The sequence below is a fragment of the Hyla sarda genome, chromosome 7 (genome assembly GCF_029499605.1).
Source record: "Hyla sarda isolate aHylSar1 chromosome 7, aHylSar1.hap1, whole genome shotgun sequence".
In the NCBI taxonomy this organism is placed as follows: domain Eukaryota; kingdom Metazoa; phylum Chordata; class Amphibia; order Anura; family Hylidae; genus Hyla; species Hyla sarda.
The window spans coordinates 96772718-96916896 of NC_079195.1; the positions used below are offsets into that span (position 1 = coordinate 96772718).

At 43.0% G+C, this 144179-nt stretch overlaps 1 protein-coding gene across 7 annotated transcripts; it reads left to right on the top strand.

Moving 5' to 3' along the window:
* Positions 1-20475: 20475 nt before the first annotated feature.
* FAS (Fas cell surface death receptor) lies at positions 20476-99994 on the top strand. 7 transcript variants are annotated; one of them, XM_056530101.1, is made up of 11 exons: positions 20476-20796; positions 55448-55577; positions 71591-71725; positions 76424-76547; positions 78772-78824; positions 80976-81032; positions 82762-82787; positions 89038-89079; positions 94511-94552; positions 94967-94994; positions 96634-99993. In XM_056530101.1, the coding sequence occupies exons 2-11, from the start codon at positions 55490-55492 to the stop codon at positions 96927-96929; spliced, it is 891 nt and encodes a 296-aa protein (XP_056386076.1). In that variant the 5' UTR covers positions 20476-20796; positions 55448-55489; the 3' UTR covers positions 96930-99993. The 7 variants fall into 7 exon arrangements, with proteins under 7 accessions (XP_056386076.1, XP_056386075.1, XP_056386078.1 ...); XM_056530100.1 differs by having other exon boundaries at positions 20476-20777; XM_056530103.1 differs by having other exon boundaries at positions 20476-20728.
* The last annotated feature ends 44185 nt before the right edge of the window (positions 99995-144179 follow it).

Genomic DNA, 144179 nt, shown 5'->3' on the forward strand with positions numbered 1-144179 from the left:
GAGTCGGGACTTTGCTGCAGCCGGTGATTGGCTGAGCGCAGTATGATTCATCCGACCACTGGGAACCAGGAAGTGGATTGCGGCGGAGGTTTACCGGAGGCTCCGGGGGAGCGGAGGAAGGTATGTACATCTTTATTTTTTTTTTTTACTGCCGGCACTATGGGGGACAATTTTGATCATATAGTACATACACACATCATTCATACAACATACATACAGTACATAAACATACATCATACATGCAGTATATACACACATCATTCATACATGCAGTATATACACACATCATTCATACATCATGCATGCAGTATACACACATCATTCATACATCATACATACAGTACATACACACACATCATTCATACATACAGTACATACACACACATCATTCATACATATCATACATATGTGGTGTCCCGGTACCGTACCTTGTACCATACCTTGTGTGCTAAGTCCCCAAAGTCAGAGTTCCTGCGTACCGGTAGGATCCTCCTAGTAGGATAACCTCTTGTCACCTCTTCCTTCTTTAATTTTATGTTGTTTGATATGTATAATTTGTATATAATATATTTATGTATAGAACTTTCAGGACCTTAGGTCACATGACTAATTAATAAATCTATGGTTAGGTTAAGCTTAAGGACCTTCCATGTCACGTGAGTGGGTCACATGATGTACCACAATGCTTTGTTAAGGGACTGACAGTTGGTGGAACCAATAAGCTATGAGCCTGCCCCCTTGCCATATAAGAGCACGGTTACCCAGTCATCACTCTCTTCCGGACTATCAGAGAGAGAGGAGTTCCATGTATACCTGCAAGACAGATCTAGGCCTGAAGCCTGCTAACTTCAGCCAAATACAAAACCGTGAGTTCAACTAAACTCAATCCTAAATCTACGTGACTACTGAACCTAAAACCAAACCCTAAATTAATTGGAACAGCGTAAAGCAAGCCTCAGAGGTTATTTCCCTACAAGTTCCCAACCAGCTGTGAGGAACTTAAAGTCCGGTCATCTGTAAAGACTGTTACTACTGTTAACATGCATGAGAAATTGCAGTAAAGTTATTTTCCAGTTTACTAAACCTGTTGTTGTGGACAATCCTTTATTCCTCCCTATCGTTCCTGGGACTGGTGGCAGTAGGAAATATATATAGAGGAAGAACCCGCACCCCGGCGTCACGACAGTTAAGGGTTAATCAAACACCCTTTCATCACTGCACAGCTACACCCTACCTACCCTACATCCCCACAAGCTCACCACACATAGAGTACATACACACACACATCATACACACAGTACATACACACACATCATTCATACACCATACACACACACACACACACATCATATATACAGTACATACACATCATACATCTAGTACATACACACACATCATGCATACAAACGCTGCCTCCGTACCCCAAATTCTATGATCACCTCATGAACAAGCAGATACCATTATATAGGATGGCTGAACGTGTGCACAAATACCCCCCTGGACCACAAATTCAATAACTGCCCCTGACCCCCCCCCCCCCCCGGACCACAGATTCAATAACTGCCTGCACCCCCCACCCCCGGACCACAGGGTGCTGGCAGCAACAAGCCTCCCCTTCAGGCCCAGGACCTCGGGCTTTGTCTGAGGGCCCGACCTGCTGCAGTAGTATATTGTAGTGGCAGGGGCCCAGTCACAATGGCAACCTCTGCGACTTCCATAGCTACGCCACTGCCTAGGACTAAATCAGGGGAAAATGCTCATCTGTAAAATACATTAGTCGCCTAACATGTTTCATCACTGAACGTGACATTTTCAGGGGCTAGGGGCAATGACATTGATAAGCATTTAGTCCTGGACACACACTGCAGGTGTACTTAGGATACAGTCAACACACAGTGTATGCTAAAAATAGTGTGAATTCAGGTAGAAAACAGACATGGCGCACATCTACAATCTTGTATAATGATCTGATTGCTTCTCAGCATAATATCAAAAACTAACAGGTTGTTAGTATACATTTTTGATCAAAAAGTGCAAGCCCACTCGCCACGTCAAGGCCACCTATTCAGAGTGGGTCCCTAACGTCCCTAGCATAAAATGGCGTAGCACTGGGCGGCGACCACCACCGCCGCGACACCAGCGTCCACGGGGGGGGGGGGGGGGGGGGGAACGACCCACTGGCAGAGCGGCCCCAATGCCACTCAAACCAGTCTATGGGCCGCACCCGCCCGCAGACACAGCGCCACGGCAGCGGCGGACGCCGCCCAGCACTACACCAGTATGAACAAGGTGTAATGGCTCACTTACCATGCTCTCCCAGTCAGACTGGGAGGCTACTAGGAATGAAATGGCCCTTATGTAGCTAATTACTACCTATATAGGGTTGGGCTGAGGGGGTGGGGAAGAGTGCAGCACATGTTCAAACAAAAAAAAAACGGGAAGATAGAAATCACAGTGTGAATTCAGGTAGAAAACAGACATGGCGCACATCTACAATCTTGTATAATGATCTGATTGCTTCTCAGCATAATATCAAAAACTAACAGGTTGTTAGTATACATTTTTGATCAAAAAGTACAAGCCCACTCGCCACGTCAAGGCCACCTATTTAGAGTGGGTCCCTAACGTCCCTAGCATAAAATGGCGCAGCACCGAGCGGCGACCACCACCGCCGCGACACCAGCGTCCACGGGGGAAATGACCCAATGCCACTCAAACCAGTCTATGGGCCGCACCTGCCCGCAGACACGGTGCCACGGCAGCAACGGACCCCGCACAGCACCACACCAGTGTGAACAAGGTGTAATGGCTCACTTATCATGCTCTCCCAGTTTTTTTTTTTTGTTTGAACATGTGCTGCACTCTTCCCCACCCCCTCAGCCCAACCCTATATAGGTAGTAATTAGCTACATAAGGGCCATTTCATTCCTAGTAGCCTCCCAGTCTGACTGGGAGAGCATGATAAGTGAGCCATTAGACCTTATTCACACTGGTGTGGTGCTGGGCGGCGTCCGTCGCTGCCGTGGCGCTGTGTCTGCGGGGAGGTGCGGCCCATAGACTGGTTTGAGTGGCATTGGGGCCGCTCTGCCAGTTGGTCGTTCCCCCCCCCCCCCCCCCCCCCCCCCCCCGTGGACGCTGGTGTTGCGGCGGTGGTCGCCGCCCAGCGCTACGCCATTTTATGCTAGGGACGTTAGGGACCCACTCTGAATAGGTGGCCTTGACGTGGCGAGTGGGCTTGCACTTTTTGATCAAAAATGTATACTAACAACCTGTTAGTTTTTGAAATTATGCTGAGAAGCAATTAGATCATTGTGCAAGATATGTGTGCCATGTCTGTTTTCTACCTGAATTCATTTTATGCTAAAAATAGAATCAATGGTCTAATAGAAAACAGTAGTGTAGGGGTGCTGGGCTTTTAACTTCTTTAGTTTCATTGAAACATAAGATTATAAGCTATGTGTTACATTATTTTCAGCAAAGGGGTGAGCGGATAACATTCTGTTTTGTGACATAATTGCTTGCCGTGCATAAATTGAAGTTCCCTTACGTCCTAACCAGCAGCACAAGTGGGGTGTTCTGCCCCTGTGAAGCTGGCAGGACGGTGGAATTTTTAATTCCGCCCAAGCAATTTAAATTAATTAGCCCCCCCATAAAAGGCCTCCTCCCCTAGGCCATCTCGCTTTTTTTCTGTCCTGTGCAAGGACAGCAGGACGGTGCAGGCTCCTTTGGAGCCTGCCTGGATGTCTCCCCTGTATTGGGGAGATACTTTTGGGGCGCAGTACCTTTTTCAACTGCCCCCTGTTTTTTTCTCTTTATATTATCTGGGCCTCCGGCCTGGTTTATCTTAAAACTATTTGTTTTGACTATTTTTATTGCTACAAGGATCCGGTGATCCCTCATAGCATTAGGGATGCCGCTGCGGGTTTTTTTCTTACCCGCCTGGCGTCCCACGTGTCCCGGCGCACGCTCGCCTCCATTACACTGTGCGAGCCGTGGACCGGAAGTACGTCATCTGACGACTTCCGGTCCCGGCCTCACTTTCTTCAGCGCTTTGCGCTGCCTTTTAAGTTTTATACTTAGGTGAAAATTCAGGCGTGAGCCCTTTCCTAGTTAGGGAAGGGCTCAGTGGATAATTTTTATTAAAATTCCCTTCCGGGTGTTTCAGCCTATTGCAGGCTGGTCTTCTCTGAAGGGGGCGGGGCTTCCGGGCCCTTTCCCATATAAAAACAGCTGAGACCTTCATTCAGTCTCTGCTGCCATCATAGCTAGTCCTATTTACAAGCCTAGCATTAGTGGTTAGAGCTCCTATCTGCATTATAGGTATCTCTCCCTCTCTATTTGGCGTTAGGGCGATAATAATTTTGTTTATTATCCCTAACTTATTTTCTTTCTTTCCAGAGTCATGTCTACTCCTTCCTCTAGTGACCCACACTCTGGTGGTCGTAAGGCTAGCGCCAAAAAACGCCATCTAGCTTGCGCCAATTGCGGCACTCCGCTTCCGGACGCTTACGAATATAACAGGTGTCCCGGTTGCCGTCCACCCCCTAATCCAGCTGAACCTACTGTCCAGGACATGTTCATCTGGATGAAGGAGTTTATGGGAAATTCCATATCTGAAATTAAGAGTGCTCTTGTTCCCAAAAGAGCTAGAACTGAATCCACTCCTCCTTCTGTGGCGGAAGAATCCGTTATGTCGATCGATGTATTGGACCAGAGGTCATCTGTACAGTCTGAACAGCCTGTTGAGGTGAAGATGTGTCCGCCTCTTTTCCCTGCGGAAAAGACGCAGAGATTACTTAGGTCCATCCGGTCAAGGGACCAGGATGTTGACCAAGGGGAAGCCTCTGCATCCACCTCTAGAGAACCTTGGGTTTTCAAGGTGAATGATGCACGCAAAAAGATGATGAAGGCTGAGTGGAAGCACCCAGATAAACCTGCGCTTGTCACTCGTACCTTCAAATTGATGTACCCTCTCTCGGACGCGGAATCTGATTCCTGGATGCCACCTCCTAAGGTTGATATGGCAGTAAATAAACTGTCCAAGAGAGTCTTGGTTCCCGCGGATGATGGAAGCAACCTCCAGGACCCGCTTGATAGGAAGGTGGATTCCCTTCTCAGACGCACATATTCAGCAGCATCAGCGTCTGCCTCTGTGGCTATTGCCTCGGGAGAAGTGTCTGACTTCGTGAAGGAGCGTGTGGAGCGCATACAGACTGAGATTGACAACAATGTCCCCAGGGAAGACATCTTGGACAGCTTCAAGACACTCCTCCTTGGTATAGACTTCCTCTGCGAGGCCTCCCAGCAACACCTTAAGCTAGCTGCCAAGTCCATGGCACTCGCTTCTGCTAGCAGACGTCCCTTGTGGTTACGCCCTTGGGTAGCGGACAACACCTCCAAGTTTAACTTGTGTGGGATGCCTTTCGAGCCTACTTGGCTATTTGGTTCTGAGCTGGATCGCATAATGGAAGGTTATGCTGACAAAAAAGGCAGGTGCCTTCCTGTTCAGGCCTTTCGGGGTAAAGGTAGAGCAAGAGGGGGGAAGTCCCAGGGCCCTCCTAGATCCCAGAGACGTCAGTCCTTTCAAAAACGTGGTGGAGGTCGCGGCCGCGGTAAAGACCTGAAGGCCGAGCTATGACTCTCCTCTGACATCCACCAACGTTTTCCCTCTCCCTTCCCCTCAAGTGTTTGTTGCAGAGAATCTATCTGCCCATCCTCCTCCAGTAGGAGGACGTTTAAGTTTATTCCTTACAACCTGGATGCAAGAAATCCAGGATCCCTGGGTTCTGAAGGTTATTCAGTCGGGGTACAGGATAGAATTTACCTCCCCTCCCCCAAGGAAGTTTGTCTTAACAAAGTTACTTCCTCAGCCAAAACAGGCTGTCATAGAAACCTCAGTTCTCCAATACTTGGGAAAGCAAGCTTTGGAAGAAGTTCCCCCAGATCAAAGAGGATCTGGCGTCTACTCCCCGATATTTTTGGTTCCCAAACCAAATGGCGACTGGCGCATGATAATAGACCTGCGCTACCTAAACCGATTTATAAGGAAAAGGCGGTTCAGAATGGAAACCATTCGCTCGGTGGTCAGTATCCTGAACCCGCAAGATCTCATGGTCACTATAGACTTGAAGGATGCATACCTTCATGTCCCTATATTTCCTGCCCACAGGAAGTTCTTAAGAATCGCCGTCACCATAAAGGGTATGGTAAGGCATTTCCAATTTGCTGTTCTACCGTTCGGCATTACCTCCGCTCCCCACACCTTCACAAAGGTGGTGGCTCCAGTTGTCTCTGCTCTAAGACTAAAAGGCCTAGAGATTGTTCCTTATCTAGACGACTGGCTTTTAAAAGCCGCGACTCTAGACATTCTTCAAGCTCATCTTCAACTGACCCTGGATTTTCTTCAACACCTAGGGTGGCTCATAAATTGGGAAAAATCCGAGATCATCCCATCTACCTCAAGAAGGTTTCTGGGGTTTGTCCTAGACTCCTCTCGGATGACGCTATCTCTCACCCCAGAAAGGAGAGAGCGCATCATAAGAGCCGCAGAGTTTTTGTCGGTACCACGCAGAGTGCCCATCAGAACTCTAATGAAGATGTTGGGCCACATGTCAGCGTCTGCAGAAGCAGTCCCCTGGGCCCTGTGGCACCTCCGACCTCTCCAAGATCAGGTCTTGACTGCCTGGAATCGCAACCCCAGTGGGTTGGACAAAAAATGCACCCTGTCGTCCGAAGTCCGTGCCTCTCTCAGGTGGTGGACGAACCTGACAGATGGGAAGTCCTTGATTCAACCTCTGTGGATCACTCTGACCACGGACGCCTCCCTTCTAGGGTGGGGAGCCCATCTGGATGACCATCCGGTTCAGGGTACCTGGACCCCTCAGGAAAGGTTACTCTCATCCAACATGAGAGAACTGAGAGCAGTTCGTCTTGCGCTCCTCCACTTTGCTCCCCATATCTTAGGGAAAGCAATAAGAGTCCGGTCAGACAACACCACTGTAGTGGCTTATATCAACAGACAGGGTGGCACAAAGTCCCAAGTGCTCCTCAGGGAGACCGGACTTATTCTATCATGGGCAGAGCTCAACCTATCCCACCTTGTTGCAGTCCACATCAAGGGGGATCTCAACGTAGTGGCAGATCGTCTAAGTCGCGGGCTTGCAGTCCAGGGAGAATGGTCTCTCAACGAGAAGATCTTCAGGAGGATAACCCTGAAGTGGGGTACACCAGAAATAGACCTCATGGCAACCCGGCTGAATGCCAAAGTGAGCAAGTTTTGTTCCCTTTACAAGGAGGACAATCCGGTGGCGATAGACGCTCTGTCCATCGCATGGAGGTTCAGGCTGGCCTACATATTCCCTCCACTTTCCATGATACCCAGGGTATTGATGAAAGTCAGGCAAGACCAGACCTCAGTGATTGCCATCATCCCATTCTGGCCGAAGAGGTCTTGGTTCACCCAACTCATGAGGATGAGTCAGGGGTGTTATTGGAGGCTTCCCCACGTGCAGAACCTTGTGTCTCACAACACAGGCTCCTGCCTAGATCTGAGGAGACTCAATCTGACAGCCTGGAGATTGACAGGACCCTACTAAGGAGTGGGCTTCCTGCGGAGGTCTTGAGAACTATTGCACACTCGAGAGCAGAGTCTACAAACAAGGTTTACTCCAGGATAAAGAAGATTTTCCTTCAATGGTGTGCAACGAAAGAGGTAGTTACCTCAGATCCTCCTCTTTCTGCAATACTGCGTTTTCTCCAGGATGGCCTTGACAAGGGTCTTAGCCCATCCACCTTAAAGGTTCAGGTCGCAGCACTCTCTGCCTTCCTAGGCAGGTCTCTATCACAAGAATCCCTGGTTAGAAGATTCCTCAAAGGGGCTGAAAGACTTAAACCTACAGTTCTCAGACCTATTCCCAGTTGGGATTTAACCACTGTTCTCAGGGGGTTATGCGCTCCCCCCTTTGAACCTCTGGAAGAAGTAGACTTTAGGTATTTATCCCTTAAAGTCACTTTTTTATTGGCCATAACCTCAGCCAAGAGAGTGGGTGAGCTTCAGGCCATTTCGGCTTTCGAGCCTTACACTGTTTTTCTACAGGACAGAGTCCTGTTGAGGTTTTTACCTACCTTCCTTCCTAAGGTTCCAACTTTCTCCAATACCAACCAGGTCATTTCTCTTCCAGTTCTACTGCCTAATCCATCCTCTCCTGAAGAAGCGGTTGACCACACTCTGGACATCTCTAGAGCTCTCAGAGTCTATATCTCAAGAACTGGAGAATTCAGGAAGTCGGAACACCTCCTTGTCTCTTTTTCTGGAAAGAACAAGGGCTTGAAAGCCTCTAAACCTACCCTAAGTAGGTGGATTAAGGAGGCAATCCGAGAGACCTTCATAGTACAGGAGCTAACTCCTCCTGCCTTTGTCACTGCCCATTCCACTAGGGCAGTCTCTACTTCCTTTGCTGAGAAAAGGTCTGTTCCTCTGGAACAGATTTGTGCTGCTGCTTCCTGGAGCACCCACAATACTTTTTTGAGTCATTACAGGGTTAATGCCAAACGATCGGAAGAGTTGGCCTTTGGGCAGTCAATCCTAAGTGCCACTCTGCCGTAGTCCCTCCCTATTTGTGTTGTTACTCGCTAAGTCCCCACTTGTGCTGCTGGTTAGGACGTAAGGGAAGCGTTAATTTTTAACGTAAATTTGTTTTCCCTTAGTCCTAACAGCAGCACACAAATTTCCCGCCCTAAACTTTTTTGTTACTTGTTATTAAGCGAGATGGCCTAGGGGAGGAGGCCTTTTATGGGGGGGCTAATTAATTTAAATTGCTTGGGCGGAATTAAAAATTCCACCGTCCTGCCAGCTTCACAGGGGCAGAACACCCCACTTGTGCTGCTGTTAGGACTAAGGGAAAACAAATTTACGTTAAAAATTAACGCTTATATCTGCCCTTTGCTTGGGTCATTTTTTTGAGATTTGTCTTAAAAGGGTACTCCCGTGGAAACCTTTTTTTTTTTTTTTTTTTTTTTTTTTATCAACTGGTGCCAGAAAGTTAAACAGATTTGTAAATTACTTCTATTAAAAATGTTTAAACCTTCCAGTACTTATTAGCTGCTGAACACTACAGAGGAAATTGTTTTCTTTTTGAAATACAGAACCCTCTGCTGACATCATGACCACAGTGCTCTCCATTTTGCTTAGGGCCCCCAAATTCCTTCAAACGGCCCTGATCATGACCACAATGCTGACATCTCTGTCCCTTTTAGAAACTGTCCAGAGCAGGAGAAAATCCCCATAGCAAACATATGCTGCTCTGGACAGTTCCTAAAATGGACAGAGATGTCAGCATTGTGGTCATGATCAGGGCCGTTTGAAGGAATTTGGGGGCCCTAAGCAAAATGGACATGGAGGCCCCCCCCCCCTTTGATGTTCACGCACGTCACGCTCTAGGGCCGGCGTCAGGACATAGTAACGCCGGCCCTTGAATTCTGGGAGCGCAACGTGAGCGAACGTTGATGCGATGCACATTAGGTGCAGCAGTGTTCCCACCACATTAGGAGCAGCATAGTTCTCCCCACATTAGGTTGGCAGTGTTCCCCACATTAGGCAGGCAGTGTTCCCCCTTAGTAGGCAGGCAGTGTTCCCCTCACATTAGGCAGGCAGTGTTCCCCCCACATTAGGTGCAGCAGTGTTCCCTACCCATACCCCCTGGTGGGGGTATGACTGCTGAGACCCCCACCGATCACCTCGGTTGAAGTGGTTCTCCAGCTGTTGGAAAGCTAAAACTCCCATCATGTCTGGAGAGCCTCTGGCAATGGGAGTTGAAGTTTTGTAACAGCTGGAGAGACACAGATTGGACAGTTTTACCCATAATCACTGCAGAACTTACAAGTGACTACAGCTCTGATGGGACAGTCAGGAGAATACACAATGATATTAGTGACCTGAGTGACGTCTTCTGCCTTGAGTGATATCTTCTCTGTTATCTTTTCTTCTTCATCTGGTCCAGAGACCAGGTCTTCCTCCAGCTCCATGTTCTCTGCAGAGTCTGACATCCAGACATCATTGGCTCCTCACTGTCAGCAGATCCTCATCCTCTGAATGAAGACAGTAATCATTATATCCTTGCCAGAAAGTGCACCCTAAATAAATTACTGCCCCACACTGTACCCTGAATACTGCTATACACTGTACCCACTAAAAATAATACTGCCCCACACTGTACCCTGAATAGAATACTGCTCCACACTGTACCCTGAATACAATACTGCTGTACACTGTACCCACTAAACATAATACTGCCAAACACTGTACCCTGAATATAATACTGCCACACACTGTACCCTGAATATAATACTGCCACACACTGTACCCCTGAATACAATACTGCCATACACTGTACCCACTAAATATAATCCTGCCATACACTGTACCCACTAAATATAATCCTGCCACACACTGTACCCTGAACATAATACTGCTATACACTGTACCCTGAATATAATACTGCCACACACTGTACCCCTGAATACAATACTGCCATACACTGTACCCAATAAATATAATCCTGCCACACACTGTACCCTGAATATAATACTGCCACACACTGTACCAACTAAAATTAATACTGCCACACACTGTACCAACTAAATATAATACTGCCCCACACTGTACCCTGAACATAATACTGCTATACACTGTACCCTGAATATAATACTGCCACACACTGTACCCCTGAATACAATACTGCCATACACTGCACCCACTAAATATAATCCTGCCATACACTGTACCCACTAAATATAATCCTGCCACACACTGTACCCTGAACATAATACTGCCACACACTGTACCAACTAAAATTAATACTGCCACACACTGTATCCTGAATATAATACTGCCACACACTGTACCAACTAAATATAATACTGCCACACACTGTACCCTGACTATAATACTGCCCCACAATGTACCCTGAATATAATACTGCCCCACACTGTACCCTGAATATAATACTGCCCCACATTGTACCCTGAATATAATACTATAATACTGCCACACACTGTACCCTGAATATAATACTGCCCCACACTGTACCCAAAATAAAATACTGCCCCACACTGTACCCTGAATATAATACTGCCATACACTGTACCCTGAATAAAATACTGCTATAACCAGGGGTGGGGGTGCACCTCTCATCACCCCCATAACACCCCTCCCTGCATCTCTTATCACCCCCATAACACCCCCTGCACCTCTCATGACCCCCATAACACCACCCCTGCACCTCTCATCACCCCCATAACACCCCCCCTGCACCTGTCATCACCCTTATAACACCCCCCCTGCACCTCTTATCACCCCCCTCCCCCCCCCCCCCCCCGGGCCAGTATACTTACCCTGCCGCAGATCGTTGCAGCGGCGTGAGTCTTCTGCTGCTCCTGTCACTGCATGAGGAGGATGCTGGAGGTTCGCGTAGGGACGTAAGCAAGGACAGGTCAGGTGATCGGAGTGGACGTGCGTGCCTGCGCGGGGCACGTGACGTCTCTACTCCCATCAGCCCCTGACCTGTCCGGTGCCGGCCCTGCGCTTTGTTTCTTAAGGGGCCCGCGCCCTACAAAGGTAATTTAATTGAAATGAGCGGGCCCCCCGAAGTGCCCCGTCGCTACTGGATGTGCACCGGCTCTGCTCGGGGCCCCCAGCCAGCTCTGGGCCCCAAGCAATTGCTTGGTTTGCCGGTCCGGTAGCGATGGGCCTGGTCATGATGTCAGCAGAGAGCTCTGTGTTCCAAAAAGAAAACCATTTCCTCTGTAGCATACAGACCCTAAAAAGTAATTGAAAGATTAAGACTTTTTTAATAGAAGTAATTTACAAATATGTTTAACTTTCTAGCACCAGTTGATTTAAAAAAAAAAAAGTTTTCCATTGGAGTACCCCTTTAAGGTGTTATAGCACACACATCCTGAGGACAGGTGTGGTGCTGTTTCTGGGGAAAAAATTGCTCTGTTTTTGTATTCTTGGATGACCACTTTAAATCCTTGAAGCGAGTTAGCGGCATGTGTATCGTAGGAAATAGGGCGCCCTTTAGCCTTTCAAGTGAATCCAGTCAAGTGCAGTAAATTTAGCAGAATTTCCGAGCTAAATTTTTCCAGTGGATTCTACTTAGAACTTCTGTTGTGTGAAGATAGTTGGTGTGAGATACACTGTACTTTCTTAGTGAGAGAAAGAGAAGAATAACCTAAACCAAGTACCTGCAACTATGCTGCTGCAGGCAGATCTGTTGTAAGAACATGTACGTAGACAACTAATCACAGCCTACAAACCAGTTATTATAGTAATCTTATACAAATTAGCATAGTATATAAGACTGAAAAAAGGTGTCCATCAACTCAATTCAGTCTGTTATCCTGTAGTGTTGATTCCGAGAAGAAAAAAACCCATGAGGTATTAAGTTCCCTTATCTTATTTAAAAAAAATCCTTCCTGACTCTAAATCTGGCAATTAAAGGGGGTCATCCAGGAATAGAAAAAAACAGAGCAAATTTCTTTCAAAAACTTCTCCATGTCTGTCTCCATGGTGGGTGTGGTTTTACAACTTGTCTCCATTCACTTCAATGGAACTGAGCTGCGGAACAACACCCAACCTGGAGACAGACTGGGAGCAGTTTTTTAAATAACATAGTTTTTCTATTCCTGGATAACCCCTTAAGGACTTAGGACGTACCTGTACCTCCTAAGCCCGCACCCGATGTTAAAAACGGGGTCACGCTGTGACCCCGCATCACACCGGGTCGGTCCCGGCTGCTAATCATAGCCGGGACCCTGGGCTAACAGCGCGCGACATCGATCGTTGTGCCACGCGCTGTTAACCCTTCAGACGCGGCGATCAAAGTTGACCGCCGCATCTGAAAGTGAAAGTAAATGCTTCCCGGCAGCTCAGTCGGGCTGATTGGGACATCGCGATGTTCCGATCAGCTGGGACGCAGGTGGAGGTCTCCTTACCTGTGTCCGCGGCGTCCGATCGGGGCTTGATTGCTCCAAGCCTGAACTACAGGCTTGAGCAATCGAGCCCCTATCTCGCTTATCCATGCAGAGCTATGGCTCTGCAGGGATCAGCATAGGAGATCAGTGTGTGCAGTGTTATAGCTCCCTATGGGAGCTATAGCACTACAAAAAAAAAAGTGAAAAAAAAAAGTTAACAAAGGTCATTTAAAGGGGTTGTGCGCTGCCCTAATTTTCGGAGCTCCGCTCACAGCGTGTGGAAGTTCATTACTCCGAATGCTGTGTGCGGGCTTCCGTGTTCGCAGCCGACGGGGGTGACGTCACTCCCGGCCCCTCGCGACGTCTCGCCCGCCCCCTCGTGACGTCACGCCCGGCGCCCGCGAACACGGAAGCCTGCACACAGTATTCGGAGTAATAAACTTCCGGATGCTGTGAGCGGAGCTCCGAAAATTAGGGCAGCGCACAACCCCTTTAACCCCTTCCCTAATAAAAGTTCAAATCCACCCCTTTTCCCATAAAAAAAAAAAACTGTGTAAATAAACATATGTGGTATCGCTGCGTGCGTAAATGTCCGAACTATAAAAATATATCATTAATTAAACCGCATGGTCAATGGCGTACACGCAAAAAAATTCCAAAGTCCAAAATAATGTATTTTTGGTCGCTTTTCATATAATGAAAAAATGAATAAAAAGCGATCAAAAAGTCTGATCAATACAAAAATTGTACCGCTAAAAACGTCAGATCACGGCACAAAAAATGAGCCCTCATACCGACCCATACGCAGAAAAATAAAAAAGATGACAATTTTAAACGTATACATTTCCGTGCATGTAGTTATGATTTTTTCCAGAAGTACGACAAAATCAAACCGATATAAGTAGGGTATCATTTTAATTGTATGGACCTACAGAATAATGATAAGGTGTAATTTTTACTGAAAAATTTACTGCATAGAAACGGAAGCCCCCAAAAGTTACAAAATGGCATTTTTTGTTCAATTTCGTGGCACAATGATATTTTTTTTCCGTTTTGCCGTCAATTTTTGGGTAAAATGACTGATGTCACTGCAAAGTAGAATAAGTGGCGCAAAAAATAAGCCATCATATGGAATTTTAGGTGCAAAATTGAAAGGGTATGATTTTTAAAAGGTGAGGAGGAAAAAACGAAAGTGCAAAAACCGAAAACCCTTCAGTCCTTAAGGGGTTAAAATAAATCCTTGCATTCATTACCCTTCTCCAGAATCTTTTTACTATAGCTTGTTGTATTACATTTAGATGCCACTGTCACTTTAAAAAACTTGAGACATGCTCACAGCTTCAATCATTTAAAAAAAAGCCACAATGGCTATGAGGTGGAAGAAGTACTATGCACTTATCTCCCTGTCTTGCTACACAAGACGACTCTAAAGTCTCTGAAACCTGTCTTGTGCAATATGCAGAGAGACAGGGAGCGAAGTGCTTCTCCTTCCTATTTCTGGCGATCAGTGGAGGTCTGAACACCCAGACCTGATCGATCAAAACTTTTGACATGTCTCTTTGGCATGTCCAAAAGGTGTTTATTTTTTTTTTTTTAAGGGACATTGACAATTAAAAAAAAAAAAGTAATCTTGCGCACTTTATGTAGCAGACTCCATTGACTATTGCTTTTACAGCTAAGAATCTCCATCTTTCTATGTTGGTGTAGAAACCTTCTGGGTTTAAATACAATCTTGCATAACATTTTGTTCCGAATGCAGGGTGTTGGCTATGGGGGGTGTAACATCACGGCCACGCCCCTTGTGACATATGGGAGGGGCGTGGCAGCTGGCACACCCTCTCCCATAGACTTGCATTGAGGGGGCATGGTGTGGCAGTGATGTCAAGACCCCTGAGGCCCCCACCCAGCGTTTGGAACAAAATGTTACGAATGCTGGGCCTGTGGAGTACCCCTTTAAAACCTTTTTGCCCAAGCCTCTGACTTATCCAGATCGGTTTGTAGCAGTGTCTTGTTCTCTTTTTATGTTAGAGAGGAAATAAGCAATAAGCAATTAGCAATGTATAGATTTGCAATAATTGAATTGAATCAGAAAATGTTTTGTTATATGTAAGATGGGACTATACAAATACTAAAGGGGTGTCATAGGCTTTATGGTTTTTATTTATTTTTTAATGTTTTTCTGGAATATCTCAGTCAGACAGAGCACTTATTCTTAGGATCATGCACATTTGCAGTATTCATCCCCATGATTTTTCTTTTAGACATAAATATGCTAGCTGATTGGTTAGCCATAATAGAATCTGTCTGGCTATTAGTACAAATGACCAAATGAACACTGTGTTTTGAGAATGACATCTAGTGGTAGTATCGTTGAATATACTGTTACTGGAACACTAAGCATGCAATATAACAAATGAATATGTGAAGGTGTTGATAATATAAAAGCAAACATGAAATGTGTACAGTTTTGCAAAAAACTAAAATGTATATGTCAAACACATCAAATTGAAAGGTCCCTAAGGTTTCATTATAATCCCAGCCCCGATTTTTTTTCTCCCAATGTTATTATAATTATTATTACGTTTTGCAGACTCCATAGAGAACTTGTGGTCACTGTTTGTGGTTATGTATTCTTAATTTGAAAGCATCATTTTACTATAAGAACTGTTAACATATGAAATATGTTCTTACAAAATGTGGTAATGGCTAAAATTGTGCACACATTTAAGGCTGGGTTCACACCACGTTTTTTCAAATACGGTTACTGTATACGGTTTTCCGCTAAAAAACGTATGGCAAAAACCGTATGCAACCTTATACAACCGTATGACTCCAAATTAAAATGTAGACGGTTTTTCCCCGTACGGTTCTATCCGTTTGCATCAGTTTTTGCCAACGGTTTTGCCATTTTGTTGGAATTAGTTTTCCAGCAATTTAATAAAGTTACTATTGTTCTATTGAAATTCCAATCTGCGCATGTGTCAACTCCAAAAACGGATTAGAAAAACCGTGTGCAACCGTATTCTGAAATTCTGTGTACGGTTCTCATAGACAACAATGTTAAAAGAACTGCATACGGTTCGCATACGGTTTTCCAACCAGAGGCAAAAACGTGGTCGACAGCGTTTTTGCCTACGGTTGAAAAATCGGCAAAACCGTATCAGAGGCAAAACCGATGCAACCGTACACAACATTTGGAATGCGGTTTATAATGCATTCTCTATACATACGGTTTCTGATACGGTCATATAAGTTTTTTTTGCGGAAAACCGTATACGGTTACCATATTTGAAAAACGTGGTGTGAACCCAGCCTAAGCAAGGTTTTGCAATCTTCCGTTCAGGATATATACACACATACTTTTATACTAATGTTTCTCAAAGAAGGCAAAACGAATCAGGCACTGCAGCACTGCCGACAATTCTGTGTGGGGGGTAAATGCACGTAGGCTGTGTGAGACAAATAATATACAGGTTACTTCTCTTAATGTGACATGTTGATGGAGGGATCTGTCTGATTACCAGTAAGAGGTCAGGAATTATTCTGCTATATGATAAATTGGTCTATGCCAGGTGGTTTTGGCCTCTCTCTCGCTCCTCTAAGATTTGAAAGTATAAAAACTTTTGTTTAAATGGGCACTGTCAAATTCAAAAGCTTTTAATATGTTGTACATCTTAGCAAAACATTAAAGGGGTACTCAAAACATTTTGTTTTCATATCAACTGGCTACAGAAAGTTAAACAGATTTGTATATTACTTCTATTAAAAAAATCGTAATCCAGAGTAGGAGCAAATCCCCATAGCAAACCTCTTCTGCTCTGGACAGTTCCTGACATGGCGAGATGTGGCAGCAGAGAGCACTGTGGTCAAAAATCTCCCTGCCCGAACGGAATGACCGTCTGAAGAATATACTACAGGAATGGTGAGTGCAAGCCTATCTTCTACATTTCCATGATTCAGTATCCTTACACCCCCTTAGTAATGATTTAATTGAAGATACCGGTCGCTGCCCTGCTTTCACACCCTTCTAATTACCTGACACGTGTGTCGCTGGATGATAGTGCTCTCTGGTTTTCTTCTTTCAGCAAATACCATGTGATTTATCACATAACGCTATCTACGACTTCCACCAGGGATCCCAATTTGCCGTCAGGTGCGTACACAGGATCTAATTGGTTACCTGGTACATATATACCGTGCTAGATCACCTTTACTTCACTCCTTGACAAAGCCCCTAGCGAAACACGTTGGAGTAACGGAGCAGAGCTTTGGAGTCCTGCCTGGTATGTATTTTTGCGAGTATCGCTGCTGCTATCTTTTTGCACTCTATCACTTTTTTGTAATGTTCCATTGATTGTAGCTTTTGCATATACGCACTTTATTGGTTAGATCCCTAAGTGTGAGTTTGGCACATCTTTTAGGCGTTTTTTGGCCTGAGTTATTTGTCACATTTTTTGGATTGTAATCCTTATCTCCCCCGCCCGTTTTTTTGAAGCAGATATATTTATATCGGCATTTTTTGGACTCCCTTCCTGCCTCTTATAGATTTAGTTCATATACTAATTTATATATATATATATATATATATATATATATATATATATACACACACATACTTTTATACTAATGTTTCTCAAAGAAGGCAAAACGAATCAGGCACTGCAGCACTGCCGACAATTCTGTGTGGGGGGTAAATGCACGTAGGCTGTGTGAGACAACCGCATATAGTCCCTTGGGGGTGCACACTTAAATGAAACAAAGTCCTCCAAATGTAAGAGAAAAGTGAAATAAGCAGCACTCACCCTGCGATGACTTGTGCAAACAGGAACAGTTCTTTTATTCCAAATAGCGGTGTAACAGGGAGAAGAAGATCATACAGCAGGGAGAACAAAGACCGTGTCCATGGTCAGACGCGGGGGCACACCTGTAAACAGCAACTAGTTTCGCGTCATACTGACGCTTCGTCCGGCTGCAGGTGTACGGCTCCTCTAAGCAGGTAAGTCTCTTATATACACACCGTCCCACAATACATTGTACAGAAACGTGAGACAAAATAAAACAATAACAAAAATAGAATGTGCATATTTAAAAACACTTAGAAAAAGCATAAGCGATACTCATAAGAAGCAAGAAAAATCATTTCAAGAGGACCAACGGCATTCAACTTCAGTATCCACAGCGTCTCTCGCTGTAGTAGATACCGATGCCTGTCCTCACCTACGGGGGCGGGGCCTACTCGCTCCAGGCCGGCAAACCTCAAACCATCAGGGCTACCTCCATGGATTTCAGCCATATGCGAGATAAACCTGGGTGAGCCCTTGCCCGACCTGAGCGAGTAGAGATGTTCCCTAAAACGTGTGCATAATGCCCGTTTTGTCTTTCCTACGTAGAAAAACCTACAAGGGCAAATAAGGCAATAAACCACATAGGTGGACTAACATCCCCAAGTGTGAGTTTGGCACATCTTTTAGGAGTTTTTTTGGCCTGAGTTATTTGTCACATTTTTTGGATTGTAATCCTTATCTCCCCGCCCCTGTTTTTTTGCAGCAGATCTATTTATCTTGGCATTTTTTGGACTCCCTTCCTGCCTCTTATAGCTTTAGTTTATATACTAATTTTTATATATATATATATATATATATATATATATATATACGCACACATACTTTTATACTAATTTTTAACTTTATGTAACACTCATGTTTCTGAAGACAGGAACCCCGGTGGATGTGGATCCGCTAGACCTGTGAAGCAGATGACTCGGACCGTACCAGGGAGCAGAGTCTAAGGTGCCGCTGGTTTTCACCAGAGCCCGCCGCAAAGTGGGATGGACTTGCTGTTGCAGGCGGCACCCAGGTCGCTACCCCTGGCACGGCTCAACCACACAGGTGGCTGAGGAGATGCGAGGCACAGGAGGGATAAGACAACTCATAGTCTGGATAGCAGAAGCTCAGGGCAGGCAGCACAGTAGCATAGTCAGGATATAGCAGGAGATCAGTAGGCAGGCGGCAGAGGAGCAAGGTCAAGTCACAAGAGCAAGAGATCTGATACACGGCAAGGCAATACAGAGGAATGCTTACTCAAAGGCACATGGCAACAAAGATCCGGCTGGGGAGTGAGGAGTGAGGAGGGTGGAAGAATTTATAAATGAGCCACAGGTGAATTACACTAATGAGCGTACTGGCCCTTTAAATCTTAAAGCTTCAGCGCGCGTGCACCCTTGGGGACAGGGACACACGCGCCGGAGCAGAGAGGCAGATTTGGACGCAGGAGAAACACCCAGAGAGTGACAGACTGGGGCTCGCATGCGGGCGCGTCCCGCGATGCGAGTCCCAGCCCCGTCGGCAGCAGAAGGTAAGGGGACCATGCGCTCATGGCCAGCGTGTGGCCTGAGCGCATAACGTAACACTATATTCATAATTTAATCTGTCCTTGTGTGTGCTATATCTTATGATGAATTGATTCAATAAAAATTATATATTTCTTACGAATTTTACTTATTTATTTTGACCCTAGTTTGGGGGTTATACTGTATGTATGCGCATGTAGTGCGCTTATAGGTGTATATTGTTGGTTTTCTTAACCCCTTTCTTTTATATATTTATTTTTTGAGCTGATTGAGGGTAGGTTATATTGGTTCCTTTGACTGTTTAGTATGTAGCTACTGTATTAACAATGATATAAACTAATAATGTGTGCACAGGGGGCTGCCATTACAGTAGCATCTGTGTAGGACATAACTTTTCAGCACTTACACAAATGCTTTACGGCAGGCACAGGGCATAGGAAGATTAAAGGGGTACTCCCGTGGAAAACTTTTTTTTTTTTTTTATCAATTGGTGCTAGAAAGTTAAACAGATTTGTAAATTACTTCTATTTAAAAAAAAAATCTTAATCCTTCCAGTAATTTGTATCGGCTTTTCTTTTTTGATCTCTCTTCTGTCACGACCACAGTGCTCTCTGCTGACCTCTGCTGTCCATTTTAGGAACTGTGCAAAGCAGGAGAAAATCCCCATAGCAAACATATACTGCTCTGGATAGTTCCTATAATGGACAGCAGAGTGCACTGTGGTGGTGACCTAAAAGAAATCCAAAAAGAAAAGCATTTCCTCTGTAGTATACAGCCCCTAAAAATTACTGGAAGGATTAAGATTTTTTATAGAAGTAATTTACAAATCTGTTTAACTTTCTGGCACCAGTTGATTTAAAAAAAATAATAATAATAATTTCCACAGGAGTACCCCTTTAAGACAGAGAGTGTCTAGTAGCTTTCCTTTAGTCCCCTGCAGGCTCTGTACGGCGGATGTGCAGGGGAAAGAAAAACTAGGGGGAGCTGGTGGCCATTTTACTGAGGTCCAGAAGCCACCACTGTGAGCACAGAGACTTCCAGACACAGAGCAGCAGAGGAAGGCTCAGGACTCGCCTCATTGCTGCAGCTACGGGACCTGTGAGAGAGAGGCCGGTGTGAGGTGAGATTTCCGAACCCATGCAAAAACCGTTCATGGGTTCGGAAATCTCACCTCACACCGGGAGCAGCAGGGTGGGGAGACTAGAAACAGCCCCGGGCAGTTTTCTAAGACCAAGAGAGTGGGGGGACTTGAAACAGATGCAGGCTGTAAAACTGGAATGGACCAAGAGAGAGGGGAGTCTGGAGGAGAAGTAGAGCTGGACTGACAGTGATGGAAGAATCTGTACCCGCATACACACTCAGCTCTGCTGGGTTTAGGTTGTACATATCCAGCTTTTTTTTTTGCAGGTAAAGGATCTTCACTGGTGGTGAGGGCTGCCTACAGTCAGGTGATGGGGTGAGCTGACAGCTGGGAGGTCAGTGTATGTGGCCTCTGTGTATGTTGGGGGGGAGGTCAGTGTATGTGGCCTCTGTGTATGTTGGGGGGGGAGGTCAGTGTATGTGGCCTCTGTGTATGTTGGGGGGGAGGTCAGTGTATGTGGCCTCTGTGTATGTTGGGGGGGGAGGTCAGTGTATGTGGCCTCTGTGTATGTTGGGGGGGAGGTCAGTGTATGTGGCCTCTGTGTATGTTGGGGGGGAGGTCAGTGTATGTGGCCTCTGTGTATGTTGGGGGGAGGTCAGTGTATGTGGCCTCTGTGTATGTTGGGGGGAGGTCAGTGTATGTGGCCTCTGTGTATGTTGGGGGGAGGTCAGTGTATGTGGCCTCTGTGTATGTTGGGGGGGAGGTCAGTGTATGTGGCCTCTGTGTATGTTGGGGGGGAGGTCAGTGTATGTGGCCTCTGTGTATGTTGGGGGGGAGGTCAGTGTATGTGGCCTCTGTGTATGTTGGGGGGGAGGTCAGTGTATGTGGCCTCTGTGTATGTTGGGGGGAGGTCAGTGTATGTGGCCTCTGTGTATGTTGGGGGGGAGGTCAGTGTATGTGGCCTCTGTGTATGTTGGGGGGGAGGTCAGTGTATGTGGCCTCTGTGTATGTTGGGGGGGAGGTCAGTGTATGTGGCCTCTGTGTATGTTGGGGGGGAGGTCAGTGTATGTGGCCTCTGTGTATGTTGGGGGGGAGGTCAGTGTATGTGGCCTCTGTGTATGTTGGGGGGGAGGTCAGTGTATGTGGCCTCTGTGTATGTTGGGGGGAGGTCAGTGTATGTGGCCTCTGTGTATGTTGGGGGGAGGTCAGTGTATGTGGCCTCTGTGTATGTTGGGGGGAGGTCAGTGTATGTGGCCTCTGTGTATGTGGGGGGGAGGTCAGTGTATGTGGCCTCTGTGTATGTGGGGGGAGGTCAGTGTATGTGGCCTCTGTGTATGTTGGGGGGGAGGTCAGTGTATGTGGCCTCTGTGTATGTTGGGGGGGAGGTCAGTGTATGTGGCCTCTGTGTATGTTGGGGGGGAGGTCAGTGTATGTGGCCTCTGTGTATGTTGGGGGGGAGGTCAGTGTATGTGGCCTCTGTGTATGTTGGGGGGGAGGTCAGTGTATGTGGCCTCTGTGTATGTTGGGGGGGAGGTCAGTGTATGTGGCCTCTGTGTATGTTGGGGGGGAGGTCAGTGTATGTGGCCTCTGTGTATGTTGGGGGGGAGGTCAGTGTATGTGGCCTCTGTGTATGTTGGGGGGGAGGTCAGTGTATGTGGCCTCTGTGTATGTTGGGGGGGAGGTCAGTGTATGTGGCCTCTGTGTATGTTGGGGGGGAGGTCAGTGTATGTGGCCTCTGTGTATGTTGGGGGGGAGGTCAGTGTATGTGGCCTCTGTGTATGTTGGGGGGGAGGTCAGTGTATGTGGCCTCTGTGTATGTTGGGGGGGAGGTCAGTGTATGTGGCCTCTGTGTATGTTGGGGGGGAGGTCAGTGTATGTGGCCTCTGTGTATGTTGGGGGGGAGGTCAGTGTATGTGGCCTCTGTGTATGTTGGGGGGGAGGTCAGTGTATGTGGCCTCTGTGTATGTTGGGGGGGAGGTCAGTGTATGTGGCCTCTGTGTATGTTGGGGGGGAGGTCAGTGTATGTGGCCTCTGTGTATGTTGGGGGGGAGGTCAGTGTATGTGGCCTCTGTGTATGTTGGGGGGGAGGTCAGTGTATGTGGCCTCTGTGTATGTTGGGGGGGAGGTCAGTGTATGTGGCCTCTGTGTATGTTGGGGGGGAGGTCAGTGTATGTGGCCTCTGTGTATGTTGGGGGGGAGGTCAGTGTATGTGGCCTCTGTGTATGTTGGGGGGAGGTCAGTGTATGTGGCCTCTGTGTATGTTGGGGGGGAGGTCAGTGTATGTGGCCTCTGTGTATGTTGGGGGGGAGGTCAGTGTATGTGGCCTCTGTGTATGTTGGGGGGGAGATCAGTGTATGTGGCCTCTGTGTATGTTGGGGGGGAGGTCAGTGTATGTGGCCTCTGTGTATGTTGGGGGGGAGGTCAGTGTATGTGGCCTCTGCTGGGGTGGAGAGGTGAATCACGGGGAGTTGCAACACAGCTTTTCCCATGCTTTCCCAAGCCTGGGAAAGCTGTGTTTGACATTCAGTTTAATGACTTATGGTCCTGTAATGATTACAGGGTCTGACTGTCACACACAGCTTTCCCAGGCTTCTGAATGGCACATGATCTGTTCTATAACGTCTTATCCTCCAGTCACCTCCAAAGCTGTAATCACGATTCTGCTGTTCTATAGTCTTATCCTCCAGTAACCTGCAAAGCTGCAGACAGTATTCTAATGTTAAATCACATCTTATCCTCTAGTCACCTCCAAAGCTGTACTCATTGTTTTATTGTTATATAACTTCTTATCCTCAATTCACCTCCAAAGCTGCAGTTAGTATTCTATGGTTACATCACATCTTATCATCCAGTCACCTCCAGAGCTGTACTCACTTTTCTTTTATATAACTTCACATCCTCCAGTCACCTCCAAAGCTGTGCTCACTATTCTGCTGTTATATTACTACTTATTCTCCAGTCAACTCCAAAGCTGTACTCCCTATTCTGCTTTTATATTACTTCTTATCTTCTAGTCACTTCCAAAGCTGTACTTACTATTCTGCTGTTATATTACTACTTATCCTCCAGTCACCTCCAAAGCTGTACTTGTTGTTCTGCTGTTATATAATGGCTTATCCTCTAGTCACTTCAAGAGCTGCACTCTCTATTCTGCTTTTACATAATGTCTTAGGCTATGTTCACACATCTGAATTTCTGTGGCAGTGATTTCCGACATGGAACTTCCGTTTTCCGCATCCGGAGAAAGAACAAACGTGTTCTTTCTTTCTGCGGATTCCACACGATGGGCATAACTGTCTATGAGACGGCGCATTCCTGTGCAGTTTGCTGGACGTCTGTACAGAGATTCTCCGTGCGGACATTCCGTAGTGTGAACATATCCTTAGTCTGCAATGACCCAGCTCTGGAGGTGACATCCAGTAGTCTGTTCTTTACCACTCTTTAGACACCAACAAAATGGTGCACACAGTGGAACTGAAAAAACTACAAACCCCCTCCCCCTCTCCTTATGCACACAGACAAAAGAGGAAGGTAGACGAGTAAGACCAGGTTGGCTGCAGTCTATTCAAAAGTTGCTTGCCTTCCCCAGATTCCTTATGTTAGCTCCCTCTGCTGGTCAACAGTGGGAAATATGACAAGTTGTTTAATTTTTCATATTTTGTGACAAGTAAATAAAAAAAAAAATCCTAAATATTTTAAAAATGTGAAAGCATAATTAAACCTCTAAAAAAAAATTATAATAACAGTTGGTGACACATTCCCTTTAAGAGTTTAACCATGAGTGGATTAAGAATTAGTACTACCACTCTATAATCTTAAAATAACCCTAAATGTATATAGAGTATAAACATGCATATGGTTGGCATACAGTTTAGGAGTATTAAACCTTTATGAGCTAAAACCAATACTCATTTGTACACTCAAACACCACGTAGAGTATATGATTCTACCAAAAATATAACAATTTTTATTGTTTAAAATACAAAAACAACACTTAATAAAATATTACAGGCAGGAATTCCCACTAATTGTGGGGCGGCATTGCACAGACACAATTGGGTGATATGCATACAATACCTCATACACAACATGGAGATCACAAAAAACTACATTCAGTTTAAAGGGGTACTCTGCTGCTTCGCATTTGGAACAAACTGTTCCGAACGCTGGAGCCATCGCCGGGAGCTCGTGACGTCATAGCCCCACCCCCTCATGACATCACGTCCTCTCCCATAGACTTGCATTGAGGGGGCGGGGTGTGATGTCATGTGGGGCGGGGCTATGATGTCACGAGCTCCCGGCTTCAGTGGAACAGTTTTTTCCCTTCTTTACACTATATACATAAACTGTGGTGTGAATGCACCCTGAGAAATGAGTTGTTAGTCTGCCCCTAGAAACGAGAAGAAAAGTTGCAGACGAAGAGCTTGAATGAGAAGTCAATAGTGTGATGGTCTGACCATGTAACTTGTTTCACTTCCACTTTTGCAGCCCTGTGTGGTATACCTAATAAAGAACATGATCCTTTCTGTGAGTGGCTGAGACGACTGTGTGAAGTCTAGTTAATCTTTACTACTAAGTGGCTTTTTCTAAAGTGAGAGTTAGTCACTAACCCCTTAAGGACCCAGGGCGTACAGATACGCCCTGATGTCCTGGGACTTAAGGGCATACCTGTACGCCCGTGGGAATTCCAGTCCCCGCCGACATCATTCAGCAGCAACCCCCCCCCCCCCCATGTCGACGATTGCTGCAAATCGCCGATCTGAATTCAGATCAGCGATTTCCAGCAATTCCGGGTCAATCTGGTCCCCGGTGACCTGGAAAAAAGGGTGATAGTGCCGTCCGTGACGACGCTTGTTATCCCTTTAGCAGCAGGACATTACCGGCTGACGAATCAGGACTCCTGCTGTGGGGGTGTCCCTAACGGCACCCGCTCCGCCCCTATTCCAGAGGGCGAGAGCCGGGAGTCCTCACCTGGACCTGGGGCCCCTGATCCCTGGCATCGGCTGCGGGATTGGGGGCCCCAGGAGCAGAGGCAGCGGCGTCAGGCTGGATCCGGCAGAGCAGCAGCAGGAGGTAAGGCTGTGCCTCCTGCTATTGCCATGCAACAACAGAATGCACAACTACAACTCCCCGGCGTGCCCTTTGATAGTTTGTGCGTGCTGGGGGTTGTAGTTTTGCAACAGCTGAAGGCACACTGGTTGTGAAACACTGAGTTAATTAAACTCTGTGTTTTGCAACCAGTGTGCATCTAGCTGTTGCATAACTACAGCCCCCAGCATGCACGGACAGCCAAAAGGCGTGCCGGGAGTTGTAGTTTAGCAATAGCTGAAGGTTTGCACAACCCCACATCCCCCCCCCCCCAACATGGGCGGAGGCTTGCAGCTTACTCGCTGCAAGTTTGAGATGCATCATATTTTCCACTGCAGCTCAAACTCCCAGCGGGAAATTTGCTGTGAACCCTCGCTCATGTGAATGTACCCTAAAAATACTAAACTACACTACACCTACACAAAATAAAAAGTAAAACACCACATACACATATACCCCTGCACAATTACCTCCGCCCTCCAATAAAAATGAAAAACGTCTGGTACGGCACCGTTTCCAAAATGGAGCCACCAGCTTAGGGGTGTGGAAATAAAAAAAACTACTTGTCCAAGGGACTAAAGCGGAACACAATCTACTTGTCCTTCAAGAAAATCCACTTGTCCTGGTAGATAAAATAATTTCAACCAAAATAATCCGATCCACCCCCCTAGACCACCAGGGATGGATATAAGATCCTTTAGACACTGCTGTCAACTTTGACAGCGGTGATCTAATGGTTTCATAGCCGGCCACGGTGATCGCAGCATGTCAGGCTATTAGCGGCGGGAGAGCTGTAGCTAGCCAATGGTAATCTTATGTGCCGTGATCTGTAGTTTTTATCGGAACCATTTATGTTCAGATATAACTTTTTGATCACCTTTATAAAAAAAAAATTCTCATATAAAGGGACCAAAAATGAGCAATTCTGGACTATTTTTTACATTTACACCGTTCACCGTACGGTTTAATTAACATCATATTTCAATAGCCTGGACATTTCCACATGCAGAGATACCACTTATGTTTATTTTTGTACATTATTTTTATTTAAAGAAAATTGGAAACTTTTATTAGTAAAGGGGCTTATTCACATATATACGCACTTTTTAAAATATTTTAATCACTATTTTTCAGTCTTCATAGGGACTTATATATGGAGTCTTTTGATTGGAAAACACTGAACAACGCTGTGTTACTGGGGGCGTTCTGCTTCTCCAGTTTATGTGCTGCATTTTATTTACTCTAATTTATGTGTCAGAAAATGCTGGAAGTTGCATTTAGTTTTGGTTGTAAGGGGGGGGCTCTAAGCAGCACCCCCCGGCTACTGAAATCAGCCCCCTCCATACACCCTGAGTGCCTGTGTGAGGTGCAGACTTGCATCCCATGCAAGTCTGCATCCGCTCCTGCGCCTCACACTGGCATTAAAGAAAAATAAGGGGGAAGTCTGTCTGTCCCTGCTTGCCCGATACAGGGCTAAATCTATGAAAAATTCACCTGCCCAGTGCCTGGAACTACATGTCCCAGGCGTCGGGCGATAGGATTTCCACATCCCTGCAGCTGTTGTAAAACAACAACTCCCAGTATTGACGGATAGCCATTGACACAGCTGGAGGCACCCTGTTTGGGAAACACTGCCGTAGGGTAATTTTAGCATCTGGGTCCGTCCCTATGCAAATCCCTAATTTAGGCCTCAAATGCTCATGGCGCTCTCTCACTTCGGAGCCCTGTCATATTTCAAGGAAACAGTTTAGGGCCACATATGGGGTATCTCCGTACTCGGGAGACATTGCCTAACAAATTTTGGGGGCTTTTTATCCTTTTACCCCTTATGAAAAGGTAAAGTTGGGGTCTATTCCAGCATGTTGCTGTAAAAAATGTTTTTTTTTTTTACACTAATATGCTGGTGTTGCCCTATACTTTTCATTTTTACAAGAGGTAAAAGGGGGGGGAAAAAGAATTGTAACGCAAGTAATATGTGGACGTAAAATGCCCTGTGGACGCACAACAAGGCTCAGGAGTGAGAATGCACCATGTACATTTGAGGTGAATTGCACAGGGGTGACTGATCGTGATAGCGGTTCAGACATAAATGGAACCCATTTTGGAAACAACACCACTCACAGAACGTAACAAGGGGTATAGTGAGCCTTAACACCCCACAGGTGTTTGAAGAATTTGGACGTAAAAAGAAGTTGGACGTGAAAATTAAAAATTAAAAATTTTTCACTAAAATGCTGGTGTTATCCCAAATTTTTCATTTTCACAAGGGGTAATAGGAAAAAAGCCCCCCCATAATTTGTAACCCCATTTCTTCTGAGAATATAAATACCCCATGTGTGGACGTGAAGTGCTCTGCTAGCACACTACAGGCCTCAGAAGAGAAGGAGCGCCATTGGGCTTTTGGAGCGAGAATTTGTCTGGAATACAAGGCCATGTGCGTTTACAAAGCCCCCATGGTGCCAGAACAGTGACTGCCCCCCCCCCCCACATGTGACCCCATTTTGGAAACTACACCCCTCAAGTAATAAGGGGTGCAGTGAGCATTTAAACCCCATTTAATTTTTCATTTGCACAGCCCACTGTTCCAAAAGTCTGTAAAACTCCAGTGGGGTGTAAATGCTCACAGCACCCCTTATTCAATTCTGTGAAGGGTGTAGTTTCCGAAATGTAGGGTCACATGTGGGGGGGTCCACTGTTGAGGCACCATGGGGGCTTTGTAAACGCACATGGCCCCGACTTCAATTCCGAACAAATTCTCTCTCCAAAAGCCCAATGGCGCTCCTTCTCTTCAGAGCATTGTAGTTTGCCCGCAGAACTCTTTACATCCACATATGGGGTATTTCCATGCTCAGAAGAAATGGGGTTACAAATTTTGGGAGCATTTTCTCCTATTGTAAAAATGGTAAATTTGGGGGGAAAAAAGCATTTTAGTGGAAAAAAATATTTCATTTACACATCCGACTTAAATGTCGTCAAACACCTGTGAGGTGTTAGGGCTCAGTGTACCCCTTGTTACATGCCTTGAGGGGTGCAGTTTCCAAAATAGTATGCCATGCGTTTTTTTTCTTTTCTGGCACCATAGGGACTTCCTAAATGCAACATTATAGTTTTTATAATGGGGTCATTTATGGGGTATTTCTAATATGAAGGCCCCTCAAATCCACTTCAAAACTGAACTGGTCCCTGAAAAAATCAGAATTTTGAAAATTTTGTGAAAAATTTGAAAATTGCTGCTGAACTTTGAAGCCCTCTGATGTCTTCCAAAAGTAAAAACATGTCAGCTTTATGATGCAAACATAAAGTAGACATTTTGTATATGTGAATCAATATATACTTTATTTGGGATGTCCATTTTCCTTATAAGCAGAGAGTTTTAAAGTTAAAAAAAATGCAACATTTTCAAATTTTTCATCAAATTTTCAAATGAAGAAATGATTCAAGTATCAACAAATATTTACCACTAAAATAAAGTAAAATATGTCACGAAAAAAGTAAAACCATCCCAGAGTTATTAATGCTTGAAGGGGTACTCCGATGCTTAGACATCTTATCCCGTATCCCAAGGATAGGGGATAAGATGTCAGATCGCGGGGGTCCCGCTGCTGGGGACCCTCGGGATCTCGGCTGCAACACCCACCAGTACGGCTTCTGGCAACGCTGGAGGCTTCAGATCCCGACCACAATGGCGGAAGAGTGTGACGTCATGACTCCACCCCATGTGACGTGACGTCACGCTCTTCCGCCATTGTGGTCGGGATCCGAAGCCTCCAGCGTTTCCAGAAGCCGTACAGGTGGGTGCTGTAGCCGAAATCCTGGGGGTCCCCAGCAGTGAGACCCCCCGCGATCTGACAACTTTATCTCCTATTCTTTGGATACGGGATAAGATGTTTAAGTGCCGGAGGACCCCTTTAAAGTCAGGAGTGGTAAGATTTTCAAACACTGCTTAGGTCCTTAACCCCTTAACGACCACGGGCGTATGAAATCATATGCCCATTGAAATCATTCAGCAGGCATCCTGTGCCAATGCCCAGGGGCTGTTTGGGCATGCTGGGATTTGTAGTTTTGCAACAGCTGGAGGGCTACAGTTTGGAGATCACTGTGCAGTGATTTCTAAATTGTGGCCCTGTAGATCTTGCAAAACTACAACTCCTAGCATGCCCACACAGCAGTTTGCTGTCTGGGCATGCTGGGATTTGTAGTTTTGCAACATCTGTAGGGCCACAGTTTGGAGATCACTGTGCAGTGGTCTCTAAACTCTGGCCCTTCAGATCTTGCAAAACTACAACTCCCAGCATGCCCAAACAGAAAACAGCGGTCTGGGCATGCTGGGAGTTGTAGTTGCGTACCTCCAGCTGTTGCATAACTACATCTCCCAGCATGCCCTTCAGCGATCAGTAAATGATGGGAGTTGTAGTTTTGCAACAGCTGGACGCACTCTGGTTGGAAAATACTGAGTTAGGTAACAGAACCTAACTGAAGGTTTTCCAACCAGTGTGCCTCCAGCTGTTGCAAAACTACAACCCCCAGCGTGCACGGTCTGTCAGTGCATGCTGGGAGTTGTAGTTCTGCAACAGCTGGAGGCTTTCCTCCCCCCCCCCCCCCCATGTGAATGTACAGGGTACATTTACACAGGCGGGTTTACAGTGAGTTTCCTGCTTCAAGTTTGAGATGTGGCAAACTTTCCACTGCGACGCAAAATCCTTGCAGGAAACTCTCTGTAAACCCCTCCAGTGCGAATGCACCCTAAAAACACTACACTACACTAACACATAATAAAGGGTAAAACACTACATATACACCCCCTTACACTGCCCCCCCCCCCAATAAAAATGAAAACGTATCGGACAGCAGTGTTTCCAAAACATAGCCTCCAGCTGTTGCAAAACAACAACTCCCAGCATTTCCGGACAGCCACTGACTGTCCAGGCATGCTGGGAGTTTAGCAACAGCTGGTGGCACCCTGTTTGGGAATAACTGGCATAGAATACCCCTATGCAATCCCTAATTTAGTCATCACATGTGCATGGCTCTCATGGCTATCTCACTTGGGAGCCCTGTCGTATTTCAAGGAAACAGTTTAGGGCCACATATGGGGTATTTCCGTACTCAGGAGCAATTGCTGGTGTTGCCCCATACTTTTTAACACAAAAAAATACCCCCAAAATTTGTAACGCAATTTCTCCTGCGTACGGAAATATCCCATATGTGGACGTAAAATGCTCTACGGACGCACAACAAGGCTCAGGAGTGAGAGTGCATGATGTACAGTTTAGGACTAAATTGGTGATTTGCACAGGGGTGGCTGATTTTACAGCGGTTCTGACATAAACGCAAAATAATAAATACCCATGTGTGACGCCATTTTGGAAACTACACCACTCATGGAACTCAGACACCACATGTCCAAACATGGATCAAATATAAAAAATCAGTTCCAGGCACTTCACCATTGCTCATAGTAACGATATCTCCTCCCTTTGTCTTGTCATCCTTGAGACCATATCAGAAAATAAACCAAACTGTTTCCAACATTTAATTAATCGTGAGTCCTTTTGGATATTTACACTTTCTTCTTTATTGCCGCATGGTTTGAATGAGACTATAGAAAATGCTTGATCATTTTTTTCTTGCTATTTCTTTTTATTTCATTATTTTTTCCTATATCATTAGCATTTTTGTTCCATTCAATATATAGTTCTATTATTGTTTTTCTTAATAATTTTTGTTGCTATGGCCTCATGCCTTATTATATTTTCTGTAGCTTCGGCTACGTTATTTATATTTTCCATACATTTTTTTATATTTTTCATCTCACATGATATGCTTTATCTTTTTTGTATCAAACTTTTTCTATCTTCCCACTCCCAAGGGGTGTCTATGAATCATATGTGTATATATATATGGGATTAATATATATCACACAAACATTTTCTTCATCAACCAGCCGTTTTTGTGTATGTTATTCAAACTATATACATATCTTTCATAATTTTTTTTGTCAGTTGGTTTTCATTTACCTTTGGATCAGTTCATCAGGACCGACTATTTTATATTTTTTGTAAATATTTTTGTACTGTTCACATATATTATAATTTTGTATATTTTAAATGCAGTATACAGGGTCGTCCATGATTATATTTTTAGTGTTTGTGAATATTATAGATGTCTATAATCTTTTGTATGTTTTATTAAAAAAATATATTTATGCTCTTTCATTGGCCCACAGAGTTTCACTCCTCTGACGTGGCTATTTGTTGTTAATATAAATTACTTATGCTGAAGTTTCCACCCATGCCTGATGAAGCTGCTGAAGCGTTCAAACGCGTTGCATTCTGGGAAATAAACTACCCTTGCATTTATCCTACTTTGGCTGCTTGTGTCCTGCGCCACGTGGAACCGGTGTTCCTGTTGAAGCTATCCGCTTTCCTACTACAGTGTAAAATTGGCTGACATAGTTAATTTAACATGCGCTTCTTTGGCCATCATTTAGAAAAATAAAAAACAGACACACTTTTATTTTATTGTCTTCTCCCCTAATTACGAATGAAAAAGCCTGTGCCTAAAGATAAATATGTCTGTGAATTTTACATCTGTGTGAGGTGGTGACCACAGATAGTGAATAGACAGTGAGGGGAATTTATCATTGTCTATAGAGCTTTTATTGGTGTGTTTTTTGCGCATTTTTTGGCGCAAAATCTGATAGAATTCTTCATAACCATGTCTACGGTTAAGTTTACCATAGAGCACTTTCTACTGTAGAATTAAATTTATTAACTGCGTTTTTTGAATGCAAAAAAAGCACTTTTCTTGTGCAAATATACACCACCTCTGAGGACACGTACCAGTGTCTATTTTGGGACAGTTAGGACTACTACTCCCATCATGGACATACTCTGCCCATGATGGGAGTTATAGTCCAGGGGCTGAGGTGCAGATCTCACTCGTCATTCTCCAGAGACCCACTGCGATCCGCATTTATTAACTGTAAAAGCCAGCGGCACATGCGGCTACACTGCGTTGCCCGCCGGCTCCTGTATACAGCTGTCATAATCCATAATCCCCGCCGTTCCTATATACAGTGTCATAATTCATAATCCCTGCTGCCGGAACACAGGAGCTCTGATTGGTGAAAAGCTATCCACCAATCAGAGCTCCCGTCTCCCGGCGGGGATTATGAATTATAAGAACTGTGTATAGGAGCCGGCGGGCAGCGCAGTGTAGCCGCATGTGCCGCCGGCTTTTAAAGTTTAATAAATGCGGATCGCAGCGGATCTCCGGAGAATGATCTGCTGCGATCTGCCCCTCTGCCCTTAGACTACTACTCCTATCATGGGACGGAGTCTGTCCCATGATGGGAGTTGTAGTACCGCAGCGCTGCTGAGGGATCGCACTTGCACAGGACTTTTAGGACTACTACTCCCATCATGGACAAACTCTGCCCATGATGGGAGTTATACTCCGGGAGCTGAGGGGCAGATGGCAGCAGGTCATTCTCCAGAGACCCGCTGCAATCCGCATTTATTAAGTTAAGAAGGGGGCGGCACATGCGGCTACACTGCGCTGGCCACCGGCTCAAGGCTCCGCTGTAAATGTGGCACAGGGGCTGATAAGAGGGGAGGAATGATGTGGCATGGAAAAGAGGGGGGGGGGGCAAACTGAGGAGCAAGGGGAATAAAAGTTGGGGGGGATGATGAGGCATATAGTTCAGAGCTTCCAAGTAATTTATTTAACATAAAATTTTTTCCTCAAATTTTCCTGTGAAAATGAGGTTGCGTGTTATACGCCGATATGTATACAGTAGCTTGGAGCCGTCGGGCAGCGCAGTGGAGCCGCATGTGCTGCCAGCTTGTAAAGTTAATAAATGTGGATCACAGCGGAGAATGACCTGCTGTGACCCATTATGCAAAACGCATAATGAGAACAGAGTCAGGCCCGGACTGTGTAGCTCCGCCCCCTGATGACATCATCACTAGGAGCAGTAAAGGTGTCAGGGGTCTCAGGAGTGAGACCCCCTTTTGATCTGTCCCTCTGCCCTTGGACGACTACTCCCATCATGGGGCAGACTCTGTCCATGATAAGTTATAGTCCAGGGGCTTGGGCAGATCGAAAGGGGGGCTCACTCCTGCGAACTTTACTGCTCTGCCCCCTAGTGATGACATCAGTTGGGGGGTGGAGCTACACAGTCCAGACCTGACTATGTTCTCATTATGCGTTTTGCATAATAGGAACGGAGCCTTTCTGCCAGTGTGTTCCCAAACAGGGAGACTCCAGCTGTTGTTTAACTATAATAATAATTGGAGGCTCCCTGTTTAGGAACACACAGCATTATGCAAGGGGGAGTGCCAAAAATGTACTAACCTTTATTTTCTTTTCTTCTCATTTCAGATACGTGAATGCAGAGGACTACGTCAGATTCCGTGGATTGCAACGATCACTAGTGTTTTTCAAAAATTTCAATAAAAGAGTTAATTAAAGCTGTGGAGGAGTGTTTTTTTAAATAATTTTTTTTTCAATGTGTCGTGTTTTTTATAATAGAATAATTTTGGCTTAGTAGTGGAAGCTGTCTAATAGACAGAATCCATAACTAAGGTGGGGCTTAGCATTAGCCCCAAAAACAGCTAGCGCTAACCTCCAATTATTACCCCAGTACCAACAGGCCTGGAGCGTCAAATATTGCGCTCCTGGGCCTAAGCGGTAACAGGCTGGTGTTATTTAAGCTGGGGAGGGCCAGTAACAATAGTCCTTGCCCACCCTGGTAACGTCAGGCTGTTGCTGCTTGGTTGGTATCTGGCTGATACTGAAAATAAGGGGAACCCTTTGCGGTTTTAAATATATATATATATATATATATATATATATATATATATATATATAAAATTAAATAAAAAACGTGTGTGGTTCCTCCTATTTTCAGTATCAGCCAGATACCAACCAAGCAGCAACAGCCTGACATTACCAGGGTGGGCGAGGACCATTGTTACTGGCCCTCCCCAGCCTAAATAACGCCAGCCTGTTACTGCCTAGGCCCAGGAGCACCATATTTGAAGCTCCGGGCCTGTTGGTAGCGGCTCTTCCCGGCACCCCTGGGCACTGTTTTGGGGGCTAACGCTAAGCCCCGGCTTAGTAATGGATTCTGTCTATTAGACAGCTTCCACTACTAAGCCTAATAATCCAATTATAAAAAATGTTTTTATTTAAATAAACGCTCCCTGACAGCCTTCGTTAACCCTTTCATTGAAATTAACAAAACGCTGGTCATCGTCGCAATCCACTGAATCTGACATAGTCCTCCGCAATCACATATCTGAACTAAGAAGAAAATAAAAAATCACCCAAAAAAAAAAAGTGTATTACATTTTTTGCGCTCTCCCCTGGGGAGTGCACCCCTACTGCATTGTGTTCCTAAACAGGGAGCCTCCAATTGTTGACGTCTGCCTACTGTATCCTGTATATGCAGTCATCTATAGATGGCTGTATATACAGGATAGCGCACAAAGACTTAACCCAGAACTGCTCAGCAGAAACGTGGGTTAACTCTTTACTTGCTGGGCTCCTGTATAGTATACATGGGTACATTATACAGCCGGCGGAGGTAAGTAGTGATCCTATCCACACTATATATGCTATACATCACTCCTTACACTCTGTGGGCTTGGCGTTTGCACCCGGCCCATGGCGTGGTACCGGAAGGCAGTAAAAAAATGGCCACAGGGTACAAAAATTATTGTTTCCACACATCAGCAAAAACGCAAGAAAAACTGCCAAAACCCAGGAAAAAGCTGTGACAGTTTTTCTAGCGTTTTTGCTGGTGGACAAAAAACCTCAATGGAATCCGAGCCTTAAAGCAATAGAACAAAATCCCTGTGTCCCCTTTTCCTGTGAGGTGCAGCTCAGGTGTACAAATAGAACTGTGTGGAGATTTAGAACTTTGCACAAAATGTATCATGTGCCTTGCACAAGTGTGGTAAATTTGGTGCAATTTCTCCAAATTTAGACCAACCAAAACGATCTACAAAAACATCTACCTACACCAACATTGATAAATGTCCCCCAGTACGGTTATTATACAGCAAGTGGGGAACAATTGCCCACCTTCCCCTCTGTCTAACATTTTATTACTTCTTAGCCCTAACAATTTTAAGAAAGAACAAGACTCTTCTCTGAAAAGTTCTGTCAATGTCATTTACCATAAAGCTACCTAGAAAAACAATTACAAGAAGTCAGCAAGGGCCGTGACTCCTCCTTAAAGTTTGCTTACTTCATCGTAGCCCACATAGTTTCACTTTGCATAGGATCACATACAGCCATGAAGTTTGGGTGCGGAGCTGCTCTGCTGGTGAGTTTATTATTGAAGACTATAGTTTCTATTAACTTATTTCGGATCTAATGACAGAACCTATATCTGAACTTCAGGGAAAAGTGAGAAAAAAACTACAACACAACATTCTGTCCTGAGCGCACGTAGACTTCGAATAGGGAAAAACAAACACTAGTGCAGATCTGTGTCCCAAGGAACGGTTCACACTGACGTCTGTGGTGGCAGCTGATACCATAGAAACGTTTCTTCTTCTTTTTTTTTTTGGTGTAAAATTCCAGAGCTTACAAGTTAGTTTTGATATGGATCCAGAAAAGATAAAACTGCACTGTCATTCCTCCTTCCTCTTCTGCTTAGTTTTTCTTAACTTTCTTTTTATCACTGACACTATGGCTGTTGTGGAACTACACCTCCCAGCACACCCTGACAGCTATAATCTGTAATGGCATGTGGTTAAAAGTAACAGAACACTGGTTTATATAATAGGACACTACTAATATTTACTAAAAAACCAACCATTGTTTGTGAAAATGCATTTGAATGGCTTGTTTGATACATGTGAGGACTTGTCCTAAGCTATTGGTCTTTTATCAGAGTTACAGCTGGTTCCGTCCTTTCTGTAGTTCAGCATAGGCTGCAATCACACGCCCGTCTAGACCCGTCCCGTTCTTCTCCCGTCAAAAATAAAAACGGACTTTAACGGATGCGAACGGATGTTATCCATTTGTATCCGTTTGGATCCATTATTGTTCTCATCCATTTTCCATAGACTTCAATAATAAATTTACTGTATCCGTTTTTTCTTCAGTTTTTTTTTAACGGGAGAAAAAATACTGCATGCACCGTCTTTTCTCCTGTAAGAAAAAAACGGAAATGAGCGCAGACGGGTGCAGACAGATGTGAAAGGATTGTAAAAAAAATCCTTGGGACCTATAACACTGCAAAAAAAATGTAAAAAAAAGTGTTCATAAAGGTCATTTAACCCCTTCCCTAATAAAAGTTTGAATCACCCCCCTTTTCCCATAAAAAAAATAAAACAGTGTAAATAAAAATAAACATATGTGGTATCGCCGCGTGCGTAAATGTCCGAACTATAAAAATATATCATTAATTAAACCGCACAGTCAATGGCGTATGCGCAAAAAAATTCCAAAGTCCAAAAAAGCGTATTTTGGTCACTTTTTATACCATTAAAAAATGAATAAAAAGTGATCAAAAAGTCAGATCAAAACAAAAATCATACCAATAAAAACTTCAGATCACGGCGCAAAAAATGAGCCCTCATACCGCCCTGTAGGTGGAAAAATAAAAAAGTTATAGGGGTCAGAAGAGGACATTTTTAAACGTATACATTTTCCTGCATGTAGTTATGATTTTTCCAGAAGTACGACAAAATCAAACCTATATAAGTAGGGAATTATTTTAACCATATGGACCTACAGAATAATGATAAGGTGTCATTTTTACGGAAATATGCACTGCGTAGAAACGGAAGCCCCCAGCCTTACAAAATGGCGTTTTTTCTTCGATTTTGTCGCACAATGATTTTTTTTTTCCATTTCGTCGTGAATTTTTGGGTAAAATGACTGATGTCACTGCAAAGTAGAATTGGTGACGCAAAAAATAAGCCATAATATGGATTTTTAGGTGGAAAATTGAAAGGGTTATGATTTTTAAAGGTAAGGAGGAAAAAACGAAAGTGCAAAAACGGAAAAACCCTGAGTCCTTAAGGGGTTAAATACACTTCTGGCTTTGGCTCAAAACCCCCCCCCCCCCCTCCAAAAAAAGAAAAAAAACTGTGTGGAAACCTAACCTCAAGAATATAAGGGAAGACTAATTAGAAATATACTATGGAAAGTAAAAACTAATTAAACACAAATTATTGATAAATTAAGGGTTTTTTATGTGCAATATACAATGTAAAAGAATTCAGTGTGTAAAAGAATTCAGAAATGATGTGCACTAACCCTTGAGTATACCTACTTGTCTTTAAGATAGTGAGAAAATGACATAGTGTGGGTGTTTTCATGTTCAGTTGCACCCACTTCAGATCACGAGATACCAGACAGCGTAAAACAGTTACTCTAACTACTGTATGTAAATGCTATATATAATGGCCCTGAATTACTATTGGAAACCCAACCTGCTTTGTCGGGCTGTGCCCCAGATTCTGGAGCATTGTGCCAGAAATTCTGTCTGTGCCAGAATTTGCGCCAGAATTAAAAAACAAACCTGACCGTCTCTCTGTATTACTGAGAAAACCCGAAAAAGGGGTATGGAAAAGGGGGTGTTCGCCAAAAAGGGGCATGTCCCCGACATTTTGTGGTGGATTTGAGCCGAGGAAAACCACACAGATCAGAGCATGTGTAAAAAATGCAAAATGTAGGGGAAAAAAAATGCACTCTACTCTTAGTAAATCAGGGCCACTATGTTAGAAAATATAGGAAAGAAAGAAAAGGGTGGGGGTGATGTAGTTAAATATGTTAAAGGGTTAAATGATGTTCAGGTAGTTGATCCATTTCCAAATGTATACAGTTTTTTTTTATGTGGGCCTCAAAAGACAGTAGGGGGTGGGGGTGGTATTCATCATGGTCTGTGAAAATCGAGTTCTTTTTAGGATAGGGTCACATGTAGTATATACGCTGCGTACGTGATGCATAGGTGTATTTCAGTGCTAACAAAATGTATGGGTGTTTAATATTACTCCCATAGACTTTGCTAGCACTGAATTATGCCTATGCATCAAGAACGCATGCATCAAATACACATATGCATCAAATATGCAGCCTAGACGCTACATGTGACCCTACCCTTATCCCTGTTCTCCTGTCATTCTAACGTATACCACGAAATACACGTTGGATCAACATGTGAACATGTCCTTAGCAACTTAACATAAAAACAAGGGGGTACAATTTGAGTCTAGTTACAAGGAGATCAGAAGCAATGTCAGAAAATATTATTTTAATGATAGAGTAGTAGTAGAGGATTGGAACAAACTACCATCAGATATTCTTTAGAAAAAAAATAAAATACCATCAAAGATCTATAGTTTTAGGTTTCTATATGTATAGGTCGTTTTAGCTAAGATTATTATGACGCATACATTTTTTGTATTTTTTTTTTGTAGTTTGTAAACCTTAAATGGACACATACTGTGTGTGGCTGTTCACTGTATACGGTATTTAGAGATCCCTTTTCATCTGTGTCAGGCTAGGATTCCACATTTTTTTCCCCTGTGTTTTTTCCACAGGAAAAAAATGCCAGAAAGAACACCAGTGCAATTTCCTGTGTCTGACGTTTTTTCTGGTGTTTTTGCATTTGAGTGGAAATTGCATTTTTCAAAATTTGTTGGGTACCAAAAAAAAAAAAGGAAAAAAATGTATTTAAAATAAATTTTTCATAAAGTGTGTGTGTTTCACTTTTGTTTTCTCTATTTTTAACATTTTTTAGGTAACACTACTACTCCCAGCATGGAACAGACTGTTCCATGATGGGAGTAGTAGTACCTGTACTAATAGACATATTGCCCGATGCGATCATAGATAATATGGCAGAGATGTGGAGCGGCTCTATACGGCGCTCACATCTCTGAACTATACTCTGGGCAGGCCAGTGATGTGAATAGAAATTCACATCACTCATTCACATTTTCCGCCCAGAGTGGGGATTGGCCGGATGGTTGCAGCCAGGGAAATATGAATGAGTGATGTTCTATTCATATCACTGGCCGGCCGGAGTACAGAGCACAGATACGGAGCACAATAGAAAGCTGCTCCGCATCTCTGCAATAGACAGGACGATCGCAGCGGATGTCAGGAGTCATACCCGCTGTGATCTGTCCTTAACTGCAGGTACTACTAATCCCAACATGGAGCACACTCTGCTCCATGCTGGGAGCTGTAGTACCTGCATTAATAGACAGAGCGCAGTGAGTGTAACTTCTGACACCTGTTGCGATCTGTCTATTAATGCAAGTACTACAGTTCCCAGCATGGAACAGAGTGTGCTCCATCTTGGGAGTAGTAGTACCTGCAGTTAAAAAAAGATCATAACTGATGTCACTCCTGACACCCTCTGTGATCCTACTGTATAATGTATAGATGCGGGTGGCTGCTCTTCTATGGTCCCCTGCACTGAGGTATATATATATATATATATATACATCTATTCATATTTCCTGCAGAGAGTTGTGATTGACTTGAACTATCTGGCCAATCACAGCTCTCTACGGGAAATATGAATAGGTGTATATATACAGCAGTGCAGGGGACCATAGAAGAGCAGCCGGCCGCATCTATACATTATACAGGATGATCACAATGGACCCGGGGCGATCTGTCAATTAGTACAGGTACTGCTACTCCCATCATGGAACAGTGTGTTTCATGCTGGGAGTAGTAGTACTAAAAAATAAAAAACACACACAAACTACATTTTTATTATTGCCGGCTACATTTTTAGTGCCCTGCCCACCCACATAAATTGATCCCAGTTTAAAATTGTATAAAAATTTCGTTATAAAAAAGATAAATTTCATTAAATACAATTTTTCCATCACAACTGTATCTTTTTTATTATTATTTTTTTTTAATGGTACCCTACAAAATTTTATTAAAAATTTATCTCAATCACTTTTTTGGATCGTTAAAGTCCAAAAAAGAATAAAAACTGCCTGCAAAAATGCCAAAGTTAAAACCCACATGGCATTTTTCTTGGTGGTTTTTTACTCCCATAGACTTCTATGGGAGAAAAACGCCATAGGCTCAACATGCTGCGATTATGCAAAACCGCCAAGGAGCTGAAAAAGAGTGAAAAAAATGCCAAAAAGATTTTTTTTTTTTAAACCGCCAAACTGAAAAACGCAAAGTGGAAAAATAATTTAGCGTTTTTTCATTGATTTACAGCTAACATCTGGCCGCAGCGTTTTTTGCGGCAGAACTGGCGTTTTTCTTGGCACCCACCAGAAAAAAAAAAAAAACAAGTGGAATTCCAGCCTCATCCAGCATTTAAAAGCTAATGGAGATCTAAACCTCCTGACCGTTACCTGCTTATAGTCTAATTCACTTTTTGTTGGTTCTTAGAAGATGGCAATTATTAGTTTTTTGTATTTGTATTGGTGAATGAGCTTGTGTGCAAAATGATTGACATCTTTACCTGTTTTACCTGTTGTGGCAGGTTGAATTCCCTGTATTATGTGCATACTCCATTAATAAATGACATGGTCCCACCTTGACAGAAAGAATGATTAATATTCTCACTCTTTGATCAGATCTATTATTTGGGTCTCTCTAAGTGACTAGGGTAATAAAAACATAAATAAATAAAATAAAAATTGCAATGAATAAATATGTACTCACCTGCCATAATTCCATGCCTCTGCTGGTCAGCAGACAGTGCTCGCTTCCTTGTTGCCTCTACACACAAGGAAGTGGCCAGTGAAGAGATGACTCACTGGGGGGGGGGGGGGGGGGGGTTACATAGTTACATAGTTAGTACGGTCAAAAAAAGACATATGTCCATCAAGTTCAACCAGGGAATTAAGGGGTAGGGGTGTGGCGCGATATTGGGGAAGGGATGGGATTTTATATTTCTTCATAAGCATTAATGTTATTTTGTTCCATGAATGTATCTAATCCTGTTTTAAAGCTGTTAATTGTTCCTGCTGTGACCAGTTCCTGAGGTAGACCGTTCCATAAATTCACAGTCTTCACGGTAAAGAAGGCGTGTCGCCCCTTTAGACTAAATCTTTTCTTCTCCAGACGGAGGGAGTGCCCCCTCGTCCTTTGGGGGGGTTTAACCTGGAACAGTTTTTCTCCATATTTTTTGTATGGGCCATTAATATACTTATATACATTTATCTTGTCCCCCCTTAAACGTCTCTTCTCAAGACTAAACAATTGTAACTCCTTTAATCGCTCCTCATAGCTAAGATGTTCCATGCCCCATATTAGTTTAGTCGCGCGTCTCTGTACCCTTTTCAGCTCCACAGTGTCCCTTTTATGGACAGGTGCCCAAAACTGAACAGCATATTCCAGGTGAGGCCGTACCAATACTTTATAAAGGGGGAGTATTATGTCCCTGTCCCTTTAGTCCATGCCTCTTTTGATACATGACAATATCCTGCCGGCTTTGGAAGCAGCAGCCTGACATTGCATGCTATTCTGTAGTCTGTGATCTACAAGTACACCCAGATCCTTCTCTACCAGTGACTCTGCCAGTTTAATCCCCCCTAAGACATACGATGCATGCAGGTTATTAGTACCCAGATGCATAACTTTACATTTATCCACATTGAACCTCATTTGCCAAGTGGATGCCCAGACACTTAGTCTATCCAAGTCATCTTGTAACTTATGCACATCCTCTATAGACTGTACCGTGCTACAAAGCTTGGTGTCATCTGAAAAGATAGAAACAGAGCTGTTAATACCATCCTCTATATCATTGATAAATAAATTAAACAACAGCGGGCCCAGTACTGAACCTTGGGGTACACCACTAATAACCGGGGACCAATCAGAGTACGAATCATTGACCACCACTCTCTGGGTACGATCCATGAGCCAGTGTTCAATCCAGTTACAAACTAAAATTTCCAAACCCAAAGACCTTAACTTACCTGTCAGACGTCTATGAGGGACAGTATCAAACGCTTTAGCAAAATCCAGAAACACTATATCCACAGCCATTCCTCTGTCAAGGCTTCTACTAACCTCTTCATAAAAGCAAATTAGATTGGTTTGACAACTTCTATCCTTAGTAAACCCATGCTGGCTAGCACTTATAATACTATTATCCCCTATGTATTCCTGTATGTAATCCCTTATAAGTCCTTCAAACAATTTACCCACAACGCACGTTAAACTTACCGGTCTATAGTTTCCTGGGGAAGACCTAGAGCCCTTTTTGAAGATTGGCACCACATTCGCCTTGCGCCAGTCCCTTGGCACAATACCAGACACCAGAGAATCTCTAAATATCATGAACAGGGGTACAGATATTACTGAACTTACCTCTCTAAGAACTCTTGGGTGTAGTCCATCCGGCCCTGGGGATTTGCTTACATTTATATCACTTAACTTACCTTGTACCATCTCTACATTAAGCCAGTTCAGTACATTACATGATGTGTTACCAGCACTGACCTGGCCAATGTCAGCTCCTTTTTCCATAGTGTATACAGAACTAAAGAACCCATTCAGTAGCTCTGCTTTCTCTTTATCGCCTGTGACAACCTCCCCATTATCATTATTAAGGGGTCCTACATGCTATGTCCTTGGTTTTTTTGCATTTATATATCTAAAAAAATATTTAGGATTAGTTTTGCTTTCTTTGGCCACCTGTCTCTCGTTTTGAATTTTTGCTGTTTTTATTACATTTTTACAGATTTTATTAAGCTCTTTGTACTGTTTAAATGTTATCGCTGACCCATCAGATTTGTATTTTTTGAAGGCTATTTTTTTGTTGTCTATTGCTCTTTTAACATCATTTGTCAGCCATGTAGGATTTAGTTTTAATCGTTTATATTTGTTCCCCTTTGGTATATATTTAGATGTATAGTTATTTAGAGTTGATTTAAAGATGTCCCATTTACCTTCTGTATCCGTATTTGAGAACACCTCCCCCCAGTCTATGTCCTGTAGTGCATCCCTCAGCCCAGGGAAGTTTGCCTTTTTAAAGTTATATGTTTTTGCCTTCCCCGCCTGTCTTTGTTTTCTACATTTTAAGTCAAAAGTAACTATATTGTGGTCGCTATTACCAAGGTTTTCCCGCACAGTTACATTACCAACCAGCTCTGCGTTGTTGGAAATGATCAGATCCAACAAGGCATCACTTCTTGTTGGGTCCTCCACAAACTGGCCCATAAAATTATCCTGCAATAAATTTAGAAATTGTCGCCCCTTTGTAGTTTTAGTCAACCCCGGACCCTAATCTATATCTGGATAGTTAAAATCTCCCATTATTACCACTGTACCTGCCCGGGCGGCCCTCTCTATTTGTTTATGAAGCCGAACTTCTATCTCTTCAGTGATATTAGGGGGTCTGTAGATTACCCCAAATATTATTTTTTCAGTATTTCCCTCCTTTTGTAATTCTACCCACAGTGATTCCACCTCCTCAAAATCATCACACACTATGGCATCGTTCACACTGACTTTCATACCACTTCTTACATACAGACAGACTCCACCACCTTTTTCTGTTCATTCTATCCTTGCGAAACAATGTAAACCCCTGCAGATTGACAGCCCAGTCATGCGAGGAGTCCAGCCATGTCTCAGTGACCCCAACTATATCAATATGTTCCTCCAGTATCAAGGCCTCAAGCTCCCCCATTTTATTTGCTAGGCTTCTGGCATTTGTGAACATACACTTTACATTTCCATCCTTTATGTTATTGGGGTTAATGGGATTCAAGGGTGTAAGTTTTATTTTCCTATGAAGCCTATTCCTATTAACTATTCTAACCCCTCCCTCCGTTCCACCCCCAGGTACATTTATAATTCCCACCTCTCTATCTACACTATCTTCCCCCTCTTTGCTGTAGGTTCCCTCCCCCCAAGTCCCTAGTTTAAACACTCCTCCACCCTTCTAGCCATCTTCTCCCCAAGCAAAGCTGCACCCTCCCCATTGAGGTGCAGCCCGTCCCTACGGTAGAGCCGGTAACCGACAGCGAAGTCAGCCCAGTTCTCCATGAACCCAAACTCTTCCTTCCTACACCAGCTTCTGAGCCACTTGTTTACCTCCCTGATCTCCCGCTGCCTCTCTGGTGTGGCTCGTGATACTGGTAGTATTTCAGAAAATACTACCTTGGAGGTCCTTGCCTTAAGCTTGCGGCCTAAGTCCCTGAAATCATTTTTAAGGACACTCCACCTACCTCTTACTTTGTCATTGGTGCCAATATGTACCATGACTGCTGGGTCCTCTCCAGCCCCGCCCAGCAACCTGTCAACCCGATCCGCGATGTGCCGAACTCGTGCGCCAGGCAGACAACACACTGTTCGGCGATCCCGGTCTTTGTGACAGATTGCCCTGTCTGTCCCCCTAATTGTCTGTCCCCCTGGTTGTTTCACTGTTGCAGTCAGTAATTGCCTGAGTGGGCACTTCCTTGTGTCAAGAGAAAGCAAGGGAGTGGTGAGCAACAGGTGCCAAGCACTTTTGGAATGGCAGTAGTGTGGGATTGTGGTAGTATTGGTAGCCTGGCCACTAAACAATAGCTTTAAGGGGAACTATCAGCAAGTTATAGCATGCTAACCTGCTGATATAACACAAATCATGATGATACCTTTAACCCCTTAACGACAATGGACGTAAATGTACGTCATGGTGACGTGGCACTTAGCGCACCATGCCATACATTTACGCACCGCCATGATCACGAGCATCGGAGCGGTGCTCGCGTCATGCCTGGCAGGTCCCGGCTGCTATCAGTGCAGCAGTGCAGCAGTGCGGTACTTTGCATGGATGATCGGATCGCCGATCATCCAGCATGGTGGCCAGAGGTCCCCTCACCTGTCTCCGGCCGTCTCCCGGGCCCTGGTCTGAGATTGAGCAGACCAGAGCAGAAGATCACCGATAATACTGAGCAGTGCTATGTCCTATACATAGCACTGAACAGTATTAGCAATCAACTCATTTTAATTAATAGTCCCCTATGGGGACATAAAAAAAAAATGTAAAAAAAAAAATACAAAAAAAGGAAAAAAAATTAAAATAAAAAAGTAAAAAAATGTGAAAAATCCCCTCCCCCAATAAAAAGTAAAACGTCCGTTTTTCCCATTTTACCCCCCAAAAAGCGTAGTAAAAATAATTAATACACATATTTGGTATCGCCGTGTGCATAAAAGTCTGAACTATTAAAATTTATTGTTAATTATCCCGTGCGGTGAACTGCGTAAACGTAAAAAAATTTAAAAAAATTGCTTTTTTGTTACATTTTATTCCAAAAAAGATAAATAAAAAGTAAAACCTAAGCAAAAGTGGTACTGATAAAAACTACAGATCATGGCACAAAAAAATTAGCCCTCAAACCGCCCCATATACGGAAAAATGAGAAAGTTATAGGTGGTCAGAATAGAGCAATTTCAAACATACTAATTTTGTTAAAATGGTTTGAGATTCCTTTTTTTTTTTAAGCGGTACAATTATAGAAAAGCATATAACATGGGTATCATTTTAACCCCTTCAGGACGGAGCCCATTTTGGCCTTAAGGACCGGAGCGTTTTTTGCACATCTGACCACTGTCACTTTAAACATTAATAACTCTGGGATGCTTTTAGTTATCATTCTGATTCCGAGATTGTTTTTTCGTGACATATTCTACTTTAACATAGTGGTAAATTTTTGTCGAAAATCCGTAAATTTGATGAAAAATTTGAAAATTTTGCATTTTTCTAACTTTGAAGCTCTCTGCTTGTAAGGAAAATGGATATTACGAATACATTTTTTTTTGGTTCACATATACAATATGTCTACTTTATGTTTGCATCATAAAATTGATGAGTTTTTACTTTTGGAAGACACCAGAGGGCTTCAACGGTCAGCAGCAATTTTCCGATTTTTCACAAAATTTTCAAACTCGCTATTTTTCATGGACCAGTTCAGGTTTGAAGTGGATTTGAAGGGTCTTCATATTAGAAATACCCCATAAATGACCCCATTATAAAAACTACACCCCCAAAGTATTCAAAATGACATTCAGTAAGTGTTTTAACCCTTTAGGTGTTTCACACGAATAGCAGCAAAGTGAAGGAGAAAATTCACAATCTTGATTTTTTACACTTACATGTTCTTGTAGACCCAATTTTTGAATTTTTACAAGGGGTAAAAGGACAACATTTTTACTTGTATTTGTAGCCCAATTTCTCTCGAGTAAGCACATACCTCATATGTCTATGTAAAGTGTTCGGCGGGCGCAGTAGAGGGCTCAGAAGGGAAGGAGCGACAAGGGGATTTTGGAGAGTACGTTTTTCTGAAATGGTTTTTGGGGGGCATGTCACCTTTAGGAAGCCCTTATGGTGCCAGAACAGCAAAAAAAAAAAAACACATGGCATACCATTTTGGAAACTAGACCCCTCGGGGAATGTAACATGGGATAAAGTGAACCTTAATACCCCACAGGTGTTTCACGACTTTTGCAAGTAATTCCGGGTCACCGGGTCACTGGAGACCAGATTGACCCGGAAACGCCGCAGATCGCTGGATTGAATTGTCCAGCGACCTCATGTGGGGGCATAATGACCCCCCTGGGCGATATGCCGGGATGCCTGCTGAACGATTTCAGCAGGCATCCGGCTCCGGTCCCCAACCGGCTAGCGGTGGGGGCCGGAATTCCCACGGGCGTATGGATACGCCCTCGGTCCTTAAGGACTCGGGATGCAGGGTGTATCCATATGCCCTATGTCCTGAAGAGGTTAATCGTATTGACCCACAGAATAAAGAAAACATGTAATTTTTTCCTGAAAATGTACAGCGTTAAAACAAAACCTTCAAAAATGTGCTAAATTGCGGTTTTGTTTTCAATTTTCTAACATAAATAATATTATTTTTGGTTGCGCTGTACATTTTATGGTAAAATAAGTGACGTAATTACAAAGTACAATTGGTGATGCAAAAAACAAGCCCTCATATGGGTCTGTGGATGGAAATATAAGAGTTATGATTTTTAGAAGGCAAGGAGGAAAAACGAAAATGCTAAAATAAAATGGGCCTGGTCCTTAAGGGGTTAAATGGGTTATCCAGTAAAAATATTTTATTCTGTAGGTCCATAAGATTAAAATGATACCCTACTTATGTAGGTTTCATTTTGTTGTACTTCTGGAAAAAATCATAACTACATGCAGGAAAATTAATAAGTTTAAAATAGTCATCTTCTGACCCCTATAACTTTTTTTATTGATCAGACTTTTTGATCACTTTTAATTAATTTTTTCGTGATATAAAAAGTGACCAAAAATATACTATTTTTGAATTTTGAATTTTTTTGTGCTTACGCCATTGACCGTGCGGCTTAATTAATTATATATTTTTATAATTTGGACATTTCTGCATGCGGCGATACCACATATGTTTATTTTTATTTACACAGTTTTTTTATGGGAAAAGGGGGGTGATTCAAACGTTAATTAGGGAAGGGGTTAAATGATCTTTATTCACTTTTTTTTCACTTTTTTTTTTTTTTGCAATGTTATAGCTCCCATAGGGGGCTATAACACTGCACACACTGATCTTTTACATTGATCAATGGTTTCTCATAGGAAACCATTGATCAATGATTCTGCCGCTTTAATGCTCATGCCTGGATCTCAAGCACTGAGCAGTCATTTGGCAATTGGACACCAGGAGGCAAGGTAGGGGACCCTGCTGCTGTATCTCAGCTGTTGGGGATGCCGCGATTTCGCCATGCGGACATCCCGAACAACCCCCTGAACTAACCGGCAATGATTTACTTTCACTTAAGAGGTGGCGCTCAACTTTAAATGCCATGTGTAAAGGGTTAATAGCGCTTGACACCGCGATCAGTGCCGCGTGCTATTAACCACGAGTCAACGGCCGGGCCTGACCCGCTATGACGCCGTGGCCCCGCGTTATAGAACAGTAGCGGACTCATGATGTACCAGTACGTCATAGGTCCTTAAGGGGTTAAACAAAAGGTAAGAGTAGACCAATCTTCAAATCCAGTCATTAAACCTAAGATGTCATGGTCATTAATAACTCCAGCATTTAAGTGGTTATGGGATGCTTTTGTTAACCCACTGGCCTCCTGTAATGTAATCATGGTGTGCTGATGTTTTCTAATGCATCCAGGCCCCTTACTATTCCCAGGCCCATCATCATCCCTGGGATGTGTCACTTCCACTATTCCAGCTGTTGTTAACAACTTAGCCTAGGTAGGCCTGATGACATCATGTCTACACATTGGTCTATGCTGGGGTATCATTTTGATGTCTTGTAGGCCACAGGCCTAATTCAACCTATAGCCAACATGATGTTGGAATAAATGACCATCTCAAGCTGACATGATGAAGTGATGTCATCAAACAGCTGCTGAGAATCCAACTGTGTATGCTGAAGGACGCATGTATACTGCTCTTCCCCACTCAACATGGGAAAGAGACTAGGTAAAAAAAAAAAAATTTTGAGAGCCACTAACGGGCAGCTATACTGTAGGGCAGCATTAGGGGAAAAGTTCTGCGAGGGGGCACAAAGGGAAACCATTCTTTGAGGAGGCAAAAATAGACAACTATACTGTGAGGAGCACATAGGATGTACCTATACTGTGAGTTGCATATAGGATGTACCTATACTGTGAGGAGCACATAGGATGTACCTATACTGTGAGTTGCATATAGGATGTACCTATACTGTGAGGAGCACATAGGATGTACCTATACTGTGAGTTGCATATAGGATGTACCTATACTGTGAGGAGCACATAGGATGTACCTATACTGTGAGGAGCACATAGGATGTACTGATACTGTGAGGAGCACATAGGATGTACCTATACTGTGAGTTGCACATAGGATGTACCTATACTGTGAGTTGCACATAGGATGTACCTATACTGTGAGTTGCATATAGGATGTACCTATACTGTGAGGAGCACATAGGATGTACCTATACTGTGAGGAGCACATAGGATGTACCTATACTGTGAGGAGCACATAGGATGTACCTATACTGTGAGGAGCACATAGGATGTACCTATACTGTGAGTTGCACATAGGATTTACCTATACTGTGAGGAGCACATAGGATGCACCTATACTGTGAGGAGCACATAGGATGTACCTATACTGTGAGTTGCACATAGGATGTACCTATACTGTGAGGAGCACATAGGATGTACCTATACTGTGAGGAGCACATGGGATGCACCTATACTGTGAGTTGCATATAGGATGTACCTATACTGTGAGTTGCACATAGGATGTACCTATACTGTGAGTTGCAAATAGGATGTGCCAATACTGTGAGTTGCACACAGGATGTACCTATACTGTGAGTTGCATATAGGATGTACCTATACTGTGAGGAGCACATAGGATGTACCTATACTGTGAGTTGCACATAGGATGTACCTATACTGTAAGTTGCAAATAGGATGTGCCAATACTGTACTGTGAGGAGCACATAGGATGTACCTATACTGTGAGTTGCATATAGGATGTACCTATACTGTGAGGAGCACATAGGATGTACCTATACTGTGAGTTGCACATAGGATGTACCTATACTGTGAGGAGCACATAGGATGTACCTATACTGTGAGTTGCACATGGGATGTACCTATACTGTGAGTTGCATATAGGATGTACCTATACTGTGAGTTGCACATAGGATGTACCTATACTGTGAGTTGCACATAGGATGTACCTATACTGTAAGTTGCATATAGGATGTACTGATACTGTACTGTGAGGAGCACATAGGATGTACCTATACTGTGAGTTGCATATAGGATGTACCTATACTGTGAGGAGCACATAGGATGTACCTATACTGTGAGGAGCACATAGGATGTACCTATACTGTGAGTTGCACATAGGATGCACCTATACTGTGAGTTGCATATAGGATGTACCTATACTGTGAGTTGCACATAGGATGTACCTATACTGTCAGTTGCACATAGGATGTACCTATACTGTGAGTTGCATATAGGATGTACCTATACTGTGAGTTGCACATAGGATGTACCTATACTGTGAGTTGCACATAGGATGTACCTATACTGTGAGTTGCACATAGGATGTACCTATACTGTGAGTTGCACATAGGATGTACCTATACTGTGAGTTGCACATAGGATGTACCTATACTGTGAGGAGCACATAGGATGTACCTATACTGTGAGGAGCACATAGGATGTACCTATACTGTGAGTTGCACATAGGATGTACCTATACTGTGAGTTGCATATAGGATGCACCTATACTGTGAGTTGCACATAGGATGTACCTATACTGTGAGTTGCACATAGGATGTACCTATACTGAGAGTTGCATATAGGATGTACCTATACTGTGAGTGGCACTAAGAGGGCACCATTACTTTGTAGGCAACACTAAGGGTACATTGTAACCGGGGGGTACTAAGGGGTCAGCATTACTGTGTGCAGGGCTCTGCAGTGGGGCATGATTACTGTAAAGAGAAGAAAGGAAGAACTGTTATATGAAGGACTGCAGTGACACTAATGACACTGTGAGAGGCCAAAGGGGCTCTATTTAAGTGTGGTGATATTATTACATTGTGAGGGCACTTAGAAGTACGATTACTGAGTGGAGTAGTCATCATATAGATCTTCCATCTGATTAGATCCCAGTACTGAGCTTGGCTTTGCTTCTGTACTGGTGCTATATTTATGAGATGAGCTCACTTAGGAAATGTGCACACTGGGGAGAATGACAAGCACAATCTCCTTGCTGAAATTTTAGAGCAGAAGTCCTTTCTGCTCCATGCTGAAATTAAGCAGAAATGTAGAATACACACAATGGGTAAAATAAGTATTGAACAATCACATTTCTCTCACTTAAAGCGTACCCATCAGATCCAACAAAAAACATTTTTTTAAATATATCACTCACTATCTAATCCTGACCATGTACATCCAATTTATCACCTTTATTTATTTTTTATTACACTTTTAATTTTGCTCACTAGTCTGAATTCCTCTCAAATGGAGGGGGTGTGGCCTCACTTTGCAGGTATCCGCCCCCTCCCTCAGTATGCTGTCTGCTCACATCTCCCCTAGCATTAGCAAAACTACAACTCCCAGCTTGTCCTCACTGACAGTAGCGGGACACAAGCTGACAGTGGGAGGACTTTTCCTCCAGCTGTGAGCCCTGCGCTAACAGATGTCAATCAAGGAAGTGTGTCCATGACATAGGTGATGACGCATGGACACAGCAGGACTAGTATGTGTCCAGGCAGGGGGGGGGGCAGTTTGACTGGCTTTTTCAGTATGAAATACCTATTGGTTTTGCATGCTTTACAACATATCAAAAGTTTTTGTATCTGACAGTGCCCATTTAATATACTTCTAAAGGTGCTATTGACATGAATTTTTCACAAGCTTGAACCTAACTCCTAATAGCGGACATCAGTGATCCTGCTTATGCTCACCATTAGCCGCCCTTCATATGCCGTGATCAATGCTGATCACAGCATCTAAAGCAGTTGCGGGCTTTGGAGACTCATCGGACCACCCGAAGGGTGATCACAAGGGTCCAATGAGTGAAGATGGCAAAAGAGATCTCCTCACCTGTTCCATGCTTCTCTGGAAATCTTCTTGTATAGTCTGCCCACACAAGCAGGTTGCACAAGTAGGTTGCCAATATCACTGATCTGTACTTTGCCATTGCATAACACTGAACAGTAATAGCGATCAAAACATTGCTATAAATTGTCCCTATGGGGACTTAATTTTTTTTTACAATAAATAGTAAAGAAAAGTTTTAAATGGGAATAAGCCCCTCCCCCAATAACATTTTTAAAAAATCCTCTCCCCCAATAAGATTTTACTTAAGTCTAACATTGTAGACTGTTGGTCACATCACTTCCCAGAATAAATGGTATAAAAAGTGATCAAAAAGTCACATAGATAAAAACTACACATCACAGCTTAAAAAAATCCTCATACAAAGCTGTATATGCAAAAGTTAGAAAGTTATAGGAATTAGACTTGGACAATTAAAGGACATCTGCAGTGCTGGGCAGAAAAACTTTTTTTTACCTCATTTAATAGGTCTTTGAAAGACCTTTCCAACGATGTCTCCCCCATCAAAATTGGCCCAGTCGTTCTCCCGTTATCAGCACACGAATTACGGAGGAGAAGTGAAAATAAAACTACATCTCCCATCATGCCTTGTGCTTACTTCCTGTAAGCTGCTGCCCTCCCCCTGTTCTATCCCCCCCGAGCAAATTATTATATTGTAACGCCCACATCTCCCTTCCCTATGCATACACCCTCCCCTTCTGCTCATCTCCCCCTCCCCATGCTGCTCCTGTCCAGTGATGAAGCAGCTGCCTCCGTGCTCACTGTAGTGTGGACACTGGAGAGTGGATAGTGAAAGGAAAAATGGTAAAAAAAACATAATTGTTTGTCTATAAAACTGTCCTGATAGGTGTCCCTCCATCTTTTTCACAACTACAACTCCAAGTATGCCCAGTTATTTTATATGCTGTTCGGGCATGCTGGGAATTCCAGTGGTGCCTCCAGCTGTTGCAAGACTACAAATCCCAGCATGCCCTGTCAGCTTTCTGCTGTATGTGCATGCTTGGAGTTGCAGAGGTGACTCCAGCTGTTGTAAGACTATACATCCAAGCATGCCGTGTCAGCTTTCTGCTGTTTGAGTGTATAAAGGAGTTGTAGTTCACCAACACCTCTACTGTATCAGGAGACTCTTGGGAGTTGTAGTTCACCAACACCTCTATTGTATCAGGAGACTCCTGGGAGTTGTAGTTCACCAACACCTCTATTGTATCTCTGTAGTCTCCTGGGAGTTGTAGTTCACCAACACCTCTATTGTACCTCTGTAGTCTCCTGGGAGTTGTAGTTCACCAACACCTATATTGTATCTCTGTAGTCTCCTGGGGGTTGTAGTTCATCAACACCTATATTGTATCTCTGTAGTGTCCTGGGAGTTGTAGTTCACCAACACCTCTATTGTATCTCTGTAGTCTCCTGGGAGTTGTAGTTCACCAACACCTATATTGTATCTCTGTAGTCTCCTGGGAGTTGTAGTTCACCAACACCTATATTGTATCTCTGTAGTCTCCTGGCTGGGAGTTGTAGTTCACCAACACCTGTATTGTATCTCTGTAGTCTCCTGGGAGTTGTATGTCACCAACACCTCTATTGTATCTCTGTAGTTTCCTGGGGGTTGTAGTTCACCAACACCTATATTGTATCAGGAGTCTCCTGGGAGTTGTAGTTCACCAACACCTCTATTGTATCTCTGTAATCTCCTGGGAGTTGTAGTTCATACACCAGTGTTTCCCAACCAGGGTGCCTCCAGATGTTGCAAAACTACTACTCCCAGCATTCCCTGGTTGGAAAACACTGGCATACACACACATAACAGGGACTACAACTCCCAGCATGTGTCATTCAGTAGTCCCCCCCCTCACACACAGAATCATCTCCAGTATGATATTTATTCCCTGTAGTCTATACACCACCAGCCCGTGCAGTGTAATATGTCTCCTCCACACACACGTCCTCCCCTCCCTGCTCTGTGGTTTGCTCTGTGTTTTCCCCCGTGATAACTTGAATCCTCCCCGTGATAAGTGAGGTCCTATGTAGACAGAGCAGGGGAGGGGGGAGGAGCTGTGGACGTCCTCATTCTCCCCCTGCTTGAATCTTACAGATAGGGGCGTTTCTCAGGATGAGCCTATGGCTGCCTCAGAAAGCACCCGCTCATGCATATGCATAAGCAGGGAGGAGCTGACAGAGGCTAGGGGGAGCACAAACACTGCTGGGAGGAAGAGATCTCCGTCCCCAAGATGGCGGCTGCAATGTAATGAATAGGGGACGGACGCAGGACTACTGGGCTATGCTGGCAACTCTAATATCTCAGAAACGGCTGCATATAGGTAAATAGGACTAATTGACTGAATTGTATAACTTTTGTTTGGGGAACATTTGGGCAGGGATTTTTGACCACTACAGTTGTCCTTTAATTTTAAGAATAGTTATTTTGTTTAAAAAGTTAGACTTCTTTAATTGAAAAAGATTATATGTCAGTTATATTATAGAGTGCACTGCGTAACCCCCCACCCCCACAACAATAAGCTAAATTGTGTTGTATTTTTTTACAATCCCTCACACAAATACCAATTTTTCATTGTTCCGTACATTTTATGTAAAATTAAATGTGTCATTACAAAGTAAAATTGGTTGCGCAAAAAAAAAATGGATGGAAATAAAAGTTTTCCCTTTTAAAAGGTGAGGAGAAAAAAAACAAAAATGCTAAAATTAAAATTGACTGTGTCCTCAAGGTAAAAATGGGCTGTGTCCTTAAGGGGTAAAGTTTACCTGTCACAGTGAGCCGCGGCAGGATAGGTTTAAACGTCTTGAGAAATCTCGTAGCCCGGGACTTGCTCTGAGACTAAAGCGTTCAGGATTCTGAATGCCAGAATCCCATACAAGTCTATGGACTTCCGGCTTTCCAACTCCTGATCGTGTGTGTCGGATGATGTTACAGGCTACGAGATTGTCTGGAACTTTGTCTATTTAAAGAACTAAATCTGCATAGTCTAAAGGTAAGAAAGGAAATGGGGGACATGATTGAAACCTTTTATATATGTTAAAGATTAGTAAATAATAAGTTGGATAAACATTCAGTAGATGTGGTTAGTAAATGCATAGTAAGTAAATGTAAACCTACCGGGAATAAACATACATTACATCTATCCTACGATAAAAATAAGGGAAATAATATAAAGGTGGACTAGATGGATCAGGTGGTCTTTCTGTAGACAATATTCCATATACGGTATCTTTTTTGTACGCTTTTTTTTTTTTTTTTTTTGAGAATAGTAATGCTGTGTACATCAATAATTGTTAACCTTTTATATGTTTACATAATAAAACAATATTGACTGCTTTTCTCTGCCTTCTTATCTTTATAGATCCTAATACAATGTAGTGTGGTGTTTCCATATTCCAGTTACATGTTACACAAGCTGAGGAAGAGAGAAATTGAGTGTCCAGGAGGTGAATACTTTTCAGGAACTTACTGTTGTGAGTTCTGTAAGCCAGGTAAGTTACATTTCAGTATTTGTCTATAGAGGATCTATCTGCTCTTTTGACATATCTGTTTTGGGTAACACTTCTACTCCTATGAAATTTCAATTCCGAACCACCTTTGTTTTAAATTCAGCATTTTGTCTTTCACGCAGTTTATTTTTTATTTTTTGGCCATTCTTGACCAGAAAAAAAAAAACAGGAAAAACGTCATAAAAACTGCCCTTGCATCTTACAGTTTAAAAAAAAAAAATGTTTTTACACCTGTGCGGAAACGCTATTTTTTGACCCTGTGGCAGTTTATAGCGTCACTACTTGCCTCTGCAGGGTGTAAAGTATAACCTCAGTACAGGAGCCGGACAGAAGTCCGTGCTACTAACAGGGATAAGCTCTGCCGGTAGCTATACAGCCTCAAGTACAGCTCAGGCTGGGCAGGAGGTATACGTTTTATAGCTTCTGCCCAGTGAGAACATACAGTGAAGCAGTGATCTCTATAGGTTGCTGGTTTACTGTAGCTCATTGTTAGGTGGCGCTCTGTGCCGATCCAGTAATGAAAGAGTTAACTAGCACTAGTTTACTGCCAGGATCTTACCGCCTAGGCCCTGGAGCACCATTTTTCACACCCCAGGCCTGTTGATACCCCTGTAGCGGTGAGTCGTGGAATTATAATTGAGGGTAAGTGCTAGCTGTTTTTAAGGCTAATTCTAAGTTACTTAGCCTTCAAATAATTTGAAGAAAAACACAGCACTATTTTTTTACTATTTTTATTACAAAAAACACTCCCCCACAGCCCTCATTAACCTTTTCATCCCCTAATGGAAATCACCCATAAACTGAAAAATTGAAAAAGGGTTTGTTCACATTTTTAACATGCCTTTTTAACCAATCGCTGCATGTAAAAAGAGCCTTACTCACCCACCCTGGTTCCTGTTCTGTCATCTTGAGGTGGGGCTACAGAACTAGAGGCCAGACTGGAACCAGGTCGGGGTCAGTGGATGTCTGCCCAAACTGTATACAGTCTTCTATAGAGATCGCTGGTTTATTGTATGTTCTATAAAGTGAAAAAATTATAGGGGTCTGACTAAGGCAATTTAAATCAGACTTGTTTTTATCTTTAACAGTGCAATAATAGGCTCCTATGACACTGCCGTTGAGACCCGGCAGTGCAGTGGCCGTTACGAAATGAGGGGAGAATAGCGGGAGAAAAATGACTGCATGTGCCTTCATTTTCTCCTGCTACTCTTGCTATAAAAAAAAACAGCGCCCGACGGACCCCATTATAGATAATGGCATCCTTTGGGAACCGTTTTGCCCTTCGTGCCCTGTCCTGATGATAACTGCCGTTAAAGGGGTACTCCATCCTAGACATCTTATCCCCGCAATCAGACATTTTATCCCCTATCCTTTGGATAGGGGATAATATGTCTAGGGCGAAGTACCCCTTTAACGGCAAACAACGGTAGTGTGAAAGAAGCCATATAAAAGTATGTAACTCCTTACATTGTCTTTACAGAGAAAGAGGTTCTACGTTTGCTGTCTAAAGTGAAGACAAATAAGTCACAGGGGCCTGATGGCATACACCCAAAATTATTAAAAGCTTAGCGGTGAGCTAGAAAAACCGTTAACAGATTTATTTAACCAATCACTGGTAACAGGAGCCGCCCCGGAAGATTGTAAATTAGCAAATGTCGTGCCCATTCACAAGAAAGGTAGTAGGGAGGAATCAAGCAACTATAGGCCAGTAAGTCTGACATCAATAGTTGGGAAATTAATGGAAACCCTACTAAAGGATAGGATTGTGGATCATCAAAAATCCCTAGGTTTGCAAGATGAAAAACAACATGGGTTTACTTCAGGGAGATCATGGCAAACAAATCTTAATGATTTTTTTTGACTGGGTGACTAAAATAATAGATGGGGGAGGGGCAGTAGACATCACATATCTAGATTTTAGTAAGGCTTTTGACACCGTCCCAAAGAGAAGATAGTACAGTCATTGAGCTTGGACTCCCATATTGTTGAGTGGATTAGGCAGTGGCTGAGTGACAGACAACAGAGGGTTGTAGTCAATGGAGAATATTCAGACCAAGGTCTTGTCACCAGTGGGGTACCTCAGGGATCTGTACTGGGACCAATTTTGGTTAATATCTTCATTAGTGATATTGCAAAAGGTCTCAATGGAAAGGTGTGTCTTTTTGCTGATGACACAAAGATATGTAACAGGGTTGATGTTCCTGGAGGGATCCGCCAACTCTGGCAACTGAAATTTAATGTGGATAAGTGCAAGATAATGCACTATAGAATATTTGACACAGTCCTGACCTCAGTATCTGAAGAGAGGGATTTAGGAGTAATTATTTCAGAAGACTTAAAGGTAGGAAGACAATGTAATAGAGCAGCAGGAAATGCTAGCAGAATGCTTGGATGTATAGGGAGAGGTATAAGCAGTAGAAAGAGAGAAGTGCTCATGTCTCTGTACAGAACACTTGTGAGACCTCACTTGGAATATTGTGCGCAGTACTGGAGGCCGTATCTCCAGAAGGATATAGATACTCTATAGAGAGAGTTCAGATAAGGAGAGCATATTTAAAAGAAGAAAAACTACCACAAGAGGACATTGTTTTAAATTAGAGGGGCAAAGGTTTAAAAGTAATATCAGGAAGTATTACTTTACTGAGAGAGTAGTGGATGAATGGAATAGCCTTCCTGCAGAAGTTGTAGCTGCAAATACAGTGTAGGAGTTTAAACATGCATGGGATAAACATAAGGCTATCCTTCATATAAGATAGGGCCAGGGACTATTTATAGGAATCAGATTATTGGGCAGACTAGATGGGCCAAATGGTTCTTATCTGCCGACACATTCTATGTTTCTTACAGGCTCAGAAGCTGAGCGCGCGTCATAACGGCTGATCCGTGTCTAATGCCAGACATCACCAATCGTGGTGATGTTCGGCATTAACCCCTTAGATGCTGCAATCAAAATTGATTGTAGCGTCTAGAAAAAAAAACTGTCCCGGCAGCTCGGCAGAGGAGTGTTCCGATCAGTTGAGAGGATGTCGGGAGGGTCCTTAACTGCCTCCTCACCATCTGATTGGTGGCTCTATGCTCAAGGAAGCCTCAGCAGCATGGAGTAATCAATCACCAATAACACTGATCAATGCTATGCTATACTTAACCCCTTAAGGACTCAGGGTTTTTCCGTTTTTGCACTTTCGTTTTTTCCTCCTTACCTTTTAAAAATCATAACCCTTTCAATTTTCCACCAAAAAATCCATATTATGGCTTATTTTTTGCGTCGCCAATCCTACTTTGCAGTGACATTAGTCATTTTACCTAAAAATGCACGGCGAAACGGAAAAAAAAATCATTGTGCGACAAAATCGAAAAAAAACGCCATTTTGTAACTTTTGGGGGCTTCCGTTTCTACGCAGTGCATATTTCGCTAAAAATTACACCTTATCATTATTCTGTAGGTCCATACGGTTAAAATGATACCCTACTTATATAGGTTTGATTTTGTCGCACTTCTGGAAAAAATCATAACTACATGAAGGAAAATGTATACGTTTAAAAATGTCATCTTCTGACCCCTATAACTTTTTTATTTTTCCACGTACAGGTCGGTATGAAGAATCATTTTTTGCGCCGTGATCTGAAGTTTTTATCGGTATGATTTTGTTTTGATCGGACTTTTTAATCACTTTTTATTCATTTTTTTTTAATGGTATAAAAAGTGACCAAAATACGCTTTTTTGGACTTTGGAATTTTTTTGCGCGTACGCCATTGACCGTGCGGTTTAATTAATGATATATTTTTATAGTTCGGACATTTACGCACGCGGCGATACCACATATGTTTATTTATTTATTTTTTTACACTGTTTTATTTTTTTTATGGGAAAAGGGGGGTGATTCAAACTTTTATTAGGGAAGGGGTTAAATGACCTTTATTAACACTTTTTTTTTACATTTTTTTTGCAGTGTTATAGGTCCCATAGGGACCTATAACACTGCACACACTGATCTCCTATGCTGATCACTGGCGTGTATTAACACGCCTGTGATCAGCATTATCGGCGCTTGACTGCTCCTGCCTGGATCTCAGGCAAGGAGCAGTCATTCGTCGATCGGACACCGAGGAGGCAGGTAAGGGCCCTCCCGGTGTCGGATCAGCTGTTCGGGACGCCGCGATTTCACCGCGGCGGTCCCGAACAGCCCGACTGAGCAGCCGGGATACTTTCAGTTTCACTTTAGAAGCGGCGGTCAGTTCTGACCGCCGCTTCTAAAGGGTTAATACCGCACATCGCCGCGATCGGCGATGTGTGGTATTAGCCGCGGGTCCCGGCCGTTGATGAGCATCGGGACCGAAGCGATATGATGCAGGATCGTGGCGCGATCCCGCTTCATATCGCGGGAGTCGGCGCAGGACGTAAATATACGTCCTGCGTCGTTAAGGGGTTAATGCAATACTATGTAATAGTCCCCTATGGGAACTGAAAAATAATGTAAAAAAAAAAAGTTAATACATGTGAATTAACCCCTTCACTAATAAAAATGTGATTCACCCCCCTTTCCCATAAAAAAAAAAGAATGTAAACAAAAATAAATGTTACGTTATGCACTCCGGCCGCACATGCTGGCCGTGAGCGCATGCTCCCGTTACCTGCGGCCGGCGGGGCTGGGTCTCATATCGTGGAATGCGCCCCCATATAAGCCCCAGTCCGTCACTCACCTGTTGCTTCTCCTGCCCCCGCCTCTGCCTCTCTGCTCCGACGTCATGTCCCCGTCCCCTAGCTCGTGCCAGAGCTTTAAGATTTAACTCTGCTCCCTGGTACGGTCTGAGTCATCTGCCACACAGGTCTAGCAGATCCACATCCACCGGAGTTCCTGTCTTCTGAAACATGAGTGTTACAATAAACATAAACATATGTGCGTAAATTTCCGAACTATAAAAATATAATGTTAATTAAACCGCACGGTCAATGGTGTATAAGTAAAAAAATACCAAAGTTCAAAATTGCATCTTTTTGGTCACTATGTATACCCTAAAAAATGTATGAAAAACGATCAAAAAGTCCGATCAAAACAAAAAGGGCACTGATAAAAACTACAGATCACAGCGCAAAAAAATGAGCCTTCACTCATCCCCTTATACAGAAAAATAAAAAAAGTTATAGGGTTCAGAACAGGACAATTTTAAACTTACTAATTTTCATGCAAAAAGTTATAATTTTTTATCAGAAGAAAAACAAACTCAAACCTATATAATTTATCATTTTAATTGTATGGACCTACAGAATAAAGATAAGATGTCATGTTTAATGAACAGTGCACTGCATAGAAACGGAAGCCACCAAAAATTACAAAATGGCGTTTTTTTTCTATTTTGCCCCACAAATATATATATTTTTTGTTTCGCAGTAGATTTTGTTGTGAAATGATTGATATCATTACAAAGTAAAATTGGTAGTGCAAAAAAAACAAGCCCTCATATAGGTCTGTAGGTGGAAAATTGAAAGGGTTATGATTCTTAGAAGGTGAGGAGTAAAAAATGAAAAAATAAATAATTTCTTTTCTGTCTGCTCTCTCCTGATACCATTGTCCATGTCAGGAACTGTCTAGAGCAGGAGAGGTTCGCTATGGGGATTTACGTCTACAACATGCACAATGATCTAAGGCTTCTCAGCAACATTTATTAAACAAACATAGAAAAAGGAGAAGAGCACATTCCTCGAATCTGGTCTTTTATATGCTCATGGATAAAAGCATGTATATAAATTGTATGTTCACAGTTGGGTATGTAAAAATTGTAGGACACAATATGCATTAAAAATGATATTTTTATTTATATATAATGTCTATGGCAATTGCCTTCAGGGCCCTTGCAGAAGTGCCAGTAGATATATAGTGGATAAAAGTTGTTAAAATACCATAAAATAAAACTTGTATAGATAGCTTATATAACTTGTATAACAGTTCGTATTATGCAATTTAAATTTTAGGCAGCCGTTGTGAGTGCAAATATATAAACACTCTATAGTCCAGTGGGTAAGGTCCATGAATTATGCAATCCATGTGGCTCAAAGAGATTTGTCCGTTTGAAACAGTAATTGCTGTGAAAATGTACATAGATTGGTGGTTGCAGGACAGTGTAGCTCACCCATCCTGACGTGGTCCCACGGAGCTCTCGCTACTTACCCGCTGCGGCTTCCGAACCGAACGCCTGGTCGCTTCCTGGGATGGCGAGTCGTCAGCGCCGGTGAGCCATGGGGGGGAGAGGTCTGCTTACTGGCATAGTGATGTGATGCTTCATGCGCTGTGTGCACCAGGAAGGTCGGTGTGTCTTGTTTTGTAGTCCGGTTCGAGCGCTATGCGCACCAAGAGGCTGTGAAGTGCTGCAGCTTACTGTAGATTGCTGTATATAGTGGGTATTGTGGCTAGCTGGATGGATCTCTTTTTCAATAGCAGTGTACCAACTGTGTGAAAATACAGGTCTTCTATATGTCCTGCTTGGATCTAATTGGACAATTAGATTTTTGGTAAAACTTGTTCTGGATTAGAACTAGGATCATGCAGGGATAATGGTAAACCCTGTAACAGTCATGGAATTGGATGTTTAAATATTATACTTTAAAGATGTAACAACAAAAAACGTTGTCCCAAATGGCTGGAGGTGCTCAACCCCAAATGCAGTTGTGCATTTATTCTGGGGGAGCAGATCCTGCCCTTGTAGTCTGTTGCTAGGGGCGATCCCCAGCATTAAAATGCATACAATGGAGGATGCCTACAGCAGACTACAAGTTCCACAATAGAATCCTACACCAGATAGACTGTGTGGATGTGTAGCAATTAGAGTAATACAATACAGAAATTTAGGTGCACTACTGTGGTAGATGTATACAGTGACATTGGCTATCCCTCAACACTGATGTTAAAATTGAGACATTCGCCAGTATATCCTTATATAAAGGACACACCAGAGCCCGCACACCAACGCCAAGGTTTCTCAAATGGCACGGGACCTAGCGCTAAACCTGGGAGGACTCTGTTAGTCGACCTAATGCGGCCATAATTGCCCACGGACCCCTGTTTTGCTTATCAAGCACAGATAGGATTAGCGCTAGGTCCCTTGCCATTTGAGAAACCTTGGCGTTGGTGTGCGGGCTCAGGTATGTCCTTCATATAAGGATATACTGGCGAATGTCTCAATTTTAACATCAGTGTTGAGGGATAGCCAATGTCACTGTATACATCTACCACAGTAGTGCACCTATATTCCTGTATTGTATTACTTTAAAGATGTGTATCATGATGACAATGGGAACAGTATTTGATACTGAGTATAAAATGATAGAGATAGATAAATAAATAAAATAAACAGAAACTAAAGATTTAAAATATATTAAATTGTATTAGAAATGGTCCATAATATAATTATGAAAGAATAAAATTGCAATATGTGTGTGTATGTATGTGTATGTGCGTATATATATATATATATATATATATATATATCTCATAATAGAGATTGCAATAGAATGTGGGTAGAAATATGATTGCTTTCCAGGTCGCATAGGGCACGCAACCCTATACATTAGTATTCATCTGGCACAATAGAGTATTTCAACTTACTTTTGTGGTTTGAGTTACCGCTCCTTTTAGTATTTAACATTTATTAAACCACTAACAGGTTGTTAGTGTACTTTATGATCATAAGGTGCAAGCTTGCTAACCATGTCACGGTCACCTGTAAGTAGTAGGTCCCTAGCATAAAATGATGCTGCCCTGAGCGGCGACCACCACCGCCGCAACACGAGTACCCACAGGGGGAACCGGCCCACTGGCAGAGCAGCCCCAATGCCACCCGAACCAGACCCTGGACCGCGCCTCCCCACAGACACAGTGCCGCGGCAGCAAGGGACACTGCACAGCACCGCACCAGAGTAAACAGGTCACAAAACTCACTTACCATGTGCTCCCAGTCAAAGACTGGGAGACTGCCAGCAAGAATATGGCCCTATATTCCTGCCAATTTATATAGGCCTGGGCTGAGGGGGAGGGGCAGAGTGCTGACCAAGTAAAAACAAAAAAGAGCGGCATAGAAAACACAATGGCCCTCATTTACTATTCTAAACCCGACCCTTTTTTGTCGGATTTTTTGTCGCATCTTTGTCTGCGCCATGTCGCAGACATCGTGCGCCAGTCTGCGACACGATGCGACATTTTTTCCCGACGGACCCGATGTGGATTCTCCCAAACCCGAAAAAGGGGCGTAACCCGACATTTCTGAGCTTTCCCACGTATTTATAAAGGTTTCCAACCCGAATTTGTTGTATTGTTGTGGATTTTTTCCCGACAGCTCAGAGGAGTTGGAAACCAAAACCAACAAAACCCACGTGCGACAAACAGGATGCGACATAATAATAAATACCAGGGGAAAAAAGCAGTCGGGTAAGAAAGCAACATAGACTTACAACCCGATTTTCTTAGTAAATGAGGGCCAATATGAATTTAAAAAGAGTAAAGAAAATGGACATGGTCGCACATCTACAACATGCACAATGATCTAAGGCTTCTCAGCAACATTTATTAAACTAACAGGTCATTAGTGTACTTTATGATCATGAAGTGCAAGCCCACTAGCCACGTCACGGCCACCTGTAAGTAGCTGGTCCCTAACATCCCTAGCCTATATAAATTGGCAGAAAGCAGCATAGGGCCATATTCTTTATGGAAGTCTCCCAGTCTTTGACTGGGAGCACATGGTAAGTGAGCTTTGTGACGTGTTCACTCTGGTGCTGCGCTGTGCGGCATCCGTTGCTGCCTTGGCCCCGTGTCTGAGGTGGCTAGCGGCCTTGCACTTCATGATCATAAAGTACACTAATGACTTGTTAGTTTAATAAATGTTGCTGAGAAGCCTTAGATTAAGGTGCATGTTATGGATGTGCGACCATGTCTGTTTTTTTTTACTATTTGAATTTAGCATAAAAAGCACTATGCAAAAATGACCCCACTCCCACAAAGAAGCCCCAGCTGATACTTTTTTGTTGTTGTTGTGCTGTATATTTTATGATAAAATCAAATGAGGCGTGGCCTGGATGCCGGCGTGAGCGAATGCATGTGGTGAGAGCTCCCGCTATTTCACCCTGCTGGTCCCTCCTGTGCTGCGGATCCTCAGCTGCTGTCCTTGGTCCAATCCCATCGGCTGTCTATGGTGCGGGCAACTTCCTTCCCCTGCAGCATTTTGCTCCAGTCGGCTTGGCGCTGCGGAGCTCCGGTGAAGAGGCTGCACAGGTGGTTCGGCTCCCTGCTGGTTCTGGACGGTATGAGTGTGCGAACGGTCTGAGTGTGCGGGTTTTGCAGTCTCCGCTGGCTCTCCCAGGATCCTGTTTCTTCTGCCCTTCCTGGGGCTGGGTGCCATTTTCAGCCTTCGTGGGTGGGGTCAGTGGTACCAGTCCTAGTTCCTGTGGATACTCCCGCCGTGGACTGTGGCCTCTGCTGTGATTCCGTGCTGTGGTGTGGCTCCTAGTGCAGTGGGACCTGTGTGGCTGCTGATTTCTCCACTGCCCTTCTCTGGGATGCTACCAATTGCTGCATTGTGACACCCTGTGGTGCTCTGCGCTTACTTGACTGTGTGGCTAGTGACTTTCTACCTGCTCTCCGTGTGGCCCTATCAGCCATGGGTGGCCCCCGTGGTAGTAATAGGAATAAGAAATCCAACCTGAATGCTGAAGCCTCCCGTCCGACCTCTGATGAGGATGCCTCCTCTGATGATGGGTCCTCCCGTTCCCGTGGCCCTTCCCAACGGGACCCTGGTGCTCAGACCCTGCTTGCTACTAGAGTCTCTGTGCAGGTGGCGAAGGCGCTGAGCCAGTTTTCCAGGACTCCGGTCCGTCCTAGGGGTGATTCTCCTTATCCTCTGTTGTCCTTGTTTGAGGGATCTCCTATTTTGCCGCAGCAACAGTCCCCTGAAAGGCCTGTCTATGATGCTGCTACTGTGGACCAGCAGTTCAATGAACTTCTGCCTGCCTTCACCTCCTGCCAATCAATTATGGTGTCCAAAGTGGACGAACTGTGGCAAGAATTTGTTAACCTACGACATGAGACCCAAAAGATCCATGAGCGCCCTGAAGAAGTGGAGCGCAGGGTCTCTACAGTGGAAGATACTTTACACCCATTGCCGGAGCGGGTTGACCCACTGCAGCATCAGGTTATGGGGGTGCTGAGCCGCATGGATGATATGGAGAACCGCCTGAGGCACAATAATATACGTCTTGTGGGCCTCCCTGAGAAGATGGAAGGGAATGATCCTGTGCTGCTCCTGGAAACATGGCTAAAGGAGATTCTTCCAGCAGACACATTCTCTCCTTATTTCTCTGTTGAGCGGCTCAGCCTCCTCCTCCTGGGGGTCCAGAGCAGCATATGTTTGCTATGGGAAGTTTCTCCTTCTCTGGACAGTTCTAAAAATGGACAGCAGAGGTCAGCAGAGAGCACCGTGGTCGTGACATAAGAGAAATCCAAAAAGAAAAACATTTCCTCTGTAGTATACAGACCCTAAAAAGTACTGGAAGGATTAAGATTTTTAATAGAAGTCATTTACAAATCTGTTTAACTTTCTGGCACCAGTTGATCTAAAAAAAAGTTTTCCACTGGAGTACCCCTTTAAGGACAGAGATGCTGTTATCCCTGCATTGCGGATCAAGGGTGAGATCATTTATGATAGAAGCAGAGTGTCTTTCTATCCTGATTTTTCTGTGAAGCTACGCAAGCAACGTGTACAGTTCACAGAGGTCCGGGCGAAGCTGAGTTTCAAGTGCTACCATTACTCGATGCTGTATCCTGCTCGCCTGAAAGTGGTGGATGGGGCCTCTACTAAGGTCTTTAATTCTCCAACTGACGCTCTTCACTGGGTGGATGCAGCCCCCCCCGTCAGACCTCTGGATTGACCTGCCCGGGACTACCCTGCCTAAGACTGCTTCCAAAACTACCGTTAGATAGTGGTTTTGGAGCTAGTTTTTCCCTTAAGGTTTCCATAGGTTCCAGTCTAGACATGTGCAATTCGTTTCAGCACGAATGCTAATTTATACAAATTTAACAGTTTTCAGGCGTTCGGATTGATCCGAATGCACGAAAACATATTTGGAACATTTCCGAATAACCACGATAATACGAACATCAAATTAACGAATACTTTCGTAAAATAACGAATGCATTCGTAAAATAACGAATGCATTCGTTAACCGTAAAACGAAAGTAAATAATTTGATTTTTTTTCAATTGGTCCTTGGGAGGTCACATAATCGGAGTTCATTGTTACATGATACCTTTTAGCCAATTAGCTTATTCCAATCGATCCCTACTGTATCACAGACAGTGAGGCTGTTTAATTACCGTAGTTGTGGGGTAGTCCTGTGAGAGTTTGCCTGGTGTTACTGGAGTGTGGAGTCACTGGATTTGCAGAAATGGACAGTTTACCTGAGGAAAACTTGGCTTCTGGCACAGAGACAACTGCAAAACAAGCTAAGGTAACACTTGCTATTTTTTACAAGCTTTAGAAATAAGCATTAAAACGAATAACGAAATTGTCCGAAAACGAAAGTGAAAGGAATTATATATATATAAAATGAATAGATCCGAAATAACGAATGCATCCGACAGCCGAACAGTTTCCGAATAGAGCGGGAAAAAATATACACGAATGCGTCCGAAAACAGAATAAAACGAATTACTGTATGCCGAAGGTTTAACAGAACCCAAAAAAAATTTTAGCCCCCCAAAAAAATAAACAAAACGAAAATTTTGGTCATGCCCAAGTCTGTTCCAGTCTTCCTAAGGTCTCTCTGGGTGTTTTTTTTTAGGTACCGGCTGTTTTAGTGTATGGTGGGGTGGTGGGAGGGTTTTGGTATAAGTAGTTTTTAGATTCACTTGGCGTTCTTTTCACGCCCCGTAGTAGTTGTATTTAGGATCTAGGTCTGCACTGTGTTAGGGTATAGATGTTTACTATATCCCGCTTAGTGTTAGACAGACAGGGTTTTCTTGGGAATATTTTGGTTAAGCCTTATTGCCTTTGTCTACATGTGTTGTGTTTGTGCCCTGTCTCTTTGTTGGTTGTGTGTGGTCCCGGATCTCTGCCTTTCCTTGTCCTGGCCCTCCTTTGGTCATTCCTGTTCTGATATATTGTTGTTTTTTGTGATGGGGACCCTGAAGGTGGTTAGTTGGAATGTTCGGGGGCTCAACTATAAGTTTAAAAGGGCTTTATGTCTAGACTTTGTGAAACGCCAGTCTGCTCACATTATATGTCTATGGGAGACTCATATTACGGGTCAGAAGGTTCTTGCCCTGAAAAGGGCTTGGATAGCGTGGGGCCACCATGCCTCCTATTCTAACTATGATAGGGGTGTATCTGTGTTAATTACCAAGTCCCTGTGGTTTTTCAGACACTCTGTGACCACTTTGGGAGGTTTGTGATATTACATTGTTCTCTGGGTTCTTTCTCCTTTGTTCTTGTCTCCATTTATGTGCCCCCTCCTTTTCAGGTCTCTGTGCTATTTACTAACAAACTGTTGTCTTTTCCCTCTGATCCTGTCCTTTTCATAGGTGATTTCAATGTGGCTCCTGATCCTATGCTCAACCGCACCACCGCTGCTGACCCTGGCTCCTCCTCATTTAATACCTGGCGCTTGGCGTTGGGCCTGACCGACCTCTGGAGGTGGAAGTCTTCCTTTTCCTTTTACTCTGCGGCCCATAGGTCATTCTCTCGAATTGATCTTGCTCTGGTGTCCTAGGACCTCCTTCAGACAGTAAGAGATGTTTTCTACACCACTAGGGGGATCTCAGACCATTCTGCTGTACTGGTAGTTCTCCACCTAGGTCAAAGGCCCCCTTCCCGTATCTGGCGCATGCACCCTGGCTGGCTGCAGGCCGAAGCAGTTGTGGAGGCTTTCGTAGCAGGTGTTGCGGGTCAGAGGAAACTTAGGTCTGCTATGGAGGACAGGCTGCTGCAGGAAGGGAGTGCCTTGGAGGCAGCGTATGTTAGAGATCCATCTCCTGATAATGAGAGGGCATGGGCTAAGGCTCAGAGGTCTTTTGGTTGTTCAACAGGATAGAGTCCAGTTGTGGTTGGCGGATATTGAAGCTGCCCTATTTGAGTTTGGGGATAAGAATGGGAAAATGTTTGTGTATTTAGCGAGGGCTAGTTGTCCTGCTGCCTCTATCTCTTGTATTAGGGGCAGGGACGGTTCTGTGGTGGTTGACCCTCAGTTGATTAACTCCTCTTTGTATGCCGCTCCTTCTAGGCCCCTTCATGGGGAAATTCTGTTTTTCTTACGTGAAGACCCCGGGTTTAGATGGTATGATGGTATAGGATGAATGTGGAACGACTGGCCCCTATACTCCTTAAACTGTTTCACTCGATAGCTATTTCAGATTCTCTTCCAGACTCTATGAGGGAGGCGTGGATTGTGGTGCTCCCTAAGCCTGGAAAGGACCCATTGCTGCCTGATTCTTATAGACCTATTTCCCTTTTGAATGTTGATATTAACATCTTGGCTAGAATGCTGGCTACTCGCTTATATGGAGTCATAAACTCTATCATTCATCCTGACCAAACTGGGTTTATGCCGGGTAGGGCTACTGATGTTAATTTGAATGCCTGCAGCTCAACATCGCAATGGTGGGGGAGGGCTTTCCTACTGGAGTGGTGGTTGGTCTGGATATTTATAAGGCCTTTGACTCTGTGCTGTGGCCCTATATGTGGGAGATACTGGGTGTGTTTGGGTTTGGTCTCCGATTCTGTGCTTGGGTTCACTTGTTATATGATGATCCTAGGGCACATATTTGCACTAACTTGGATGTTTCTGCCCCCTTTCTCCTGGGTCGTGGGATGAGGCAGGAGTGCCCGCTATCACCCTTCCTCTTTGTGCTGCGGTTGAGCCTTTGGCAGCAGCCATCTGTAAAGACCCTACTATCTGTGGCATTCCCAGGGGGTCTATTGTAGAGAAGGTTTCCCTTTATGCAGATGACACACTGGTGTACTTGGCGGATGAAAGGGGTTCGCTCTTGTCTCTTATTGATCTCCTTGACCAATTTAGTTTGATTTCTGGCTTGCGGGTCAACTGGGCTAAGTCCTCCCTAATGGCGCTATCCTCTGGATTCCCCCTCCCCTCTTCTCTTCCAGCAGGTGTGCAGGTGGTCCCCCATTTCAGATACCTAGGGGTGGAGGTTACTGCATCCCTAATGGACTATATGTCCCTGAACTTGGAGCCGCTCTTGTGGTCCACCATGGGGCGGTTGACTGCCTTGTCCTCGCTCCCTCTTTCCCTAGCTGGCAGGATCAATATATTTAAAATGATTTACCTTCCTAAATTCCTTTAACCTTTTCAATTTAGCTCCTTTGATCCCCCCTAGGAAATATTTTAATACACTATGTGGTGCTTTGAGATTCTTCTACTGGCAGGGACAACCTCCCAGGCTTGGTCGGGCTCTTCTCCAGGCTCCTTAACGGCATGGCGGCCTAGCTGCCCCTGATGTATATAAATATTTTCTTGCCTCCCAACTGGTCTATGCAGTGTGGTAAATCGATCTAGATCTGTTGCACTTGGCACAATTATGGGTTCCTATGATGCTCTCACTAACTCACTCTACAGGTATCACTCTCACTCCTCCTTTCCTATTCCCCTTCAAACTATAGCTAAAGTGTGGTCCGTGGTGTCGAGTAAATTTCCGCAGCCTCTGATATCTCCTAGGGCACCCCTGTGGGGGAATGTACATTTACCTAACCTGCCTGGGTTACAGGAGGCCAGTTTCTGGGGTTTCCATGGAGTCAAATTTTGTGATCCACTTGTTTGGGGAGGATCAGGTTTTCTTATCTTTTTCGGACATAAAGGAACATTATAGCATCCCTGGAAATGCCTTTAAAGGTATCTTCAGCTTAGGCATCCCGGGATGAGTGCTTGTGTGAGTGTGTGTGGTCTGTCTGTGTTGGGCTTTCTCCAGTTGGGTCACAGAGGCAACCTTCTTTCCTACTGGTGAATGTTTTTGCATAATTTGAAACCCTGTCACTGTACTGGAGTCGGTCTCTGGGACTTACGGAGGCTGTTTTTTATGTTTCACCTTGTTGGTGATGTTTGTTAATTAAAATGCAAAAATAAATAAATAATTTAAAAAATAATAAAATCAAATAAGGCTGTTAAAAAGTGCGAATGGTTGCGCAAAAAACAAATGCTCATATTGCTCTCTGGATAAAAAAAAAAAGGCTTATGTCCAAAATGGCATGTGTCCTTCTGTTGTTCAAGGTTTGCTCCAGTGGAAAACATTTTATTTTTTATTTTTTTTAAATCAACTGGTGCCAGAAAGTTAAACAGATTTGTAAATGACTTCTATTTAAAAATCGTATTCCTTCCAGTACTTGTCAGGTGCTGTATGCTCCACAGGAAGTTCTTTTCTTCTTCAATATCTTTCAGTCTGACCACAGTGCTCTATGCTGACACCTCTGTCCATGTCAGGAACTTTTCAGAGTAGGAGCAAATCCCCATAGCAAGGTGTCTGCAAAGAGCATTGTGGTCAGACAGAAAAGAAATTCTGAAAGAAAAGAACTTTCTCTGTAGTATACAGCAGCTGATAAGTACTGAAAGGATTAAGATTTTTAAATGGAAGTAATTTACAAATCTTTCTGGATCCAGTTAAAATGCAAAAAAACGTGAATAATGAAATGGTCTAAACAGTTTGTTCAATTGGACAGAACTAGGTGCATATCGGACACTTCTAGGCTTGACAAACCACTTGGTATTTGTGTATAAGGAGAACAATGAAAATAAATCCCCTGCAAATGGATAGAAGCTCGGTCTGCCCAAATGAATTTTCTCCTTCTTGTTGATCAATGTAAAAAAATGCAAAGAAAAAAAAACACACTGGGAAGCAGTGTAAAACATTAACAAATGTTCTGTAAAATATTTATGGCAACATTTATGAGGCAATGTACTGTAAAATGGTTTTCCTGACAACTGGTTGTCTGCTTTTTTTTAAAGGAACATATGCAAAGAATGACTGCACGGAAAATCATGGTAAACCAGTATGCCAGACTTGTGATGGAGAGCATTACATGGATGCTGACAATGGAAATGGAATGTGCCATAAATGTTCGCACTGTGACAATCAGTTAGGTAGGTTAAACTACTATATGTAATGCATAGTAAATTGTGTCATAGAATGGCTTTCTTTAGCAGACTCTGCACGGAGTGTATTGCAGTCTAAGGCCCCGTTCACACTACGGAATTGCCACAGAATTTTTGGGTGGAATTCCGCAGGCGGAATTCCGCTGGTGACGGCTCAGTGCCCCGCGGCCCTAGCACCGAAGCACCTCCGGCGGCGGCCGCCAGGCGGAATCTCCGCTCGCGGAATTCAGCCGTGAGAATTCCGTAGTGTGAACGGGGCCTATGAGACAGCTCATTCCCGTGCGGTTATGCCGGCACCTGCAGTCTGCGGAATGTCCATACTGAGATTTTCTATGTGAACATTTCCTTAGTATCTCATCGGGTGTGGCACACTTTTGTTTTAGCACAGTGCATCTTTACTATTTGCGTAGCGCACTGTTTAACTGTTTATAGACTTAGCAGGCAGTACTCAAAAAGGAGAGGGCACCTTATGAATGTTCACTTTGTTAGGACAATAGTGTTAAAGGGGTTATCCATCATAAGGTGATTTTAGTACTTACCTGCCATACATGCTTAGGAAGGATCCCTGCTTGTCTTGGGGCTAAATTGGTGTTGTTGTGAGATTACCATAACGCTAAGGCTTTTTGTGAAATGGCTATTTCATGTTGGAGTTCATTCCCTCAAACTACAAGTCCCATGATTCCTTGTTTGTAAGTGTGAGGTCACTTTTCTCCCTCCCACATGTAAGTCACCCCACCCATTGATACACACCTGCGATCCTTTCCATGCAAAAGACCAGTGTTTTATGACCAGGGTACCTCCAGCTGTTGCAAAACTACAATTCTTGCAGAATAATCTCCCTCCCACCCAGTGGTTGTTTTGCCCATTGATGCAAAGACAGGCTCCCTCTGAACACCTGACTAGTGATGAAATGTTTCGGGCCATACTGCAACCTGGGAAAACTTGAGACAACACTTATTTTGTATGCTGTTAGAAATAAACATTGGGGCAAAAATCACAGAAGCATTGTGAGACCACCATGAAACACAGGTGTAGATACTATATTATGAGCGACATTACCCCTGTAGCACAGTCAAATAAAAAAAAAATCCTGCAATACCTCTCTATGGTCTATTCACACGTACAGTAGATTTGATGCAAAGATTTGATGCTCAGGATTTTCTGCAGCAAATTTCAATGTAAACTAAATGACTGAACACAGCTTCAAATTCTGCGCATCAAATCTGAGCAGAATACTGTACATGTGAATAGACCCTTAACGACGAAGGACGTATATTTACGTCCTCCGCCGCCTCCCGTGTCATATCGGGTCGATCCCGGCGGCTATCAACGGCTGGGACCTGCGGCTAATACTGGACATCACCGATCGCGATGAAAACTGACCGCCGCGTCTGAAGCGAAAGTATCCCAGCTGCTCAGTCGGGCTGTTCGGGACCACCGCGGTGAACAGCTTACAGGACACCGGGAGGGTCCAATCGGTGAATGACTGCTCCGTTCCTGAGATCCAGGCAGGAGCAGTGAAGCCCCGATAATACTGATCACAGGCGTGATCACACACCAGTGATCTGTGTAAAAGATCAGTGTGTGCAGTGTTATAGGTCCCTATGGGAGCTATAACACTGCAAAAAAAAAGTGTTAATAAAGATTATTTAACCCCTTCCCTAATTAAAGTTTGAATCACCCCCCTTTTCCCATAAAAAAATTAAACAGTGTAAATAAAAATAAACATATGTGGTATTGCCGCGAACGTAAATGTCCGAACTATAAAAATATATTGTTAATTAAACCGCACGGTCAATGGCGTACGCGCAAAAAAATTCAAAAGTCCAAAAAAGCTAAAGTTATAGGGGTCAGAAGATGACATTTTTAAACGTATACATTTTCCTGCATGTAGTTATGATTTTTTCCAGAAGTACAACAAAATCAAACCTATATAAGTAGGGTATCATTTTAACCATATGGACCTACAGAATAATGATAAGGTGTCATTTTTACCGAAATATGCACTGTGTAGAAACGGAAGCCCCCAAAACTTACAAAATGGCGTTTTTTCTTCGATTTTGTCGCACATTGATTTTTTTTTTTCGTATCGCTGTGGATTGTTGGGTAAAATGACTAATGTCACTGCAAAGTAGAATTGGTGACACAAAAAATAAGCCATAATATGGATTTTTAATTGGAAAAATTTAAAGGGTTATGATTTTTAAAAGGTAAGGAGGAAAAAACAAAAGGGCAAAAACTGAAAAACCCTGCTTCCTTAAGGGGTTAAGGTGGTTGTCCCACCTCGCTGTTTCAGTTTTCCGGCCATCTCCTGCCTGTCTGCAGCTGCAGGAGGTAGTCAGAAAAACCATAAAGAGCCGAAGCAGAAAAGTTACACAATTTGGTAACTCCTATTGACTTTAATTGGCGTTGCGGTAACAGTGTAGCCCTGCAAGCTATGCTGTTTGCTTCACTCCAGGAGAACACACATACATTAGCTCCATGAACTTTGCTATTTACTCCCATTATAGCCAATGGGTAACTTTCCTGCATCATCTGCTTCTGACTTTTTCGACTACTTCCTGTGGCCGCACACAGACAGGAGCTTGCCGGGAAACTGAAACGTCGAGTTGAGACAAAAACTGTAATGTGTCAAATGCACTTATTATATCTGTACTACACCTTTGCCCTCTGAATAATACACTGCCATACACTGTGCCCTCTGAATAATACACTGCCATACACTGTGCCCTCTGAATAATACACTGCCATACACTGTGCCCTCTGAATAATACACTGCCATACACTGTGCCCTCTGAATTTTATATGCTCTGAATATAACACTGACACATTCTGTACCCCCTGAATATAACCTTGCCACACATTGTGCCCTCTGAATATAAGACTGCCACACACTGTAACCTAAAAGTAACAGCTTCTCACAGTGTGCACCCTAAATACGGTACTGCCACACAATGCACCCTTTGATTACATACTGATACATACTGAAGTCCCTGAAACTGTGCCCCACCAGTAATTCCTTATACACCATTATATTCCATATACACCATACCTCTGAAATTCAATACACACTCTGTCCCCTAAAATCCATTATAATACACCGTGCTCCACACATTAATTTATATAGTGTGCCCCAAAAATGAATTATTTGTACACTGTGCCCCAGTTAATGAATTAAGTATAATGTGCACTTAAAATAATTAATTATACACTGTGTCCCCATATACAGTAATCCCTCAACTTACAATGGCCTCAACATACAATAGTTTCAACATACAATGGTCTTTTCTGGACCATTGTAAATTGAAACCACACTCAACATACAATGCTACGGACAGTCCAGATCTATAAAATGTGTCAATGGCTGGAAGAACTGACCAATCAGAATGGGCAATTTACTGGTAAAACCCCTGTATTACTGAAGCATATGCACTGACTGGTGTCTGGTAGCGCCCCCTACAGTACAGGGAGGTATTACATGTTCTGTACACTTTACCTGTACTAGGGTTAGCTGCTCCTTTGGACACCAAGTAAGGGCGATTCCATGTTACTTTTTTAGGACATTGTGTGTTCTGTACAAGACCCTGAAGAAGCTCCTGTCCTCTACATAGGCCGGTGTTTCCCAACCAGGGTGCCCCCAGCTGCTGCAAAACTACAACTCCCAGCATGCCCGGACAGCCAAAGGCTGTCCGGGCATGCTGGGAATTGTAGTTTTGCAACAGCTGGAGGCTCCCTGCTTGGGAAACCCTGACATAGACAGTGATTACAGCTCCCAGCAGATCTTTTTTACTTTTATATGTAAGGATTTGCTTTATGTATATTAGTTATCTACTTATTTTTCTTTAATTCTCCCTTTTTTTCCTATTTTTGGATGACATTTTGGTGGCTTCAAAACCAATTACCAGGTTTCCATAGAGTTCTGGTCTCAACATACTATGGTTTCAACATACAATGGTCATCCCGGAACCAATTAATATTGTAACTTGAGGGACCACTGTATAAAATGATAGTGCCCATATATGAATTGCTTATATACTGTGCCCCATATATGAATGAAAACACTGTACCCCTACTTTATATAAAATACTCACTTGTCCTGTCTTCGCTCCTACATCGTCCTTACTAGGTGCCACTGTGGCCACAGCTAGCCAGGCCTGACACACAGAGAAGGATGTTGACATGCTACCCATGTCCTACAGGGGGTGCCAAGCGGTGCTGCTGGGAGCCTAGGAGCCAACTAGTAATACAATAGTGAACATGTCCTAAGATTGCAGTGAAGCAGTTTGGGGATTCCACTTCTCCCTGGTTTGCTGAATGATATAAATGATAATGGAGGAATAACCTCTTTAATAAAAAAACGGGCACTACTGTGGTGAGCACCAGGAGACTTTTTCAATTGATAAGCACCATCTGGGTTTACAATGTTAGACTGAAGCTGTAAAGCACTTTCTATTAAAATATACCACATACCCAAGCATCCTAATACATGGATTGCAGGCTGGGTCTAAACATTTCTACTCACTGTGGGGGGAGATGTATAAAAACCTGTCCAAGGAAAAGAAAACCAATCAGATCGCTTCTTACATTTTTGAAAAAGGCCTCTGAAAAATGTAAGAAGTGATTTGATTGGTTGCTATGGGAAAGGTTTAAATAAATTTTTTTTCTTTGTATCTTTATGATTTTTAGGTCAAGAAGAGCTGCGAGCCTGTACCGTACGCACAAATACTGTATGCAGATGTAAAGAGAAACATTTCTGTGCTGAAAATCAAAGTGAATCTGACGGCTGCATGAAGTGTGAACATTGCAAAGAGTGAGTGTAAAAAGTATAATGCCGGGTGCAGCAGGGAGATCCTTTGGATTGGGGATAAGATGTTTAAGGGCGGAGTACCCCTTTAAGAAAAGCAGAAACCTTATTTGTATTAGGCTGCAATAAACTTTTAACCTTGCTGAATTACGCCGGACCTCTGGAGTTATGCTGTGACCACAAATATTTGATGACATGTGCATAGGCTATTATAGTGGCTCTAATATTACCCCTATACGGCCTCCTGATTGGGTGGGAGAGCTGTTTGAGAGGCATCATGGGATTTCCTGGGGTCATGTGATCTTTCTTCCTTTTCCTTTCTGCCATGTGGCTCATGTTATTTTAGTAGGTTCTGCAGAACTGAACCTTCCCGAAGTTTGAGTTCTAGCTAAATCCAACTTTAAGCAAGACTCAGTCTGAATTTGGGTTCTACAGGTTCATTTCGCTCATCTGTAATCGTGTTATTGTCAAGGAGAAAGCGTAACAAGGCTCAATTTGGCTTGGAATGAATAACTTGTGTTTCTGCTGCTGTAAACTACAAAGCTCAGCAACACACTGTAACTCCAAGTCAATCACACTTCTGTGAAATCACACTGTCCACTCAGGAAGCAACACTGATTGACAATCAATTTCACATGCTGTTGTGCAAATGGAACAGACAACAGGTGGAAATTATAGGCAATTAGCAAGACACACCCAATAAAGGAGTGGTTCTGTAGGTGGTGACCCACAGACCACACTCAGTCCTATGCTTCCTGGCTGATGTTTTGGTCACTTTTGAATGCTGACAGTGCTTTCACTCTAGTGGTAGCATGAGATGGAGTCTACAACCCACACAAGTGGCTCAGGTAGTGCAGCTCATCCAGGATGGCACATCAATGCGAGATGTGGCAAGAAGGTTTGCTGTGTCTGTCAGCGTAATGTCCAGAGCATGGAGGCCCTACCAGGAGACAGGCCAGTACATCAGGAGACATGGAGGAGGCCGTAGGAGGGCAACAAGCCTTTGTGCAAGGAGGAACACTGCCAGAACCCTGCAAAATGGCCTCCAGCAGGCCACAAATGTGAATGTGTCCACTCAAACGGTCAGAAACAGACTCCATGAGGGTGGTATGAGGGCCCGACATCCACAGGTGGGGGTTGTGCTTACAGCCCAATACTGTTTGGCATTTGCCAGAGAACACCAAGATTCTTCACAGATGAAAGCAGGTTCACACTAAGCACGTGTGACAGTCTGAAAATGCTGTGGAGAACGTTCTGCTGCCTGCAACATCCTCCAGCATGACCGGTTTGATGGGTCAGTAATGGTGTGGGGTGGCATTTCTTTGGGGGGCCGCACAGCCCTCCATGTGCTTGCCAGAGGTAGCCTGACTGCCATTAGGTACTGAGATGAGATCCTCAGACCCCTTGTGAGACCATATGCTGGTGCGGTTGTCCCTGGGTTCCTCCTAATGCAAGACAATGCTAGACCTCATGTGGCTGGAGTGTGTCAGCAGTTCCTGCAAGAGAAAGGCATTGATGCTATGGACTGGTCGCCCGTTCCCCAGACCTGAATCCAATTGATCACATCTGGGACATCATGTCTCGCTCCATCCACCAATGCCACGTTGCACCACAGACTGTGCAGGAGTTGGCAGATGCTTTAGTCCAGGTCTGGGAGAACATCCCTCAGGAGACCATCCGCCACCTCATCAGGAGCATGCCCAGGCATTGTAGGGAGGTCATACGGGCATGTGGAGGCCACACACACTACTGAGCCTCATTCTGACTTGTTTTAAGGACATTACATCAAAGTTGGATCAGCCTGTAGTGTGGTTTTCCACTGTGATTTTGAGTGTGACTCCATATCCAGTCCTCCATGGGTTGAAAAATTTGATTTCCATTGATAATTTTTGTGTGATTTTGTTGTCAACACATTCAACTTTGTAAAGAAGAAAATATTTCATACGATTAGTTCATTCATTCAGATCTAGGATGTGTTATCTTAGTGTTTCCTTTGTTGTTGTTTTTTGTTTTGTTTTTTTGAGCAGTGTATATTTTTGCCTGTAACTAGAGCACGGGAGGAAAAACAACCGTCCCACAGATGCCTTAAAAGCTTGTGGACAGAGGAGACCAAAGACAGCCATATGATCCCATAAAAGGGCAAGACACAGTACCTCATAACAAAACCAGACACATATTATTTTTCTTTTACTCTGTTTATGTTCTTATCATTTTTTTGTTTTTATTTTAGGTGTCAGTACGGAGATGCAGAACCATGTTCAGCCACCAAAGACACAGTGTGCAGTGCGTATCAATGTCTTGTCATTTCTAATTAAAGAAAAATACATTGTAGAGCATAAATAGTAATAAACGGGAATAGAAGGTGACAACGGTGTAAGGCAATAGCTACACAATGGAACTATGTAAATTATTTATTATTGACACATCATCATATGACATCCCTCTGCAGACTTTAGCCTTAAAAGGGCATTCCCATCTGCAAGATCACAAGTTTATGTACATTTATAGGTGGGCATTTATCATGGTCTTTACCCTTTTTTGCATTTGTGTGTACCGTAGTCTTTTGTGAGTACCATAGTCTTTTTGCAGTGGTCATCCACTTATCATTTGGGACTTTTGTAAACAGTTGCTAATTTATGCACAATAGACCATGGACCATATTTATGCACTATGCACTAAGTCAGACCACATGGTGCGAAGTGTCTATACTGTACAATATTTCCTGTCATTATCACTGATGTTTCTGAACTCAATTCATTAAAGGTCATGTGACCTATTGATAAATTAGTCCCAACCATGTCACATACACCGCAAGGAAAACAGGGTAAAAAAACATGTACATCAAACACCTGCTCCTTCTAAGGGCACACTACGTATTTTCTGAGCAGCATTCCACACTGGAATTCTGTTCTGGAAAATATGGCACAGCAGCCTCCCATTGTTTTCAATGGAATTCGGCTGCACCATTCACACTGACAATGGCCCTGATTTACTAAGACTGAAGTGTAGTTTTCTTTGTGTTTTTTTTTTTTCTTTTCCCAAACAGATATTTTTTTCACAGTATTTAGTAAGGTTTCTCTACACTTTGCACTATTCCTTTTTTTTTTTTTTTTTTACAGATGCTTTGAGCTGGCGAATTTCTCAGAGTGCAAATCCAACACATTTTCTGTGGCAACCTTAGTAAATATGTTGAGATTTTTTGAAAATATCAGGGACACAGCTCCTTTTTGGTGACCACACCCCCTTTTGTTGATGGCCACACCCCTTTTTGGGGTATCTCAGTAAAATGGGGAGTTGATCAGGTTTTTTTTCTTTTGGGCACAAATTCTGGCACAGACAGAAATTCTGGTGCAATGCGCCAGATTCTGGGGCACAACAGAATCTGGCCAGAATTTGTGCAATCAGGGCCAAGGTGTTCAATGGGATTCTGCTGCAACATTCACATTATGGAAATTCCAGACCCCAGACTCTGCCAAAAGAATGAACATCTGCTTGGAAATGCATTGCTGTTGACTGGTCCTAGTGCTGGCTTGTTTTGCCAGCGCATGCTATAGATGGATTCCATAGTGTGAATAAGCCCTAAAGGAAACCTTTCATATAAAACACTGACAGGCTTTCCTATTACAACAATCTACGATTCACTTGAACAGCTGTACAGTTTTAGGGTAAATGTCACTGTACTGTAGTTTTCGCTGGGAACAGGACTTTGAGATATCAGGATGGTCCCCAGCCCTGATCGACAGATCTCTTCCTATTTGCAAATACAAATATGTCTGTCAATCAGAGCCAGTGGACACCCCAATAACTTGAAGCCCTGTTCCTGTCCAAAGATACAACTATGATTTCTCTGAAATGGCGTGAATAGGTGGTTGTGATAAGAGAGCATGTTAGTGAACTGACAGGTTCCCTTTAACTCCAAAATGACGGACATCCTGGCAAATTAGGGAGATGTATCAAAGCCTATGTAAAGGAAGAGTAGTGCAGTCACCCATGTTTAGATGCATTTTTAAAAATGAAAAAAAAAAGCAATTTGATTGGTTCATATGGGCAGCTGCATCACTCTTCCTCTACACAGGTTTTGATAAATCTCCCCCTAATAGAGACTGGATACATAAGGTGCCACTGATGTATTTTGGTATAAATGAAAGCTGCAAAGCAGATGTGGACAGGGCCTTTATGTCCTGGTTGCTGATGATGAGCAGCACCCACAGTTACTACCCTGCATAGACATCATTGGCCGCAGTGGTGCCCTTCCTCAGCCAGTGAGATAGCCATGTACAGCATTCGGCTCTCTCCATGGCTCCTATGGAGAAAAATTGGGGTAAATACATGCATGCGCTACCTGCTACTCCATTCTAACATGAGATTTGGGCCCCTGTTCTCGAGATCTGCTATGAGTTCTGCTATGAGATTGCTATCCTCTTTTTTTTCCAGAGCAACCAAGAAATCACTACTACTTAATATTTTTAAGTGTGGCTCTGATACCCTTTGGTAAGTACATAAAATCATGTAAGGCTACATTCCCACTTTGATTTAGCAATAGGCTGCAAGGGAAATTTTAAAACCTGCCCCTGCTGTATTCCTGCCAGACCCGCACCACATCCCATTCATTTGAATGAGCCGGCCGGAGTCAGATATTTGCCCAGATTTATCAATCATCGTGAAACCCTAATTGTCTTTTTTTCCCCATATCAACCAATCACAGCTCAATTTTCATATCTTAACAAGCTCTTATAAGGTGAAAGTTGAGATGTGATTGGTTGCTACAGGAAAAACAGACAATTAGGGTTTCAGGCTGATTGATAAATATGGGCCATTGACTCTGGCGGCTCATTTTTGCTGAATCTGAAAGGAAATGCATTGCTATCTATGAGATGGTACATTTCCATGTGGTCCTAGTGCCCACTGCATTTTTCAAATGTGCAGAATGTCTGCCGGTATTTTCAGGCAGACATTCCGCACATTTGTACATCTGTAAACGTCATCTTATGGGGAGAATCTGCTAAATAATTAATTAATTTAATTAATAATTAAATTTGAATAATCTGTACCACAATCTGCAGTGGAAATTCCACAATAAATAAACACCAATTTGCTGCTAATTTTCTCCTGTGGATGTTGATGAGGAAAGTCAGCAGGTTCCGCTGTGAAAAAATTGTTGCTCGTGTAGTTGTAGCCATATGGACCTAAATTTACCAATGTGTCTAGGGACAAGAACTGTCTGGTTTAGCTCATGTTTCACTTTACCAGAACAATTTGAGAAATAAAACCTGAGCTGTGATTGATTGCTATGGGGAAACCAGACAGCCCTCAAACTCAATGATAAATCTGGGCTACAAATGTTCCCACGGGTCACATACAGTAATCAGCTGGGAAGTCCAACATGCTGAGTTTGCAGCCTATTTTGTGGTCTACTTTCTCCTGCTATAAACAAAATGATAACAATGTTTTGCTTCCCTCTCTCCCGTCAGTCTCTGTATACCACACCCAGCCTCCAGCAATGACATTCTGTCCTATGACTGCAGTGGCTGGTGATTGAAATGCATTGCCCGTGAGGGGAGGGTGTCGTAGTATTGAAAGTTTTTATTTATTTATTTACAAGTGGATTTTGCTGTAGATCTGTAGGTAATCTGCTCCAAAATCTGCAACTCCCTTTTTTTTTTTACTATTTTGTGTCAGAAATCAGCATTCTGCAGATTTAACGTGTCTCTTTTATTAGAAAAAAATTAGAAAAAAAGAGACATGTCAAAAGTTGTTATCAGCCAGGATCTGAGTGCTCAGACCCTCATACATCCATGAATTGAATGAAGGGCAATGTGCAGTGAGGGTATTTTCAGATGTCAGAAATTCTGCGGGTCGATACAGAATTCTGGCCAATTAATGCAGCCGTGGAATTCCTTATCTTTCCACATCTATGCAGAATTTCTACGGAATTCATGCAGAACTTACACATGAATACACAGAACACTAAAAAAAAAAGTGCCTGCACGACTTCCGCATGAAATTCCCACGGAATCCGCATTTTGCAGAGAAAAAAAAAAGCCTCATTGACTTCACTGACTTTTTAAAATGCAATCTAGTTTGCTACAAGTGCAGACTGCAACATTTCTGGTGAAAAGTGCATATCTATCTTTATAGTCTGAGGAGAAGACTGAGTAATGCCTAATATTTGGTCTTCTTTCGTCCTGTGTGGTCTAATCATATGTCATTTGTATTTTAGGTATTTTGCTCTATGCACTGAAGCGAGTAAGTATATTATTATTGTCACGTAACATAGATATGTGAACATGTAATGGACTGTTAAAGTATAAGTTACAATATAAATACTTTAAGAGATAACCTAGATAGATTTTAACCAAAATCTGATAAAATTTTCATGACCTTAGGGTCAGTTCACATGTGATGTCCTTATTTTTGCTTTCCTGAAGCAGATGTTGCTGCCCATTGAACAACTGCACAAAATCTGAAGCAGAAAATAAGGACTTGTGAACTGATCCCTGAATGTGCTGGAATCTAAGAGTCCATTCACACTATGGAATTTCCGAGAGGAGAAAATCCATGCAAAGACTCCATTCTATCATTCTCAATGGTTTTCTTCTGCACTGTGGCAAAAATTCCAATTCTGGACTCCACTGAAATAATGAACATGTTCATTCTTTTGGATAAAGATAGTGTGGAACTTAATGGCTGACAATAGGGACGGCGCATGTCTGGGCAGTCATAGCATTAAATTCATTACAGCGGCGCCTGCTGTACATGGAATGTTCACCCACATTTTCTCTGGGCAGAAATTTTGTAGTGTGCATGGGCCCCAACAGATCCCTTGCAAGTGCGGTGACCCAGCGGAATAGTTCTCGTGCTAAATGGGCACTGCCATTCAATTTTTTGGGGGGCATTTGATACAGCAGGTAAAATAAATAAGATCTGTAATTTACGCCCTGTAAAAAAAAAAACAAAAGTATTTTTATGTCACTTTCATGTCATTATAAATCTGGCCACTAGGGGTCTCCCTTCTGGTCCAGACTGCATTCCGTCTGCTCAAAAGCACAGACTTTGGTCTTTTGCTGTCTGGCCATAGGCGGTGAATAGCACTCGTTCTCTGCCTGTGTATGCAATGGGGAGAGCGAGTGCTATTTATTGCCTATGGCCAGACAGCACTTCCTGAGTTTGGTCTCCTGCCAGGAGACCAAAGTCTGTGCTTTTGAGCAGACGGAATGCGATCTGGACTAGAATGTAGACCTATGGAGAGATTTATCAAAACCTGTACGGAGGAAAAGTTGCTGAGTTGCCCATAGCAACCAATGAGATCGCTTCTTTCATTTTTGAAAAGGCCTTTAAAAAAATGAACCAAGAAATCTGATTGGTTGCTATCAGTAACTCAGCAACTTTTCCTCTGGACAAGTATTGGTAAATCTCCCCCCTAGTGGCCAGATTTATAAGGCCATGAAAGTGACATTTTTTTACAGGGAGTAAATTACAAATGTTATTTATTTTACCTGCTGTATCATATGCAAAAAATAATTTTAATGAGAGTGCCCATTTAAGGAACAGGTCCAGCTGGAACTTGTGATGCCACAAATCACAGTAGTCAAAGTGGATTTGCTGACCTGGGGCTACATAAGATTTTATAAAAGTTCTCATTACAGCATTAGTCCGGTGGAGTCTTGGGCACCCATGATGGTGTGAAGAGGAAAAATACCATATTTTTCACCATATAGGACGCTCCGGCATATAAGACGCACCCAATTTTAAAGGAGGAAAATCTAGAATACATTGTAAAGTATAAGACAGTGATCTTCAACCAGCGGACCTCCAGATGTTGCAAAACTACAACTCCCAGCATACCTGGACAGCCATTGGCTGTCCGGGCATGCCAGGAATTGTAGTTTAGCAACATCTGGAGGTCCTCAGGTTGAAGACCACTGGTATAGGAGGAAATACTCACGTGTCCCCGCCGCTCCGGACCCGTCACCGCTCGTCACCGCTACCCTGGATGTCACCCTCCATCGCTGTCGTCCGCGTCCCTGGGTGTCCGGAACATCTCTGCTGCCCAGTATCCTCACTCTCCGTCGCCGCCATCACGTCGCTATGCATGCCGCTCCTTTTGGATGACAGGACGGCGTGCGCGACGATGTGATGACGACGAAGGAGAGCGCCGGCCGTGCAGGGGATCCCGGCACGGAGCAGAAACCGAGGAGGCAGGTAAGGTCCCTCCCAGTGCAGCCGGGTTAGTGTCCCTTTCACTTCAGACTTTGATTGCTGCATCTGAAGGGTTAATACAGGGCATCACCGCGATCGGTGTTGTCCTGTATTAGCCACGGGTCCCGGCTGTTGATGGCCGCAGGGACCGCCGCGATAGGACAGGGTTTTAATGTGTATTTGCCGGATAAGACGCACCAACTTTCCCCCCCCAGTTTTGGGGAAGAAAAAGTGCGTCTTATACGGCGAAAAATACGGTAAGCCAGAAAACGTACTTAAATGGGTTATCCAGGATTAGAAATACAGAGGTGATTTCTTCAAAAAAACAGCACCACACTTGTTCACAGGTTGTGTGTGGTTATTACAGCTCAGTTAAATTCTGAATAACAAACAGACTTTTCCCACAAGGATACAAACAGTCTCTATCCAGAGGGCAAGTAAGGAGTTACCCAGGTTTTAAGATGGTGACTGCCAAGCTGTACTAGCCTCTTTAATTTCCTTACTGTGGTGTGACTAATGGACATTATAGAGGGCCACTCAACTTTAGGGTGTATATCTTGAATATGCAAAAAGGAAGGGATGGATCCAGCTCTGAAGATGCATGAAAACTGTGGATTTATTTCCAAACAGACACAGACATGAATAGCAGGTAGACAAATATTTTTCTAAGTGCTGTTCACGTCTGTGTCTGGAAATAAATCCAAATGCATCGTCAGAGCTGGATCCATCCCTTCCTTTTTGCATGTTTGTTACGCTGTCCAGCATTGGATTCTGTGCTCCGGCCGTGGTATCTTGCGTGAGCTGGAATTGCTTTCTCATTTGCATTATATCTTGGACAGTATGTATATATTTTTTTTAAAGGGCCCCCAATTAATTAAAATAACAAAACAGCATTTACTTACCTCTCGGATCCCATGCTGACTCTCTGTTTATGGTCTGGTCAGTCATGGCTTCCATATCTGAGCGGTAATGCTTGGAGTACAGCACATGACTGCTGATTGGCTGCGACAGTCATGTGGCACCCACTCTATAAGGAAGACCAGGGTGTCAACTGGAGCCTGAATGAGGGATTGGAGAAGGTAAGTAACGACTGCCATGTTATTTTGATGCATTTTGGGCTCTTTAAAAAAAGGAAAAAAATCTTCACAAAGTTATAAAAGTATAAAATTTTCATACGAATTCAAACCACATACTTTCACTCCTTGATACTGTGCAAGGAGGTGTGGACTTTTCTTTAGAACAAATCCCAGGATCAGTTGGCCCCGATATCTCTAGTGACACCAGAACAGGAACATGAGCAGAGGATTGGAGCGTTGTCCCAGACTAGCAGTAGCACTACAGGGACCAGGTAGCCTGAGGGTATGTTCACATGGCGAAATGTCCTCCCGACATCAGGCGTCCGTAGAAAATGCAGGCTGTAGGACCACTCTAAAATGTGCCGTCTCCATAAACGGCAATGTATTTCTGAGTGGAATCGGGATTTCTGCAGCAGAAACATCTGCCACGGAAATTCCGCTGTGTGCACAGTGCAGCAGAATTCTTTTGAAATCAATGGGACTCTGCTGCAGCGAAATGTCCTTACGGAATATTCCTGCAGAATTCTACACAGGCATTTTGCTACGTGAACATGGCCTGACACAGTACACAGGGCATGATCTCGATCATGAACCACAAGTAACTGCAGTGAACCACAGAGTCTGAGACAAATAGCTGGTTTATATAGGAGACCTAATAGAATTAAAGGGAATCTGTCATTAGTGTCACCCACACTAACCTATTGGTTCAGACTGGTAGTGCGGGTGACACTGATGATAACGGTACTTACCTACCCTTGATTTGTGGTCCCGTTTGTGGTATCTTCTTTGATCTGGCGGCTGACTTGGTGCACGCTGATGTCACTTGGGCTCAGCATGCTCCAGCCGTGCACTCTGGTCCTGTCATACAAGAAATTAAAGTGTACCTTGACAATTTTTGTCTCACATGATCTCCAGCGTGTGGAGAAACAGTCCATGTTGAGCGGTACAAATAGTTAAATCAAGATTTCTCCCATGTGCCAATATGATCTTTGGAGCTGAGCATGAATGACCATTGGGTTCTTGGTCATTTCTCTTGCCAAGGCCCTTCTCCCCCAATTACAGAGGTCGTTAAGATAAATGTGAGGCCCCCAGAGCTACATTTTAAGTGTCATAGCAAAGGGTCTGCATACAAATAATTTTTTCACATTCTAATTATTGGGTATTAAGTGCAGAATGATGGGGGGGGGGGGGGGGGATTATGTTTTTGATTTGTGCACAAGGCCTCAACATAACAAAATGTGAAAAAGGAATGTTATATCTGCACCTGCTAGTCTGTGTTGATGTTCTCTGGTCTGGCAAGGGTTACTAATCCTAGACAGTGAGCTCAGCGGGCAGGTTATTTATTCTAAGCTCAGCCTGTATTCAGTGCTTCTGATTTGATCTGAGTTTTAGTCTCACCTTGTCTGTGTATGTGCACATTGCATTTTGTGTTTGCCATGGTATTCTGTCCTGTTATGCTTTTAGCTTTTTAATTATTCTGGTATTCTGTTACCATGTGTACCTGGTCGGTCCTGTTCAGTTAGTATCCTGTTATGTATTCTCTGTTGGTGTGTGTTCACACCTGCTTTTATGAGTCTGTTTAGTATCTGTACCTGTGTTGATATGTGTTTTGGATTTTGTGTTTACTCCAAGGCTAGTTCCTGTTCACACAGTGGTGTGCCCCCTCTAGCTTGGAGCCTATTTGGATTTGATGTTCCTCCATTATTGGAGATGAGTGTAATAGTGTTGTCTTGGTTTCTCCTATGGTTAGTTCCATTTCCTGCTTTGTTTTGTTTCCCTAACATAGGAGTCAGTTTGTCTGTATCTAGTGTGTTTCTTGTTCTTGGTCCATATTCAGACCAGTGGGTCTTTTAGTGTTTTTGTATCTGTTCCTGTTATTCTAGTATTTGCATCCTTGAGTTATATTGTGTCTGTCTTCAGTCTAACCTTGTGTCACCTATAAGGCAATACAACAAAGAATATGTTGCCGAGGCCACCCACTGGGAAAATTCAACACCAACAACAAAAGCGTCAGCAACAAGGATGTATGAAATATTACAAAAGTTTATTTATTGAGAATAAAAAAATGCATCATAGCAATTAAAAAGCACAGTGTACACAGCTGGAAGAGAAGGCAGAAACATACAGGCTCAATGTAAGGGGTATTTGAATGAAAAGAACACTGACAAACGTTGCATAAACAAGGGACTCACATGAAGAGATGCAGACTATGCAATAAAGTTCAATAAATTGAGTACAAATGCAACAGCGGTCAGAAAGAATAACAGGCGTATATTACCACAACCGAGCCATGTAGTTACCTGCACCTACCCCAACGCACGTTTCACACCAATGCGCTTCGTCAGGGGGCGTGACGCTATATTCCTGATTCGATGTTTCTGTTATATCTGTTTTGTACTACTTTGTATTCTAGTTGTATTTTGTAGTCTGGTTATTTGACTGTGTGTCTCTGCCTTGTACAGTATCTGTTTATTGTGTTGACCATGATACCCCTGCACTTTCAGATAGGAAGGGAGTGTCACCCAACTGTTATCCACCTGTTGTCTGTTCCATTTGCACAACAGCATGTGAAATTGATTGTCAATCAGTGTTGCTTCCTGAGTGGACAGTGTGATTTCACAGAAGCGTGATTGACTTGGAGTTACATTGTGTTGTTTAAGTGTTCCCTTTATTTTTTGGAGCAGTGTATATCATATGTGCGTGTGTGTGTGTGTGTGTGTATATGTATGTATGTATATATATATATATGTATATACATACGCAATTGGTACCAATAAAAACTGCAGATTATGTTGCAATAAATAAGCGGTCCAAATAGGTCGATTTTAAACATATCTTTTTTTTTTATTTTTTTTTTAAAGCAGTCAAATAATAGAAAAGCATCTAAAAATGCATATCATTTTAATCGTATTAACCCACAGAAAAAAATTAAACAATACATTGTTACTTCAACCCAATTAGTTGCGCAAAAAACAAGCCCTCCATATGGGTCTGTAAATGGAAATATAAAAGAGTTATGGCTCTTAGAAGGTGAGGAGAAAAAGCAAAAAACTTAAAAATAAAGTAAAATTGGCTGTGTCCTTAGGGCCAAAAGAGCTGTGTTCTTAAGGGGTTAAAGAGCAAAAGAGTTGCATTATTATTACTATATACAGCTTAATGGTATGTGCATATATCTAAAAGCTTAGTAAATTATCCTTTTTTTTTTTTTTTTTTGCTTATAGAACAATGGCAATACAGACAAATCTAGACAGTCTGAAGAACAGGTACATATCAAGTGTCTCTGCCTTACATTTTTCCTAATGACAGTTCTGATCATTTGGTTGGGGAACCACTGAAAGCTCCTTTATCTGCAAAATCATCCTGACATCCCTTTCACTTTTTTACATTTTATGTTTCCGCCATTTCCCTATTAATCTGTACTTGATTTCTCATAATGAGAATGTGAAAACAGAATATTAGATATCTTTGCTAATTTATGAAAAAAGGAAAAACTTAAATACTGCATTTAAGTATTTACTCAGGGGTGTGGAAATTAAAAAAAAAACTACTTGTCCAAGGGACTAAAGCGGAACACAATCTACTTGTCCCTCAAGAAAATCTACTTGTCCTGGTAGACAAAATAATTTCGACCAAAATAGTCTGATCCCCCCCACTAGACCACCAGGGATGGATATAGGATCCTTTAGACACTGCTGTCAGCGGTAATCTAATGGTTTAATAGCGGCCACGGTGATCGCAGCATGCCAGGATATTAGTGGCCGGAGAGCTGTAGCTCCTCTTACACCCGAGGCAACCACAGAAAAGTCTAGATGTAACTTTTTGATCACCATAAAAAATGTCTCATATGAAGTGACCAAAAATTAACAATTCTGGACTATTTTTTACATTTACACCGTTCACCGTACGGTTTAATTAACATTATATTTCAATAGTCTGGACATTTCCACATGCAGAGATACCACTTATGTTTATTTTTGTACATTATTTTTATTTAAAGAAAATTGGAAACTTTTATTAGGAAAGGGGCTTATTCACATGTATATATATTTGCACTTTTTACAATATTTTAATCACTATTTTTCAGTCTTCATAGGGACTTATGTGTTACTGGGGGGGGGGGGGGTTCTGCTTCTCCAGTTTGTACTGCATTTTGTGTCAGAAAATGTTGGAAGTTGCATTTAGTTAGTAGATAACTACAACTCCCAGCATGCCCTGATACAGCCTATGGTTGTGTGGGTGTTGCAGCATGTTGCACTGTATAGTAGGACAGTTAAGGTTATTGTGTAACATGCTGGGAGTTGTAGTTTTGGTTTGTGTCAACTGCAGAGCCATAGGATGTGTCAGGGAATACTGGGAATTGCAGTTAGTAACTACTACACCCAGCATGCCCTGATACAGCCAATGGCTCTGCAGCTGACCCGAACCAAAACTACAACTCCCAGCATGCTGCACTTTATAGTTCTACAGTTTAGGTTATGGTGCAACATGCTGGGAGTTGTAGTTTTGGTTCGGGTGTGTTTGCGTGCATCCGTGGGGCTCTTGGTTGGCGGGCGAGTATGAAGGGGGTGGGATTCTGGGGGTGCAATTTAGTGCGGGTGCCACTAAAAATAAAAAACTAGATGGCACAACTGGCGGCGGCAGTGACCCCCCCCCCCCCCCCACATCATACATTACATACACACATCACAGATACATCATACACATATACACTCAAACCATACATATACACACACATCATACATACACCCGCCACTGCCCCCCCCCCCCACATCATATATTACATACACACATCACACAGACATCATACACATATACACTCACATCATACACATATACACCATACATATGCACACACCATACATACACCAGCCACTGCCCCCCCCCCACATCATATATTACATACACACATCACACAGACATCATACACATATACACTCACATCATACACATATACACCATACATATGCACACACCATACATACACCAGCCACTGCCCCCCCCCACATCATATATTACATACACACATCACACATACACTCACACTATACATACACACACACACACACACACATCATACATACACCCACCACTGCCCCCACATCATATATTACATCACACAGACATCATACACACAACACACATACACTCACACTATACATATCACACACATCATATATACACCGCTGCCCACCCCACATCATACATCACATACATACACACATCGACAGACATCATACATACACACATCATACACACATTATCCATTACATACACACATCACACATAGACAGACATCATACACACATACATTACATACACATCACACACAGACATTATACACACATCATACACAGACAGACATCATACACACATCATACATTACATACACATCACACACAGACATTATACACACATCATACACAGACAGACATCATACACACATCATACATTACATACACATCACACACAGACATCATACACACATCACACATAGACAGACATCATACAAAAATCATACATTACATACACACATCACACAGACAGACATCATACACACATACATTACATACACATCACACATAGACAGACATCATACACACATTATCCATTACATACACATCACACATAGACATACATTACATACACACATCATACATAGACAGACATCATACACACATCATACATTACATACACATCACACACAGACAGACAGACATCATACACACATTATACATTACATACACATCACACATTATACACACATCATACACAGACAGACATCATACACACATTATCCATTACATACACATCACACATAGACATACATTACATACACACATCATACATAGACAGACATCATACACACATCATACATTACATACACATCACACACAGACAGACAGACATCATACACACATTATACATTACATACACATCACACATTATACACACATCATACACAGACAGACATCATACACACATCACACACAGACATCATACACACATCACACATAGACAGACATCATACAAAAATCATACATTACATACACATCACACACAGACAGACAGACATCATACACACATTATACATTACATACACATCACACATTATACACACATCATACACAGACAGACATCATACACACATTATCCATTACATACACATCACACATAGACATACATTACATACACACATCATACATAGACAGACATCATACACACATCATACATTACATACACATCACACACAGACAGACAGACATCATACACACATTATACATTACATACACATCACACATTATACACACATCATACACAGACAGACATCATACACACATCACACACAGACATCATACACACATCACACATAGACAGACATCATACAAAAATCATACATTACATACACACATCACACATACACTCACCCCCTACATATACACCCACCCTTCCTGCCGCCGCCTGCATTCTCGGTCTCCTCACCTGAGCCGCCATGAGTAGACATCAGAGCTGTAGTCCCGGCCGGTGTGAGGTTACATGGGTTTGAAAATCTCCCCTCACACCGGAAGTTCTCTCCTCTCTCCCCTCCCCCCCTGCTCTGTGTTTTCCCCGTGCAAACATGCAGCCTCCCCGTGGTGGATTAGGTCCTGTGAAGAAAGGGGAGGGGAAGGGATAGAGCTGTGTGCGGGGGAGGGGAGGAGCTGTGTGCCGAGCTGTGGACATCCTTTCTCTCCCCCTGTCTTCTTGTGTTATGTGTAGCCGCGTCCTCCATCCTCCGGGAGGATTAGATAAGGGGGTGGGGCTCAATTATGTAATGGGAATGTGTGACCTCGGGCTCTGCAGTCAGCTGGGGTACCCCGCTGCCATCCCCCCCCCCCCCATACACTCTGAGCTCCGGTGTGAGGTGCAGACTTGCATCCGCTCCTGCGCCTCACACCGGCAGTAAAGAAAAATAAGGGGGACGTCGGTCAGGCCCTGCTAGCCCGATACAGGGCTAAATCTATAAACAATTCACCTGCCCGGAGCCCAAAACTACTTGTCCCGGGCGTCGGGCGATAGAATTTCCACATCCCTGATTTACTGTGTGGCATGGTATTGGGCAGGTGATGGGCAGTGCCTGGTTTCCTCCAGACATGATACTTGAATTGAGGCCAAAAAGTTTAATTTAGGTCTTCCCCTTATGCCCACAGGATCTTGATGGAGCTGAGCCAGAGTGACCATTGGGTTTTTGGTCATCTCTCTTAACAAGGCCCTTCTCCCCCAATTACTTGGTTTGGTGGGGTGGCCAGCTTTAGGAAGCATCCTGTTTGTTTCAAACTTTCTCCATATAAGACCTCTGTGCTCCTCCGTCGAAAAACATCTTAGCCCCATCCAAAGGTTAGGGGATAAGATGTCTGATCACAGGAGTCCCGCCGGAACAATGAAGCTTGGAGCTTCCATGTTTGTGACGTCACGCCACACCACGCCCCCTTCATTCATGTCTATGGGAGGGGGCGTGGCGGCTAGTACGTATGTCAGGGGTGAGACCTTATATACACAGGGCAGTGTCTTTCCAAATCATGTCCAGTCAACTAAATGTCCTGCATGTGACTCCAATCAAGGTATAGAAACATCTCAGAGATGATGAAGAAAAAAAGAAAGGCCCCTCCAGAGCTAAATTTCAAGTGTCATAGCAAAGTCTAAATACATTTGTACACAAAATTTTGTTTTTTTCCTTTTTAATACATTTGCAAATATTTCTAAAATTATCTTTTCACATTCCCATTATGGGCTATTAAGTGCACAATAATGGGGATTTTGTTTTTACAATTTTAGCACAAAGCCTCAACATAACTAAGTGTGAAAGAATCTGAAGACTTTTTATGAATGTATTGTATGTCATGGGGCCTTACTGTTTTCTGCGGAATCTCCGAGCAGACAATTTCCACTCGGAGAGTGCAGCCAGCGCCGACTGGACCGCACAGACACTGCAGTCTCCAATAGACTGCAATGTGTTCCGCGAGTATTTCCACCTGAAGAATAAGCAACACCATTCTTCAGGCGGAAATTTTCAAGCGGATTTTCCGTTCACAATTTCCACTTCACAAATTCTGAAGTGTGAATTTCTGAACAGAAACCCATTCACTATACCATACATTTCAGTAAGCTGAATTTCTGCCTGCAATTTCAAAGCGGTATTGCAGGCTGAGATCCCATAGTGTGAACCTAGCCTAAGTCAGTGGTTGATGTACAGGGGCATCATGGTGCCTTAAGGGGTTAAAGAGCAAAAGAGCTCCATTATTATTACTAAATACAGTATAATGGTATGTGCATATTTCTCAAAGCTTAGTACATTATCCTGTTGGTGTTTTTGCTTATAGCACAATGATGATAAAGGCAATTCTGGATGACCTGAAGGAAATATGCGTATCACGTGTCTTTACCTTACATTTTTCCAAGGGCTCACTCTTCCCTTTCCAAAGTGACGGTATGTGAAGCATAATTGACGTTTCATGACAGAGAAAGAGCCTGAAGACTTTTCGTTATGCATTTTATGTCACGGTGCCTTACTCTAAGTCAGTGGATGACTTACAGGTGCACCATGGTACCATAAGGGGTTAAAGAGCAAAAAAGTTATATTATTACTAAATAAATTTTAATAGTATGTGCAAATTTCTAAAAGCTTAGTACATTATCTTGTTGGTGTTTTGCTTATAGCGTGAGAACAATACAAACAATTCTAGACGGCCTGAAGAACTGGTACGTATCAAATGTCTCTACCTTACACTTTTCTTAATGACCTTTCTGATCAGAAAGTTGGGGTTCTGTGATTTATCTCATAAAATCCTCTATCTAGTTATAATACAAATAAGAGCCTTAACATGTTGTCAAGCATCGCCCCATCAAATGATTAATTCAACCAAACCCTACGTATCGGTGATCAGTATGTGATTGGTGGGGATCTGACCAGGATTGGGACCACTTCTCCACTGTTTTTCTGCACAAATCTAGAAAAATTTCCCCAATGAGTTTGTTCCTGAACATGTAGTTGAATAAAAGCAGCATTTTATGCAGTTACTTTGTGTTTTCTCTTAGTCTTGTTATATATATGTTATGTTCAAATCTTTACTAATGTACAGATTATTATTCTGATTTTTGTTTTTACCATTCCAGCCTTTCGTTTTTCCTAAAGAACTTGAAGGTAATTTGTCCTTGATAAGAATTTATAGATGTTTTTGATATCACTTCAAGGATACCTTATGAAGTATAGCTGAGCAGTGGTGCTTGAACAGTGTAATATGTTTATCTGATAAAGTGAGGGCAAATGTATGTGGTTATATGGAGCCATGCCCCCAGACATGGCTGGATTTATAGAAAATAGGAACCGCATAGCTTTTATTTGAAAACAATTGTCATAATACCATATAATGCTTAGATCATACTATTATATAGTGTCTGGTAGTCTACGGCAGTTGGGATAATGGTAAATTGCCAGTTAGTGTAGGGCAGTAAAGGGTCTTATGGTAAAGGCCCTGGTGATCTGTGCTGGTGAAGTGGTCAAATACGTGTAACTCGCCCTATTATTTACTGATGTCCTGTTGTAACCATAAGCTGAACTAGACCAGCCTAACTTAAACTAACCTAGATTCAGCTTCTTCTTTATCCTGGCAATGGTCAGTACAGAGCTGGACCATGTAGTTCTCTCTATTGCCTAAGTGTTCAGTGTAACCAAGTGTTCTTACCAACTACTGGGACCGACACCGGTCACTTCTTCAGGGACTTCTCTTGAAAATGGAGTCCTGAGCATCTGAACAGTTTGACATCCACTAAAACCATCATTTCCACAAAATTATATGAATTAACTGCTAACCTCCCCTTATTTCTGTGTGGCCACTTGTCATTTACTGATGACCTCACCAACAGGGTTCCATTATAAAGATATTGGTTACATGAAGCAGCCTTAAGGCTACGTTCACTCTGCGTTTGTGTTTACATTTAACATGTACTTTTATGCTGATTTTATTCATATATTTTGGGACTGTGATTTTATACAAGAGTATTGGAGAAAAATGTCCGCAGCAATAGATTCGAGGTTGGGAAAAGCTCCGCCATTTGGTTTGATTTTGCCATTTTGGGCGAGAGAGAACAAAATCATTTTAATTCTCTACTCCAAGCTATGTAGCTCTGTTTTACCGGCTTCTGATATTGAGAGTTTGGAATTCAGATAAAAAATCTGGATATTTTAGAGTGGGAAAATTTGAGAAGTAAAATAAAGAAATATCAAAAATATAGTAAAAATTTGTCAGAATTGTATGGCTTCCATGCCCTGGGGTGGGAGAGGGGTGTTGTAATAATGATTGTGAAATATATTTGTAATCTTAATGAAAGCCTTGTCTAGATATTGCTGTTAGGTACCTGTTATGGCTCCCCCTGGTGTTCTTTTACAGAATGCCCATCTCACCAGTCCTGGTAAGAAGAACCTGCCTCTAGTACACATATTCATATTAGTTAGCCTGTACAATGGAAGGAAACATTCTGCTGCCTATGTACACATGGATCTGGGTGATCTGACGGAGCTACTGTGCATGTTTGACCACTGGCACTGCACAGATAAGGACATTCCGAGAGGGAATATATAGAACATTATGGGAGCCATAACAAGTTTGTAACTGAAATATCTATACATTTTTAAATAGATCCAATAGGAAAAAATATGATGTGCATGATCTGAGATATACAAATATATTTAATCATTAGATAGTACCCTTTATAGGGACATTTAGGATTACGTATTGTGGTATGTGTTTGTTTTTAATAAATGTATGTGTCTTTAATTTTAGATATTGACTTGAGTCGTCATTTAGCAGACTTCTCTCAGAAAATGGATCATAAAACCGTTGTTGATGTCGTACGGAACATGGAATTAAAAGAAGCAACAGTTGAGGAAATTAGACTTGATCATGCACATAGTCATAATGATCAAAAAATTTATCTGCTGAAAGCATGGTATGAAAGTTATGGGAGGAAAGGGGCATTTCAGCAGCTTATCAGAACACTTCGAAACATTGACAGGCGAGTAACGGCTGAAGAGCTAATAAACATCACTAGAAGCCACGGGGATCAAAGTGAAGATTAATGGTCTGAAATGCTTCCATTATACTGCTACGAGGAAGGCAAAGCTTGGCACAAATAGCAGGATTGTGTGCATTAAAGGGGTACTCCCGCCATAATACATGTTATCCCCTATTCAAAGGATAGGGGATAAGATGGCAATCTGTCATTCAGCACCCACCTTTGTGAGCTCTCTGCATCGCTGGAGGCTCCAAGTGTGCAGAGTGACTACCACAGGGCGGGAGTATCGTGATGTCACGACTCCACCCCGTGTGACAGATTGCGGGGGTCCCCAGCAGCAGGACCCCCACTATCGAACATCTAATCTAAGATGTATTAGGGCCAGAGTACCCCTTTCATAGTGAAACATTCGTATACTAGCTCAAAGAATTGGGCACAGATTTACATGTGAATGTCTTATGTCCAGGATCTGTATGTCCTATGATCTCTGTTTGTGCTAGCTCTAATATATTTAGTTTGGACTGAAGGTTTCCAATTTACAGTGTAAAGTCATGAGAATAAATATTAGAAAATATAATACTTAGAGGGGTTATCTAAAGATCACTACCCCAATGATCTGATGATTCTGTAGGTCCGGCCTGTGGAACCTCCACCAATCAGCTGTCCAGATGGCAATGCAGGAAAAGTGCAGTATTATATGTCCTCCATGTGATACACGGATGTGCAGGTCGTGCCAGGGTGGGAGCTGCTCTTCATGGTGACATTATGCTTATACACAGCAGCCAATCTGAACAAGCAGAACTACCGTGTAAATCATGCAGGGGCACAAAGCAGCAGACCAAGCTACAGATGAGAAAATAAGTTGATTCAGCCTACTTCAGTCTCCTGTTAAACAGTGCAGCTAGACTTTTATTATTATTATAGCAGTGCACTAATGGAGCAGAGGGAGAATACAGCAAATACCAAATATTAAATAGTTAAGAAAATAGATAGAAGATAGGCAAAACTAAGAGACTTATAACATGAACACATATTGCAGCATAAAACATTTACTTGCATCTCACCCATGATTAAAGATTTCGTTCGAGATTATAGTTCATTGGTGGAAATTTCTAAAATCCTGTACAGAGGAAAAGTTGACCAGTTGCCCATAGGCCTTTTAAAAAAATAAATAAAAAGTAATTAAATCCACCCCTCTGATGCCCACATGCCTTAATATAGCATAAAGACAAGTGTTGTTTCCTATGGGGTGGGTATGTAAATTTTGAGAGTTTACAACAGGTAGTTGGTTGAGCTGGACCACATGTCTGATTCTACAGGGTCTCGCATACATAATGTATATTGTCTGTTTTCTCTACTTGAATTCACATAGTGTCTTCTATCCCCTTCTTTTTTTGTTGTTTTTACTTGGTCTGCACTCTGCCCCACCCCCGCAGCCCAACCCTATATAAATGAGCAGGAAGTTGCTCAGGGCCCTTTCTTTTCTGGCCGCCTCCCAGTCTGACTGGGAGCATATGGTAAGTGAGCTCTTACACCTTGTTCACACTGGTGCAGTGCTGTGCAGCATCCATTGCTGCCATGGCACCGTGTCTGTGGGGAGGCGGGGCCCTGAGACTGGTTTGAGTGTCATTGGGGCTGCTCTGCCAGTAGGTTGTTCCCCCTTTGGGCACTGGTGTTGCGGCGGTGGTGGTCGACGCCCAGTACTACGCCATTTTATGCTAGGGATGTTAGGGACCCACTCTAAATAGGTGGCCTTGACATGGCGAGTGGGCTTTGTACTTTTTGACCAAAATGTATACTAACAACCTGTTAGTTTGTGAATTTCTACTGAGAAGCAAGTAGATCAAAATACAAATTGTGGATGTGCGACCATGTCTGTTTTCTCTACTTGAATTCACATAATGTATATTGTGTTTTTCAGTGAAATTGTATGTTTACATTTGTAACATTGTATAATGTGAATTAAATTAAATGAATTTAAATGATGTTCTAAGCACTGGATATCTCTACTCATTGTGTGGAATATACTGTACCTGCTATACAAGAGCAGCAAGCAGGGATGAATCACACTGGTGCAGATATAGCAGCCACCACAAGGTATTGGTGATTGAGGCCAAAGGTTCCTCTGCCATATGAGTAGACACAAATATTGTAAATAGCAAATCTGGTTGTGTGGCAGAATTCGCACTGGGGACCAGATGCATCATTTATACCACTAGGAGTATGGGACAAGCACTCCTCTGTGCTCACTCCTGTCTTACAGACTGCATCATGAAAAAAGAGGAGGGGTTACAGAGCAGTCTGAAGTGATTGAATGAAGAAACGCATGGTGAGTGTGGGTAGGCTCAGTGCTTGCCTCAAACACACCCCTTCCTGAGCAGTGGATGTCAGAATGAGGGAGCAGCAGAATGGAGGGATTTGTGATAAGTGATTTCCCTCCCTTATGTCATGTGAACTATTAGTGTTACAAGGTCTCAGGTGTGATTGGGGATCAGGTGTCTCAAATTAGGTCTTATTGCTCTCACACTTTCTAATTCTTGTCACTGGAAGTTCAGCATGGTACCTCATGGCAAAGAACTCTGAGAAAAATAATTGTTGCTCTACAGAAAGATGGCCTAGGTTATAAGGAGATTGCCAAAACTCTGGAACTGAGCTGCAGCATATTAGGCAAGACCATACAGTGGTTTTAGACAGATTCCAAGACAGATTCCACTCAGAACTGGCCTCGCCATGGTCGACCAAAGAAGTTGAGTGCACATGCTCAGCGTCATATCCAGAGTTTTTTTTGGGAAAATAGATGTATGGGTGCTGCCAGCATTGCTGCAGAAGATGAAGGGGTGGGGGTAATCCTGTCAGTGCTCACACCATAAACCGCACACTGCATCAAATTGGAAACAAAATTATCATTCCTGATTTTTCTGAAAAAATAAAACTACTTATTCTGAAAGAAAAAAAAATAATACTGGAACCATGTCTGATGAGACCAGGATAAATGTATTTGGTTAAGATAATGTCAAGTATGTGTGGTGGCAACCAGGTGAGGAGTACAAAGACAAGTGTGTCTGGCCTACAGTAAAGCATTGCAGTGAGAGTGTCATGGTCTGGGGCTGCATGAGTGAAGTGTTAGGTGGGGGAACATTGGTGTGTATTCTCTGCCACGACCCTGTGGCTGTGGAATATTGACTCATACACTCTTGACTTTATGATAGATCTTATGTTTTTGTGGTATTGGTGATGAACTAGTGGTTTATTTGTACCATTTATGGCAGCTGTTTTGTGTGTGCTATATCTTGAGCGCATAATATAATATTGATAAATATTTTTCAGTGCCCATATAAATTGTAAACCAGTTAATTAGATCATGTGCATCATATTTACTTACCACATTTTCCAGGGTATTGTATCAGCATTGCAGTATGTCGCATACTTTATTATATACTATTGTTATTTCTCATGTTTATGGATTATGTTTATGGTATTCCCCCCAACGTGGGGTTTTTAATAATATGTCCCACGTGTCTGATTTAGGGGGGGGGGGGGGGGTTGTTGTTGTCATGTATATTTTGTAAACATTTTTGTTTACTAAAATTGAACTATTTGTCCCATCAATTGTAGTGTATATATTTTTTTCAGCAAGATTTTGTAGGGTTTGTGTATCATGGTCTGAAGTTGCATGAGTGTAGCTGACACTGGGGAGCTACAGTTCATTGAAGAATCCATGAATGCCAACATGTATTGTGACATAATGAAGCAGAGCAGGATCCCCTTCCTTTGGAGACTGGGCTGTAGGGCAGTATTCCAACATGATAATGACCCCAAACACACCTCCAAGACACCCACTGACTTGCTAAAGAAGCTGAGGGTAAACGTGGTGGACTGGCCAAGCATGTCTCCAGACCTAAATCCTATTGAGCATTTGTGGGGCATCCTTAAACAAAAGGTGGGTAGTGCAAGGTCTCTAACATCCACCAGCTCCATGATGTCGTAATGAAGGAGTGGAAGAGGACTCCTGTGACAACCTGTGAGGCTCTGGTGAACTCCATTCCCGAGAGGCTTAAGGCAGTACTGGAAAATGATTACGACCACTCAATATTGAGCCAAATTTGGACATTTCCATTTAGGGGTGTACTTACTTTTGTTGCCAAGGTTTAGACCTTAATGGCTGTCTGTTGAGTTATTTTGAGTAGAACATATAAAAAAAAAGGGGGGGGATAGGGTGCAGATGATATCTAAGTGCCAATACATTTTTTTCAAAGTGGATAATAGATATATACTATCCTTTTGCATAGAGAAACTTAGAATTAAACAGGTGAGAGACTTTCTTACACTCACCTACTCGTGTTGCGCTGCAATGCAATGGGTTATTTTAAAGGGGACACAGCAGTTATGCAGGGGTCAGAGGATGACCCTGATCTTTGTATACAAAACATCACTTACATTTAATGTTTGAGTTAGAAAAGAATGTAGTAAACAAGATGAGCTGTATTTTTCCTTACAATAGATAACACCTTGTTAGATCTTATCACCAGATAATACCACTTGTGCATAAAACCAGTCTGGTACTAAATAAAGGTGGAACCACTCTTGTTCGTAGCACACTGGATGGAGTCTGTGCTGTGTCTTGTTGCTTCCGTGAGCGCTCATAACCAATATCCATTGATCAGGCCTCTTTGGGACATAACATGGGGATTTCCCCAAATGTATGTATGTACAATATAGACTGGGAAGCTGAAACCTGCAGGTCAAGCAAGGGAAACAGATTTTTGGGAATAATAAAGAACAGTTACTGGACCTTATATTAACCAATAGGTCAGACCTAGTATCTGAGATAGAGGTGGGAGGGTCATCATAGTGACCACAGAATAAGTTTTTATTCATCCAAGAGGATGTCGATTAGTGGGGCTACAAAAACATTAAACTTCAATAAGTCCAATTTTCACCAACTAAGAGAGGACCTCAGTGACTTAGATTGGGACCATGCCCTTAGTAATAAAAATACACAGGCTAATTGGGACACAGGTATGCCACAGTTTTAGGTCCAGTCACAAAACCGGATACAAGGAAAAAATGAGCCGACCAGAGTCACCGTTTGACTCCGGTCAGCTCATTGAAATGAATTAGATAAGGGCCGAGTCCGATTCCCATACTGTAAAAACATAATGTGAACCCACCTTAAAAACAAACAGACTAAAGCCAAATACCAATGAGGCCCAATATGAAAAAACATAACTTTTAGTGCTACATTAAAATACAGATCTGAATGAATGAACTAATCATATGAAATACTTTTGTCTTTACATAGTTGAATGTGCTGACAACAAAGTCACACAAAAATGATCAATGGGAATCAAATTTATCAACCCATGGAGGTCTGGATATGGAGTCACACTCAAAATCAAAGTGGAAAACCACACTACAGGCTGATCCAACTTTGATGTAATGTTCTTAAAACAAGTCAAAATGAGGCTCAGTAGTGTGTGTGGCCTCCTTGTGCCCGTATGACCTCCCTACAATGCTTGGGCTTACTCCTGATGAGGTGGCCAACTCCTGGACAGTCTGTGGTGCAATGTGGCATTGGTGGATGGAGCGAGACATGATGTCTCAAATGTGCTCAATCAGATTCAGGTCTGGGGAATGGGTGGGCCAGTCCATAGCATCAATGCCTTCCTCTTGCAGGAACTGCTGACACACTCCAGCCGCATGAGGTCTAGCATTGTCTTGCATCAGGAGGAACCCCGGGCCATCTGCACCAGCATATGGTCTCACAAGGGGTGTGAGGATCTCATCTCAGTACCTAATGGCAGTCAGGCTACTTCTCGCAAGCACATGGAGGGCTGTGCCCCCTCCCCACACACACACAAGAAATGCTACCCCACACCATTACTGACCCACCGCCAAACCGGTCATTCTGGAGGATGTTGCAGGAAGCAGAAAATTCTCCATGGCGTCTCCAGATTCTGTCACGTCTATCACATGTGCTCAGTGTGAACCTACTTTCATCTGTGAAGAGCACAGGGTGCCAGTGGCGAATTTGCCAATCTTGGTGTTCTCTGGCAAATGCCAAACGTTCTGCACAGTGTTGGGCTGTAAGCACAACCCCCACCTGTGGACATCGGGCCCTCATACCACCCTCATGAAGTCTGTTTCTGACCGTTTGAGTGAACACATGCACATTTGTGGCCTGCTGGAGGTCATTTTGCAGGGCTCTGGCAGTGCTCCTCCTGCTCCTACTTGCACAAAAGCAGAGGTAGCGGTCCTGCTGCTGGGTTGTTGCCCTCCTACGGCCTCCTCCACATCTCCTGATGTACTGGCCTGTCTCCTGGTAGCGCCTCCATGCTCTGGACACTACGCTGACAGACACAGCAAACCTTCTTGCCACAGCTCACATTGATGTGCCATCCTGGATGAGCTGCACTACCTGAGCCACTTGTGTCGGTTGTAGACTCTGTTTCATGCTACCACTAGAATGAAAGCACTGCCAGCATTCAAAAGTGACCAAAACATCAGTCAGGAAGCATAGGAACTGAAAAGTGGCCTGTGGTCACCACCTGAAGGACCACTCCTTTATTGGGGGTGTCTTGCTAATTGCCTATAATTTCCACCTGTTGTCTGTTCCATTTGCACAACAGCATGTGAAATTGATTGTCAATCAGTGTTGCTTCCTGAGTGAACAGTGTGATTTCACAGGAGTGTGATTGACTTGGAGTTACATTGTGTTGTTTGTGTTCCCTTTATTTTTTTGAGCAGTGCATTAAAAACATAATACAGTGTTCACAGTAAATGTGGATACAAAAACATCAGATATCAACCAAATACAAAAATATTGACCAAAAAAGGAATATTGCATTCAAAGAGTCAACAGATGGGATGGGGACAGAGGTACAGGTGACCATCCCTAATCTCCACCCATCAGTGACTGTCCCTACCTAACCTATATTCACCCTGCCTACTGTAATGTGTGGAGGGGTATAGGAATGTTAGTAATATATTGTCACAAATTGTGGTCTCCGATATAGAAATGTGGCTGTATCAGAACCGTATCACTAAATCTCTAACTCCTTCTTCCAACGCGTTTCTCTCATAATACCATTTGAGTTCTTCAGGGATGGAGGAGATATACATAGAAATATACACAATGCAACAAAGGGTAGAGCACACATTAAACATGCAAAGAGAATTCTCTCTGAGTTCTGATAGAGCAACATTTCTATATTGGACACCACCATTTATGACAATATATTACTAACATTACTATACCCCTCCACACATTACAGTAGGCAGGGCAAATATAGGTTAGGTAGGGACAGTCACTGATGGGTGGAGAATAGGGATGGCCACCTGTACCCCTGTCCCCATCCCATCTGTTTACTCTTTGAATGCAATATTCCATCTTTAGTCAATATTTTTGTATTTGGTTGATATCTGATGTATTTGTATCCACATTTACTGTGAACACTGTATTATGTTTGTAATATTTTAATGCAGCAGTAAAAGTTATGTTTTATCATATTGGGCCTCATTGGTATTTTGCTTTAGTCTGTTTGTTTTTGTATTTTGACCTACCTAGGGCCAGATATCTCTATGGTTGTGGGGTCGACCTTAATTGATTCCCTGTGTTGTTATTGTTGTGAACCCACCATAAGACAGACCCTTATTCCTTAAATTTAAAGACTCTATTATGACGAGGTTTGTTCCACGGGACTGGCACTTAGCAAATGTGGTACCAATATTCAAAAAGGGGTCAAAAAGGCATCCTGGGAACTATAGGCCTGTAAGTTTAACATCTGATTTTTGAGGGTTTTCTAAGAGATGCTATTCTGGGATATCTCAATGAAATTAACCTTCTCACACAGCACCAACATGGGTTTATGCAGTATCGGTCCTGTCAGACTAATATGATCAGCTTCTATGAGGAGGCCAGTTATAGATTGGATCGGGGTGAAGCTGTGGATGTTGTATATTTGGACTTCTCTAAGGCGTTTGATACTGTACCATACAAAAGGTTAGTACATAAAATGAGGATGCTGGGACTAGGGGAGGACATATGTAAATGAGTTAGCAACTGGCTCAGTGATAGGAAGCAGAGGGTGGGGATTAATGGAACTTACTCTGGTTGGGTGACAGTTACAAGAAGGGAACACAGGGGTCAGTACTGGGTCCACTTCTTTTCAATATGTTTATTAATGACCTTGTAGAGAGATTACAAAGTCGAATTTCTATATTTGCAAATGACACTGAACTGAGTAAGATGATCACCACAGAGGAGAATAACTTAATATTACAGAGGGATCTGAGGAAGCTGGGGGTTTCAGCACAGGCATTGAAAATGATGTTTAATGTGGATAAATGTAAGATGATACACTTGGGCCATAATAATAACATGTACAATTATGTGCTAAATAATAAAACATTAGGTAAAACTTCTACTGAAAAGGACTTGGAGGTATTGGTTGACAGTAAGCTCAACTTTAGTGACCAGTGCCCGGCAGTGCCTGCCAAAACTAATTTAGTCACGGAATGTATTAAGAGAGGCATAGAGGCTCATGACAGGGATGTAGTTTTGCCTTTGTATAAATCACTAGTCAGATCACATATGGATTATTGTGTCCAGTTTTGGGGACCTGTGTATAAGATGGACATGGTTGAACTGGAGAGAGTGCAGAGGAGGGTGACAAAGATAATTGGTGGTATGCGAGGATTTCAGTAGGAAGACAGGTTATCAAGCTTGGAGTTATTTAGTTTGGAGAAAAGACATCTTAGGGGCGATCTGATCACAATGTACATATATATGAATAGTCAGTACAGAGATCTTTCTAGTGATCTTTTTATGCCTAGGCCGGTAACCAAGACGAGGGGGCATCCTCTAAATCTAGAGGAAAGAAGGTTTCACCATCGTCACAGACAGAGATTCTTTACTGTTAGAGCAGTGAGACTATGGAACTATGGAAAAAGTTCAAGGGGGGTCTGGATGTTTTTTGGACTGGCTCATGGCAAATGTGGTGCCAATATTTAAAAAGGGGACAAAAGGTGACCCTGGGAATTACAGACCTGTTAGTTTAACCTCTGTTGTATGTAAATTGTTTGAGGGTTTTCTAAGGGATGCTATTTTGGAGTATCTTGATAAAAATAAATGTATGACTCCATATCAGCATGGCTTTATGAGTGATCGGTCCTGTCAAATTAAACTGATCAGCTTTTATGAGGAGGTGAGCTCCAGACTGGACCAGGGGGAAATCACTGGATGTCGTGTATCTGGATTTTTTCAAAGCATTTGATACAGTGCCACATAGATGGTTGGTGCATAAAATGAGAAGGATTGGGCTGGGGGAGAATGTGCGTAAGTGCATAAGTAACTGGCTCAGTGATAGGAAACAGAGCGTGGTTTTTAATGGTACTTATTCTGATTGGGTGACTGTTACTAGTGGGGTACCACAGGGGTCAGTCTTGGGTCCTGTTCTATTTAATATATTCATTAATGACCTTGTAGAGGGGTTGAATAGTAAAGTAGCAATCTTTGCAGATGATACTAAACTCTGTAAAGTGGTAAACACTATAGAGGACAGTGCACTGTTACAATTGGATCTGGATAGGTTGGAGGTTTGGGCTGGGAAGTGGCAGATGAGGTTCAACACTGATAAATGTAAGGATGGGATTATGTATTAAATGGGAGCACACTTGGGACGACTGACGTGGAAAAGGACTTGTTAGTTAACAGTAAATTTAGCTGTAGTGACCAGTGCAGGGCAGCTGCTGCCAAGGCAAATAAAATCATGAGGTGCATCAATAGGGGCATAGATGCCCACGGCAAGGAAACAATTCTACCACTGTACAAATCACTAGTCAGACCACACATAGAATACTGTGTACAGTACTGGGCACCAGTGTACAAGAAAGATATAGTGGAGCTGGAGAGGGTTCAAAGACGGGCAACCAGAGTAATACGGGGAATGGGAGGACTACAGTACCAGAAAGATTATCAGAATTTGGGTTATTTAGTTTAGAAAATAGAAGACTTAGGGGAGACCTAATAACTATGTATAAATATATCAGGGGGCAGTACAGAGATCTCTCCCATGATCTATTTATACCCAGGACTGTATCTATAACAAGGGGGCATCCTCTACGGAAAGAAGGTTTCTACACCAGCACAGACGGGGGTTCTTTAATGTAAGAGCAGTGAGACTGTGGAATTCTCTCCCAGAGGAGGTAGTCATGGTGAACTCTGTAAAAGAATTTAAAGGGGGCTGGATGCATTTTTGGAGAGTAAGAACATTGCTGGTTATGTATATTAGATTTATAGGGACAGAACGTTGATCCAGGGATTTATTCTGCCATATTTGGAGTCGGGAAGGAATTTTTACCTCTAGTATGAGGGTTTTTTGCCTTCCTCTGGATCAACTCAGTAGGGACTCATTAGGGTTATAGGTTGAACTTGATGGACTCTGCTTTTTTTTCAACCTTATGAACTATGTTACTATGTAAAACAATATTACAGGTTATGAATACTAGATTTACTAGGATAGGATGTTGTCAAGGGATTTATTCTGATTGACATTGATTTTTTACTCATGGGGCAATTGGCATCAGAATCAACTTACAATAAACATGTGTGACTGTCAAAACAAACAAGCAAACATTAACCAATGTATGCCCCATTCTTTACAATAACTGATATAAGCCTTCCATTCATGGAGTCAGTTCTGGAATATGACAACACGGAAGGAACTATCACATTTAATTTGTTTTAAAGCTTTGAGAGTTAGTATGTGTCTTTTTCCCCACAACACGTTTCTTGTGACCTTATTGACTATTTGAAACAAAACAGTCCTTGGTTTTGTGATCACTCTCCAATATCTTAGTGCTGCATTTCTCTAAGATACTTTTTTTTTTTAAATTGTTGCCTTTACAGAGACAATTAAATCTCTTTTTAGGCCCATTTTGTCTTAGGAAAAGAAGCTGCCTAATTATTATTGCATACCTTGATATAATGTCTATAAGGCCCTGTATCCGGAAAAATAAAAAAAGTTACAAAGGTCAGAAAAGTACAATACTGATTTTGTTAAGTAGTACTATAATAGAAAAACTATATAAATTTGGCATCGTTTTAATCACATTGGCCTACAGAATAAAGACAATGGTATCATTAAGGGATTAAGCAATCATAGAATCTCATATTCCTTTATCGAAAATGGTTTATTTTGATGGAAAGTGGGACCAATTTCTTTAGTTACCCTGGATCTATCATTTTGGATATAGAATGCAATTTTAGTGGTTAGATTGGGTAGGTCCTTTAGCCCACTGGATCTAGCAATCCTTTATAATTCTCATCTAATTCCTAGACTGGGCTCTTCTGTCATTTGGATTTTGGTTCTCTTCAGTATAGGAATGTTTGATTTATGGGTCCATCAGCCCATCAAGGATAAATATCACCTTTGAAAGCAGACAGTTGTATGAAATACATTTGCATGGTGTTACATCATAAATCACTGTCTAAGGAAACATTATTAATATTGGTTTGCCTACAAAAAATCGGCATAAAAATGATCAACAGGTAACATATCACAAATAACATACAATGCAGTAAATCCTCACACAACTCAGACGACCAAAAGAAATAAAATAAAAGCTATAACTAAGCTATCAGAATATGGCAAAGGCAATTTTATATTAATAGAGTGGTTGTACTTCACATAACCACTAGATGGTGTATTAGGATTTCCCTGTAGCAAAATGTAGCTTCTTTGTAAATACTGAGATACAATTGCTAAAAAAAGATTTGTTAGTACTGTAACTAATAAAATGTAACTAATGCTGACCTTTAGGACTGGAAACGTTGCTTACTTTTCTTTACTTTTATCTTTTTGAATTAATCATTAATGTTATTTGAGTCATCTTAATCTATATCTATATATATACACAGTAACCCCCCGACATGCGATGGTCCCGACATATGATCAAATCGACATATGATGGCTTCTCAGAGGCCATCACATGTCGATGTCAGCATCGACATACGATGCTTTTATATGTCGGGGCCATCACATTAATTGCTATCCGACAGCGCAAAATGCTTAAGCTGCTGTCGGATAGCAGGTTCACTTACCTATCCCCGCTGCTCCGGGTCCACTTTGTGATCCTCCGGCGTTTTCTGCATCTTCTCCGGGGTCCGGGCCTCACTTTCCGGCGTAGTTATTATGTTGTGCGCACGCCGTCCCGGCGCCGCATCGTAATAACGTCACCAGAAAGCGAGGCCCCGACACCGGAGAAAATGCGGAAAAAGCCGGAGGATCCCGAAGAAGACGCCAGAGCAGCGGGACAGCATCGGGAGCCCCTGGGACAGCATCAGGAGCGGTGAGGTCGCGGTCCAGAGCGGTGGGGACAGGTGAGTATAACTTCCTATACTTTACATTGCACGAATCCCTAAACATACGATGTATTCGACAAACGATGGGTCGTTTGGAACGAATTACCATCGTATGTTGAGGGACCACTGTATATGAAACTCAAAGAGGGAGATTTATCAATACATGTGCAGAGGAAAAGTTGACCAGTTGCCCATAGCAACCAATCAGATCACTTCTTTCATTTTTCACAGGCCATTTTGAAAATGAAAGAAGCGATCTGATTGGTTGCTATGGGCAACTGGACAACTTTACCTCTGCACATGTATTGATAAATCTCCGCTAATGTGTGTATGTATGTGTGTGTGTATGTGTTGTGTGTATGTGTGTATGTTCCAGCATCACGTCCAAACGGCTAAATATATTAACATAAAACTTGGCACACATGTTACTTATATATCTACAACAAACATAGGATAGGTGATTTAACCCTTACTCACCCCCATTTGCCAGGGGCGGGGTTTTTGTTTAAAGTCCCATACAAGTCTATGGGAAATATATGTTACTGCATAACTTCCAAACGGCTGGAGATATTTCGATAATACTTGGTCACATGTTACTTATAGGTCCACTTAAAATGTAGGATGGTTAATTTAACCCTTAACTAACCCCATTTGTGAGGGTCGGGGTTTTTGTTTAAAGTCCCATGCAAATCAATGGGAAATGTATGTTCCCACATAACTTCTGTACGGCTGGACATATTTCAATACCTGGTACACATAATACGGGTCGGGATGGGAGTTCGAGATAGGAGATCGGGATAGGAGAACGGGATATGAGGACGGGATACGAGGATGGGATAGGAGGTGGGAATAGGAGGTGGGGAAAGGAGGTCGGGATAGGAGGTCGGGATAGGAGGTCAAGATAGGAGGTAGAGATAGGAGGTCGAGATAGGAGAAAGGGATTGGAGGTCGGGATAGGAGGTCGGGATATGAGAAAGGGATAGGAAGTCGGGATGGGAGGTCGAGATAGGAGGGCGGGATATGAGGAAGGGATAGGAGGTCGAGATAGGAGGACTGGAAAGGAGGTCAAGATAGGAGGACAGGATAGGAGGTAGAGATAGGAGGTCGAGATATGAGAAAGGGATAGGAGGTCGGGATATGAGAAAGGGATAGGAGGTCGGCATGGGAGGTCGAGATAGGAGGGCGGGATATGAGGAAGGGATAGGAGGTCGGGATAGGAGGACTGGAAAGGAGGTCAAGATAGGAGGTCGGGATAGGAGGACGGGAAAGGAGGTCAAGATAGGAGGTCAGGATAGGAGGATGGGATAGGTTGGGATATGGCAACAATACATGAGGATGGGATATGAAGCCAAAAGCTTCCTCCTTTGTTTATCTTCCTCCCCAACAAGGAATAGGAAGGAAAAACCGGGCAACGCCGGGTACTCGGCTAGTATATATATAAAACTCAATGTCCCCGACTCCCCCCCCCCCCCCCACCTGGCTATCTCCCTACTCTCTTCACCCCTATCTTTCTCCTATCTTGTCTTCTTTCATATTCTCCACTTTCCTACCCTTCACTCAGACTGCCGACCCCTTTCCACTTTTCACATTTACCTCCTGCACCTTCTGGCTTCTACAGGTTGTCCCGACCCCTTTGTCTATGAGATGGACCTCATACACCGATGCTTGCTCTGTTTTTCCTACGATGCGCCCCACTATTGCACCTTTTACCCTGTTGCCACTTACAATACCCCGACCACATCATATACTAGACTGTGTGGTGCTTTATTGGTGTGAGGAAATACCTTTCCTTGGTAGTCGGCTATCTCCTCAGTGACCAATTTGAGTATGTTCCTGGTTTCATAATATGTTCCTGGTTTCATAATATGTTCATAATATGTGCCCTACATTACCCTGATGGGTTTGTTTTTACCTTTTTTGTTTTTTGCTCTTCTGAATTGTTTCATTGTATTGTAAAACTTAAAAAAATTATCTACCGTATATACTCGAGTATAAGCCGAGTTTTTCAGCACGATTTTTCGTGCTGAAAACACCCCCCTCGGCTTATACTCGAGTGAACTCCCCCACCCGCAGTGTTCTTCAACCTGCGGACTTCCAGAGGTTTCAAAACTACATCTCCCAGCAAGCCCGGGCAGCCATCGGCTGTCCGGGCTTGCTGGGAGTTGTAGTTTTGAAACCTCCGGAGGTCCGCAGGTTGAAGACCACTGCGGCCTTCAACATCATCCAGCCCCCTCTCACCCCCTTTAGTTCTGTACAGTACTCACCTCCGCTCGGCGCTGGTCCGGTCCTGCAGGGCTGTCCGGAGAGGAGGTGGTCCGGTGGCATAGTGGTTCCGGGCTGCTATCTTCACCGGGGAGGCCTCTTCTAAGCGCTTCGGGCCCGGCCTCAGAATAGTCACGTTGCCGTGACAACGACGCAGAGGTGCGTTCATTGCCAACGTACTTCTGCGTCATTGTCAAGGCAACGCCTCTATTCCGGGCCGGAAGCGCGGAGAAGAGGCGCCCCCGGTGAAGATAGCAGCCCGGACCACCTCCTCACCGGACCACCTCCTCTCCGGACAGCCCTGCAGGACCGGACCAGCGCCGAGCGGAGGTGAGTACTCAGAACTAAAGGGGGTGAGAGGGGGCTGGATGATGTTGAAGGCCGCAGTGGTCTTCAACCTGCGGACCTCCGGAGGTTTCAAAACTACAACTCCCAGCAAGCCCGGACAGCCGATGGCTGCCCGGGCTTGCTGGGAGTTGTAGTTTTGAAACCTCTGGAGGTCCGCAGGTTGAAGACCACTGAGGGCGAATGATGAGAAGAGGATGATGAAGGGGGGGGGGGGGTGTGGGGATGATGAAGGGGGGTGGGGATGATGAAGGGGGGGGTGTGTGGGATGATTACAAGGGGATGATGAAGGGGGGATGTGTGGGATGATTACAAGGGGATGATGAAGGGGGGATGTGTGGGATGATAAGGGGATGATGAAGGGGGGATGTGCGGGATGATAAGGGGATGATGAAGGGGGGATGTGTGGGATGATAAGGGGATGATGAAGGGGGGATGTGTGGGATGATTACAAGGGGATGATGAAGGGGGGATGTGTGGGATGATAAGGGGATGATGAAGGGGGGATGTGTGGGATGATTACAAGGGGATGATGAAGGGGGGATGTGCGGGATGATAAGGGGATGATGAAGGGGGGATGTGTGGGATGATGACAAGGGGATGATGAAGGGGGGATGTGTGGGATGATAAGGGGATGATGAAGGGGGGATGTGTGGGATGATAAGGGGATGATGAAGGGGGGATGTGTGGGATGATGACAAGGGGATGATGATGAGGATGTTAATGACGGGTCTGGATGATGACAGGGGGGATGAGGTATTTCCCACCCTAGGCTTATACTCGAGTCAATAACTTTTCCTGGGATTTTGGGTTGAAATTAGGGGTCTCGGCTTATACTCGGGTCGGCTTATACTCGAGTATATACGGTATTTAAGAAAAAAAAAATAACTCAACGTGTGTGTGTATGTTCCAGCATCACGTCGATATGGCTAAAGATATTAACATGAAACTTGGCACAAATGTTACTTATATGTCAACAACAAACATAGGATAGGTAATTTAACCTTTACCCACCCCTATTTGCTAGGGTCGGGGTTTTTGTTTAAAGTCCCGTACAAGTCTATGGGAAATATGTTACTGCCTAACTTCCAAACGGCTGGAGATATTTCGATAATACTTGGTCACATGTTACTTATATGTCCACTTAAAATATAGGATAGTTAATTTAACCCTTAACTACTCCCATTTGTGATGGTCAGGGTTTTTGTTTAAAGTCCCATGCAAATCAATGGAAAATGTATGTTCCCACATAACTTCCGTACGGCTGGAGATATTTCAATACCTGGTACACATATTATGGGTCGGGATAGGAGGTTGAGATAGGAGGTCGAGATATGAGGTCGGGATAGGAGGTCGGGATAGGAGGTAGAGATAGGAGGTCAAGATATGAGGATGGTATAGGTGGACAGGATATGAGGTCAGGATAGGAGGACGGGATAGGAGATCGAGATAGGAGGACGGGATAGGAGGTCGAGATAGGAGGTCGAGATAGGAGGTCGGGATATGGGGTTGTGGATTTTCCTCCACAACAATGATGAGGAAAGAAAAACCGGGCAACGCCGGGTACTCAGCTAGTATATAAAACATTTGGAAAGCTTTCAGAATGTATTTACAAAAAGTAGGTCCTTTTTTTTGTTGAATATAAGTTTTAGGATATTTTGTACTTTTTATTTTGTTTAACACTATTTTAAAGTCCCCTTTAGAATGTTTTTATTTTACCTTTGACATTCAACTTACTAAATTTTTCAGCACAGACCTAATGTCTGTGAGATAATATGTAATTTATCTGCAATTGCAAGGAAATACTCCATTCTTAGAAATGTAAGAGTATTGTAAAACATTACTACCTTGAACTACGCCATATTTTCTGACATTGCCTTTTTCTTTGTTTATTGCTGATAACCACTAAATTGTTAAAATTGATTTTTTTTATTTTTACCTTTTGCTATCATTACATAGCCAAATATAATTTTAACAAAGAAACAGGGTAAGCCTGGGGCCTACTAGAAGAAATGAATTTCAAGGTTCTGATATCAATCTGTAACATATGCATGGTGACTTTTATTTGTATCCTAAATTTTGCATTGAGTGTTAGTATCTTACAGTATCTGTAAAAAGTTAAATGGTCCATTCTCACGGCAGACCATCAATGTGTGATTGGTCAACCACCCAACCTATAGGACCCCGAATGATCATCAGAAGAATGGGCTGGGACACATCAATCAGCACCATGGCCTCTTCACAGTCACTTAAATGGTGCTAAGCAGCAGAATGTACAGAAAAGAGCTGTGCTTGATAAACACTGAAAGATCATGGTGTCTACTGATGCTTATGCGCATGTTCATGTGGGCAGATCTTTGGCAGATAAAACTGGCAGCGGAAAACTTGCCAAAGATCTACTTTTTGGTTGAAGTCACAGACTCAGCTAAGGCTTCCTACCAGTCTTTAGATATAGCTAGGAGAAGCTCGCGGGAGCATGCTTCAATCCCCGGCTCAGTATCTCTGATTGGAGGAGACAGGCTTCATTATAAGTCTATGGAGCCTGACTTCTTCAATCAGACATACTGAGGGCCGAGCCAGGGCGTGAAACACTTAGCCAGGGAGGAAATATTTGGGCAAAATAAGGAAATAGAAACTTTTTGGGAATAAAAAACAGAGTATACCTCACCTCTGATATCTGGCCCCTGATAAGCTGAAGATTTCCAGTGTGGGGTATAATAAGAGTAGGAAAAAGCCGGGTATAAAGCCGGGTATATTGCGCTTTATACCCGGCTTTTTCCTGTCTTCCCTTCTACCATATCTATCGGCTGGAGCCCGATCCACGCTGACACCGGAAGAGCAGCACCACTATTCACCTATACGCTTCAAGTAGTTGTGAATTCTTCACAACTAACCCAGGTGAGCACCTACACTCAAAACCTGTCTGTGCATCTCCTGCCTTATTTGATATACTGTGCCATGGGAAGCTCTACCTTTTTTATCTTATAGAGACAATTGGGTATAATAAGAGGTCATTGTCTCAAATTTTATTTCAAGTTTTTTTTTTCAAGTGTTGGTCTGGTGGTAAATTTTAAATGGAGAATAATAAATAACACAACAATAAAATTTGTAAGGGGCCACATTTATGAATGATGAATAGTGACTTGTAATTATTATTATTTTTTTCTTCATAGCAATGTCATAGATAGTGTTGAGCGGCATAGGCCATATTCGAATTCGCGAATATTCGCGAATATATGGACGAATATTCGTCATATATTCGCGAATATTCGCATATTCGTTATATCCTCGTTTTATTTTCGCACACGCGAAAATTCGCGTATGCGAACATTTACAGATGTGAAAATTAGCATATACAAAATTAGCATAAGGTAAAATTCGCATATACGAAAATTCGCATATGCTAATTTTCGCATATGCGAATTTTTGCACGCCAGTCTCACACAGTAGTATTAGAGCCTTCTTTACACCACACAAGCTGGAAGCAGAGAGGGGTGATCACTGTGATGTGTACTGTGAAGAAAAAAAAAAAAAAAAAAAAAAAAAAAACGAATATTCGTAATTACGAATATATAGCGCTATATTCGCGAAATTCGCGAATTCGCGAATATGCGATATTCGCGAATAATATTCGAATTGCGAATATTCGCGAGCAACACTAGTCATAGAGTAATAGGATATGCACTATAAAGTAAAGATTCAGCTGTCAGATCTTATAGTGTTTTATTTTTTATTTTTATTTCCTAACAGTATAATGGACTTGGCTAATCTCATATCTATAAGGATAGGTAAGCATTAGAGATACGCGAACTTACAGTAATTTGATTTGTCACAAACTTCTCGGCTCAGCGTTTTCTGACTTTAGCCTGCATAAATTAGCTCAGCTTTCAGGTGCTCTGGTGGGCTGGAGACTCTCTCCTAGGACTATATCCACCTTTTCCAGCCCACCGGAGCACCTGAAAGCTGAACTAATTTATGAAGGCTAAAGTTAGCAACTGCCGAACCGAGAAGTTTGTGACGAATCGAATTACTGTAAGTTCGCTCATCTCTAGTAAGTATGAATGTATGACACCATATACAGACATGGCTGACTTTTCATATACTTTCTAATTAACAGATTTCACACTAATAATCATAACCCCCCCCTCAATCACTGATGTACCGTGGGTTGGAAGCACCCAGGCAACACAGAATATTGTGCATCCCCCCGGGCCTGTGAATATAAAAAAAGGTGATACCTATAGTGTGTGCATCGCTGCTCACCTGGGGCGCACGCAGGATTTTAACATAAGATAATGCCTCCACACCAGGATGGCATAGTACTACTGCAGTAACTAATAACATTATACTGTTATTAAATAAAAATCACTATACACAGACCATTATTACCACTATCCAAAGGACAAATAATTGCACCAAACCATAACCGCTACCATTACCACTACCACTGTATAGTGACGAGATAATACTGCCATACTGATACTGAATAAAACCACTATATGCAGACCAGTATCACCAATAACACCACTATACAAGGGACGAAAAATAACGCCACACCATGACCACTACCATTACCACCATACAATGATGGGATAATATTACCATACTGATACTGAATAACACCACTATGGACAGACACACATCACACATACACACATCATACATAGCCCCATGATATAGAAGGGCTTTATCAGCTGCACCTTTTTGTGAAAAGGAGCAAAGAAGGCGCAAAACCACTGAAAAGTCTCTAAAACTACACCAGCCCAGACATGGTGTAGCTTTTTGGTGTATGTGAAGACAGATAATGTGACCTGCACAAAATTTATCAAATGCCTTTTGACCATTTAATACAGTGCTCCTACACATTACCAGCACACACAAAAACGTGTAGAAAAATTGCTTCACTTACACCTAGAATGATAAATGTGAGCCAATATCTAATAAAATGCACAATACTTATTTGTCACCTTTCTAACGTCAACATATCATACCAGCCCCTTGGTTTTATCTGCACACAACTAATTCTGATGATTCAGTGTAGTACTTTCCCTTCTCCAGAACTGCTTTTCTTATCTTGCATAATCACATTAACCTTGGAACTATCCATCGTGCCTGCTGTTTACTGGGAATGCTGCCAGAAATTCACATTCACTGGAGCTAATTCCCACAACTCAATAAAGAACCAGTTCAATGGTACTGAGCTGCAATGCCACAGACTGTACAAACTGAGGACAAGATTGGCCCTGTATCTGCAAAAACATGTTTTCAAATCCTGGATACCCTTTTTAACTATCCCTAAAATTGATGGTATGGCGGGATTACAGGACCAAGACACGTTATCAAGCTTGGGGTTGATTAGTTTGGAAAAAAGACATCTTGGGGGAGATTTGATCACAATGTACAAATATATGAATGGACAGTATAGAGATCTTTCTAGTGATCTTTTTATACCTAAACAGGTAATCATGACAAGGGGGCATCCTCTACATCTTGAGGAAAAAAGGTTTCACCATCATCACAGACAGAGATTCTTTACTGTAAGAGCAGTGAGACTATGGAACTCTCTGCCACATTATGTTATGATGTCTAACTCAATAAACACGTTAAACGGGGTCTGGATGTTTTTCTGTAAAACTATAATATTACAGGCATTGGATATTATATTTATGTGGATAGAACTTCATCCAGGGATTTATTCTGATTGCTCTATTGGAGTCGGAAAGGAATTTTCGCCTTACTCTGGATTAACACAGTAGGGTTTTAGGTTGAACTTAATGGACTCTTGTCTTTTTTTCAACCTTACAAACTGTGTTAATATGTTACACTACCAACAATATGTTTAATATTGTCATCCTGTTACCTATGTAACTGTGTGTGCATTTCATATCACAAAAAGGAACCTGTCAGCAGATTTTACACCTATATAACTATTTGCAACATGTTATAATGGGTAAAATAAGCAGTGAAGTAGAGCAAGTAAAGTACAGAAAACAAAAATGTCCAGTGCAACATCTTCATGTAGTCATGGTGCTCGGGACGATATTCCCTTCTACTCCGGCATGATTGTCCGCCTGGCACCGCCGACATCACTGCTCTGTTCCCTCTGCTCACTTAAGCCTCGTACCATCCCCAAAGCCGCTTCATAATGGTTTATGAAAGTGAACTCTGGCTGTTGGATTGGAGCTTTTTCCTTATATGCAAGTTTTACATTATTGTCTTGCTAATGGTCTGCTGTCCAAGTGAGATGGTTTTGTAGACCTGAATGGACGTCAAACAGTTATTTGAAAAGCCAAGTGATGTTTCCCTAACAGCAGCACAATAATGGAGTAGTTCTGCCTCTGTGTACAGGTAGGACAGTTGGAACTTAACAATTAATATGGCCAGCAGCCTATAAAAACTGAAAAAAACTTCTCCCCTTAGGCTAAGTTCCCACTTGGTTATTTTTCTGGCAGTTTTTGGATATCTGCCACTGCAGTTTTTGAGCCAAAGCCAGAAGTGCATTCAAAAGGAAAAGAACATATAAAGGAAGGACTTGCACATCTTCTCCCTTATGGATCCACTTCTGACTTTGGCTCAAAAACTGCAGTGTCAGTTTTCCAAAAACTGCTAGAAAAAAAACCAAGTGGAAACTTAGCCTTAGTGTGTTGTTTTCTTTTCTTGCTATTGCAGGACAAGTGGTTTGTTTAACCCCGGCACTGCTAGCTGTGGCAAGTTTTTTTCTGTCTTAGCCTGTTTTTTAGGGATTTATTCTGTCTTGCTGCTCTGCCTGTGTACTTTTCACAGAATATTATGTAACATGTTTTCTCCCTGTGGACGGAATTCTCTTAAGTGAAAAATTCTATTTTCACTGGAGAAGATCTATTTAATCAAGGGAACCAAGAAATTGAGTAAGGAGGACTCTTCTTCAAGTAAAAAAAAAAAATGAAGTTTGACTAAAACCTGTGATCTTGTCTACAAAATTTCTTTGTGATCCCTGTACCCAAGATGTAACTCTCAGGCAAAATTAATGGCTATATCTTTAGCATCCTCACAGACTTTCTGGTTAAAGTCCTTGGTGTCTGACAACTCCTCCAAGTATAATCTCTGTGGTCTTCTCTGTGAGTCCTGGAAGCTCTTTGGTTTGATACTAGGCAAAATCATAGAGGGCAGATAAAAAGGCAACTTTCTTCCCCAGTCCTTCCCCAGAAGCCAAAGGAAGATTTCCTTAAAGGAGTACTCCGGTGAAAAACTTTTTTTTTTTTAAATCAACTGGTGCCAGAAAGTTAAACAGATTTGTAAATTACTTTTATTAAAAAACTTAATCCTTCCTGTACTTAATACTACAGTGGAAATTATTTTCCGTTTGAAACACAGAGCTGTCTGCTGACATCACGAGCAGAGTGCTCTCTGCTGACATCTCTGTCCATTTTAGGAATTGCCAGAGTAAAAGGAAATCTCCATAGCAAACATATGCTGTTCTGCGCAGTTCCTAAAATGGACAGAGATGTCAGCAGAGAGCACTGTGCTCATGATGTCAGCAGACAGCTCTGTATTTCAAAAAGAAAAGAATTTCCGCTGTAGTATTCAGCAGCTAATAAGTACAGGAAGGATTAAGACTTTTTAACAGAAGTAATTTACAAATCTGTTTAACTTTCTGGCACCAGCTGATTTAAAAAAAAAGTTTTTCACCGGAGTACCCCTTTAAAGATCCCATTTCCCGTCTCAGAGAAATATGGGTACCCAAGGTCGAGATGGTACAGAACAAGAGGAGAATGGAGGCTGGAATGGAGGTCTATCCTTTTCTGCATTGAGTCCTATGATAGCTGGAGATTGGTCTGGAGACTATGTGGGCAATACCATGAAGAGATTTTCACACTAGTCCTACTGACGGAATAACAGTGTTGGGTAGCATAATTAATGGGGTGGCATCTTTATTCCATGTATACTAACATCTTGGCGTTACAGTTATTTGGTCACGGAACCAGTGGTATGTCCATGTCTCCATAGTGTCCCAGGAGCCTATTTTAACATGACAACACGAAGCAGCATTTTGCTTGTGCTACTGTAAGCAGATTGGGTGAACTCAATGTGCTACCAGGGCATGCAGCATCTCCGGAGTTGTCTACCAGAGAGCATATCTCAGACTTCATTGGTTGTCAATTGCATATGGAGCAGCAGTGGCTCTCCACTCTTGTGGTTTTGGGTTGCCAAATGCTGAATGAGGGGAAAGGCGCCACAAATGTCACGAGTGCCAAATCTGTGCCACAATTTTCCATTAAAAACGCCACATTAGTAAATAACTAAGGAAAACGTGACACACACAAAGGAAACCCCAAAAAATCTAAACCCGACCCTCTTAGTAAATGAGGGTCATTGTATTACTTATTTTGTCAAGTCTATTATCTCCTAAGTTTGTATTTACTTGACACAGCAGAAACACTTGGCTTTCTCCCGCCTGTTCTGGAAACATTTTAGTTAGCAGGATTATAAAAGCCAAGGATTTCAGCTGTGTTATTTTTTATTCTAGTTTTATAAACCACTAATGGAAAATATTTTCCCACAGTTTAGGCATCAGACTAACAACAAACTGTTAGATTTGTATTTGAGTGGGATAAATAGTAATGGAAATCAAATTCTGGAGAACTCTTTACTTTCAAGTAATTCTAACCAGAAGTTACTGTATATAACATTTTCTGTTGAAGGGATTGGTCCTGTTGTTGTAGACAAAGGGAACCTTTGACCTGGTTCTGACATTTTACAATCTGCTTTAAACTTTAATATTGGCAATGATATCCAAGAGGTAGAAGTCATGATAAATTCCAATGAATTTCTAATGAATTCCTATGAATTTCATGCATGTGCACATCACCTATACCTGTTAGTCACACATATCTGATGGGCAAGGCTATTGTGACAACTTTGTCCTAGTGCAAAGAGATGCATAGAACACTTAAAATGGGTACAAACTAGGTGAATGCCACCAGAGAAGACTCATCTGAACAGAGGTCTAGGACACATGATCTGTCTCTTATTGATATCCACTATCTTGGGAATTGGTAGAAACAACAGAGTTTCCTAAGAATTTGCTTACTTGTTCTGCTTCTTTGTTTTTTGTTTTTTTTTAGCTTCGCTGAAGCACACAGTTTGTGTAACATCTGCACTCCGGCCAGACACACTGGCTGTGAGCGCTCTCTTGTCATGTCCCTGCTCCTGGCGGGGCCGGGACGTGCCAGCATGTGAATCCCAGCCAGTCACTCACCTCCCTTCCTGTTCTCGCAGCCCCGGCGCACGTGCCCCCGCCTCGTAGGGTCCTAGGGCGTGCGCGGCGAAGCTCTTACATTTAAAGGGCCAGTACTCATTTAAATACATGTCTACACCTGCATCCTGTCTTTAAGTATCAGCTCTTCCTTTTGTTCTCTGTCGTAAAGCATACTGTGTTCCTGATATCCGTGTTCCTGATCCTTGTTCCATTAACTGACCCTGCACCTGTGCCGCCTGCCCTGACCTACTGCTACCATGACCTCGTCTTGCCAGGTTCCTTTTGTGCCATGCCACATCCCAGCAACCTGTGTGGATGGGTCGTGCCAGGGGTAGCGACTTGGGTGCCGCCTGCCGCAGCAAGACCATCCTACTTTGCGGCAGGCTCTGGTGAAAACCAGCGGCACCTTAGACTCCGCTCCCTGGCACGGCTCATGTCATCATCCACACAGGCCCAGAGGATCCACCACCTGCCGTGACCCTTACAGTTTGTTTTATATATTATATTTAGAGAGGTACACCGCTGCACACCTCAACAGTTAGGGACAAACGGTACTTTTACCTACTGTGGCCACAGTTTATAAATTTATATATCGTGTCTGTTTTCTAATCAACAGTTGGAGAGGCCCGCCAAATTGCAGTGAGGTTTGACGCACAACTGGGAATTTAATACTGAGATGCACAAGCTTTATGAGAATTATTTTAACTGTTCTTGTTTGAAGTGTACAGATTCAGTAATATTCAACTTTTTGTGGCACTATAGAGATTCTTTTGTCAAGACATTGTTCTATAGGGGATTAACACTAGAAATATTAAGGTGATAAAATTGAGCCTAAATATGGAGACATAGGCCCAGATTTATCAAATAATGTCTATGGTAGAGCTATTTTCCTACGTTTATTTGAGTGTTGGGTTTGACTAGCGTGCATCTTATTTATCAAGAAGGTGCAAAAGGATGATTAATTTTGCGCAGCTCTGCTGTGGTGGGAAAAGCTCTACCACATACACTTTTTCTAGACACTTGTGAAGGAGGGAAGTAGACAATTTCCCGGGTCCTGAATTTGGCAGGTTAGGTGCTTTTTACTTACTTTCACAGAGCTGCCAGGACATTTTTACTTGCATTTTAGATGCTAAAATCAAATTTGATGGCGGTGTCTAAGGGGTTAAAGCCGGGTATCACCGTGATCGGATAGCAGATAGCCACCAGGACCACCCAGCTATGACCTGCGCTCAGCTCCTGAGCTCGTGTCATAGAAGGGGAGTGGGACGCTGTAAAGGTTGAATTGCAGAAGGTAGAAGTGATTCTCACGCCTACTGGTAGGTGGTGTAGCTTTGTGCCTAAAAAAAAAGTACCTTTGCGCACAAAATAGCGACTTTTGACAAAAGTCGCAAACAATAAATACGTGACCACTGCATGGTGAAAAAGCTCTACAGGTAGGCAAAAAAGAGTGAAACTGTCTATATCAAAAGAGGCATAAAAATCGCTAAATATCCTGTTTGCGCCTGAACTGCGCCAAAACATAGACCAAAAAAAAAAAATGCTCTAAAAGCAAAATCCCCCATAATTCTTTCAAATTTAAAGAGGTTCCTTTGGCATTTAAAGGTATATTTCTGGGGTGTGACAATTGTGCTCAGTCAGATGGTAAAAAGAAAAAAAAACGTATCTTCCTCTCTCCCCTGCCGCTGCAATTTTAATGGAACCCCAGTTCCTCAGCAATGCACTTTTAATAGGATTCTGCTGCACTGTCCACATGGTGAAATTTCTGTGTCAGATGTTTCTGACGGAAATCTCGATAACTGCATCCGCAAAAAGAATGGACTTGTCTATTCATTTTGTAAGTTTTGCTCGGAAATGCATTGCTGTCTATGAGATGTTGCTTTTTTGAGTGGTCCTAGTGCCTGTCGTATTATTCAGATGTGAGAAATGTCCGCTCGTGTTTTGCAGGCGGACGTTAAGCACATTTTATGCCAAATGAACATGGCCTAAGGCTTCATAGGTAACTAATATCAAAACCAAGTGGTGGAAGTGCTGCTTGGGGGGTTAGAAGCTCTGTAAGAACAGAAGTGGCAGGAAAACAAGGAAGGAAATTATAGTTTTTTTTTTTGTTTTACCACCTGGCTGAATCCACATACTTAAACTTGAAAAGTTACTGCATGGATTACCCCTTTAATAAACATAAAAAAGCATAAGCATATTAATATCATAAAACAAGAACTGCTGTATGGTAAGAAAAAATATAGTACTGTACTATTCATTGGTAGTGACTGGTCATATATTTCAGCTAACAGTTGTCCTCTTTTCCACCCCTTTAAAACACTATTTTGGCTTTGGCAGAATGTGCATGCTACTTTTTTTTTTTTTTTTTACTGTTTAACATTAGATTGTTGCAAAGACCAAGAGAAGTTGACAAAAAAAATTGTGACTACAGTCATCTCTGCTCAAGCAATGTAGTCAAGACTTAAAGAAAATTAAAGGGGTATTCCAGTGAAAAACTATTTTTTTTTCTCCAGAAAGTTAAACTGATTTGTAAATTACTTCTATTAAAAAATCATAATCATTCGAGTACTTATCAGCTGCTGAAGTTGAGTTGTTCTTTTCTGTCTGACAACAGTGCTCCCTGCTGAGACCTCTGTCTGTCTCAGGAACTGTCCAGAGTAGGAGCAAATACCCATAGCAAACATCTCCTGCTCTGGACAGTTCCTGACACAGACAGAGATGTCAGCAGAGAGCACTGTTGTCGACAGAAAAGAACAACTCAACTTCAGCAGCTGATAAGTATTGGAAGGATTAATATTTTTTAATAGAAGTAATTTACAATTCTGTTTCACTTTCTGGAGCCATCGATATGAAAAAAATATATTTTTTACTGGAATACCACTTTAAGAGCTGTATATTTAATGGCAGGCCCTGTTCTGCTAAAGTTCTGTGTATTCACCGTTAGAAACAGCGCTCGGCTTCCAGCTTAGTGTTAGTAAAGCAAGGACAAATATAAAAGTTAGGGGTAATGAGGAGAGGTTTCTAAATTATGGAAGCACAGACATTTATATCTAACAGAGTCAACAGTTTGGAATGTGAAATACAACTGACAACTTTTCTTTAACTCAGAGGCTCAAACCCAACACCTGTTTAAAAAAATTGGCCAACAACAGCTAAAATCAAACCCCTAAAGTACATTAACTTGCCTTATGTCCATCAAGAGTTATATAAGCAGTTTCTTCTATTATTCACTCTAAAGTTTCCATAGATTGACTGAATAAGTACATGGGACTTGATGCTATATCTGAAACCCTTTTAACCCCTTAAGGACAAAGGGATTTTCCATTTTTGCATTTTCGTTTTTTCCTCCTTACCTTTAAAAAATTATACCTCTTTCAATTTTGCACCAAAAAACCATATGATGGCTTATCTTTTGCGCCACCAATTCTACTTTGTAATGATGTCAGTCATTTTACCTAAAAATCTACGGTGAAATGGAAAAAAAATAATTGTGAGACAAAATTGAAAAAAAAACAAAACGCAATTTTGTAACTTTTGGGGGCTTCCGTTTCTACAAAGTAAATTTTTCGGTAAAAATGACACTTTATCTTTATTCTGTAGGTCCATACAGTTAAAATTATACCCTACTAATGTAGGTTTGATTTTGTCGTACTTCTGGAAAAAATCATAACTACATGCAGGAAAGTTTATATGTTTAAAATTGTCATCTTCTGACCCTTATAACTTTTTTTTATTTTTTCGCATATCGGGCGGTATGAGGGCTCATTTTTTTCGCCGTGATCTGAAGTTTTTAGCGGTACCATGTTTGCATTGATAGGACTTGATGATTTTTTCATGATATAAAAAGTGACCAAAAATACACTATTTTGGTCTTTGCAATTTTTTTGCGTGTACGCCATTGACCGTGCGGTTTAATTAATTATATATTTTTATAATTCGGACATTTCCACAGGCGGCGATACCACATATGTTTATTTTTATTTATATTTACACAGTTTTTTTTTTTTTAAGGGAAAAGGGGCGTGATTCAAACTTTTATTAGGGAAGGTGTTAAATGATCTTTATTCACTTTTTTCCCCACTTTTTTTTTGCAGTGTTATAGCTTCCATCACTGCACACACTGATCTTTTACATCGATCAGTGGTTTTTCATAAGAAACCACTGATCGATGATTCTGCCGCTTTACTGCTCATGCCTGGATCTCAGGCACTGAGCAGTCACTCGGCGATCGGACAGCATGAAGGCAGGTACGGACCCTCCAGCTGTCTTGTAAGCTGTCTTGTTCGGGATTTTGCCATGGTGATCCCGAACAGCTCCCTGAGCTAACCGGCATTGTTTTACGTTCACTTTAGACGCGGCGTTCAACTTTGAACGCCACGTCTAAAGGGTTAATAGCGCGCGGCACCGCGATCAGTGCTACGCGCTATTAGCCACGGGTTCCTGCCGTTGTTAGAGGCGGGGCCCGACCCGCTATGACGTGCCGTGGCCCTGCGTTATAGAATGGGAGCGGACTCATGATGTACTGGTACGTCATGGGTCCTTAAGAGGTTAAAGGAAATTATACATAATAACGTAAATAGCATGTAGGTGTGCAGGCACATAATAGGTGCGGTGTAGAATTTTGAGAGCAGTTTCAGCAAGGGATACTTGCCAGCTGCCCCTGCTAAGTTGGGAACAACAAGTATACCAATCAGTCAATGACATAGACACCCGGAGATCCTCCTCCCACTGAGACATATACTGCAGTTTAGTATCAGCTGGTGGGCTATTGAGGAGGGAATAAATGAGGGACAAAGACCCTGTACGAGCAGGTGTGTAGAGAGCCATCGCTTCCACGGAGGTAGGAGTGATGGGGGTAGAGTGGTGGAGAAGAGAAGACAGAAAAGAAAAGATTTGGGAGGTACGGAAAATCTCAGAAGACAGTGGTTGGAACTGGGATAGAAAAGCATCTTTAGTCATAAGCTTCCCCCGGTGAAAAGAGGTGGGAGAGAGACCTGGCGGGAAGGAGGGGGTTATGAAAAAGAGGCAGGACAGGGGAGGAAGGGGAATGAAGTTTCAGTTTAAATCTGACAGACCGCCAAAGAAGAAGAGAATAACGCCAAAGTAGTGCAGAAGGAGGGAGTAATGAACAGACTGGACCGGTCGACCACATAGGGGAGCATAAAGTATACGGAGCTAAGAATGAATTTTCAAGATCAACCCATTTGGGGCCTACATTACAGACTAGAAGTTGAGCTATACGCGCCGCCCTATAGTATTTCAAAATGTTGGGAACTGATAGGCCCCCCCACCCGCTTATGGTAATACATCACTGATCTAGGGATTCTAGGGTGGGAGTCTCGCCATATAAAATGGAAGAGATCAGCCTGGAGAGCTCTAAGATCAGCCGGAGGAAGGGGGATGGGAAGCGTCCTAAAGAAATAAAGAAGTCGGGGGAGAATCAACATCTTGACTGAACATAAACGACCCAACCACGAGATGTGAGGTAGATTCCAGCGTGCCAGATCGTCTCTAATGGTTTTGTAGAGTGGTGAATAATTACGCCTATACAGAGAAGAAAGATGGGTAGGAAGAGAAACGCCAAGATAAGGGAGGTAAGAGGAGAAAGGTTGAAGAGCAAAGTTAAGACCAATGAGGTCCCGCACTGATCAAGGAGTATTGCAGAACAGTATCTCTGATTTATTCTTGGTCACCACCAGGCCTGAGACGGCAGAAAATTTATCTAGTATAGAGAATAAGTTGGGAAGAGAAAGAAGGGGTCAAGTCAGGGTGAGTAATAAATCGACTGCAAAGAGATTAACTTTATAGGTCGAGTTGCCTATGGTCACGCCCGAAACATTCGGGTCATTGCATAGGATACTCGCCAGGGCTCCATAGCCAAAGCAAATAATGCTGGAGAAAGAGGGCACCCCTGAGGAGTAGAGATGTCCCGAACAGTTCGCCGGCGAATAGTTCCCGGCGAACATAGCTTGTTCGCGTTCGCCGCAGCAGGCGAACATATGAGATGTTCGATCCGCCCCTATTTGTCATCATTGAGTAAACTTTGTCCCTGTACCTCACAGTCAGCAGACACATTCCAGCCAATCAGCAGCAGAACCTCCCTCCCAGACCCCCTACCTCCTGGACAGCCTCCATTTTAGCTTAATTCTGAAGCTGCATTCTTGGTGAGAGGAGGGACAGTGTAGGTGCTGCTGATTTAATAGGGAAATCGATAGCTAGGCTAGTGTATTCAGTGTCCACTAAAGTCCTAAAGGACTCATCTGATCTCTGCTGTAAGGACAGCACCCCAAAAAGCCCTTTTTAGGGCTAGAACATCAGTCTGCTTTTATTTTTTTCCCTGTGTAATCTAATTGCAGTTGCCTGCCTGCAAGCGTGTGTCAGGCTCACAGCGTATACTGTGCCGACTTGCCCAGTGCCACCACTCATATCTGGTGTCAAAATAGCTAGCATTTAAAAAATATATACTTTTTTAACTGTAATATAATAGCAGTCAGTTTCATTCACACGTGTGCGTTTCAGGGCCTGCCAGGGCACAGTGTCACACCAGTGCAACTCATATCTGGTGTAACAGTAGTGTACATTTAAAAAAACAACACTTTTTTGACTGTGAAATAATAGCAGTCAGTTTCCTTCACACGCGTGCCCCAAATTTGAAGTTGGAGGACTGACCAAGCATCTTTTTCCATCTCTCGGTTAATAAAATTGAGGCCATATACACGTCCCCTGATAGGGGACTTAACAGGGATTAAACTGATAGGAATAGTACTACTTAACACACCTTATAATAATGCAGAGAGAGAGGCAACGCAGAGAGAGGAGTCTGAAGAAGAGGAGTCAGAGGAGGAAGGTGGCTTTGAGGAGGTGGAAGACCAAACATAGCAGGCGTCCCAGGGGGCTTGTTGTCACCTTTCGGGGACCCTTGGTGTTGTACGTGGCTGGGTGGAGGAAGAGACCTTCAGCGACATCAGTGAGGACAAGGAACGGGACATGGCTAGCTTGGTATCCAACCTTGTGCAAATAGGGAGTTTGCAGTTGTGGAAATGGACTGTTTGCGGTTGTTTGCGGTGTGTTAAACGGGGAGTTTGGTCTGTCACTGCGAAACAGGTGTAAACCATACACTACCTGATTGATACAACATCATACCTGATGTTTTAAATAACGTTATTCCAAACAATTTAGGAATGTTAGGTGATTTATGCCCTTTATGTATTAAAACCAGACTCTGCATCAACTATGTAATTTTCCATGGGAGTTTTGCCATGGATCCCCCTCCGGCATGCCACAGTACAGGTGTTAGTCCCCTTGAAGCAACTTTTCCCTCACCATTGTGGCCAGAAAGAGTCCCTGTGGGTTTTAAAATTTGCCTGCCTATTGAAGTCTATGGCGGTTTGCGAACGGAAAATTTTATGTTTGCGACATCTCTACTGACGAGTACCCTGTTCTATAGTTATGGGAGTAGGGGAAGAAGTGGGAAGTTTCAAGTAGGCCCTGTGGGGTAGAATACAGGCACTGTAAAGCCGCTACAAAAGAGCCAGAGAAGCCCATAGCTTTGAAGACCCCAAACAGGTACGACCATGAAACAGAGTCAAAGGCCTTCTCTATATCGAGACCCAGCAAGGTCAGGGGAGTGGAGGTAGTGGAAGCCCAATGGATAACATTTAAGACTTTGCGAATATTATCAGGGGCCTGGTGCCCCAATATGAACCCCCGCTTGGTCCCTGTGAATTGAATCAGGAAGAAGAGAATTTAGTCTACGGGTAAGAATGGATGTAAAAAATTTCATATCGAGGTTAATGAGTGATATGGGGTGGAAGTTGGAGGGGAGGAGAGGGTCTTTATTAGGTTTAGGGATAACTACAATGGCGGCCATAAGAAATTCTGAAGGCATAGGAGAGCCAGACATTAATTTATTACAGAAAGAGACTATATGAGGAAGAAGGATAGAGCTCATCTTTTTATAATAGAGGGCCGAGAGGCCGTCCGGACCTGGTGCCTTACCCAATTTCTGCTCGGACATGGCCCTATCAACCTCCTCGAGTGATAAAGGACCATTCAAGGACTCCTTGGCGGAAGGGGAGAGAGAAGGTAGGGAAGCGGAGGCAAGAAAAGCATCGAGAGCAGCAGCAGAGGGAGGCGAGGAACGCTCTTTATAGAGGGAGGAGTAGAAAGAGTGGAAAGTTTTGTAAATGCGAGAAGGGTTAGAAGAGGGCACGCCCGGTTTCACCTGGATGGAGTGGACCCTATTAAGGTGCTCTCTTTGACGTAACATAGAGGCTAACAAACTATCTAGTTTATTGGCCCATTTATAATAGGTAGCTTGGGTCCAGCGAAGTGCTTTTTCTGTACGGTCTGAAAGGACAATATCTAATTGTAATCTCGTGTTCTTAATAGCATGCAGGAGGTAGCGCTGCGGGTTTAATTGATAGGCAGTAACTAACCTAGCTAATTTATTTTCTAACAAGGATTGGGTTCTTGTCTGTTCCCTCTTCAAGGTAGAGGCCAGCTTAATAAACTGTCCTCGAATAAAGGCCTTATGAGCCAACCAGGTCCAGTCAATATCAGAGGTAGAGACAGAGTTGGAGGAAAAGAAAGAAGAAAGAGCCTCCTCAATAGCCGTGCAGACATAAGGACGAGATAAAAGAGACTCATTAAGTCTCCATGAGTAGGGGATGGAACAGTGCGTGCCAAAAGCAAATTGAACATATACCATATAGTGGTCTGACCATGCACACAGGATGTGTCTGGAGTAGAGCAAATGTGGAAGAGAGGGGGTAGACGTAAGGATCCAATCAATCCTGGTATATAGTTTATGAGATGGTGAGTAGTACGTTTAGCCCCTCTGAGCCAAGTTGTGCTCTCTCCAGGTGTCAGCCAGTACATGTGAAGCAAAGGTTTCCCTGAGTAGTCGCTTCTGTGTACCGGAACGTCTAAATATAGAGGTATGAGACCTATCAAGTACCCCATTAAACACCATATTAAAGTCTCCACACCATATAAGGTGATCATAGGACAGGGTCGATAGTTTAGTAGCTATGGAGACAAAAAAATCTAGTGGATTGTCTTTAGGCGCATACAAATTAACTATACACAGCCGCGACTCCCGGTAGAGACCCTCAAGAATGAGATATCTGCCTTCCTGGTAAACATGAGTTCTCTCCACTGTATGTGGGAATGAGTTATGCAATAAGACAACAACACGCCTAGACTTAGTAGTATATGAGGCCATGAAAAAAAGGGTATACATAGTATGTATATGTTTGGGGAAGGACTTAGTGGTAATGTGTGATTCTTGAAGACAGATAACATCAGAGTTATGCCGTAGGTAATCTAACATAGCCTTCTTGCGCTTAAGAGGGGAATTAAGTCCCCGGACATTATGAGACATTACACGACACATGAGGGAAAGAAGAGAAAAGGCTGAGATAGGCAAGGATAGAACAGGTAGAGTATGTCAGTAACCAATAAGACAAGAGAAAAGGGAGGGGAGAGGAGGGAAGCAACGGAAGTAACACCCCAGAGGGTGGGGAACAAACTAACAATGCCAAACAATAGGAACATAAAAAAATACAAGATAAATATAGGCTTTCAGAGAAAGGTGGGCACGGGGGACCCCAATGGGAGCAGAGTCCCCCTGTCCACCAACACCCCATCAGAGTAGGGCTACAAGATAATCCACCCCCGGGAATGCCTGGAAATCAGGTGAATCCTCACATAATAGGTTGTGCATAGTGCGCCTCATTGGGATGAGGAATAAACCCAATAGGGAAGGATAACCCAACTAATGCAACAGAATATATCAATAATATCAGAATGGTCTTAGGACCAGAATAAGAAAAATCTTCCAGGCCATGCGAATGTAAGCAGGGCACGGAAGAAAAAATACCCAAAAATCAGCACGTGAGTCAAAAAACAGGATAGCGTCCCGAAAAATCAAGTAAACAGGAAAATAGGAGGATGAGTGAAGTAAATACCGCACAGAGTAGCGCATACAGTCCCTCATCCAGGTGCTTGAGGTAGTGGACGGAGCCTCTTGTTGGGGGACACCACTTTCTGCCATGTCTTCCGAACTTTAGCGAGGCGCTGGGGTAGAGGTGTGGAATCTTCAAATGGCACATTCTCTCGGCGAAGGATCTCCAATGCTTCCTGGGGTGTGCGGGCAGAGAATAATGTAGATCGTAGCTGGAACTGCAAACTGAATGGGAAGCCCCATCGATATTTTATCTGCGCCTTCTGTAGAGCTAGGGTGACCGGTCTCATGTGCCTTCTCCGTTCCACCGTGGAAGGGGCTAGGTCGGCATAGAGGTGAACCGAGGTTGGCATGCCCGGCAGGGGGTCGATATTTCTCGCAGCTTGTAGGAGACGGTCCTGAGCTTCGGGATAATGCAAACAGAGGACCACATCTCGCGGGGTGTCAGGGTTCTTCGGGCAGGCCAGAGCCCTGTGTATACGGTCCATACGGAAGAGTCCTGGATCAGCCTGCGGCATAAGGGCCTTAAATAGGTCAGTGACCACAGGCTGGAGGTCGATGTGGGATTCAGGCAGGCCCTGGATTCTGAGGATGGCTCGGCGAGACCTGTTCTCAAGGTCCTCTATCTTAAGTTCCAACATGTCCAGGCAGTCAGCATGATCCGCACTGGTCAGGCGGTCCGATTCTAGGGCCCCTGCCAAATCATCTGTCTTCAATTCCAGGTCCGCCACTCTGTGGCTTAGGTCTCTATTTGTTTAGTGAAGTCAACCCCCGCTTTCGCAGGGGTAAGCGGAAGGTCGAGCAGCGGATCTGGAGGAGAGGAATCTGTAATGTCTTCCTACGCTTCTAGCTCCTTGCTGGGAGCACATGAAGGAAGCGGCGCCATCTTGGGTTTCGGCCCCGTCCAAACAATCTCTGGAATAGTTCGCGATATCGACCTCTGAGAGCGCCCAGGTCGGGTCAGGTCCTGGTTGGCCATGAGGACTGCCTGTGAGCGAGGATACAGAGTTAGGCAGCCGATATAATGGCACTAATTAGGCAGATATCCCGCAGGTGGCACAGAGCTCATAGGAGATGTGTCCTCACCAGGGAGCCCCGTGCATGCGCCCCCTCCAGGGCTTTTATAACGGGTGTTTATGACAAAGGTATTTTTATAGTGTGAAAGCAGCCTAATGCGCAGGACCCCAGTCATGACCCCCCCCCCAACCTCCCTTCCTCCCTGTCCGGTCCGGCTACATCTGTCTGTTATTAATGGTGCTCGGCTGAACTCTCCTGTGAGGTCTCGTGGGGGAGTCAGGCACAGGCACTGAAGATCTCATAAAAATACAATTGGGCATGCTGGGAATTGTAGTTTTGTATATTTGGAATATGCAAAGCAGCTCATCACTTCTCAGGTAGCAGGCCCTAAGATCAGCCCTGGCTCTAATTACGAAGTCTCAGAAACTGATTGGGATTCATGCCAAGCCAGAATTCTCCCCTTTTAGCTAGTCACAGGCTTCTTCCCACAGCCAAGCCAGAACACCCTGCTCTGTACTGACGAGGGGGCAAGCACCCCAAAACAGCTGTCTGCAGATGGGTCTTATAACCCTCTGGGGAGAATTTTGGCTTGGCATAAATCCCAATTAGTTTCTGAGATTTCGTAACTGGAACCAGAGCTGATCTTAGGGCATGCTACCTGAGAAGGTGGTGTGATGAGCTGCTTTGCATATTCCCTACCCAGAAAGCCCACGGAGTGCTAATGGCCTTTTTGAAACTCCGTTCTACACTGGAAGCGGTGCTCCTCCCTATGGAGAATACTTGCCCCTTATATATATATATATATATATATATAGTATCAGCCTTTCCCAACCAGGGTGCCCTCAGTTGTTGTAAAACTACAACTTCCAGCATGCCAATTGTAGTTTAACAGTTGGAGGCACCCTGGTTGGGAAACACTGATGTGTGTGTGTGTGTGTGTGTGTGTGTATATATATATATGTATATAGATATATAATCTGATATATCTAATTACAATATTACAGCGGGGGAAAACTGTTATTCAGTTGCAGTATGAGGATATTATTCTGTTCTGGCATTGTGTTGTTATGTGAGTCACGCTATAGCAGTATTGTTCTGTTCTGGTATGGCGGGGTTATTCATTCATTGTATGGGGGTATTGTTCTGTTCTGGTATGGCGGTGATATTCAGTCATTATATGGGGGTATTGCTCTGTTCTGGTATGGCGGTGATATTCAGTCATTGTACAGGGTTTTGTTCTGTTCTGGTATGGCGGTAATATTCAGTCATTGTATGGTGGTATTGTTGTGTTCTGGTATAGCAGTGTTATTTAGTCATTGTATGGGGTGTTGTTCACAAACAAATGGGGGAACATAGCGTACGGGCATGTTTGCAAATCGACTAAAATATGTTTTTTAGATCAAGGACCAGACCCCCAATAGTTTAGGGGGGTGGCAAATTTGGGTTTTGTCTAGCCCTTTCTGTGCTAATAACTTACAATACAAAAGAGAAATGACCTATACTTATTGACTGATCAGTGTCTTTACATCACTCTGAATTTTGTATTCGAGAGTAAAAAGCTGGGCCACAGCGATGGTGACACATTGCACAAATGTGTCTGCATGAAATAGTTAGATGGACACATGGTATTCATTATCTTTCTTAAGTATTTTATCTCATAAGTTTGTACTGTCTTGACACAATAGAAAGACTTGGCTTGTTCCCATTTCACATATTTCTGAGATATTCAAGATTTCAGCGGTCATTCTTTAATTTAATAAACCTTATTTATAAAATATAGACGTCAGTTTATCAGACAAATTGTTAGATTCACACTTGGAATGGAATCAATGATGGTGTAAACTGAATTCTGGAGAACTGTGTTTCACCCTATAATTCATACCAGAGGTTTTCTGAATTTCTCTGGGATTGTTCCTGTTGTTGTAGAAAAGGGATACATTTTTACTTGGTTTTGCCACTTTAGCTTTCATTTTGACAATGATATCCACAACATTTTTAATAATTGTATTTATTCCCGTATTACCAGAAGCCACTGTACAACAATTGTAAAGAATGGCTGATATAAGGTTTTCTCACAATGGCAGCTTACTATGAATACAGTGATCCCTCAACTTACAATGGCCTCAACATACAATAGTTTCAACATACAATGGTCCAGAAAAGATCATTGTAAGTTGAAACCAGACTCAACATACAATGTACAGACAGTCCAGATCTGTGAAACATGTCAATGACTGGAAGATCTGACCAATCAGAATGGGCATTCACTGGTAAAACCCCTGTATTACTGAAGCATATGCACTGACTGGTGTCTGGTAGCGCCCCCTACAGTACAGGGAGGTATGACATGTTCTGTACTCTTTACCTGCTCCTTTGGACACCAGGTAAGGGCAGCTCCATGTTACTTTTTTAGGACACTGTGTGTACTGTACAGTACCTTGAAGAAGCTCCTGTCCTCTACATAGACCAGTGTTTCCAAACTAGGGCGCCTCAAGCTGTTGCAAAACTACAACTCCCAGCATGCCCGAACAGCCGAAGGCACTGACATAGACCGTGATTTACAGCTCCCAGCTGATCCCTCTTACTTGTATATGTACACATCCAAATTTAACGAAAAGTCGTCAAACACCTGTGGGGTGTTAAGGCTTATTGTACCCCTTGTTACGTTCCTTGAGGGGTGTAGTTTCCAAAATAATATGCCATATGTTTTTTTTTTTGCTGTTCTGGCATCATAGGGGCTTCCTAAATGTGACATGCCCCCCAAAAACCATTTCAGAAAAACTCACTCTCCAAAATCCCACTGTTGCTCCTTCCCTTCTGAGCCCTCTAGTGCACCCACAGAGCTCTTTACATACACATGAGGTATTTCCTTACTCGAGAGAAATTGGGTTACACATTTTAGGAATATTTCTCTCCTTTTACCCCTTGTAAAAATTAAAAAAACTGGGTCTACAAGAACATGCTAAAAAAATGAAGATTTAGAATTTTCGCCTTCAATTTGCTGCTATTCCTGTGAAACACCCAAACAACATACAAATACAAAAAAGGTTCCCCCCCACCCACAAAAAACAGGCACCCACCCCCTCCCCCCCAACCCCAATCCCTGTGTCTGTCCTTCACAACGGATCACTTATGGGGTATTTCTAATAACAAGGCCCTTCAAATCCACTTCAAAACTGAACTGGTCCCTGAAAAATTTCAATTTTGAAAATGTTGTGAAAAATTTGAAGATTGCTGCTATACTTTGAAGCCCTCTGATGTCTTCCAAAAGTAAAAACATGTCAACTTTATGATGCCAACATAAAGTAAACATATTGTATATGTGAATCAATATATAATTTATTTGGAATATCCATTTTCCTTATAAGCAGAGAGCTTCAAAGTAAAAAAAAAAAATGCAAAATTTTCTATTTTTTCATCAAATATTGGAATTTTTCACCAAGAAAGGATGCAAGTATCAAATATTTTTTACCACTAACATAAAGTAGAATATGTCACGAAAAAACAATCTCGGAATCAGAATGAAAGGTAAAAGCATCCCAGAGTTATTAATGCTTAAAGTGACAGTGGTGAGATGTGCAAAAAATGGCCGGGTCCTACACTGAAAATTGGCTGGGTTCTTAAGGGGTTAAGGGCTTTCCTGTGGAAAATACACACCTCAAAGCATTTATGTTTTTGATAGGGATGAGCGAATCGAATCTGACGAATCCAAATTCATTAAAAATTTCAGTAAAAATTTGATTTGTAATGAATGCGAATGTTGCCTTGATTCAATTGCGCAAGTCGCTTCATTAAACTCCATTTAGTGTGGTCCAGGCTCCAGGACATCTAAAATGGTGGATCCACATGTGAGGACAGGGGGCAAGGAATCCTGGTAAGGCGGGAACAAGGGTTGGTGGGATGACCCACAATCACATGCAGCATGCAGCCTATCAGCAGCCAGCCACCCCTGTGATGTCACAGCCCTATATAATCGGCAGCCATCTTGCGGCCAGTCACATCAGTGTTCTATTACCGAGAGAGGGACAGACAGCAGTGTGTGTTGCACAGAAAAGCATTTTTACAGCAGCGATTCACCTCCCAGTCACATCAGCGTTCTATTACAGAGAGGGGGAAAGAGAACAGTGTGTGTTGCACACTAAAGCATTTTTACAGCAGCAATTGACCTGCCAGTCACATCAGAGTTCTATTGCAGAGAGGGACAGAGAGCAGTGTGGGTTGCACAGAAAAGCTTTTACAGCAGCGATTCACCTCAAGCCCAAATTCAGCCTAGAATCACTGATAGGGAAGGGAGTGAGATTGAGAGAGAAAGTGCAATTTTGGGTGTAGTACACAGCGACTGTGTGCTGCAGCAGTGGTGTGTACAACAACTGAAAAGCTAATAGTAGGCAGACTGTTAGGGTGAGCAAAGCACTAAAAGCATATTGTCCTCTATTAAGTGTAACCTGTGCGTACATCTAAGTGGTGTACTATTTTGTTCCTGTTAAAGTCTTAAGGGCCTAGATACTGTGAAAGGCCAGACAAAAGTACACACCTGCTGGTGTTGTAGACAAATACTGTTTTAAACGTAGTGGAGCGTATTGTACTCCTCTCATGTACGCACTAAGTATGTCAGTATGAACTCCCGGTATCAGCTAGCAGTCATGTCTCAACCAGCAACCCATCTGCCGTCATTGATTGGTTAACACGGTCATCCACTTCATCACAAGTGACATCTGATACCTCCAGTCAACAGTCGGTGGGTTCATGGAGTCGGCGGAAGTAGCAGCCAATTAGTGCGGACTGTTGGTAGGAAAATCAGCTACTCGGCGGTGTGGCAGTTTTTCATCAAGCATGCGGAGGAGGTTAACCTGGCCACATGCAAGACGTGTCAGCAGAAGGTGAAGCGGGTCCCAGGTCCCAATGTTGGCACCATGGCCCTGCGCCAACATATGCAGCGTCACCATAAAGTGGCCTGGGAGAACCATGGCTCCGATGTGGTGGTCCAGCCTGCTGCATCACCCAGTGGCACGCAGCCCCTTGTTTCAGCCAGCCAAGGCTCCACCATCTCAGCCGAAGGGAGCTGTGTGTCATACCCTCCTTCTGTCGCTCCAGATGTTCTTGCTCCTCCTACTTCGAGTCAGTCAATCCGCCAGCAATCCATCGGCGAAGCCATGTCCAAGAGACAACAGTATGTGCCCACTCATCCAACTGTGCAGAAGCTGAATGTGCTCCTGTCCAAGTTGCTGGTGCTGCAGACCCTCCCTTTTCAAGTGGTGGTGCACCTTTTAGAGAACTGATGGCTTGTGCCGAGCCGAGGTGTAGAGTCCCAAGCCGTCATTTTTTTGTGAAGAAGGCAGTACCAGCCCTGCACAATTTTGTGGAAGAGAAGGGGGTCCAGTCCTTGAGCCTGTCGATGTGTACCAAAGTGCACGGCAGCATTGTCCTTTACGGCCCACTGGGTAAATGTGGTTCCTGCAAAGCCACAACAGCAACTTGGACAAGTCACCTGCTTCTTCCTCCATGCTCTCAGGCAGTTGGTCCTGTGACAGTGTGCGACTCCGCCTCTTCATCCTCCACTATGTCCTCAGCCTCCACTGCACGGACAAGTCTCAGTGCCCCTCCAGCATACCGTGTGTGCAGGCCACAGCAGTGTCACACTGTTCTTCACATGGTTTGCCTTGGCGAACGGAGTCACACAGGGGAGGAACTGCTAAATGTCATTCATCAAGAAATCAAATCATGGCTTACTCCACGAAAATTGGAAATGGGAACCATGGCGACCGACAGCGGGAAGAACATCTTGTCTGCACTGCGACAAGGGAGCCTGAGGCATGCGCCCTGCATGGCAGACGTGTTCAATCTGGTTGTCAAGCGGTTCCTGAAGTGTTCCCCCTATCTGCAAGAATGCCTAAAAATGGGAAGGAAACTTTGCATGCACTTCAGCCACTCGTACACCGCAAAGCACACCCTCCTTGAGCTGCAGCATCAGAACGGTATCCCCCAACATAGTATGATTTGCGACGTTTCCACATGTTGGAATTCCTCCCTCCATATGTTGGACTGACTATGTGACAGCTCATATGTGACACCTGCCGTATGCTCAGGCCCTTTGAGGAAGCCACATTATTAGTCAGTCACCAGGATTACGGGATGAACGACATCATTCCACTGCTTCATTTACTACAACACGTGTTGGAAACGATGGCTGGTCAGGGCACTGGAGACATAGCGCCTACATCTCACAGCCACATGAGCACTGTGGGGGCTGAGGGGGGAGGAGGAGGGGGAGGAGAAGGAGAAGGGGAGGAGGAGTAGGAGGAAAGCAGGAGGGGAGAAGGGTCACAGTTTAGGTTTCACGAGATGGGCCATTTTTCTAGTCATCTGACAGGAGAGGAGGAGCAGGAGCAGCTACAGGAGCTAGAGGGTTATGAGGAAGGTGAGACAGAGGACCAAGACACATAGTGGCAGTATGCAGTGGAGATGGAGGCAAGAAGTCCCTCTGAGTCACTTGGACAAATGGCACAATGCATGCTCACTTGCTTGCCTAGTGACCACCGAATTGTCACCATTCGGCAGCGGGGTGACTTCTTGCTCTCCACCTTATTGGACCCTTGCTATCGCCACAAAATGGGGGCCTTTTTTTACATCCACTTAGAGGGATGACAAACGGACCTACTACAGAGACATCCTACATAGTCTGTTGGCCGATGCCTATCTGCGTCACCATCCATCCTCTTGCAGCTCTGGGGCCCTCTGCGCTCACCTTCCACTGCCCTGGTTGCTGGGGAGGGGTGGGGTGGCAGGAGCAGTACCAGCTCCATCAGCAGCAGCCTGAGTCTACAGTCGCTGATGAGTAGCTTTCTTCATCCACACAGTGAAGCAACTCATTAGCAGCAGTTAGACCTGGAGTAGGACCTGAACCAGCAGGTGATGGCATACCTTGTGTTGTGCGGTAATAATTCAATTATGAATTATGGTCATAAAAATATTAATTAATTAATATAAATTATTAAAAATATCAAAATTATAACCTGGTGAATTGTAGACAAAGCCAATCAATACAATTCCCATCTGAGTCCGACTATTTCCTGAGATATCAACAAGTTCTTTTTATGAAGTCATGACATTAACGCTTAAGGATGTAGTTTTGCAATATACAATAATACACAGGTAATAGAAAAATATGCAGATTTGTTGGTTATAAGGTTATAAACATAAATGAGTAATAAACACAATGATTTATGCTAATGAATATCAATTAGATATATTAGTAAACATTACAAGCTTCTAACCAACTACAAATCACATGATTCCATGAATGGGCAAATCTATCTAAGGAAATAAACATGGAAGAACTATGATATGCTTCCACCCCATTCTGGACTATTTTCTATACATGATCTTGGTAAGACATTAAGACAAATAGCAGAGTTTTATGATCTCGCTAGATCTCGCTAGAGAGCTAGAATATATTTTAGGAGGAAGAACTTTAAACAAATTTCCTGTGTGGGAAATATACTTATGACACTTAGTTTGGTGAGTAGGAATTCTATCAATATGTATAAGCAGTAATTTAATGCTTTGATAGATTATGATTCTTCTGCAGTTGGAATGAAGGCTCACAAATATCCTTAAACTATAATCTCAATATGGAGATAATTCATTATTTTATATAATTAATTTATTCGCCAATCTAAATGGTATAATTCCATCCACATTATCCAAATTGGTCTTAATTAAATGGAATACCATTTTTGTATATCTTACCAAGTCTATGTAAGAACCTTGCTTCGGTTCTTAGGAACACTGAACTGTCCATCTCATCGTCATGGATAGCCATTGGTCTGGTAACATGTGATCAGTCCAGCTTGCTGGGGTCTCACATGGCTTTTCCACCTTGTTGGACCTCTTTCCTTTGTGTCTTTGTGTGTTCTTTCCAGTTCCTAACATCTGGTTTACCAAACTTTTTAATTAGTTAGACACACCCTCCCCAATGAATGTAGGTTGGGTGTGTACATATGGTAATGACTATGACATCACTATAATACCCAGAATGCATTGAGCATATCACCCATAATGCCTGTCCTGTCAGTGTAATGTCAACTACCCATACATTAGGGGGTGCTATTTCATAAACAATAGGCATCATTACCATTAAGGGTTAACTGTCAATAACTGGTCTCAAACCCACATTCCACACTTGACATATGGAGCCATAATTAAAAATTCAGGGATTATTTTTGACATATATTAGTAATTAAAACCTGGATTCTCATAGACATCTTGGAGCCTACCTAGACATCCAAATTTTTTGGAGAGATAAGAACACCAGGGAGGTATCTGTCACACAGATGTGTAAATTCTGTCCAGTCAAATGAGTAATTGTTAGTCAGAATAACATTCACAAGACTGGCTAACTAGGCCTTGTATCTGTCTTATCTAAACAGCCATAAATATCTAAAGAGTCAACAAGTATTATTCTCCCAGACTGGCACTTTTATAGAAGAACGTTAGAATACACTGTGGTCTATTTAGAACATACAACATGGAAGACAAATTATGCTATTAAATATAGTGATTCATTTTTGGGGCCTACAATAAGTATGACACTTGACATGACCATACCAACACACCTTGAAGATCTGCTGGACTTCTGGGCAGACAAACTTGATTTGTGGCCACAACTAGCAGAGTTTGCCCTGGAAAAGCTGTCCTGCCCGGCCAGTAGTGTGCCATCAGAGTTGGTGTTTAGTGCGGCGTGGACCATAGTAACCCCAAGGAGAGCTCATCTGTCAATGAAAAATGTGAAGAGACTGACCTTTGTGAAGATGAATCAGGCATGGATCAGCCAGGATTTCCACCCACCAATGCCTGATGCATCAGAGTAGATTGAACATGGTGCCACACCAACATTTCACAAATATGGATAGTGCTAAACAATTTTAAGGTGCTGCTCCCCAGTTACAGATATTCCTCAGCATCAGACCACAAGTCAGTATTGAGGATATGCATTAGCTAAAACTTGACTTTTCTTAGGATAAAATATATGTACCCACAGTTTTTTTTAAATCAAACAAAAGTAAAGGTGTGCAAAAAATACCATGTGCCACCTAAACCACCAAGTATTGATGTGATGCAAAAACCTCTAATATGTAGAAGGGAACAACATATGGTTCATTGCAACCTATGGGGGTTAAAAACTTCCCCTGTGAGGCCCTACTCTCACATTATTAATTCCCTTCTTGGCAAGTGTTACTCACCCAAAAAAGGGCAGCCCCACACAGGAACCTCTCCCTATTTCCCCCTACAAACACTGCCATTTCCCAGGGTTTTTAGGTGGAAATAGGGAGAGTTTCCTGTGTGGGGCCAAGAAGGGAATTAATAAGGCAAGAGTAGAGCCTTAAAGGGGAAGTTTTTACCCCACCAGTTACAATGAACCATGCATTGTTCCCTTCCACCTATTAGAGGTCTTTGCATCACATCAATACTTGGTGGTGTAGGTGGAACATGGTGTTTTTTGCACACCTTTCCTTTTGTTTGATTTCAAAAAAATTTGGGTACATATATTTTATCCTAAGAATATTATTAAAAGTTAAGTTTTACGTAATGCATTTACTCAATACTAACACTTTTCGAAAAATAGACCGTTTTCTGCTGCCTACCTGCCTCAGCTACTATTCTGATCCTGCCACCTGCCTCATGCCACACATCTGATGCCAAGTTCTCCTTTTTTCTCCCACCTTCGTCACTGGGTGCTGGTATTGCCAGCAACCACATCACTTTCAGGACGCCTAATGCTGCTGATGACACCTCCAGGCTGTCTCATTCTACCACCATATGTTCTCCTCATGCTGATGCCAGCTCCAGGGTGTCTCATTCTGCCACCATATGTTCTCCTCATGCTTCCGCCACCTCGAGGCTGTGTCATTCAGCCACTATATGGTCTGCTCTTGCTGCCGCCAAATCCAGACTGTGTCATTCAGCCACTATATGGCCTCCCCATGCTGCCACCAACTCCAGTCTGTGTCATTCAGCCACTATATGGTCTCATGCTGCCGCCACTTCCAGGCTGTGTCATTCAGCCACTATATGCCTCCTCATGCTGCCGCCAACTCCAGGCTGTGTAATTCAGCCACTATATGGTCTCCTCATGCTGCCGCCAACTCCAGGCTGTTTCATTCAGCCACTATAAGGTCTCCTCATACTGATGCCACCTCCAAGCTCTGTCATTGTGCCGCTCTGTGACAATGATTTTAATAGCGACGCCTCGTTTCTGCATGTCATACTGAATAATGGTATTATGTGTGTTACAGCAAGGCAAAGTGTTCTACACCCCTATTGAGGCTCTTTGTAGGCCAGAAATAGCCATTTTTAATACAAATTCGATGCAAACTAAAAATTTTTGGCAAATCAGCCGAATCTAATTTTTCAAAAATTCACTCATCTCTAGTTTTTGAGGAAAATTTTACATTTCAATTTATGCCCCAAAATTTTGCCCAATTTTTGCCCATAGTATATAAGCAACCCAAAATATGTTACCCTTTTTCTCCTCAGCATCGCAGTACCCCATATGTGACCATAAACTGTTTGGGCACACAGCAGGGCTCATTAAAGGGGTATTCCAGTGGAAATTTTTTTTTTCATATCAACTGTCTAATCCTACCAACTGTCTAATTCTACGCGTACTTATCAGCTGCTGAAGTTGAGTTTTTCTTTTCTGTCTGACCACAGTGCTCTCTACTGATACCTCTGTCTGTCTCAGAAACTGTCCAGAGCAGGAGAGGTTTGCTATGGGGATTTGCTCCTACTCTGGACAGTTCATAAGACAGATAGGCAAGTGTCAGCAGGAAGCACTGTTTTCAGACAGAAAAGAACAACTCAAATTTAGTAGCTAATAAGTACTGGTAGGATTGAGATTGTTATCATTAGAAGTCATTTACAAATCTTTATCTTTCTGAAGCCAGTTACTATGAAAAAGTTTTTTTTTTTTTCTCTCCGGAATACCCCTTTAAGGAAAAGAGCACTAGTTTTAGTACATGGTTACATAGTTCATAAGGTTGAAAAAAAGACAAGAGTCCATCAAGTTTAACCTTTATCCCTAATGAGTCCCTACTGAGTTGATGCAGAGGAAGGCAAAAACCTCAAACTAGAGGTAAAAATTATTTCCCAACTCCAATATGGCAGTCAGAATAAATCCCTGGATCAACGTTCTGTCCCTATAAATCTAGTATCCATAACCAGCAATGTTATTATTCTCAAAATGCATCCAGACCCCTTTTGAACTCTTTTACAGAGTTCCTCATGATTACCTCCTCCAGGAGAGAATTCCACAGTCTCACTGCTCTTTCTTTCAAACTTTCTTTTCTCAAGACATAGAGGATGCCCCTTGTTATAGATACAGTCCTGGGTATAAATAGATCATGGGAGAGATCTGTGTACGGTCCCCTGACATATTTATACATAGTTATTAGGTCTCCCCTAAGCCTTCTTTTTTCTAAACTAAATAACCCTAATTCTGATAATCTTTCTGGTACTGTAGTCCTCCCATTCCCCGTATTACCCTGGTTGCCCATCTTTGAACCCTCTCCAGCACCACTATATCTTTCTTGTACACTGGTGCCCAGTACTGTACACAGTATTCTATGTGTGGTCGGACTTGTGATTTGTACAGTGGTAGAATTATTTCTTTGTCGTGGGCATCTATGCCCCTATTGATGCACCCCATGATTTTATTAGCCTTGGCAGCAGCTGTCCGACACTGATCACTACAGCTAAATTTACTGTTAACTAAGACTCCTAAGTCCTTTTCCACATCAGTCATCCCAAGTGTTCTTCCATTTAATACATAATCCCAGCCCAGATTTTTCTTCCCCATGTGCATTGTCTTACATTTATCAGTGTTGAACCTCATCTGCCACTTCCCAGCCCAAACCTCCAACCTATCCAGATCCATTTGTAATAGTGCACTGTCCTCTATAATGATTTCTACTTTACTATTCAACCCCTCTACAAGGTCATTAATGAATATATTAAATAGAATAGGACCCTAGACTGACTGACTGGCATTTCATTTTGCTCTGTGAATACAGTGGAGAAGAATTTGTTCAATATATTAGCTTTTTCATGAACCTTGTTTATAATT

What these genes read in the sequence shown, in the direction of transcription:
- FAS (XM_056530098.1), top strand. Translation starts at nt 35,797, where the DNA reads ATGAAGTTTGGGTGCGGAGCTGCTCTGCTG. An exon ending in TGCTCTATGCACTGAAGCGA is followed by an intron (nt 82,788 to 89,037) that starts GTAAGTATATTA and finishes TTTTGCTTATAG; the next exon opens with AACAATGGCAATACAGACAA. An exon ending in TTTTCCTAAAGAACTTGAAG is followed by an intron (nt 94,995 to 96,633) that starts GTAATTTGTCCT and finishes CTTTAATTTTAG; the next exon opens with ATATTGACTTGAGTCGTCAT.